Consider the following 144,179-nt stretch of genomic DNA (forward strand, 5'->3'; position numbering starts at 1 on the left):
TGAGGCTGTGGGCTATGCCATGCAGGGCCACCCAAGATGGATAGGCCACAGCTGAGAACCCAGACAAAATGCAATCCACTGGAGAAGGAAATGGCAACTCACTCCAGTATCCTTGCCAAGAAAACCCCATGGACTAAAAGGCTAAAAGATATGGCTCTGGAAGATGAGCCCCTCAGGTTAGAAGGTGCCCAATATGCTATTGGGGAAGAGCAGAGGGCAAATCCAAGTAGCCACAGAAAGAGTGGAGCGGCTGGGCCAAAGCTGAAAGGATGCTCAGCTATGGAACATGGAATGTAAGATCTATGAATCAAGGTAAGCTGGATGTAGTCAAACAAGAGATGGCAAGACTGAACATTGACATATTGGGAATCAGTGAACTAAAATGGACAAGAATGGGTGAATTTAACTCAGAGGATCACTACATCTATTATTGTGGGCAAGAGTCCCGTAGAAGAAATGGTGTGGCTTTTACAGTTAACAAGAGAGTGAGGAAGGCAGTAATGGGATACAATCTCAAAAATGACAAAATGATCTTGGTCCGTATCCAAGGCAAACCATTCAATATCACAATAATCCAAGTCTATGCCCCACGCACTGATGCAGAAGAGGCTGATGTTGACCAGTTTGAAGATCTCCAACACCTTCTAGAATTAACACCAAAAAAAGATGTGCTCCTCATCATAGGGGACTGGAATGCCAAAGTGGGAAGCCAAAAGGTAACCAGAACAACTGACAAGTTTGGCCTTGGGGAACAAAATGAAGCTGGGCAAAGGCTAATAGAGTTTTGTCAAGAAAACAAACTAGCAAACACCCTCTTCCAACACCCTAAAAGGCAACTCTACACATGGACATCACCTGATGGGCAACATAGAAATCAGATTGATTATATACTCTGCAGTCAAAGATGGAGAAGCTCCTTACAGTCAGCAAAAACCTGGAGCTGATAGCAGCTCAGATCATGAGCTACTCATCGCAAAATTAAGGCTTAAACTGAAGAAAATTGGGGAAGCCATTAGGCCATTCAGGTTTGATCTTGAGCACATTCCTTATGACTATACAGTGGAGGTGAAGAATAGGTTTAAGAAACTAGAGTTGATAGACAGAGTGCCTAAAGAACTATGGACAGAGGTTTGTGACATTGTACAGAAGGCAGCAATCAGCACCATCCCAAAGAAAAAGAAATGCAAGAAAGCAAAGTGGCTGTCTGATGAGACTTTACAAATAGCTGAAGAAAGAAGGAAAGAGAAAAGCAAAGTTGAAAAGGAAAGATTCACCCAACTGAATGCAGATTTCCAGAGAACAGCAAAGAGAGATAAGGAAGCCTTCCTGAAGGAACAATGCAAAGCAATAGAGGAAAATAATAGAATGGGAAGGACAAGAGATCTCTTCAAGAAAACTGGAGAAATCAAGGGAACGTTTCATGCAAAGATGGCCATGATAAAGGACAAAAATGGTAGGGACCTAACAGAAGCAGAAGAGATCAGGAAGAGGTGGCAAGAATACACAGAAGAATTATACAAGAAGGATCTCAGTGCCCCGGACAACCATGACAGTGAAATCGCTAACCTTGAGCTAGACATCCTGAAGAGTGAAGTCAAATGGGCTTTAGAAAGCATCACTAACAACAAAGTGAGTGAAGATGATGGTATCCCAGTTGAGCTATTCAAGGTCCTAAAAGATGATGCTGTTAAAGTGATACACACATTATGTCAACAAATTTGGAAAAAACGACAGTGGCCACAGGATTGGAAAAGGTCAGTTTATATTCCAAGCCCAAAGAAGGGTAATGCCAAGGAATGTTCAAACTATCGCACCACTGCACTCCTTTCACATGCCAGCAAGGTCATGTTAAAGATCCTACAGGCTAGGCTTCAGCAGTATGTAGATCAGGAACTACCAGAAGTTCAAGCTGGGTTTCGGAGAGGTAGAGAAACTAGAGATCAAATTGCCAACATTCGCTGAATTATGGAGAAAGCACCGGAGTATCAGAAAAACGTCATTTTCTACTTCATTGACTATGCTAAAGCCTTTGATTGTGTTCAAGTCCTTGAAGAGATGGGAGTACCAGACCACCTCATATGCCTCCTCAGAAACCTGTATAAGGGTCAAGAAGCAACTATCAGAACGGGATATGGAACTACTGATTGGTTTAGAATAGGTAAAGGAGTTCGACAAGGATGTACATTGTCACCCTGCTTATTTAATTTATATGCGGAGTACATCATGAGGAATGCTGACCTGGATGAAGCACAAACCAGAATTAAGATTGCCGGGAAAAACATCAACAACCTCAGATATGCAGATGACACTACTCTAACGGAAGAAAGTGAGGAGGACCTAAAGAACTTCTTGTTGAGGGTCAAAGAGGGGAGCACAAAAGTAGGCTTGAAACTCAACATCAAAAAAACTAAGATCATGGCATCTGGCCGCATCCCTCCTTGGCAAATAGAAGGGGAAGACATGGAAGTAGTGACAGACTTCACATTTCTGGGATCCAAGATCACTGCAGATGGTGACTATAGCCATGAAATCAAGACGTTTGCTCCTTGGGAGGACAGCTATGGGAAACCTGGGCAGTATAATAAAAAGTAGAGACATCATCCTGCCAACAAAAGTCCATATATTCAAAGCAATGGTATTCCCAGTAGTGATGTATGGCTGTAAGAGCTGGACTATAAGGAAGGCAGAGCACAGAAGAATAGATGCTTTTGAGCTGTGGTGCTGGAGAAGAATCTTGAGAGTCCCTTGGACTGCAAGATCAAATCAGTCAGTCCTAAGGGAAATCAACCCATCTGTTGAAGCTGAAGCTGAAATACTTTGGCCACCAAATGAGAAGGGAGCACTCCCTGGAGAAGGTCCTGATGTTCACTGGAAGGTCAGATGTTGAAGCTGAAGCTCAAATACTTTGGCCACCAAATGAGAAGGGAGCACTCCCTGGAGAAGATCCTGATGTTCACTGGAAGGTCAGATGTTGAAGCTGAAGCTCAAATATTTTGGCCACCAAATGAGAAGGGAGCACTCCCTGGAGAAGATCCTGATGCTGGGAAAGACAGAAGGCAAAAGAAGAAGTGGACGGCAAAAGATGAGATGGCTGGACAGTGTTACTGATGTAACATACACAAATTTGAGCAGACTTTGGAGGATGGTGGAAGACAGGAGGGCCTGGCGTGACTTTGTCCATGGGGTCGCAAAGAGTCGGAATCGACTGTGCAACTGAACAACAAATGCCCATTAGAATAACAACTCAAACAGGTTAGTTCCAGCACAGAGTGAAAATTCAGCATACATTCCAATCAACAGCACATATTCCAATCAACTGCAACTTGTAGATGGCTTATAGGCAGCAAAAACCATCACAACTTGGCAACCAACAGAGAGTCTTCTATACACTGGAAGAACATTAATTCTCTCCCCCTCAATTTTAAGTCAACACTTCAGTACCAAAGTAAGTACATGTGGATAAACAAGCAGAGGAAAATATTTCTGAGAGTTACACACTTTTTGTGAACTTCCTGCAACCAGTACTTTACCCAGTCCGAACCCAAACACCAATGACCTGAAAAGTTGCTTGGGCGGAAAATGGGCTGAGTCCTCTTTAAAGAGATCTCTAAGATCTGGCATTTGGGGCATTGCATCCTTTGCAATGCAGCAAGGGATTCAGGATGCATCTCTAGGATTGTGCAGTACAATTTCTTGGATCCACCCTGACCTTACTTATCCAACAGATCCGTTTGGAGGATGGTGGAAGACAGGAAGGCCTGGCGTGACTTTGTCCATGGGGTTGCAAAAAGTCGGACTTGACTGTGCGACTGAACAACAACAACAACACAGAGGCTACAAATATAAGCCATCAGTTTCTCTGCTTCTCAGATCATCTTAGGAAATGTAATCAACATTATTCAAACAATGTTGCTCATGTTTCTTGCTTTCTGCAACTTTTTTTTTTTAAAAAAACATGCTATTAAGCTAAACTAGCTTTCCTACTGTGAATGATTGCTGAATTAAAGAAAAATTTCGACTTAACATTTTGTAACGATGTGTTAAGTAACCTTCAATTAAAGTTTTCTAGATATGTAGAAAATGTGTAACGAATAAATCAGTAAAGACCACATATTGAAAGCCTAATAGTGGGGTGAATATATTCTTGTAACGCAAATTTCTATACCACTGGACTATTATCTTCCATCAGAAGAGTGTACAATTACCAATTTTATCTTATCTTGAATTTACTATTAAAGAGTAGTAAAGGAAACTTCATTCCAGAAGCTATAATGTGATTTTTGATTAATAGTGGGATTTTTATGTGACATGAATATTTCTCAGGCAAAATATGCACATGTATCTTTGCCTGAACTGACTTGTTTCTGGCAAAGCTCTTCACTTACAGCAAGTTGCATTACTGTGTAAGTTGATTTGCTAATGTGTGTGTGTAGCATATTGTGCTATATAACACATATATTTGGACTATATTGCATTTAGCTTTACAGAAGACAGTAGATATTCAATGTACATCGATAAACAATGTCAAAAAAAATAACTAGCCAACTGGCAGGCCTTCTACTATAACTAGTTTTAAAAGAAGGGGGAAAGTCCCATACCTGCCTTATCGGTTAATACTGAACATGTTCCAAATCAGTTTACTCCAAATCAGTTTAGCAGTGGCTAAAAAGGCAAATGCAATTTTGGTCTGTATGAACAGAAGTGTAGAGTTCAGATCACGTGAAGTGATGGTATCGCTTTACTCTGCTCTGGTAAGACCTCACCTGGAGTATTGTGTTCAGTTTTGGGATATAGACAAGCTAGAACGGGTCCAGAGGAGGGCAATGAAGATGGTGAGGGGTTTGGAGACCAAGTCCTATGAGGAAAGGTTGCAGGAGCTGGGGATGTTAAGCCTGGTGAGTAGGCGGCTAAGAGGTGATATGATCACCATCTTTAAGTACTTGAAGGGCTGTTATATAGCAGATGGCATGGAATTGTTTTCTGTGGCCCCAGAAGGTAGGACCAGAACCAATGGGTTGAAATTAAATCAAAAGAGTTTCCGGCTCAACATTAGGAAGAACTTCCTGACAGAGTGATTCCTCAGTGGAACAGGCTTCCTCGGGAGATGGTGGGCTCTCCTTCCTTGGAAGTTTTTAAACAGAGGCTAGATGGCCATCTGACAGCGATGAAGATTTTGTGAATTTAGGGGGAGGTATTTGTATGTTTCCTGCATTGCGCAGGGGGTTGGACTAGATGACCCTGGAGGTCCCTTCCAACTCTATGATTCTACTCTCTCAGAGACATGTGACTATTAATAATCTATTGCTATTACCAGATCCAAGTGGGCAGCCATGTTGGTCTGAAGCAGTTGAAGAAAGCAGGAGTCAAGTCGCACCTTTATGACCAACCATGTTTTATTCAGAACATAAGCTTTCATATGCTCTCTAAGTACATTTCATCAGATGAGGGGAATCAGAGATCCCCTCATCTGATGAAGTGTGCTTAGAGAGCACACGAAAGCTTACGTTCTGAATAAAACTTGGTTGGTCTTAAAGGTGCCACTTGGCTCCTTCTTTTTTCTATTGCTTTCACTGGGAATGATGTGCATTTGGAAGGCATGTGCCATTGCATATTTAGCCCTTTAAAAATATGCCTTTAGTATTTGCAGATAAGTTGTTACCAACTATACATCTAGTCAAATTGTGCTACTCTTTGACATTTTCAAATGAAGGCTGCAATCCTATGTGCAGTTCCTTGGGAATAAACAGCACATAGCTCACTGAGGCCAGGACCTAGATAGACCAGGTTAGCCTGATCTTGTCAGATCTCAGAAGCGAAGCACTGATAAGTATTTGGATGGGAGACCTCAAATGAAGACCAGGGTCATAGCATGTCGACGGGCAACGGCAAACCACCTCTGAACATCGCTTGCACTGAAAACCCTACAGGATCACCAGAACTCAAATGTGACTTGACAGTTTTTTGTTTTTTTTAAAAAAAGCTCAATTACATTCACTTTGATACAAAGGGTTGGGTGGCAAAATTGGCAAGAAATCCACGTAGTTAGGCTACTGCTCAATGTAGACATCAATGGCACATTTGAAGTAGTTTTAGTGGAATTATAGCCAACCTCTTATCCGTGCATCATCGTCATCATCAAGTGCTGGTGTCCGCAGTGGACTGGGGGGGGACACAAGCCACCACTGTTGTGAAATATTGCGCACGATTTTATCACACTGCCCACTTCACACCTCAGTAGGGTGGGGAATGGCACCTTTATTGCTTGACAACAAAGTTAGAGTCCAGCGGCATCTTTAAGACCAACCAAATTTTATTCAAGGTATGAGCTTTCATGGGCACAGGCACATCTTCAGATATGTGTGTGTCCACGTGAAAACTTATACCTTGAATATAACATTATTGGTCTTACAAGTGCCAGGGGACTCAAAGTTTGTTCTACTGCTTCAGATCAATATGAATCTGAATTACCCACCTGAATCTTATTACTATATAGTGATGGATGCTAAATTCTCACCAAAGCCAAGGAACAATTTACTTACTGTATTCACGCACACACACACACACACACACACACCCTTTGTTAGTAGTGGCATAAAGGAGAATTTTGTTTTGAGTTTTTGAGTTTCACAGAAAGGTCTTGCAAGCATTGTATTGGATAGGGTAACACAAAAGTATCTAATAGTGTCTAATATTTGCAGCCAGTGCTATTATTTTGTAGGAAATTAGAAAAACTAAGTTAAAGAGCCTGTCCTATTTCCCTATCCGTTAGGGCACGTATAACCGAGGGACAGAGAATTTGCATTTTTCTTCCAATTTTGTTTGTTTTCCCATGCTCAGATCTAGTGATGTGCTAAAAGTATGCTTGTAAACATATTCTTTTTAATAAATACTTCATAAGTTTTAAATCTGGCAGTGGTTCTCTGTACCACACAGACTGCTACCATTTTGGACACACTATTTTCAAAAGGGAGCGCTAAGAGAGTAGAAAAGCAAGCAGTTGGCAACTGGCTGTTTCCCCAGAGGTGTACAAAGCAGAAAACTGTCCACATGATAGCCAGGCACTGGGCTAGAGGAGACATAGAGGGGAGGACTCTGAACTGGGAAGGGAAGCTGAGGGTCCTGATCCCTTCAGTGGGAAATCCCTGTATTGATCAGGTGGTGGCAAGCAGCTACTGAAATGTAAAAGGAAAAGCCCCTCCAGGGAGTTGGGAACCACCTAGGAAGGCAGAATGGGGCTTGCAGGTCAGCGTGACCACATCCTGCCACAGGGTCCCAAGGCACCTGCCCAAGTGTTTCTGGGTACTGCTTTCTTCTTCCACAATGTAAATCATCCCTAAAATAAAGACCCTGACCTATTTTCTTACCCCATTAGAGCAGGAGGTTTCAGAAGAGCTCAAGAGGCATCACCTTTCTTTCTGTAGGGAATACCTGTTCAGAAACAGCTGTGTCCATCCTGGGAGGACGCTTGGCTTGGAAGCTTCAAATATTTGTGATGTTATTATGTTACTTTCATGTTATGATGAATGTTATACTGAACTACATATGAAACGAGCAATGCCACAACTATATTTGATACTAGCATAGTGTCATATATATTATATATTACCATTATTGCAACAATTCCATTTTACAGCCAAAGTCCATTTCAGAGGCTGGATCCAGATCTCCTGGATTCAAACACAACACTTTAGCTATTGGATCACAAAGACTGTAAGAGCAATCTCTACTGCAGGTTTGCTGTGCTGAGAAATGACAAGAGGTGCATTCTATAGAACGTTATTGAAAAAGCTGTATCAATTGATAATAATAATACCTTACTGCCACCATGTTACAAAACTCTGTAAACGGAAGGATTATGTAATTTTACAAAGCTGTCACTGTTTTTAATGACAGTGTTTGCAGATATCCCAGTTTTCTTCTTCAAGGAAGTTTCTAATGGGTCATTGCAGTTTCACCATTAATCATTTCCATTCTTTTTCAGTCATGTATTTATCTGTAAATTTCATTCAATCAGAAAACCCCCTGAGATCCTCCATCTCACTTTCAAGAAGGTCTCCTGGGAGGCCCTGATGACAGCAGCCAAATTCCAGCCTCCATTCCAAAAGCTAAAACCTGAAACAGAAAATGGCTTCTTCCATTATTGTTTGCATGGCTGCAAGCAGATATAGGGAGATGAACTCATTTTCTTTTCAAAGCATCATGAAAGATGTGCAGTCAGAAGACCTCACTGTTTATTGGTTTGTCCTGGTTGTTCTCTCCTGTTTCCACCACCTCTTTTTTGTGTATTCTCCCTATTGTCTTTCAGTCCTTCCACACTGCAGACAAGGGTCTCTTTGCAGAGCTGATAATCCAAGCCAATGAATCGCAGTCCCTGCAATTTACATGAAAGAGGTGCATGCAGTATAGACTCTGATGTGCAAACTGTACAAAAGACTGGCACAGATTGGCTCTCTTTGTCTTAGTATTTCATGGGGAAAACCATCTAATGATTGTGATCTTTTAATTAATTTTAATGCAACACAAAACACAACTGTTAATGTTAAGGTCAACAAAATAGACTTTTAAAGACAGGGACCCATATTAATTACAGTTCACAGATTTTTAACTGGGATACAAAGGACATGCACTGAGGTCTTGTGGCCCAAACACACTCTTCAGAAAGCAGAAAGAAGAGATGGTTAATTTCTCTGTGTCATGAGAGGAATATAATGAGCCTTTTAATAACTTGGTGGCTATACCAATCCCCCCTCAATGAGATGACAAAGATTTTTTTAAAAAAATTGTCTTCATGATGTTAGGATATATTTGTGGGTCATTTTATTTTAACAGAAATATTGGCTTGGATCTGGTGATGCAGGAGTGAAAAGGAAAATGGTTTTAGTATCATTCCTTTTGCACAAGCAGTGATGCAGTGGCTTCAGGAAAACATAGTACTTTTATATAATTTTTAACAAAATACAAGTATGTAAATGGACCAGTCGAATACACAACAGATGGTTCACTTAATTTGCTTCTGGAATAACATGAGGAGGGGGAGTATGCTGTGTCTCCTGCATGTGAGAAAGGGAGTAGGGACATAATCACTTTCACTCAACACAGACTGAGTAATAATTTTAGCACTTCTGCTTGTCCAATAACTCTTCCATGGTGTCGAACCCAATAATTCTATCACTTTTATCAAATCTACAGTAAGTGGCAATGACATATTCCTTGGAAATATGATCAAATACAGGGCTGGCCCTTGGGTGCATGGTGCCCCAGGCAGACTTACAGCCTGCCACCCCCCACTGTGGTGCTGCCCTGCAATGACGCACCCCACTGCCCCACATGGCAGACAAGTGACAGGGAGGGGGGGGGAGTATGAGCTATGGAGGAGGGGAAGTGGTGGGTGGACAGAGGAAGAGGATGGTGGGTGAGCTACTGAGGGGGGAAGGGGCAGGTGGAGGTAGAGGATGGCGGGGCAGGCAAGCTACGGAGGAGGGAAAGGAGTGGGCGGGTGAAGGAAGAGGCAAAGTAGGGATTTGTCTAGGGCATGGGGAGGGCCAATTTGGCACCCCCCACCCTGCCTGCACCCTAGGCAAATGCCTAGTTTGCCTTGTGGGCAAGCTGGCCCTGATCTGATATAATCTGATTCATTTGAATTTTTGAAGAGGGATCTATGTCCTGCTATTATCCTGCAGCTCTGTGTGCCAGGTTCTATGTAGCTCTCACCAATTCAGCCTCTTTGATTTGAATCAAATAAGGGCTTTATTGAAAAGATACATGTTCACAGCAAGATGTTCTTGTTTGAACAGACCTCATAAGGGAGGACCAGAAGTTTATACTCCTCATATGACAGTTAATGACCTCAGCAACCGAAGGCACACAAAATTGGTGGTAAGCATTTTAATTATTATGTGCTCAATCCCCCTCTGCCCAGTGACTAAGTGTTTTGTTTGCAAATGAGACTCCAAGCAGTTCGTCCCAGCCATACAGATAACTACCTGCTCTAAAGATCAAATAGAGAAAAGGGATGCAGTGGCACATTCCAGTCCACTCATAAGATTACTTGGGCAGAAAATGAGCAAAACAAAAGAAAGCTAATCAGTGATTACATTATAAAAGGTAACATGTGAGAGACTTATATAGAATGCCTGCATTTGATGAAATGCAGATTACATAATCACAATATTAATAATCAACATTGGCAATTGGCTGACACAATCAATAGCCTAAAATCACTGGCAAGTTGCCTCTTCTTGACATTCTGAGAGATAAAGAAGATTCCTTCTGACCTGGTTATCACCAATACTTGCTTCTTGAAGAAGTGACAGCTACTGGTAATACAGGCTGATACTTACCTCTGCAGGTGAATGGGGTCTAATCTGCAGTCACTGATGGTTCTCTTGGCATCAAAGGAAGGCAGCAGCATAATGGTGTTGGAAGAAGTGGTTCCATGTATCCTCTCATTAAGAGCATAGGATGTAAATTAGCCCTTTCATTTTGTCACCTAAAAGCGGTAAAATTAGCCGGATGGCACTTAATATAGTGATCTTCACAAGACTCTACAAAAGAATGAAGGAGCTTTCAGTGAGGTGTTTGCAATTTGAAAAGTGATGTTTAGGTTCTCAGAAGGAAAGTATATAGAGGTCATGGTCCTTTTGTTGTTCTTCAGATAATACCTTCCAGTAATGGAAATAACATGGCAGATCATGAAATAGTAACGTTTATGATCTAGGGCATTACAAGGATTTTCAGCTGGTGTATGATGGAAATCAGGGCCAACATTATAATTTATTTATTTCTTAAAGAGGAAAGGAGAAAATGTATACACAAATCTGCGTTATCATGATTCAGACCAAGGCCGACTCGCCCACTAGGCAAACTAGGCGATTGCCTAGGGTGCCAGGAGGGTGTATGTGCCAAATTGGGCTCCCCACCCCCTCCTGGTGTCCCAGGAAAGCATCTAGTTTGCCTGCCTCCTCCGCTCACTGGCCACTACTGCCACCCACCACTGCTGCTGCCACCACCTGCCCCCTTCCCTTCACCTCCCCCCCGCCACCACCGCCACTGCCGCCCACCCCTTCTTTCCCTTCCCTGCTGCCGTGATCACAGCATGTGGTAAGGCGGCGGCTGTACCCCCTTCCCTTCCCCTTTCTCTTCCCTGCCCCACCACCGCAATCACAGTGTGCAGCGAGGAGGCAGAGGCAGCGGCTGCGGCGGCGGCACCCTCTTCCCTTCCCTTTGCCCCCCGCCCCCCTGCACGTTCACAGCCCAACATGGGTGAGCCTTAGCTTTAGAATGACCGGGCTGAAATGAAGGCTTGGCTCCCCCTCCCTTCCAGTTCCAGAAAGGAGGGGGGAGCCAAGCTTTCATTTCAGCCCAGTCATTCTAAGATAAGGTTCACCTGCGTCGAGCTGTGAACACGTCGGGGGGAGCAAAAGGAAGGGATGGGAAGGGGGTGCCACTGCTGCCTCACAGCATGGAGAGGGTGCAATGGAGTGTGGTATTGCATTGCAGTGCCGTGGGGGGGCACAGGGCAACAGCAGTGGGGGGACACCTGCCTGAAGAGCCACACACCTTTGGGCCAGCACTGGCTGCAGGGAGGGGGCTGCCTAGGGTGCCACAACCCATGGGTTGGCCCTGATTCAGACTATTCATCTATCAGTATTTTCCACTCTGACTTGGCAGAAGAGCAAGGACTTTCAAGGTCATGGATTGAACCTAGAACCTTCTGAATGCAAAGCAGTTTCTCTACTGCTGAAGCAGAGAAAGAAAGAGAGAAGGATAAAGGGAGCAAACTTAAGAACAGAACAAAAAAGAAGAATTGACAGAGAAAGAACAACAAAAAAAAGCTGACCTATTTGGCTTACGTGTTTCAGGTGGGGGTTAAAGGTGTGTCTGAAGTCTGAAAATGCTACTGAGAAAGAATTCATGAAGCTTCTTTTTTCTGGATCTTCCACTTTCATTAAACATTTTTAATGGGAATACATGGAGTGTTTTACAACCTAATTCACAAACAATTTAAACCCAAGAATTTGAACTTAAACTGATGCAAGCCCACTGAGGTTAATGGGATGTATACAAGATTAAAACTATCTATCTATCTATCTATCTATCTATCTATCTATCTATCTATCTATCTATCTATCTATCTATCTATCTATCTATCTATCTATCTATCTATCTATCTATCTATCTTAGTACTGCTTATATGGCTATTGCCTTAATCGAAAGTTAGAATCAAAAATTATTTTAAAAGACCTTACTCGGATATTTCTCTTTTACTTGATTATTGTCCCTATGAGTTTTGCCATTTAGAGGGTGTGTCAAGAACAGGTGCCTGACAAGTATAGCTGGGGATGGCACTATTGCTTATTTGCTGGTTGTCAAGCATGGCTCATTCTGATCAATAACTGATGGGTTTATGGTCTGACAAAAGCAGGCCTGGGTAAGATCCTAGAGAACCAAATGCTGCTAGTTTATTATTCTTTCCTGGCTCCTCTTTGCTTTATGACTGTTAATTAGAAGGAACAAAGCAATCAACACCTTCCCATGAATCCTCCTGTGGGAGGATGAGCCATCTGGGCAATGCAAGGCCGAATGCCTGATAACGCCCTGGGAATGTATGTAGTTTTGATATTCTATGTGTGAATGCTCCCCTGCTTCCTCTCCCCGTAGGAATCCCATTGAAGTGTAGCTTAAAACTTGTGTATCAATGTATTGGTTTCATTCTTCTCAAGCCACAGCTTGAGCCAAAGTATCGGTCTGTCAATAAACGTAGTCTTTGTAGCAACTTCGACTCGTCATTGAACCTGCATGCTTGACATTTTGAGAAGAATCTTTTTTGAAGCTTAACCGCACTGGCTACTTTGTAACCGAATGGCTGAAAAGATTCCAGGAGGCGGTGAGCTTCCCGATCCTGAAGACGGGGCGCCCATACCTGTCAAGTCGGCTGATTCAATAACGAGACCTTTGTTGATACAAAGTTTCTAGTTTATTGTTATCATGATTCTCGACTACTGTAAGATTGAAAGACTGGCGAGTATACAATAGGAGCAAGCATATAAGGTATACATCAAAGGGATTCTTTAGGGAGGGGCAATCTATGCAGGGCACATTCACACATTGATGTTACTACTTCGTTCTCAGGCCCGGCTCAGCCTTGAGTGTCTTTCAAGCTCCCATCCTCCCACGACACTCTGTCTGAGAAGGCACCGTAATCTCTTTCCCAAATTCCCATTTCAAAGCAACACTACATAACAAAGGAAAGGAGGGGGGGGAGGTGAGGAGCATTCAGGCTAGCAGCATTGGCATACAGTATGGCTTTACCCAGGATACATTTCTCCTGAACCAAAGTTTAATCACAGGCTTGACCAGAGTTGAAGCAGACTTGACATACTGCCCCCCTTAAGCCCCCTCCACAGCCAGAGGCCGCAGTGAAGGTTGGAGGGTTCTACGGTCCCGGGCCTCTTGAACTGCGCAGCTTTGGTTGCCCTTCTGGGACAGGAGGGCTCCTGGTGGATGAGGATGCCAACTCGAAGACCCGGGGTCCCGACGCAGTAGGCTGCAATAAAATACAGGATGGATTTTACCAAGGGCAGGGGGCAAGTCTAGCTCCACCATCACGGGATTAATTACTCTTTTGATTCTGAAGGGCCCTAGGAATTTACAAGCTAGTTTCCTAGATGGCTGTGTGAGAGGTAGGTTCTTGGTTGATAGATATACAGAGTCACCGACTTTGAAATCCCAAGCCGGAACATGAGATTTGTCGTACTGCTTCTTATAAGTTTCTTTCGCAGCCTCCAAGTTTTCTTGGATGGCCGGCCAGCTGCGGCTCAGCCCTTCCCACCATTGCTTAAAGGCTGAAGGGGTCCCCTGGTTCTCTCCCCCCCCCCGGGTAGTAGGGTAAGCGGCTTCCCTTCGTATCCAAACACCGTGAAAAAGGGGGAGGCTTTAGTAGAGCTGTGCACCCCATTGTTGTAACCATACTCTGCGAAGGGGAGCAGGTCCTCCCAGTCGGACTGGCGCTGGTTAATGAAGCATCTTAAATACTGTTCCAGCACCCCGTTCACCCTCTCTGTCTGTCCATCCGTATGGGGGTGATAGGCTGAGGTCTGCGGTTGATACTGCCGAGGGGTAATCACCAGCTGGAAACGAGGGGGGGACCCCGCAGCCCTCCTGGAGTCTAGGACGTGCCACGGTGCCTCGGCCCCTTCCAGGTCGAGTGGGAGTTCTCCGTTGTCCGGAATCTGTTCAGCCATGAGGCTTTAAAGTTGCCGAAAAGTTTGAACTCCTAAGGGAGTCTTTCAAAATGTCAAGTCGGCTGATTCAATAATGAGACCTTTGTTGATACAAAGTTTCTAGTTTATTGTTATCATGATTCTCGACTACTGTAAGATTGAAAGACTGGCGAGTATACAATAGGAGCAAGCATATAAGGTATACATCAAAGGGATTCTTTAGGGAGGGGCAATCTATGCAGGGCACATTCACACATTGATGTTACTACTTCGCTCGGCCTTGAGTGTCTTTCAAGCTCCCATCCTCCCATGACACTCTGTCTGAGAAGGCACCGTAATCTCTTTCCCAAATTCCCATTTCAAAGCAACACTACATAACAAAGGAAAGGAGGGGGGGAGGTGAGGAGCATTCAGGCTAGCAGCATTGGCATACAGTATGGCTTTACCCAGGATACATTTCTCCTGAACCAAAGTTTACTCACAGGCTTGACCAGAGTTGAAGCAGACTTGACAGTACCGTGGCATGTACTGGATGCCCGGAGAGGAACAGGCTAGGCTCTCCAGATCCAACAGGTCCTGGTCACCCCCCGACAGTGGCAGCCATGAACCTCCACTACCACAATGGACAAGGCACTGGTGCGGAGAGAGGCCATTCTAACCCAACACATGCGCCGGGTAAAGATGGCCAACAAAGGGGGCAATAACCCGGGACCGGCAGAGCCGGAGGAGATCAATAACATCGTGGTCGTTCCCCTACCAGACGGAGATCCTGATCCAGGGGAGAGGGATCCGGAGGCCCCAGCCCTGAAGGAGGAGGAAGACAAGGTGGCCCATAAGTTCTGTGTGGTGGTCTGCAGAGAGGTGGAGGCTGTGGTCAAGGGACTGCGGGACAAGTCTGACATACTGCCCCCCCTAAGCTCTTGCTCGAGGTTTGTCTGGGTGCAGTAGGTAAAATCTTTTGAGGAGGAGGGGGGCGCATAGGTCTGACGACTTGACCCATTCATCACAGCTTGGAGGGAAATACTTTCAACGGACCAAATAGTACAACACCCCCCTTTTTACTTTTGAGTCTAGCACCTCCTGCACCTCCTGGTGACTCTGACCCTTCACTTGAATAGGTGTGGGCTCTTGAGGGTGGGGGTGCCATGACGTAATTCCAGGATCTTTGCAAATAAGGCTGCAATGGAAAACAGGGTGAATTTTACTAAACATTTTAGGCAGTTCCGGCTCTACAGTCACTTTATTTATCACCCTTTTGATTTTGAATGGGCCCAAGAATTTATACGCCAGCTTTCTGCAGGTCTGTGGTAAAGGCAGGTTTTTGGTGGACAAGAACACACTCTCTCCTACTTTAAAGTCCCATTCTGGGGAGTGCTTTTTGTCAAAGTACGTTTTATAGTCTTTCTTAGCCCCCTCGAAGTTCTCTTGTATGGCCGCCGAGCCTTTCTTGATATCCTCCCACCATTGTTGGCAGGAGGTAGGTGGCGCTGTTCCCTCATGACTAGGCAGTAAGGGGAAGCCTCAGCAGCCAGAAGAGGGTCAGCAAGAGCAGCCCTCCTTGGAAATGAGCTTTGGGGACAGTTTTCTGTCCAAAACTATCACCGCAAGGAGGGTGCAGAGTGTCATGCAGGAGCTGGAGGAGAAGTTGGTTGAGGAGGACCAGCCCCCTTCTTTGGTTCCATCAAGCACAAGCAGTCCTTCAGGTGATGGCCAGGAGAGGAGGTAACATGAGGTGGAGGGGGAAGAAATGGAGACACACGAGGTGCCTCCAACTCCGCCCACTTCCCCCGGCGGCCAGCCCCTCCTGCCACCCTGAGACGCAACGTGTCTGCCCCAAGCACCTCACAGGAGGTGGCTCTAGACACCCAAGCTGCCAGTCAGCTTGGGCATCTATACACCTCCAAAGTCTGGAAGCATTTCTGACTTATGGAGAATCCACACTATTCACAGTGCCAGCTGTACAGGGCTCGGATCAGTCGTGGGCAGGTCCCTGCCCACCTGTCTCCAGGGGGGATGAGAAACGACCTGCGGAAGCACCACCAGGCAGTTATTCTTAATGGAGAGAAGCAGGCTGGTGCTGGGGTGCCCAAACAGCCAAACCATCCAGCCAGGAAGTCCGTTCCACCGCGACTACCTCCAGAGCTCTCCAGGAGAGTTTTGCAACAGGGCCGGGATGCCAGTCATCTCTGCCTGAGATGTTTGGTGGGGGTGGCACCTGTGTGCCAAGAGTGTCAGGTGGGGGTTCATTGAAGCTCACAAATAAGCAGACTTGGTATTTTAAAACAAAGTTGCATTTATTGGATACTTCAGAGTTACTCCAACTTGGCAGGCATTGGAACTGATGGAGATCAGTTCGAATCATTGGCATTTAATATTCTACATCAAAGCGATTGCGTCTACCCCTCATTTCACCTCAGGTATCTGGAGCTCCCAACATGAGTTCAAGGGGTTTCTGTCCCTGACTGCGCATTGGTGCCAACCCAGCGAGCTGCAGGGTGGGGGTGGCAGTAACGGCAGGCAGGATCAGGACTGCCAGGCCGGCTATTGCTGGGCCTTGCTGCATGCCAAAGCAGTCAACGCACCATACATGGTGGACACTCTTGGAGCCATCCTCTCATGGCAGTTAGAGAGCTGGGTAGGCAGCGGGAACATCACCACGAGCTTCGTGGTGACTGACGGTGGCTCCAACATCAAGATGGTTGTCCAGCGTCAGGACCTAAAACACCTTCCTTGCGTGGCCTACCTTTTCTACCTCATGGTAAAGGATGCATTGGGCCAGACGAAAAGCCAGGGTCGTCAGTATCTAGCCGCGACCCATGAATACCGACTTCTGCTCCAGAAGTGAACATATAAAGCTGCCTTATACTGAATCAGACCCTCGGTCCATCAAAGTCAGTATTGTCTTCTCAGACGGGCAGCGGCTCTCCAGGGTCTCAAGCTGAGGTTTTTCACACCTATTTGCCTGGACCCTTTTTTTTGGAGATGCCAGGGATTGAACCTGGGACCTTCTGCTTCCCAAGCAGATGCTCTACCACTGAGCCACCATCCTCAAGTGTCGGCACATCACAGGTCACTTCTCACACAGCAATACAGATTCGAATCTGCTGCGTGAGAAACAGAAACTGACAGGCATGCCAGGGCACAGTCTAATCAGTGACGTCAGCACACACTGGAACTCCACCTGAGCCATGCTGGAGAGCATGGTGGAGCAGAGAGCAGCCCTGGATGCCTTTGTCTCTGAGACGAGGGTCTTTTGGGATGAGAATTGTCTCACCCAAGAGGATTGGGTGGTTATTTCTCAGACTGTGGAGGTTCTTGGGCCCTTCAAGACCCACACAGAAATGCTCTTGTCTGACACGGCGAGCATCGCACTGGTCGTCCCCATGGTCCACATGGCCCGTGAGGACCTGGCCTCATTTCTAGTGGCAACTCAACGCCATGCAGAAGTTCTTCCAGCAGTGTGGCCCTGGTTGTTAGGATGCAGGAAGGGCTTGAGGCCCACTTTCAGACTTTCACCCAGGATAAGGTCTACATGATGGTGACCATGTTAGACCCATGCCTTAAGGGCACAATCACAGAGCTGGCCAAGGAGCTTGATCGCTGGTGAGACGAGCTCTCCCAGAAGGTCAAGCGCTACAGAGTAAGGGCGGGCCCAGTACTGGTAGCTGAGGAGAAGGGGGTTGGAAGCAGCTCATCTGCCCCTTCCACTATTGTTCATCCCCATCCTCCCCGGCTAGGTTGGTTTTTCCCACCAGACTCACAGCAAGAAGACTCCCAAGATGACACTCATCGGGTGGCTCGTTAACCCCTCTGAGAGTGGTAGGCCCCTGAGAGTGGAGAAGGGTGCTGCAATGGTGAGGAACTATCTTTTGGAGCCCAACAAGTCACACGAAACATCTCCTTTGGACTACTGGGTCACAAAGGAGGGGGTCTGGCCGGCCCTCTCCTCTGTGGCCAAGGCGTTCCTCTCATGCCCACTGACGAGCATGCGGAGCGAGCGTGTCTTTACGCATATGGGCGAATTGTCTGCCCACATCACAATCGCCTGCAACCCTGGACAGCTGAGCAGTTGGTCTTCCTGAAGGTCAACTTGCCTCTGTTCGGCTCTCTGAACGTAGACTTTGAGAGTGAATGAAGTGAGCACCTACTTGTGCCTGCATCCTCCCTGGGTCCATGCTTGGAAGGTGGTTGTAAAATGCTCTACCACTAAACATAGACTAGAATCCAAAGACGCACAAAAACTCACTCACAAATTGATTGGCAGTGCACCCCTCCCCCCCATCCATCATCCATCCCCAAACCAAAAGTGAATGCTGGTTTAAAATCTGCAAAGCAATCCAAATTTCCTCAGTCCCCATCCACACATGCCTAATAATACTGAAAGGGCCACTGCAGCCCCCAACTGTAACTGACAGCACCCACAGGCCCAGCCAGGATAACCCAGTTTTTTTTTTCAGGGGCAGGAGGAAGAAAGAGGGAGGTGCCAGTGATGATGACAGGCAGCCAGCAGCCATACCAATGCTGAGGTCCCTCTAATGGAACACTGATAGCTGGTGTGTTGCTGCTGAGCTGAGAGAGAAGGAATGGTTCCCTTCCTCTCACACAATCTGAGGCCCTCCCAGTGATCTTCCTCATTTGGGGTGCAACTCTGGCTCGCCTCCTCATGGTGCACCCTGGGTAACGCAAAAGAGTCTGGACCAGCCAACCATCCATCACTCAAGGTAAGTCTAAATGCTTCTTGCTTTGTGTCAGATACAGAATGATGTGGAGCTAGCTGTGGTCCACTGCTTCTCTTGTTTGATAGTTGTGTTGTTTGGGGCAGGGCTGGAGAGCTGGCATCTGTAGATTGCGTGTTCTGTGGCAGGGAAGCTGGCATCTGGGTGAGAGACCCAGAACCAGCATGCTGTTGTGCTTGGCTAGCTCTCCCCGCGTTGTTTGGGGCAGGGCTGGAGAGCTGGTTTCTGGGTTTGCTGCAGCCAGGTCTGCAGAGCAGACCTTAAGCAGATTGTGTTTTTATGTGGCAGAGACATTGGCGTTGGCAACTGGGTTTATATTGGTTCCAGGCCAGCAGGGTTCATAGGGTAGATAGATGATGTAGTGCATTTGTGTCCTATAGAGATTCTCTGGTGTGAAGTTAGGTTTGGCTTTGGGTGCCCCAGGAATTGGACCCCCTGGTCCAATTTTTTTTTGGCCTTGCGAGCTTGTGTGGGACAGTGCCCTGAAGCTGCACAGCAGTTTGGGGGGCTCTCCTCAAAACCCCCTGCTCCCCAGAGCCACTTTCCCCATGACAATTACAGTGTGGGAAGTGGCTCGTATTGTTTTTTTCTCACCACTGGGAGCAGTGTTCCTTTTGGGGTGCCCACAGATGGGTGCAGCCTTTTTGGGTCAGGGGGGTTGCATGTGGGGAAGTCCCTTGAAGCTGCCCTGCAGTTTTGGGGCCTCTCCCTCAAACCCCCCTCTGGCCAGAGCCACTTTTCCCACAGCAATTATAGTGGAGGAAGTGGCTAATTGTGCTTTCCTCAGCATTGGTGGCAATGGGCCTTTTCAGAAACACAAAGACAGGGACCCTCTGGCCTAATCTTTTTTGGACTTGGGGGTTTTGTAGGAAAGAGTCCCCTGCGGGTTCCCTGCAGTTTGGGGGGCTCTCCCTCAAACCCCCTGCCCCCCAGTAGCCTCTGATTATGTGCTATGTTGCCATTGATTTCAATGGTCCATAGGGTATAATGGGGCCGTATATTCAGAAATAGCCGTATATCTACCGTATATACGGCTTTTCCAATTACCGGTATTTGGAAATATATGGTATTCCGAATATTTTGACCCCGTATATTTCCAAATCCGATTAGTTCCGAATTTTATTATTTTATTTTTTTTGCACACCACTGGAGCATACATCACTAAGAAATCTGGTCAAAGTATAAGATACAAGCCTTACAAATGGCCCAATTTGACCTTCAGATCAAATCCCGTGAGTTCCCTCTTGGGTTGCCAACTCCTGGAGGGATCTATTCTTCTTCCTGCCACTAGGGCATGCTGCCACCACCTGCTCAATTTGGGGATTCCTGACTGAAAGGAACAGGACTCCCAATCCACCTTTCTGGTTCTGAAGACTGACCTCAAGGTTCTCTGTAACCCAGCACCTGGATATCACAGACACCAAAGTCCTTCTTTGGGAGACCCCTGGAGAATTGGCACCCTTGCCAACTGCATGCCTTCCCCATTCCCGGGACTCCCCTCTCACAGTAGCATGGTCTATGGCAGTTGGGGAACTGCTGCCAGCCTTCAAAATAGTAAAAGGTTTATTTTTAAAAAGTGAAAAGTTACAAGCATAATCTTAGCATAGCACACTATCAGCAACCAGAAGATCAAATAAAAGATGGTTTGAAATGCACCCTTCTGTCCCTGGTTTAAAAACTTGCCCTACCAGATGTTTAAGCAGAACAGACACATCTAAGCTTAGTAAATTACAAAAAGGTTCTAATGATACCTCATTGCTTCAGGCTTCCAGCATCCAGCCAGGCCCAGCAACATGGTCAAATATGGCTGCTGGCTACTGGCTGGAGAGTAGCAGTCTGATGTTTTCCAGTCCCAGCTCCAAGAGAGAAGTGGCCCCCATCAGAGCAAGCACTTTTATTAATCCACCTACTTTACATCACTCTTCATCTCTTCTTACCTGGTCTGCCCACGTTCTGGCTTCTTTTCCTGTTGTCCCCAGGAAGCCCCCTTCTGGTAGGCATTCCGAGAAACTCCATGCATACTGGGAAATTTCCAGCTCATTTCTGGAGATAGTCTCTGGGGCTGATCTAGCACAATGCCCTCCGCACTCTGTTTCCTGCCTGGAGGAGAAGGGTGTCCATTTTCTCTTCAAGTAGTTCCATTAGCATCTCTGAAGAGGCAGCCCATATGCTGCTGTAATGCCAGGGGCTAAATTCCTCCCCCCCTTCCTGCTTGTCTCTGAGCTCAGAGACAAACTTTTAAAGCTAGCTTGCCACCTCTCCAGGAGGCAAGGCATTTCTCCACACAAACCTTCATCACCTGGGTGTCCCCACCCCACCCCGCCAGCCCAGGCATGTCTTCCTTGGCTGGAGGTGAAGCCTGTTTCTCCTCAGGTGGTAGCAGGTCTGGCAGACAGTGGCCATCCAGAGGAGGGCTGGGCTACACAAAAAGGCTGCTGTTGCCACCTGTGTGGCTGGTCTGGGGAAGCTGCCTTCATAGGGTTGCCAAGTCCAATTCAAGAAATATCTGGGGACTTTGGGGGTGGAGCCAGGAGACTTTGGGGGTGGACCAGGAGACATTGGGGCGGAGCCAGGAACAAGAGTGTGACAAGCATAACTGAACTCCAAGAGAGTTCTGGCCATCACATTTAAAGGGACAGCACACCTTTTTAAATGTCTTCCTTCCATAGGAAATAATGAAGGATAAGGGCACCTTCTTTTGGGGCTCATAGAATTGGACCCCCTGGTCCAATCGTTTTGAAATTTGGGGGATACTTTGGGGAGAGGCACTAGATACTATATTGAAAATTTGGTGCCTCTACCTCAAAAAACAGCTCCCCCAGAGCCCCCGAAACCTCCAGATCAATTCCCCATTATACCCTATGAGAAGACGTTTCCCTCTCCACCCCCTCCCCCTCCCCCCCCCCGTTTCTGGGAAATCTGATGCAGGGGACAGAACTCACTCACCTCCGGAGGTGCAAAGGCACATGGTCCTTTGGGGGCGTGGCTGGGCTCCCCTCCCTTCACCGGCCAGCTGACTGGGGGCGGGAAGCAGCCTGAGAAAACGGAAGAGCTCTGGCTGCCGTTCTCCTCCCTCCCCCCCCCGCTTTCCCTTTTATGGCCAGCGGGGGGAGGAGGCTCCAAATCTGGAGTCTCCAGGCCTAGCGGGGGATTTGGGAACCCTATGCCTTCACATCCTATTGGCCCATCCCTCCAGGTCTTCCGTTTTCCCTCAGTAGCAGTTGCTAGGCAACCATAGTATTCCAAGCTTGGTTCTGTCAGTAAAAGGTGTGAAGGAAGGCCTTTCCAGACCTGTTTTGGCCTTTGAGAGAGCAGCAGTCCTCCTATAACAGCCAGTGTGACATAGCATTTAGTGCTTCAGAACAAGGCTCAGACCAGGCCCATAGCCAGAAAATGTTGGTTGGAGGGGCACGGGAGCTAAAAAATTTGGTGGTGGGGGGGGGAAGGCTGTGGAACTTGGCTGCTTCTTCCCTCTAGCAGCCAGCCTGCCTGGTCCCAGCTCTCTCACTGTCCCCCTCTCTCTTGCGCTGCAGTTCTCTCTCTCTCTTGCAGTCACTCTTTCACTGTCCCCCTTTCTTGCGCTGCCTCCTCTCTCTATCTGCTGCTCTTTCACTGTCCCCTTCTCTCTCCCACTGCCCCCCTCTTGTCTGCTGCTCTACCACTCTCCCCCTCACTACCCCCCTGCCACTCTCCTATTCTCCCTCTTGTCTGCTGCTCTCCCGCACATTCTCTCTCATGCTGGTCCTGGAGGTTCTTGCTGTGGAAGCTGACTGAGAGATTTTGGGCCAGTCACAGGCTTTCAGCCTAACCTACCTCACAGGGTTCCTGTGCAGATCAAAAGGGGGAGAGGAGAATTATGTAAGCAGCTTTGGTCCCCACAGCGTCTGTGTGACTGTCATCATGCCCCCACAAATCCCATAAAAATTCTTTGTTATCTCCATTCTGGGGCTGTTTCGGGGCTTTGAGCCACCACAGACATGGGGACACACACATGTGGGGAGGGGGCAGCCTGCATCAGTTTCAGCTGCGGCAGGGGTGGGAAGACAGCAAGGGTGGGGGTGAATGAATGTCACAGGTGGGGGAGTAGTGGAGTGTCAAGAGTGTGGGGTAGTTTGGAGGAAGAGGTGGTTGGGGGGGTTAGGGGTGGGTGAGTGGGGGGGTGGGAAGACAGCAAGGGTGGGGGTGAATGAATGTCACAGGTGGGGGAGTAGTGGAGTGTCAAGAGCGTGGGGTAGTTTGGAGGAAGAGGTGGTTGGGGGGGGGTTTAGGGGTGGGTGAGTGGGGGGGTGGGAAGACACCAAGGATGGGAGGGGTGAACGCCTTCACTTGGGTGGGTGGGAAGACAGCAGGGATGGGGGCACTCATCCAGATCCTCTTTCTAGAACCCATTGTATTTTCCCCACATTATTCCTAGTATCAATATAAATAAAGGATAGCCCTTTCATCTCTTATTTGCTATTGCTTTCTCATTTTTCCTTTCCTTATTTCTGCCCAATTTGTCTGTAAGTCTCACAGCCTGGCTGTTTGGTTAATGAAGAACTGTTAAAGATACTCCATGTAGATAGATCCCAGTAGGCAGCCGTGTTGGTCTGAAGCAACAGAACAAAGCAGTAGACAAGTCCACCTTTAAGACCAACTAAGTTTTATTCAGAATGTAACCTTTCGTATGTTCTTCATCAGACAAATGGGAATGGAAGCAGCAATTCTTAATATAAGTGGACAGTGTAGAATCATGGGAATGCTTTTAGAAGATTAAAAGAATCACAAATAGGGATCTGTGTTTGTTATTGTTAGGACAAAACAGGGCTGAAAAAACACTGGAGGGTGATAAAAAGCAGACTGCTGTTGTAGGTGCAAAGTGCCATAAATCTAGGTAACATTCTGGCTTTGTTAGTTTAAATAGAGGGCATGGTTTCTCAAGAGATTATAATATTCATTATGTCAAGCATGCGGTTTCAATGATGAGTCCGGTTTGATACAAAACTACGTTTATTGAACTACGTTTTTTTATAAGCTCCTTGGCCATTTCTAGGTTCTCTTGGATTCCCTTCCAACTATTCTCCAATTTGCCCCACCATTGCTCGAAAGAGGTGGGGTCCCAGGCTCACTCTCCCCCTGGCAACAAGGGGACAGGCTTGCCTTCATACCCATTTACAATCTGAAACAGGGAAGCTTTGGTTGAGCTATGCACACTGTTGTTGTAACCATATTCGGCAAACGGTAAAGAGGTCCACCTAATTAGACTGTTGGTGGTTCACATAACACCGTAAATACTGTTCTAAAAGCGCGTTCATCCGTTCCGTGTGTCTGTCCGTCTGTGGATGGTAAACTGAGCTCAACCCCTGTTCTATACCCATTAGTTTGCAAAAACTCCCGCCAGAAGTTGGCAACGAACTGTGGGCCTCTGTTACTAATGATCTTATCGGGAAAGGAGTGGAGTTTCACAATATGGTGGGAAAACAAATAAACTAGGAATGAAGTGCGCTTGTTTGGAAAAGGTGTCCACTACTACCAGAATTACGGTCTTTCCTTGCAAGGCTGGTAGTTCAACTATGAAATCCATTGACACTACAGACCAAGGACTTGTGGCTGTTTCTAGAGGCTTCAATAACCCAGGGGGCTTCCCCCCTCTTCTCTTAGCCATTAAGCAAATGGGGCAAGAAGCCACGAACTCTGAAACGTCCTTTTTCATAGATGGCCACCAGAACTGCCTGTTAATTACATGCAGTGTCTTTACATAACCAAAATGCCCGGCTAGGTTGTTGGAATGGCAAAATTGCAGGACCTCTGAGTGGAGGCTCTTAGGGACGTAAAGTTTGCCATCTTTATACCAGAACCCATCCGCTCCCTTTTGTATTTCACCCGGGCAGTCTTTCCCTTCCTTTTCGGTCTCTGTGACCAGCTGTTCCCCCCCACACACACACACACTTCTCTGTTTGCAGATTCTGCCTTGCTTTTGACTGTGTGGTTACCATGGCAGCTACTTGAGAGGGGGAGATCAAGGAGTCCACTACCTCTTCTTTTTGGCTATTGTTCTGAGGGAGGCACAAAAGGAATTTTTTGTCCCTGGGATGTGCTTCAGTACGAAATCGATTTAGAGAAAAACCCCGCCCACCTAATTTGCTTTTCAGTGAGTTTGCGACGGTCGGTGTGCACCTCCAAATTTTTGTGATCGGTCAAAATTTCAAATGGCAGTTTGGTGCCCTCCAACCATGACCTCCATGTCTTTAAAGCATAGGTCACAGCAAAAGCCTTTTTATCCCACACCGACCAATTTCTCTGCTCCTGGGGAAATTTCTTTGAAATATAGGCACAGGGCTTTAGCCTTCCCTCCTCATCTCTTTGCATGAGGATGGCTCCGATCGTGAAGTCGGAAGCGCCACATTGCACGATGAAAGGCTTCAATTCATTGGGGTGGCTTAAGACTGACTCGCTTGTGAACAGGCTTTTGAGCTTATAAACGCTTTCTGACATTTCGGCGTCCAATTTAGCTTCGCTCCCGTTTTTTTGGAGTCTGGACCCTTCCCCTTTGTTTTCAAAAACTCAGTGAGGGGCAACATTATTTGAGCGAACCCTGGTATGAAGGTATGGTAAAAATTTGCGAACCCAAGGAATGATTGGAGCTGTCTATGTGTCTTCGGGGGAGCCCAATCTAGTACTGCTTGAACCTTACTGGGATCCATAGCCAACCCCTGCCCAGAAACTCTGAAACCCAAATAGTCGAGTTCAGTTTTGTGGAACTCACATTTTGACAACTTAGCATATAACTTAAGAACATAAGAGAAGCCATGTTAGATCAGGCCAATGGCCCATCCAGTCCAACACTCTGTGACACATAGTGGCAAAAAAATTATATATATATATATATATACACACACACACACACACACACACACACACTGTGGCTAATAGCCACTGATGGACCTCTGCTCCATATTTTTATCTAAACCCCTCTTGAAGGTGGCTATGCTTGTGGCCGCCACCACCTCCTGTGGCAGTGAATTCCACATGTTAATCACCCTTTGGGTGAAGAAGTACTTCCTTTTATCCGTTTTAACCTGTCTGCTCAGCAATTTCATCGAATGCCCACGAGTTCTTGTATTGTGAGAAAGGGAGAAAAGTACTTCTTTCTCTACTTTCTCCATCCCATGCATTATCTTGTAAACCTCTATCATGTCACCCCGCAGTCGACGTTTCTCCAAGCTAAAGAGTCCCAAGCGTTTCAACCTTTCTGCATAGAGAAAGTGTTCCAGCCCTCTAATTATTCTAGTTGTCCTTTTCTGGACTTTCCCCAATGCTTTAATATCCTTTTTGAGGTGCGGCGACCAGAACTGCACACAGTACTCCAAATGAGACCGCACCATCGATTTATACAGGGGCATTATGATACTGCCTGATTTGTTTTCAATTCCCTTCCTAATAATTCCCAGCATGGCGTTGGCCTTTTTTATTGCAAACGCACACTGTCTTGACATTGTCAGTGAGTTATCTACCACGACCCCAAGATCTCTCTCTTGGTCAGTCTCTGTCAGTTCACACCCCATCAACTTGTATTTGTAGCTGGGATTCTTGGCCCCAATGTGCATTACTTTGCACTTGGCCACATTGAACTGCATCTGCCACGTTGATGCCCACTCACCCAGCCTCAACAGATCCCTTTGGAGTTCCTCACAATCCTCTCTGGTTCTCACCACCCTGAACAATTTAGTGTCATCCACAAACTTGGCCACTTCACTGCTCACTCCCAACTCTAAATCATTTATGAACAAGTTAAAGAGCATGGGACCCAGTACCGAGCCCTGCGGCACCCCACTGCTTACCGTCCTCCACTGCGAAGACTGCCCATTTATACTCACTCTCTGCTTCCTATTACTCAGCCAGTTTTTGATTCACAAGAGGACCTGTCCTTTTACTCCATGACTCTCAAGCTTTCTAAGGAGCCTTTGATGAGGAACTTTATCAAAAGCTTTCTGGAAGTCAAGGTAAATAACATCTATCGGGTCTCCTTTGTCCACATGTTTGTTCAACCCCTCAAAGAAATGTAACAGGTTAGTGAGGCAAGATCTTCCCTTACAGAACCCATGCTGGCTCTTCCTCAATAACCCGTGTTCATCAATGTGCCTACTCATTCTGTCCTTGATAATGCTTTCTACCAACTTTCTCGGTATTGAAGTCAGACTGACTGGCCTGTAATTTCCCGGATCTCCTCTGGAACCCTTTTTAAAGATGGGGGTGACATTTGCTACCTTCCAGTCCTCAGGAACGGAGGCAGATTTCAATGAAAGATTACAGATTTTTGTTAGAAGATCCACAAGTTCAACTTTGAGTTCTTTCAGAACTCTCGGATGTATGCCATCCGGACCCGGTGACTTATTAGTTTTTAATTTGTCTATCAGTTGTAGGACCTCCTCTTTTGTCACCTCAATCTGACTCAGGTCTTTCAACACCCCTTCCAAAATTAGTGGTTCTGGGGCGGGCAAAAAGTTCTCATCTTCCACAGTGAAGACGGAGGCAAAAAATTCATTCAGCTTCTCAGCCATTTCCCTATCCTCCTTCAGTAATCCTTTTACCCCATGGTCATCCAAGGGCCCCACTGCCTCCCTGGCTGGTTTCCTACTTCTAATATATTTGAAGAAGTTTTTATTGTTGGTCTTTATGTTTTTTGCAATATGCTCCTCATAGTCCCTTTTTGCCTGCCTGATCACAGTCTTGCATTTGATTTGCCACAGCCTGTGTTCCTTTTTACTAATCTCACTTGGACTGGTTTTCCACCGCTTAAAGGAGTCCTTCTTACTTTTTACAGCTTCCATTACTTTGTTTGTTAACCATGCAGGCCTTTTCTTATGCCTGTTTGTGCCTTTCCTAACTTGTGGTATGTATTTTATCTGAGCTTCTAGGATTATAGTTTTAAATAGTCTCCAAGCTTCCCCAAGGTTTTTGACCGTATTTACCTTTCCTTTCAGTTTCCTCCTCACATGCTGTCTCATCTCAGTGTATTTACCCCTTTTAAAGTTAAACGTGGTTGTGGTGGTCTTTTTGGGCAACTCCCTATTTATACAAACGGTGAAATCAGTAACATTATGGTCACTGCTCCCAAGCGGCGCAATCACTTTTACATCTCTCACCAAGTCTTGGGCATTACTTAGGACCAAATCCAGGATCGCCCCACCCCTGGTAGATTCTGAGACCATCTGCTCCATAGCACAGTCATTGAGAGCATCAAGAAACTCAATCTCTTTCTCTCAACCAGAACACATATTGACCCAATTAATCTGCTTTAGCAGTGTACTGAGGACCTCCCTCACTAGTTTCACATGCGATTGGAGGTCTTGTGAATAGATAATTATGTCATCCAGGTACACCACCACCCCTTTAAATAAATATTCTCTCAGCACTTCATTGATAAAGTTCATGAACACTCCCGGCGCTCCTTGTAACCCAAATGGCATCACTAGGTACTCAAATTGTCCCATTGGTGTATTGAATGCCATTTTCCACTCGTCCCCCTCCTTGATGCGCACTCTGAAGTACGCATCTCTCAAGTCCAGCTTAGTAAAGATCTTCCCCTCTGACACAGTACTGAGTAAGTCCTTGATGAGGGGTATTGGAAGGCATTGGAAGTGGAAATCCCATTGATCCCCCGAAAATCAGTACAAAGTCTAAGCGAGCCGTTCTTTTTTTCCCTAAAGAGGACGGCGGCTGCATGGGCGGCCGTGGCGGGTCATATAAAGCCTTTCTTCAGGTTCTTATCTAGGAACTTCCTCCGTTCCACCTTTTCAGCCCACCCCATGGAGTACAGCTTGGCCTTAGGCAGGGTCTGCCTCGGGATCAATTCAATGGCACAGTCCGTGTCCCTATGCGGTGGGAGTTCATTCGCTCCCTGTTCACTGAACACCCCCTTAAGTCTCAATAAGCCTTAGGGATCGTCTGGACTTCCTCCATTGCCAAGCAAACCTTCTCATTTTGGGGCGGCGGATTGGGGCCCCACTCCTTATTCCAATGATGGGCCAGACACCTCGTATCATTGAACTCTATCGTCTGGTCTCCCCATCGAATGTCTGGCTCATGCTTGGCTAGCCATCCTACTCCCAAAACTACATTGTAAGAGGATGAGGGGGCTATTATAAAAGCCTCTTGGTCCCAGTGGTCTTTAATGCCCACCGGTACTAATTGAGTCTCTAACATGTATGGCTCCCCCCTCATCACTGACCCATCCATTTGCTCAAACTGGATGAGATGCGGCAAAGCTGTCATGGGAAGCCCCAATGCATCCACCAGCTTAGGGGTAATTATGTCTCTCGTGCACCCCAAGTCAATCAAAGCCTTCACCTGCACGAACCTCTGGAGTCTGCTGTTTAGCAAAATTACTGGCACAAAATATAGCAACCCCGTTACTCTCACCCTGCGTGGTGCCGGTTTGTTGGCGACCTGCTGACTAGCACCGTTTAGAGCAGGTCGTCCTCATTTCCTGCTGGCTCATCCTCCCAGGACATCTCACTCAGCTCATCGATGATGATGGTCTCCTCGTCAGGCATTGAGCTCATGGCCGCACTGCTCTTCACCTCATCCTTAGGGCGGCCGGTCTGCTTCTTTGGAGTCGGAGTGCTTGTCTTGGTGGTGGTGGATGGTGGCCTGGGGGGTTTGGGCAGCCACTGGCCAAGTGGTTCGGATCCCCACATCGAAAACACTTGTGAGTTGCCAGAGACTTTTCAGCTTCTCCCCCCACCTGGGTCTTCTTCGCCTCCACCTTCACCCCTGGTTTCTGGTCACGGTCCGACTTGCCACTCTGCTGCTGGCACTGCATGGCCACTCTCTTCATGTTGGTCTCCACCTCTCCCGCCAGCTGTATCCACCCCATCAGGGTGGTTGGCTTCTCTTGCTGCAGGGCTCGATCCAGGACACTAGCATTCAGTCCCCGAGTGAAATCCTCCATTTTCATCAGCTCACTCCACCCTTTCACTTTAGTTGCATTGGTGCGGAACTCGGCCGCATACTCATGGATCGACTTAGAGGCTTGTTGTATGTCCCTCAGGGTGGCCAGCGCATGGGTCTCCTGCAGGGGGTCCTCATTCTGGGCCAGCAAGGCTTGGAGGAAAGTAGCCATGTCATCCAGTTCCGGGCTCATGGCCTCGTACAGGCTCACGTACCATCTTTTTGTGGCCCCCTTCAACTTTGATCCCAGATAGTCCACATGACTAAATTCATCAGGGAAGGTGTTCCCCCAATAGTGCATGTAACTATTGGCCTGGATCTTCAGGGTCCCCATCAAAGGTAGCTTCCAACTCCCTTCCTCGACCGCCTTCTTGAGGGGCCGGGGGTGCCGATGGTTGCGCCCGTGGCGGTATTGTCGAGGGTCTAGCTGCAGGTGGTTGCGGGGCTCTTCTCGGGTCAGTCGTCCTCAGAATATGGTCAACTTGCCTGTTGAATTCTCTGGCCATCATGGTGGTCATTACTTGCATCTCATCCTGCAACCCTTTGGCGACCTCTTCTACTTCCTTTCTTACCATTGAGCGGAATTCTCAAGCAATCTCGTCTTCCTCCTCTCTCAGGCCCATTATCTCATGGGTCCCAACCGCTGCCACCTCTGCCAGAGGTGGATCTACTTCCGCACTGGTCACTGCTGCATTCCCCTCCTCTCCAGGCTCAGCCGCCTCTCCCTCTCTGTTGGCCATCTTCACCCGGCGCATGTCAAAATGTCAAGCTTGCGATTTCAATGACAAGTCCGGTTTGATACAAAACTACGTTTATTGATAGACTGATACTTTCAGTGTAACAGATTCTTGAGAGTGATGCTAGAGATACATTGATACTTTTAAGGCTAACTTCAAAAGGATTCCAAAAGGTGGGGGCGAGGGATGCGCTCTCACACATAAACTATCATAAATGTCTACATTCTCATGGTGTTATCAGGACTCCATCCTTGCTTTCCCCAGATGTGTTGCACTACCTAACAGGAATGTATGGGAAGGTGCTGATTACTTGTTCTCAAGTTAGTTTTGTTTCTCTCTACTTCTACTTTGCAAGCAATAAAGCAAGAAGGGGGAGGGGAAAGAATAACAGAGCTAACAGACCTTGGTCCTCCATGATATTTCACAGACCAGTTTTATGGAGGACCCTAAAACAATCAATTACCAATGGAATTTTACCATGCTTGACATATTATAGTTTGCCATTAGAAAAAAAGGAAGGCATTAAAACAGTGGAGGATGGGTTGGTATATGCAATAAGATAAACAGCCAATATCCCCCATTTGAGTATGTCAATACAAAAAAACAAAAAACAAAAACAAAAAACCCAAATATTCTGATACACTGTTCTAAAAGAGAAATAATGTAAGTTAGCCCTTAGAAAAACAGGGTGCATTAAAGTATAGTGAAAGGTGGGTTAGTATATATGAGACAAACAGCCCACATCCCTCATCTGAGCATGTCAACAGAAAAAAACCCCATTATTCTGATACACTGTTCTAAAAGAGAAATACATTGGAACACTGTGGATGCACAGCTATAAGTGAGAGCTGGTTTAGCATATTTAATGAGATAAAAAACCAATATCCCTGTTTAGTCCTGGGGAGGTGTTTGTTCCAAGTTCCATAATTTGTAATTCTGTAGTTCCTCTCTCCATTCTGTTCTTGAAGTTTCTTTCAGTAAAACAGCTACTTTGAGGTACCCATTGAATGCTCAGGAAGATTAAAGTGTTCAACAGGTTTCTCAGTTCTGTAATTCCTGATGTCAGATTTGTGTCAGATTTATCCTTTGGCGTAGGGTTTTTCCTGTTTGCCCTATGCATTGTTGTCATTTAATGGAAGATGAACAAGTGAATGAGCCTGAGATGGTAATTCTGACATCATGAATTACAGAACTGAAGGCTGAGTCAACCTTGAGCTGGCTACGTGAACCCAGCTTCCGCCAGGATCAAACTCAGGTTGTGAGCAGAGCTTTGACTGTAGTACTGCAGCTGTATGACTCTGAGCCCTGCAAAAAAAGACTCAATGGCCTAATGAGAGAGCCCCAGTGTCTAGGCTCAGAGGCAGCATTGTCTCCAGATATGGGGAGGTTATACCTTTTGAATCTCACTACTGACTTTTCTTCTTCTGTCTACATATCTTGTCCTTCTCTCCTGGCCTGAACTTCAGAACAAACTTAGAAAGGCAATAAATGCTGAGTGGGGCATGATTATGAGACAGTGCCTGTTTTTCAGGTTCAATCTTTGGCATATTTATTTAAAAGGATCAGGTAGCGGGTGCTGTGAAAGACTAATTTTTAAAACTCTAAAGAATCACTGCTGGTCGAGAGAGAGAGAGAGGAAGAAAGAAAGAAAGAAAGGAAGGAAGGAAGGAAGGAAGGAAGGAAGGAAGGAAGAAAGAAAGAAAGAAAGAAAGAAAGAAAGAAAGAAAGAAAGAAAGAAAGAAAGAAAGAAAGAAAGAAAGAAAGAAAGAAAGAAAGAAAGAAAGAAAGAAAGAAAGAAAGAAAGAAAGAAAGAAAGAAAGAAAACTGTTGTCACTGAATTACAAATTCCTTCCTACACCTCAGAATATTCAGAAATTCTGAACTTTCCACAAGTGCTGCTAGAAAAGTGGCCTCTGGCCAATTGCAAGTGCTTATGTTTAATTCACTGTACAAATGATGTGGCCTGTTAAGAGCAAAATCTTACGACACTGCTCCATTTTTTTCTGATTAAATCAGCAGAGAATGTTATCCAACTGTCAGAATAGAATGTTTTTTAAAAATACAAGTACCAAAAAAATCTAAGAACAATGTTTTTCTGAAAATTGTTCTATGTATCTGTATTCTAATTTTTTCAAAGGCAAAGTCAGCCAAGTCAGTTAACCTGTAATTAAAAGCAAAGAATATATAATCATCTCTTTCCACAATAAAATTAAGATATCTAATGTCTGTGCAAATCAGAGGAGAACTCATAATTTTATCTTTGGCTTTATCTTGTCATAAATGATTTATTGCTTTTGCTTTTTCTTCTTAGAGAAGCACACCTGCACATACCCTGAATTTTCCTTGATGGGAAAGAGATAGCATCGGGACACTCCACTCTTAAATTAAGGCATTAAGAGCTTCAGCCCTGACATACAGGAGGAGTTTCTTGACTGGCATGAGTAAGGTTTGTTGGATCAAGCTGTGGTATGCACCTGAAAATTAATCCTGTACATACAAAATAATGGATTCCTTTTAGCAGTCAATAAGATCTTGTTTGCTCAGAAATAAGGGCTGATGCATACAACCAATGTTTCCTCTAAGCTGCAGAGTCTTGTGAGCAAAAATTCTACTTAATAATAATAATAATAATAATAATAATAATAATAATAAATTTATTTTTATATCCCGCCCTCCCCTGCCAAAGGCAGGCTCAGGGCGGCTCACAGGACATGGTATAACCATGATTTCAATAAAATACAATCATTACTATAAAACAGATTAAAATACAATTGAATTACATTTATAAATTAAGTTAAAAATTAGATAAAACAGTTAGCCTTTATGAATTATTAATTAAGGTGCTACAATTCAGAAACATGTATAAGATGGCTAGATGTCAATTAGCCAGGTTCCATCTTAAAAGCAAGCTGAAAGAGGGTGGTTTTGCAAGTCCTGAGAAACTGATTCAGGTCCCGCAGGGCTCGCACCTCCTCTGGGAGTTGATTCCACCATTGGGGGGCCATTGTTGAGAAGGCTTGCTCCCTCGTTGTTTTCAATCTAGCCTCCCTTGGTCCAGGGATTTTTAAAAGATTTTGGGAACTGGATCTCAGTGCTCTCTGGGGAACATATGGAGAGAGGTGGTCCCTAAGGTAGGCAGGTCCTCGGCCATATAGGGCTTTAAAGGTAATAACCAGCACCTTATAACAAACTCGATACACAACTAGCAGCCAGTGCAGTTCCTGCAGCCCAGGCTGCACATGTTCCCACCAAGGTAGTCCCACTAACAGCCTCGCCGCCGCGTTCTGCACTAACTGCAGTATTCGGGTTCGGTATAAAGGCAGTCCCATGTAGAGGGCATTACAGTAGTCTAGCCTCAAAGTGACCGTTGCATGGATCACAGTTGCCAGGTCGCTACGCTCCAAGAAGGGAGCCAACTGCCTCGCCCTCCTAAGGTGGAAAAAGGCAGATTTAGCAGTGGCAGCTATCTGGGCTTCCATTGACAAGGAAGGCTCCAGTAGCACTCCCAAGCTCTTGACCCTGCGCACTGGTATCAGTGACGCACCGTCAAAGGCTGGTAGGGAGATCTCCCCTCCTGGCCCACCGCGACCTACGCAAAGGACCTCAGTCTTTGCTGGATTCAGCTTCAGTCCACTCAGGCTGAGCCAGCCAGCCATGGCCTGCAACGCCCGGTCCAGATTTATAGGGAGCTACTGACATTAAAATTGAGAGCTACTGCATAAATTATTGTGCTCTGGGGTCATTCTTCCTGAGCTAAGACAAAAATATGTGAGCTGGATAAAACAGTTAGCCTTTATGAATTATTAATTAAGGCTAAAAATCTGTGCGCTAGCTCATGCTAACTCAGCTTAGAGAGAACACTACCTACAACCATTATTTTAAAACAGATATCAGTCAGAGTTGACTTTTTTGGGGGGAGGGGGGAATTTTGGCTTGTTCAACAACAATTGTGACTGCTCTGACACATGATAACTTACAATCTGACAAACCAAGGTTTGGCTACCTTTTAGAAGGTAAACTGAGATTCTGACCATTCAGCACAAGAATCCAGTATGTCACTCCTCAACAAGGCAAGAATCACTGCTTTGAAGGAAGAACCTCTGTGTTGAAGCAGAAACAAAATTGGATCACCAAATGACAGAGATTACTGTGAGTAGAAAAGGCTGCCACCATGTCTGTTTTCAAAAATCTCTGTAAGTGCTTTTGTGTTTTTGTTGTACAAAACTACACATAATTTTTAAAAAAGAAAAATACGTATCATAGAATCACAGAGATGGAAGGGGCCATACAGGCCATCTAGTCCAACCTCCTGGTCAATGCAGGATCACACTAGAGCAGCAGTGTCGAACTCATTTGGTACGAGGGCCGGATCTAACAGAAATGGGACTTTGTGGTGCCAGGCCATGCATATCATAAAATGTAATGCCAGACAGTAGAGATATAAACTTTATAAGGGATAAAGAGAAATACAATTAAAGATGTTATTTTTTACTTAAAATACAAACATATTTAAAACTCTTGTGATGTTTTGTTTAAAATGGAAAGGTGGGGGAATAGTGGGATATGGCAATGCAATTTTAAAAATAAAACATTAAAAAAAAAGCAGAAGGATCACAGCAGAAACTAAAAATATAAACAAAAAATATAAAATGCCCTGGGCTTAGGAAAACATGAAATGTTTGAAATTCTAATTTTTGTTCCAATTTTGCTTTGTCCATAAATTTACCTTTTTCCAAAAGATCATAATCTGGTTTATTCCTACTTGTTTCCAGTCTTCAAAGCCTAACAAATTCTGTCCTGAGAGAAACCAAGGTTGATTATCAAAAGTTGCTTGAGGAGAAATCTTTGGAACTAGAACATTTCACCTTCTTAGACATATCTTATAAGAGGGATTTAAAAAATTGTTTTGTCTCAATGTTTTCTTCTGAATTAATTTAGAATTCGAAATGACTTCAGTAAAGGAATAAGGAAAAGGCATGGATTGTTCTATCATATCCCAATTTGGTTGGGGATATGCAAACTATGCCCCAAATAAAGATTCTAAATGAGCTGCTTCGTAGTTTAGAACATGGTCAGATAGCTCAGGGCCTCCATGACAGTCTACGTAACACCTTATGCCAAATTCTCACCTCTTTATAAGTCCATAGAAATTTATTGATGTCTTTTTGCCAATTTGCAAGCACTTTCAATGGTATCTCAGTAGGCAAAGTTCTGAATAAAAATAAATATCTTGGAAAGATATAGCTTTTAATCAAATGAAATCTGTCTGGCCATGTCAACATCAGGTCTTGCCATTTTTAAAATTGTGTTTTAATGTTTTGATACAGTTTGTCAAAATTTACTTGAGATAGTTTATTCAAATCACTGTGTCAGGTCCCCCTTTCTTTCATTCTATTTGGTTTACAACTGTTGTGGGATTACTCATGTTTAATTAGCCCTCTCTGTGTTGTGTCTACAGAAGAATGTAAAGTGTCGAAGTTATAAACCTCCCCTGCCTTTTCTCAGGTTCCTTATCAGCTCTGTAGAATTGCTTTGTAGAACGTTGTAGTGAGCTATAGATATTATTGTAACCTCATGACCTTTAGGTTTGAAATGTTACCTCTAGATTACACTACTGTAATTTGCTCTATGCTGGCCTACCCCTGAGTCTGACCTGGAAGCTTCAACGGATCCAGAATATTCACATATTCTTCATGTACGCTTTCTGAAGCATTTCGAGAACATGGTTTTGAATTTATGGACATTCCAGATACCTAACTTTTACAGTTTTGAGTTACTAGAATTTTTGTGCACAGCTGCAAGATTAGCAATTGCATCCAAATGGAAATCTTCTAAGTCCCTATCTATTTTAAACAGGCATATTAAACTCCAGGAAATGTGTGCGCTCGACAAAATAACAGATTCAGTTAAGCAACAAAACACTGAATTCCATGAATCTTCCTTTTTAAGGGTATGGCTCCAATATTTAGATTACCTGGCCTCCATGAATCAATATTCTTTTCATTTGGAAGTCATCAATTCGATTTATTAGGTATAAAGTCTTATAATCTTATAAGTTTATAATCTTACTGTGTTGATCTTTTTAATCAATATTTGCTTGGACGGGACAGAAAAATGTGATAGTTTGTGTTTCAAATGAAAATGACTTACATGATACTATCCTATTCTAGTGAGATAGTACCAAAATCCTTATTGTCTGTTATATGTACGTACTGTTTTTATCAATAATAAACATTTATTTAAAATGGAAAAAAAATAATAATTGTGAAAAAGATATACAGTCGTGCATTATTGAATAGATATGTATAGAAGCTACATTCATCCTAATTTATGTTATGTTGTTTGGTTTTGATTTTTTTTTTTGTATTTCTTTTGTGTATTTGGTTTTTGGGGAAAATAAAAAGACTATTAATCAAAGATCCTGTGAATTTAGGGGGAGGTATTTGTGAGTTTCCTGCATTGTGCAGAAGGTTGAACTATATGACTCTGGAAGTCCCTTCCAATTCTGTGATTCTATGATCTCTCACCAGATCTTGGGCATAACTTAGAACCAAGTACAGGATTGCCTCTCCCCTGGTAGGTTCCATGACCATCTGCTCCATAGCACAGAAATTGAGTTTCTAGAAACTCAGTCTTTTTCTCCCAACCCGAACACATATTGACCCAACCAATCTGCGGGTCGTTAAAATCACCTATTATGACACAGTTTTTACATCTAGCCGCTATCTTAAATCCTTTCATCATTTTGTAATCATCTTCTATCTTTTGATCCGGTGGCAATAACAGACTCCCGGAGTTAAGCTTCCGTTTGGGCCCACTATTTCGACCCAAAGCATTTCTAGAAGGGAATCTAATTCTCTGACCTTCTCAATCTTACTGGACTGTATACCCTCTCTGACTTACAGAGCCACGCCACCCCCAACTCTTCCCTCTCTATCCTTTTGATATAATTTATATCCAGGAATCACCATGTCTCACTGATTTTCCTCATTCCACCAAGTTTCTGAAATACCCACAGTGTCTACATTTCCCCCCAACACTAAGCATTCCAACTCCCCGATTTTACCTCAGACACTTCTAGGATTTGTATATAAACATATATAATTTCCCAGACAAGTTAGGCCTGCAACCTTGCCCCTGCTGCCTCGAGACTTTGCCAGGCAGTCCATACTGTTTGTCACTGTCTCAGTGGACAACTCTATTCCATTGCCCGATAGAAAAGTAACAGCTAATCCTTCGTCTCTTTGAGATGAGTCATCCCAAACCAGAGACATTTCATCTCCTTTCAGCTTTCCCCCAAGATTCATTTTTAAAACTTCTTTGCCACCTTTTTAATTTTATGCAGCAGCCTGGTTCCCTCTTGGGACAAGTGGAGACGGTCTCTTTTGTACAGCTCCTGCTTGTTCCAAAAAGCATCCCAGTGTCTAACAAACATGAACCCTTCCTCCTTACACTATCATCTCATCCACGCATTGAGACTCCTAATTTGTGCCTGTCTCTCGTGCCTGGTGTGTGGAACAGGCAGCACTTCTGAGATAGCTACCTTGGAGTCTTTGCCTTGAGTCTCCTGCCTAGCAGCCTAAATTTTTCCTTCAGGACCTCACAACTGCATTTCCCCACATTGTTGGTGCCAACATGTACCATGACCACTGGCTCCTCCCCAGCACTGTCTATCAGCTTATCTACAACACACATAATGTCCGCTATCTTCGCAGCAGGCAGGTAAGTCTCCATACAATCATATGTGGTTTAGCCAGCCAGTGCCTAACCTTAGGGAGTGGTGCCAAAGAAGGCGCCTGGTGAATCGCGTTTGATTCACCACCTTTCCTACCCCAAGGGTGCATCAGTTAATGATGGGATTCCCAAGCATTTATGCTCAGTTAGGTATACCAGCTTTGATCAGGCCGTGGGCGTTGTACAATGCTGTGGAAAGGGGGTAGAGATGGCTAAATGCAATATTAAGTCTGCATTTCTCCTTCTACCTGTCCATCCGGATGAGTTTGAGCTTTTGGGATTTTACTTTGAGGGGCAATTTTAAATGGGCAGAGCTTTGCCAATGGGCTGTTCTGTCTGATGTGCGGCTTTTGAGTGTTTCAGCACATTCTTGGAATGGGCTGTTTGTGAGAAAGTTGGATCTCAGAATGTTGTTCATTATTTGGATTACTACTTCTTTGTGGGTCCTGCAGGAACTGGGCGTTGCGCATGGCTGCTGTCTGGCTTCATTGAGCTGGCTGCAGAACTGGGGGTTCTGTTGGTGCAGGAAAAAATGGAAGGTCCAACCCAAAAACATTTTTTTTTAGGGATTGAGCTGGATACCTTGGCACAATTGTCCAGAATTCCTATTCAAAAAGTGGAAGATTAATTCCTTTCTTCTTAAGAAAAAGGTCACATTGCTTGAGCTCCAGCAGCTGACTGGGCATCTTAACTTTGCTTGCAAAGTGGTTGCTCCGGGATGAGCTTTCCTTCGTAGGCTATGTGATGCTATGGCAGGCCTCCGCCTGCCCCAACATAGAACACGGGTTACCAGTAGCATGAGGGAGGATTTAAGGATATGGCAAGAATTTTTGGAGTCCTTTAATGGGATTTCTTTTTGGAGAGATGACATGAGGCTTGAGGCGGAGCTTCAGGTCATGTCTTATGCTGCTGACTCTTTAGGTTTTGGGGTTTATTTCCACGGACATTGGTGGGCGATACATGGTCAGAGTCATGGGCTCAGGCAGGTTTGAACCGAAATTTAACGTTTCTCAAGTTTTTCCCCATTCTTGTTGCAGTTTGGCTGTGGGGGAATTATATGGCCAATCGCACAATTCATTTTTGGTGTGATAACATGGCAGTGATCCATGTCATTAATTCCCTTTCATCCAAATCTCAAAGGTTTATGAAATTGGTGAGGGCCTTCACTCTGCACTGTCTGTGGCTTAACATACTGTTTTTAGCCAAGCATGTTCCTGGGGTAGATAACGGGGTAGCTGATGCTCTTTCTTGTAAACAGATGGAGAGGTTTCATCAGGTGGCCCCAGATGCCGATCAAGAGCCAGCACCAATGCCCCAGGAGCTATGAAGAAGAAGAAGATATTGGATTTATATCCCGCCCTCCACTCCGAAGAGTCTCAGAGCGGCTCACAATCTCCTTTACCTTCCTCCCCCACAACAGACACCCTGTGAGGTGGGTGGGGCTAAGAGAGCTCTTACAGCAGCTGCCCTTTCAAGGACAACCTCTGCCAGAGCTATGGCTGACCCAGGGCCATTCCAGCAGGTGCAAGTGGAGGAGTGGGGAATCAAACCCGGTTCTCCCAGATAAGAGTCCACACACTTAACCACTACACCAAACTGGCTTAACCACTACACCTATGGCTGTTTGGAGAGCCGAGGCCTGCAGAGCAATAGGCCTAGCCATTGCGCCTAGCACCAGAAAGTCTTATGAACGTGCTGTGCGGCAGTTTGAGGACTTTAGGGCTGAGGTAGGGTATCGCATTGTTTGGCCCCTTCCAGTGGAGCAGTTGCTCCACTACTGTGTTTCTCTAGAAGGTAAGGGATTGGCTGTGCAATCCATTAGGGGACGTCTGTCTGTTATGGCTTTTGCTAGCAAGGCGTTGGAATACAAGGAGGAAACAGCAGACTTTTGGCTTCGAAAGATGCTGGAGGGATGGGCCAGAGAGGCTGGGACTAATCTCAATGCTAGGAAGCCTATTTACCCTCTGATTCTTTAGGGTTTGAAGGGGGTTTGGGGCACAGTGTGTGCATCTTATTTTGATTCTGCACTGTTCCTTGCTGCTTCCTTGGTTGCCTTTTTTGGGGCCCTTAGAGTTAGTACGTTAGTTGCGGGCTCCAGAAATGTTTCCGGTAATGCTTTGTTGCTACGGGACCTGAGGTTAGTTGAGGGTAAGGCGGTCATTACTGTTTGATGCTCTAAGACTGACCAGTGTCACAAGGGGACCATGTTGGAGCTAGGCATGTGTTGTGAGCTTGAGTTGTGCCCAGTTTCCACTTTGGCTGCTTATTTGGCAGTTCGGGGGACCAATGATGGGGTTTTGTTTTGTCACCTTAATGGCAGCCCTCTGACAAAGCATCAGTTTTGGGCCATGACTTCCTGGGCTTTAGCTAAACAGGGGTTGTCCGGGGTGCGGCTTGGTATCCACTCCTTTAGAATTGGGGCAGCCTCTACAGCTGCTGCCCTGGGGTATCCTTTTTCCTCCATTTAGTGCCTGAACCATTGGCGGTCATTGGCCTATAAATCTTATGTTCGCCAATCAAAGTTCAATGTCTTTCTCTTCCCATTCATACTAAAAAATTGTCCAATGTCTTTTTACGTTCCACTCTTGCTCTATGTATCCTTTAAATTTCTTCCACTCATTTTTAAACACTTCTAAATAATAATCTCTTAAAGTTCTTGCTAACTTATCCATCTCACTCCACAATAAAACTTTCACAATCCAATCCCATTTCTCTGGTATTTTTTCTTGCATCCACAACTGCGCATACAATGTCCTAGCAGCTGAGAGCAAATACCAAATTAAAGTCCTATCTTCTTTAGGAAATTTTTCTATTTGTAATCCTAGCAGAAACGTCTCTGCAACTTTCTTGAAATCATAACCCAAAATTTTAGAGATTTCTTGTTGTATCATTCGCCAAAACTTTTTCGCTTTTTCACAAGTCCACCACATATGAAAAAAGAACCCTCATGATTTTTACATTTCCAACATCTATTCGACATCTTTTTACTCATCTTTGCCAATTTTTTCGGAGTCATATACCACCTATACATCATCTTAAAACAGTTCTCCTTAATATTCTGACATGTTGGTATCTTCATCAAGTTCTTCCAAAGGTACTCCCAAGTATCCATTTGAATTTCTCTGTTTACATTGATTGCCCATTTGACCATTTGAGATTTTACTACTTCTTCTTCAGTAGACCATTTCAATAATAATTTATATACTTTCGATATTAATTTTTCATTGTCTCCAAGCAAAACCCTTTCCAGTTCTGTTTGCTCACATCTAATTCCATCCGACTTAATATCGTTTTCCATCAAACTTTTTATTTGTTGCATTTGAAACCAGCCATATTTGTTACTTAGCTCTTCTGCAGACTTTAATTCAACTTTATCACCTTGAATCTTTAGCAGTTGATTGTATGATATCGCTCTTTCTTCATCAGATTCAGCTGTTATTTTTATTACTTCTGCTGGCACTATCCAGAGCGGCTTCCTCTCATCACCATATTTCTTATATTTTATCCAAGTATTTAACAAACTATTTCTAATATAGTGGTGAGAAAAAAAAAAAACATCCATCTTATTTTTCCCATAGTACAAATACGCGTTCCAGCCAAATTTTTTCCCATGAGCTTCTAACCATAAAAGGTTTTTTTTTTTTGAATAAACAATTTTATTAGTAACTTATGGTAGCAAAACTATATCTACAACTTATAAAAACTTAAAGTAAAAGAAAAAACTTTCTACCCCATATCTTACTTTTCCCCCACCCCTCCCCCCGTTACTTGACCCCCGCCAGTGTTATTTACTTAAAGGAAACAAATATTAAAGGTACGCTTAACTATTAAAGAAACCCCCCCCAAAGTTATATTCTTATATTAAAAACCTTAATCGTTATCAAAGACTGTCCAATGTCCTTTTATTTTCCACTCTTTTTCTACGTATCTTCTGAATTTCTTCCATTCCAACTTAAAAAGTTCCAAATCATAGTCTCTTAATTTTCTTGTTAATTTGTCCATTTCACTCCATGACATAACTTTTGGAATCCAATCCCATTTCTCTGGTATTTTTTCTTGCTTCCACAGCTGCACATACAATGCCCTAGCAGCTGAGAGCAAGTACCATATTAAAGTTCTGTCTTCTTTTGGAAATTTTTCCATTTGTAATCCCAGCCGAAAAGTCTCTGCCACTTTATTGAATTCATATCCCAAAATCTTAGAAATCTCTTGCTGAATCATTTGCCAAAACTTTTTAGCCCTTTCACAAGTCCACCACAAATGGTAGAAAGAACCTTCATGCTTTTTACATTTCCAACACCTATCTGGCATCTTGTTGTTCATCTTTGCTAATTTTTTTGGAGTCATATACCATCTATACATCATCTTAAAACAATTTTCTTTAATACTATGACATGTTGTGAGTTTCATAGAATTTTTCCACAAATATTCCCAAGATTCCATCTTGATTTCTTTATTTACATTAATTGCCCATTTTATCATTTGAGATTTCACTACTTCATCTTCTGTAGACCATTGTAAGAGTAATTTGTATACTTTTGAAAATATTTTCTCATTATCTCCAAGCAGAACTCTTTCCATTTCTGTTTGCTCCTTCCTTATTCCTTCAGTTTTGATATCATTCTCCACCAAACTTTTTATTTGTTGCATTTGAAACCAATCATACTTGTAACTCAGTTCTTCTGCAGTTTTCAGTTCTATTTTTCCACTTTGTATTTTTAATAGCTGATTGTATGATAGCCGTTTTTCTTTGGCTGTTTTAACCGTTATCTTTATCACTTCAGCTGGCACTATCCACAAAGGTCTCCTCTCATCACCATATTTCTTATACTTCATCCATACATTTAATAGATTACTTCTTATATAATGGTGAGAGAAAAGGCCATCCATCTTCTTTTTCCCATAATATAAGTATGCATGCCAGCCAATTTTTTTTCCATGGCCTTCCAACATTAAAAGTTTTTTATTTAACAAAGTTATCCATTCTTTCATCCATACTAAACAAACTGCTTCATGATACAATTTCAAATCTGGTAATTGGAATCCACCTCTCTCTTTTGCATCTGTCAAGATTTTCATTTTAATCCTTGGTTTCTTCCCAGCCCACACAAATTCTGAAATTTTCCTTCGCCATTTATCGAACTGTTTAGCATCTTTCACAATGGGAATAGTTTGAAAGAGATACATTATGCTTGGTAGAATATTCATTTTTATTGCAGCTATTCTACCCAGCAATGACAAATTGAGCTTGTTCCATTTTAGCACATCTTCCTCTATTCTACGCCATAACCTCTCACAATTATTCTTAAACAAATCAATATTTTTCATTGTTATCTCTACCCCTAGGTACTTTACCTTAGAGGTAACTTCACAGCCCATTAGTCTTTGTAATTCTTGTTGTCTATTTATCTGCATAGTCTTGCACAAGATTTTAGATTTTTCATTATTTATGTAAAGTCCTGCCAACTCCCCAAACTCTTGTATTTTCATTAATAACAAAGGTGTAACTTGTATGGGGTTTTCATTTATAAACATTATGTCATCAGCAAATGCTCTGTACTTGTAGGTATAGCCTTTTATTTGTAATCCTTCTAGATCTTTTACTTCTTGAATCTGCATCAATAAAATTTCAAGAGTCATTATGAACAACAATGGTGAAAGCGGGCAGCCTTGTCTAGTACCTTTGCTGATTTTCATTTCGTCTGTAAGATCTGCATTAACACACAACCTTGCCCTTTGTTCAGAATATATTGCTTTTATCATTCTTATAAAGCTTTCTCCAAGCTCCATCTTGTCCATTACTGCAAACATAAAGTCCCAGTTTAAGTTGTCAAATGCTTTCTCTGCATCCACAAAGAATAATGCTACTTCTTTTTCTGGATGTCTTTCATAATATTCTACAATATTTACAACAGTTCTAATATTGTCTCTTATTTGTCTTTGGGGAAGAAAACCAGCTTGGTCTTCCTTTATAAAATTTATCAAATATTGTTTAAGTCGTTCTGCCAGAATTCTTGTAAATATTTTGTAGTCGTTATTCAAAAGCGAAATTGGTCTGTAGTTTTTCACATTTGTGGCATCTCTATCTTCTTTAGGTATCAAAGAAATAACGACTTCTTTCCATGTATTTGGTACATTCCCTTTTGTTCTTATTACATTCATCAACTTCTGCAATTTTGGTATTAATTCATCCTTAAAAGTTTTAAAATATTTAGCTGTATATCCATCTGGCCCGGGAGCTTTCTCATTTTTCATCACATTGATTGCTGCTTCAATTTCTATTTTTTCAATTGGGTCATTTAAGACTTTTCTCATATTTTCAGTTAGGGGCTCAATTCTTAATTTTTGTAGGTATTCATCTACCTTCTCTCTCTTTACTCCAGCACCTTTAAACAGCTTGGCATAATACTTAAAACATTCTCTTTTTATTCCCTCTTGAGTAACTACTTCTCTTCCATCTGTCACAATCCTACTAATTATTTTGTTTTCTCTCTTTTTCTTCAATTGCCACGCCAAATACTTTTCCGTCTTATTTGCCCCTTCAAACGATTTCTGCTGGAGCCTTTTCAGATTCCATTCCACTTCTTTGTTTAACAAATGTCTCATTTGAGTTTGTAATATTGAGATTTCCCTTAGAATTTTCTTTTTCCCTGGTCTTTTTCTCAGCTCCCCTTCTTTTTTCTTTATTTCATTTTGAATGTCCAATAATTGTTTTTCTTTTTTCCTTTTGTCTTTATTGTTCAGAGTGATCAACAACCCTCTCATTACTGCTTTATAAGCATCCCAGACCATCTGAAAGTCAATATCTTCTTTATCATTCACTTGGAAAAAGTCCTTAGTTTCTTTTTCTAGAAATGTCACTGTTTCTTTGCTCTGTAGTAAATCTTCATTCAGTCTCCATCTCCTCAGTCTTTTAGACAATTTTGTAATCCACATTATTGGGTTATGATCAGCTCCAATTTTAGGTAAAATCTCTGTCTTCCTTGTTATGAGACCTAAGTCTCTAGTTCCCCACAGCATGTCAATTCTGGAAAAAGTCATATGTCTTGCAGAAAAAAAAGTATAGTCCCGCACTTCAGGATTAAACTTCCTCCATATATCTTCTAAGTTTTCTTGTTTAACTAATTCAAAGAAAGACTTTGGCAATTTCTCTTCTTTCCCATCGTTTTTTTCCTCTCCAGATCTTTCCAATGATTTCTTGACTGTTCCATTGAGATCTCTCATTAAGAGTATTTGATCATAAGTCAACTCATCCAACTGTTGTATAATGTCTTTGAAAAAAGCATCCTTTGCACCGTTAGGTGCATATAGTCCCAATAACAACATTTTTTCCCCACTTAATATTATCTCAACTGCTACAAATCTTCCATCTTTATCTTTAAATACTAACTTTGGCTCCAATTCTTGTTTAATATAGAAAACTACTCCCCTTTTTTTCTGTTCAGCTAATGAAAAAAATTCCGTTCCCAATTGTTTGTTCCATAAAAATTTATGATTATTTTGTTTAATGTGTACTTCTTGCAAGCAAATTATATTACAATTTTGCTTCTTGATCCAATGAAATGTTGCCCTTCTTTTTTGTGGTGAATTTAGTCCATTAATGTTCCAAGACAGTAATTTGTAATCCATCATGGTGCAAATTCTTTATTTTCTTCAAAAAATCTACTCAACTCCTGAGCATTTGTAATTGTAACTCTCTTCCCCTGAAGTTCAAAACTCAAACCTTCGGGTATTATCCATCTGAACCTCGTGCCATTGTCTTTCAGTTTTTCTGTCAACTTTTTGTATGTTCTCCTGTCGTTTATCAATTGTCTTGGCAACTCCTTCATGATTCTCACTTTACTGCCTCCTATTATCAGTGACTGTTCAAAGTTTTTGTTCATGATCCTTCCCACCATTTCCTTTGTCATATATCTTATAACAACATCTCTTGGTAAATTGTTTTTCTTGGCAAAAAGTGAATTTACTCTATACATGTGATCATGCATGTTTTTGGTCTCATCAGGGTCTTCTTCTAAGAATTCTGCAATTATTTTTGTTATATATCCTTTCAAATCACCATTCTCTGCTTCAGGTACTCCTCTCAAACGTATCTGAGTTTCCATTAATTTACAGTCATGGATTGTCACTTTTTCTTGAATTTTCAACAAGGTGGTGTCATGTACTTTTACTTTCTCTTCCACCCCCTGCACTTTCTTAGCTGTTTCCTCAGTTGTTGTTTTTTTTTGAGATCATCCACTTCTTTTTTAATCTCTGTAATAATTTCTTCCTTTAATTCATCTATCATTCTCTTAACTCCTTTCATTATTCTGGCTTCCATGGCATCCATTTGGTCCTGCATTTTCTCTAATGAAAGAGCCCTTTGTCGAGTCTGCTTGGGTTCAGACATTTAGGCAAAAAAAAAAGGGTTAGAAAAAATGAAATAATAATAAAAAAATAAAAAAAATAAAAATTTCAGTCTCACAAATTACAAGTTTAACTACCAAATTCAAAATATCTGAATTTATTCTTTTAGTTAAACTTTATTCTATCTTCTTCTGAGCCTCCTAGGCCAAGATATAACTTTTTAAAAAAATTCTTCCCCTTTAAAAAATGACAAAATTTTTGACCTCACCAATTTGCAATCTGACAGTCAGGTTCAATAGAGTAGGACTTGCCCTTTCCAGCAAGCCCAATTTCATTGGTTTCTGAGCCCCCAAAGTCAAGATATTTATCAAAGAAGTCTCTAAAATTTCCAAAATGGCGGCCGCGATTTTTTACTCCTTCTTCTTCAAAAAAATTTCCTTTTAAAATCACCCTAGGAGCCCACAAATAATGTAGCCAATAGTTTTTGTCTTCTTACCCTTTTTCCAGTTGATTCTGACAATTTTTAAAGTCCCAGATTCTTTTAAAAACGATGTTTTGAATTTAGCCTCCCAACAATGGCTGCCGATGTTTCTCTATGGTATAGAGTAAGCTTTTTTCTTTACTACTTCCTGCCTCTGTCACCGTCAACTCTCATGGAGATCTCACGATACTTGACGTATTTCCTGTCTTGCTCAGAAGTGCTGCAGGTCTGTTCCAGTGTGGCGCAGCTGCTTTTTCTTCAAAACCGCAGATAGACTAAACAATGATTTCCTTTTCACTTTTTAACAGTTTTTAGCACTGTCCTTTATGTTAAAACAATCCAAACTTCACCCCTTCCTTCTTCTTCTGGCAAGCTTTCCATTTTTCTTTTTCCCACCTTATAATTTTGTCCCTTTAAGCTATAAATAGCTCCGGAATTAAAAGAAAACTTCTGTACCTTTTGTTCCAGTTATCCAAGTTTCCACTGGTCTTTCAAAGCTTTAAATGTTTAGAAATGTCCAAGAAGGTTAGGATCCTGACGAGCTTATGTCAAATCAATGACTCTGAGAACTTTTGCAGACATTGACTATGCAGACTCCACGAGACCCCTTAAAGCCTCAAAGAAGACCCCTCCAGGACTTCCTTTCAGCCAAGGTAAATCTCTTTTTAAAGTTTCCGTGCAAGTCTTGGACCTTTCTCTCACTGAGAAAAGTAGGCAGTAGGCATTAATTTGCCCCTTACTACCCCGAACAAAAGTTTCAGCCTGCTCCCGTTATGAGAAGCAGCTCAGCTCGGCATTTTCCTTTCCCCGAAAGTCTCTAACCATAAAATGTTTTTTTATAACCATAAAAGTTTTTTTTATCTAACAGCATTATCCAATCTTTAATCCATGTCAAGCAAACTGCATCATGATACAATCTTAAGTCCGGAAGCTGAAAACCACCTCTTTCTTTAGGTGGTTAAAATCTTCATCTTAATCCTTGGTTTCTTTCCGGCCCATACAAAGTCAGAAATCTTCCTTTGCCATTTGTTGAATTGTTTGCTATCTTTCACAATCGTGATAGTTTGGAACAAATACATTATTCTTGGCAAGATATTCATCTTAATTGCAGCAATCCTGCCCAGCAAAGACAAGTTAAGTCTATTCCATTTCATCAAGTCTTTGTCCATCTTGCGCCATAACTTTTCATAATTATTTTTAAACAAATCAATATTCTTCATAGTTATTTCTAAGCCAAGATATTTAACTTTAGAAGTAACTTCACATCCCGGTGTCACTTGGATCGGATTCTCTATTATGAACACAATATCATCTGCAAATGCTTTATATTTATAAGAGAATCCTCTGATTTTTAATCCTTCTATTTCTTTGTCACTTTGTACTTGTAATCAAATTTCAAGAGTCATTATAAACAACAATGGTGATAGCGGACATCCTTGTCTTGTACCTTTGCTTACCTTCAATTCTTTTGTGAGAACTGCATTTACACACAATTTTGCTTGTTGTTCCGTGTATATTGCTTTCGTCATTCTTACAAAATGTTCCCCTAAGTTAATTTTTTCCATTATTGCAAACATAAAGTCCCAATTCAAATTCACAAAGGCTTTTTCTGCATCTACAAAAAATAAGGCCGCTTCTTTTTCTGGATGCTTCTCATAATATTCCACAACATTCATAACAGCTCTTACATTCTCTCTTATTTGCCTTTTAGGAAGAAATCTGGCTTGATCTTTTTTTATAAAATTTATCAGATATTGCTTCAGTCGTTCTGCCAAAATTCTTGTATAGATCTTATAGTCATTATTTAGTAGTGAAATTGGTCTATAGTACTTTACGTTTGTGACGTCTTTATCTTCTTTAGGAATCAATGAAATTACAGCTTCTTTCCAAGTATTTGGAATTTTCCCTTTTTCTCTTATCGTATTCAACAATTTCTGCAGTTTGGGTATTATCTCATCTTTAAGGATTTTTTAAAATTTAGATGTAAACCCATCTGGCCCAGGAGCCTTACCTTCTTTCATTGCTTTCATTGCTGCTTCGATTTCAATTTTTCTATTGGATCATTTAAAATCTTTTTCATATATTCAGTCAGGGGTGCTATTTGAATATTTCATAGATACTCTTCCATTTTTTCTTTTCTAATTTTCATGCCTTTTAATAAATTTGCATAATATTTAAAAAATTCTCTTTTGATTCCATCCTGATCTACTATTTCTTTTCCATTCACCTTAATTTTATTGATGGTTTTATTTTCTTTCTTTTTCTTCAATTGCCAGGCTAAATACTTCCCAGGCTTATTCGCACCCTCAAACGATTTCTGTTGCAAATGTTTTACTTGGGATTGTAATATTGTAATTTCTTTTATTAACTTCTTTCCTGGCCTTTTTTCCAATTCCCCTTCTTTTTTATTTATTTCATTTTGTAAAACTAGCAACCGTTCTTCTTTGGCCTTCTTATCTTTATTATTCAATGTAATTAATAATCCTCTCATTACTGCTTTATAAGTGTCCCAAACTATTTGAAATTCCACATCATGAGTTTCATTTATTTGGAAGAACGCTGCAGTTTCCTTTCTAAAAATGCCACAATGTCTTTATCTTGTAGCAAGTCCTCATTAATTCTCCATCTTCTTGTTTTCCTTTGCAATTTTGTAGTCCAACATATTGGATTATGATCTGCACAAACCTTTGGTAGAATCTCTACTTTTTTAGTCATGAGGCCCAAGCTTTTGGAGCCCCATAACATATCTATTCTGGAAAAAGAATTGTGTCTTGCTGAAAAGAAGGTATAGTCTCTTACTTCAGGATTAAATTTTCTCCAAATATCTTCCAAATTTTCTTGTTTAACCAACTCAAAAAAGGAATTTGGTAATTTTCCTTCCTTGTCTTTCTTCTTTTGGCTTGATCTATCAATATTATTTTGTATTGTCCCATTGAAATCGCCCATCATCAAGATCTGGTCATACAACATTTCGTCCAACTGCTGATTAATGTCTTTAAAAAACTTGTCTTTTGCTCCGTTAGGCGCATATAATCCTAGTAACAAAGTTTTTTTTGTCTCCATCGTCACTTCTACTGCAATATATCTTCCTTCTTTATCCTTGAATATCAATTTTGGTTCTAATTGTTCTTTAATATAAAAGACTACATCTCTTTTCTTTTGTTCTGCCAATGAAAAAAATTCCAGTCCCAAATTTCTGTTCCACAAAAATTTACAGTCTTTATGTTGTATATGAACTTCCTGTAAACAAATTATATTACATTTTTGGTTTTTAATCCAATGAAATGTTGTTTTTCTTTTTTGTGGTGAATTTAGTCCATTTATATTCCAAGATAATAACTTGTACTCCATTATGGTGCAGAATCTTTATTCTTCTCAAAAAAACTATACATCTCTTGTTCATTCTTTATTGTAATCCTTCTTCCATGTTGTTCAAAGCCAAGACCTTCAGGTAGTATCCATCTGTACCTTGTGCTCTCTGCCTGCAGCTTCTCTGTTAGCCTCTTATATTTCTTCCTGACATTGATCACTTGTCTTGGTAGCTCTTTCATTATTTTGACTTTGCTCCCTTCTATTATCCAAGCTTTTTGAAAGCCTTTGTTTAAGATTTTTCCTGCTATGTCCTTAGACCTTAATTTTATAACAATGTCTCTTGGTAGGCCTTTGTCTTTTACATATGCTGAGTTAACTCTGTAGACACTATCCAGCATACTTCTGAATTTTTCAGGATCTTCTAAGTATTCAGCGATGATTTTCACCATGTAATCCATTAGATCCGTTTCCTCTTTTTCGGGTAGTCCTCTCAGACGCACTTTGTCACAAGCTGGGGCCAGGCCAGGTGAAGTCCAGGGGCAGTCCAAGGTCTGTAGCTGGTGAGCAAAGAGGGTTCAAAGCGCCAAAACCAAATCACAGTCCAGGTATTGCAGATCAGAGGTTCAGAAGCCAAAGTCAGGGGGTCCAGAAGTCAAAGCCAACGTCAAGGGATCCAGAAGCCAAAGTCAGAAGCCGAAGTGGATGCTAGAATGTCAGGTAAGTGACTAGTTGCTTCCACAAAGCCTTCTCCCAAAGCCCACAGCTATATAGTCCTCTGCCGTCTGTTGCCCATTTGGACTTATTGCTGACTCAGAGGGCGGCCAGGATCCTGCTGAGACTCAAGCATCCTCACTCCTAGAGGGGCCAGGATCCTTTTAGAACTCAGGGCTCAGGGAGCATCTTGCTTGTGAGCGTGCCGCCCTCCTCCGATCCCTGAGGTCCTGACGAAGGCGGTCACGCACACGAGCCACCTGAGGGGGCGAGGCAGGGGGGCTTGGATCTTCTCCAGTAGGAGGCAGGGGTACTGGTGCCGGTGGCAGGGGTACTGGTGCCGGTGGCAGGGGCACTGGTGCAGGTGGCAGGGGCACAGTTTCTTCTGCAGGCTCAGCTTCTTCTGCAGGGTCCCCAGTACCCATGACACACGTGTTTCCATCAATCTGCAATCATGGATTGTGACCCTCTCTTGGAGTTTTAGCAGAGTAGAAGCATGTGTATCCACTTTCTCTTCAACTTCTTTAACTCTGTTTTTGACCATTCCCAGTTCATCTTTAAAGTCCTCAAGATCCTTTCTAAGATCTCCAATATTTTTTTTCATTTATTTTCTAAAGGCCATTAACATTTTGTCCACCCTTTTCATAATCCTGGCTTCCAAGGCCTCAAATTGGCTTTGCATTTTGTCAAAAGAATGAGCCCTTGCACGGGTTACTCTCTCTTCTGACATAGAAAACTCACCAAAACTTAAAAAGTCTCCAAATCAAAGTTCAACACCAAGTCCAATAACTTAGAACATGCTGTTTGAAACAAGATTAATTTCATTTTTCTCCTAGCTTCCTGGGCTGAGATATTGATTTTTAACAAATTTGGCAGTTTTTCCTCCTTTTAAAATGGCGATCATTATTTCTCTATGGTTAGACAAAGTTCCTAGAGAGGTCTTTCTTGGTCTTGGTCTTAATTCCTTCCTGGTTCAGATGTCACAACCTTTATAATCCTTATAGGCTTTGCTTCATTGGCCAGTAGCTTTTACTTCCTGGTTTAAGTTGCTCAGTTCTCATCCATCAAGTGTCGCAGCCTTTGAAACTTGCATGTGGGAATGTGGAGCGATAAACAAAGAAGTCTGCATCATCAGCCACAGGTATTCAAAACAACTTCCTTCTTTTTCAAATTCTATTAAAGCATTTAGTTCAACAAAGTTCAAATTTGGCAGGCTCTTATCTTCCTTCTATTTCTCTTCAGTTCAGTCTATTTTCATTTCCCAGTGCTATTTAGATTTGCTTAGAAACGTTCCGGAGCAAAAATATAAATCAAGGTACCTTATCGGTTACATTCTTGCACTTCGGCTTTGCTGTTTTCTTGCAATTATAAATAGTCCTTAAAGTGCCTGAGTTCCGACAGGCTTAAGCCAATTTAATGGCTTTTAATCCTTTGTAGATGATAGCAGATGTTCCCTCTCAAGCGTCGGATCTCAAGGCTTCCAGAAGGCAGCTTCAGCTACCTAATTTCAGCCGAAATCTACGACTAACGGTATTTCGACGTCATCATGGTCTAATCTCTGACTAAGATTAGTGGGCAGGGACCCCCAAAAGGGTCCTTTCTACCCTGAACAAAGGGGGGAAAATCCCCCTTATTTAGAGGGCTGCAGCTCTGTCTTCAGCTCAAACTGGAAGCCGTTTGTAATTGAGATGTTATGGTTCTTGTTTCTAGTTTGACTGTTTTTTCTTTTTAGATGTTGTTGTTCCTGGCCAGAGGAGCTGAGTTCTCATCTGTGGACACAGCTTTGTGTTTTGGGCCACACATCAGGCCCAGAGAACTTTGGTCAGCTCTCAGCTGGGACTCAGCCAATATGTTACTGTCGAATGGCGTGGCCGCCGGGGTCTTCAGTGGCCTGACCTGCTGCTATTGTTATTTCATGGGAATGCAGGCTCTCCTCCTGAGGTTTTAATCATCCACCTGGGAGGGAATGATCTAGGGCTAGTAAAAGGCAAGGCTTTGGTCTTGCAGGCCCATGAGGATTTTTGGTACATTAGGGAGAGATGGCCCAGGACCACTATAATTTGGTCAGCCATGATGCCCCGCCTTGTTTGGCATAGTGCTTGGGACCCTGCAGTTATAGAGAGGGCTCGTTATAAAGCTAACTGTAATGTACTCAGTGACGAGACGTGCAGAAGGCAACATACTTTATTAGAAGGTACATCACAGAACAGGCAACGCGGGCTGGGACGCGCTTTATATACATTCGACCCGGAACAGCCCTCCAGCTGGCCAGTCCAATCCTGGCCAGTCAAACTTCCCGCCACTGATCCTGATAGGCGGAGTCTTTCCCGCGCTGCGCAGGGTGACCAAGGGACTTCCCCTGGTCGCCCTTTGCTGCATGGTCGCGCGGTGCTTTATCATGCACAAGACACTACACTCCTCCCCCCCAAGTTTAAGTTACATAATCGTGCAAGTAAGCAAGCACCCTGCATTCCCGGGTGGATCGCCTCGGGGTGGCTATTGGCATGGGAATGGCCCCCGGGGAGGGGAGGTCTCTTCTTGGGGATTCGTCCCCGGTGGCTGGCGGGCCGGCTCTGGCGGTGGATCAGGATCGGCCGGCCTCGGGGGGTCATAAGCCGGCAGACTTGGTGCTGGCGGGGCTGCTTCTTGGGTTTCCGCCGTGGGTTCCCCCCCTGCTCATCACTTCCCCCGCCTCTGGTGGTTCCTCCGGCAAGGTGCGGCGGCACAGTTGATCAATGTGCCTTCTCAGTACCTGCCCCCCCTCAGTTGCTACCTCGTAGGATCGGGACCCCGTTACCCTAAGGACCCGGCCGGCTACCCAGTTCGGGCCGCTTGCGAAATTCTTCGCATACACGGGATCGCCCGGGAAGAACCCCCTCTTCCCTGACTTCTGGGGAACTGTGGACGTCTGTGGCTTGGTCTGGGTGTAGCCTGTCCAGCATGGTTGTTAATTTCCCCCCATGAGTAGCTCTGCGGGGCTGTACCCTGTTGTTGGGCTGGGGGTAATCCTGTTATGGAACAGGAAGGCTGCGAGGCGGTGGTCCCAGTCCCCTTGAACAATACGTCCCAGGGCTCCCATTGGTGGACTGGTGCTGAGGGCGGGTCAGGCCTGGACTCTTGGCATGGTTGGCACCTTCTCACCCACCCCTCTATCTCCTCATCCATGCCTGGCCACCACACATAGCTTCAGGCCAGGGCCTTCATCCTCACTATCTCAGGGGGGGGGTTTCGTGGAGAGCTTCTAGAACCTGCTTGCGCATGTGGGGGGGGGGACCACCACCCTACTGCCCCAGAGTATGCACCCCTTATGGGTGGACAGTTCGTCTCTACGTGATGCAAATGGCCTGAACTCACTGTCCACCTTGCCCGTAGGCCACCCCCTTCCCACCCAGTCCAAAACCCAAGCGAGGATACAGTACTTGCCCGTCGCCTGAGCTACCTCAGCGGCATGGAGGGGGCGCTCGGGCAGGGACTCTATGAGCATCACCATGTGGGCCGGGGCGGAATCTGGGTCCATTGAGGGAAACGGCAGGTGGCTGAGGGCGTCCGCGTGCCCCATGGCTTTGCCCGGGCGGTGCACCAGGGTGTAGGTGTAAGAGTTCGGGAATTGGTTCCACCTTAGGACTCTTTGTGACAATATTTGGGGGGTCTGACAATCAGGGGTGAGGAGGCCCAGGAGCAGCTTGTGATCAGTGGCAATGGTGAATCGCCTACCATACAGGTAGTCATTGAATTTGTGGACCCCTGCCACGATTGCCAAAGCCTCCTTATCGATTTGTGCGTAGTTTCGCTCCGCAGGGGTCAGGGTCCTTGAATAGTATGCCACTGGAACTTCCCTCCCGTCCGGGAGTTGGTGTCCCAGAACAGCACCCACTCCGTACGGGGAAGCATCGCAAGCCAGGATCAGCGGCAAGCCCTCGTCTAAATGGTGTAGCACTGCATTCGAGACCAGGAGGTCTTTCACCTCTTGGAATGCTGTGGCTTGGCGCTTACCCCAAACCCACGGGGCTTGTTTGTCCAGCAAGCGGTGCAGCGGTTCCGCCACAGCAGCTTTGTGGGGCAAGAACAAATGATAAAAGTTCAACAAGCCCAAAAAACTCTGTATCTCCGCCTTACACGTGGGGCTGGGGCTTGGACAATAGCCCTGGTCTTGTCCTCCGTCGGGTGAATTCCCGCCGCGTCCACGGCGAAACCCAGGAACTCCACCTGCGGAACTCCTAACAAGCATTTTTCTTTCTTTACTTTCAGTCCCGCCGCTTGGAAACGGCGGAGTACCTCTCGCAGGCGGCTGCTGAACTCTCCTGCGTCTGGGGCGGTGATTAAAACGTCGTCAAAAAAATGGCTGTACTCCGGGGATCCCTTAAGGAGAGAGTCCATTATGCTCTGAAAGATCCCCGGAGCAACGCTAACCCCAAACTGCAATCTTCTAACCTTAAAGGCCCCCCTGTGGGTTGCAATGGTCTGTGCCTCTGCTGCCTTGGCATCGACAGGTAGTTGCTGGTACGCTTGTGCCAAATCCAGCTTCCCAAAAACCCGGGACCCTGCTAGAGCCGCTAGAACGTGGCTGACCACCGGGATGGGGTAGGGGTTGTCCTGGTGTGCTTTGTTTATCGTGCACTTGTAGTCAGCACAGATTCTCACGTCCCCATTAGGTTTCACCGGTGTTACTATGGGGGTTTCCCAGGCTGCATACGCCACTGGTTCTAAGATGCCCTGGGCTGTGAGGCGGTCCAGTTCTGCCTCTATCTTAGGTTTTAAGGCAAACGGAACGCGCCTCGCCTTGAGCTGGATCGGTCTGACCAGGGGATCGATCGGTAGGGTAATGGGCAGCCCCTTGTAACTCCCCAGGGACCCGTCGAAAACTGCTGGGAACTCCCGGCAGATGTCCTCAAAACTGCTTGCCTGCACGTGCTCCACCCCCACTAACTGGATCCCTAGTGGTTGGAACAAGGCCAGCCCCAGTAGGGTGGTAAGTTTGTGCTTGACCACCAGAATGTCCAGGGGTCCCCTGAAGTTCCCTCTCTCTACTCGCACCCGGGCCCAGCCCATGATGTGCACCGGGTTCTTTTGGAAATCCCTCAGAACAAAGTCAGTCAGCCTCAGTTGGAGGCGTCGGCGGGGACATAGTTTCCTTAGGGTTTCCTCCGAAATAATGGAGATGGAGGACCCTGAGTCCACCTCCATAAGACAGGGGGCACCCTTGATGAGGACCGACATTTTGACCTTGTCGGGGTCGGAGAGGGGCAAGTTTAATACCTGCTGGCTGGTAGATGCTGTTGTGTGGGCCTCGGTGAACTTGTGATGCGCTGTCGGTCGCCGGCGGTTGTTCTTGGCCCGGCAAGCCCGAGCGATGTGGCCCATCTTTCCACAGCTCCGGCAGTCCACGTTGCGGTATGGACAGTCCCTCCTCTCGTGGGGGGTCACCGCAGCTGGCGCATTTGATGGTGGGAGGTCTCTCCATCGCTCGCTGTCTCGTGGGGGCTCTTGGGTCCACTCCTTGTGGCCGCCGGAGCTGGAAAGCCTCTTCGTCATCCCGATCGCCCGGTGCCATCTCTTCATGGTGGACTGCCTCTCCACGTGGGTGGCTATACGCTTTGGTGGCCCTCTCGAAGGCTGTCGCCTTGTTGAAGGCTTGTTGGAGGGTGAGCTCTTCCTTGGCAAAGAGCTTCTGCTGCAGCCTTTCGTCCCGGAGGCCCCAGACGAATCGGTCCCTCAGAGCCTCCTCCCGCTTGTCGAAACTGCAGTTTCGTGCGATCTGGCGGAGAGCGGCCAGGTAGACTGCAGCCGTTTCCCCGGGCTTCTGATCCCTCTTGTGAAAGAGGAATCTGCGGGCGACAAGGGACGGTTGGGGCGAGAAGTGCCCTGTGAGGAGTCTGACAACCTCCCCATATGTCCTCTCGGTGAGCTTCGCTGGGGCAGAGAGGCCTCGTGTGATTTCGAAGGTTGCCTCTCCGCATGTGACCTACAGTTCACATACACAACATGAATCCACACACACACACAAAAACCCCCATGAGCTGACAAACCAACTCCAGCAAAGAACAAACTTTGAAAAACAAAAGAAACACTTGAAGCTCACAGAATCTTAACTAAAGCCATTGGAACAAGGCCTACTTCCCCAGCCTCCATGAAGCTTGAACAGTTTCTCAGGGTCCTGTGGATAAGAAGCCTGGAGCTTCTGCTCCCCAATATAGGAAGAGGAAGGTGGTGCTGATTGGAGACTCCTTGCTCAGAGGGGTGGAGCCCAAAATTTTCCGACCAGACTTGTCATCCCGAGAGTTCTGCTGTCTGCCGCATCCTGCATGTAACAGAAAGGATTGGAAGACTTATCAAGGCCACGGATTACTTGCTGATCCACGTGGGAATGAATGATACTGCCCATCATAGCCCTGAACGTATTAGAAAAGACTAAGTGGCTCTGGGTCAGAAGGTGAAGGAGCTGGGTGCACAGGTTGTGTTCTCGTCAGTTCTTCCTATTGAAGGCCATGGCTTAGGATGAGAAAGAAAAATACTTCAAATAAACAACTGGCTACATCGATGGTGTCATCAGGAAAGATTCAGATTTCTGGACCAGAGTTTACAGTTTCGAGATGGTGGTATTCTATTGGGAGATGGTTTGCACCTTATGGTGGTAGGAAAAAGGGCGTTTGGTAACAGCCTTGCTAACCTAGTAAGGAGAGCTTTAAACTAAATTGTATGGGGGAACGAGACAATAATTCAAAGCCTCATATGATGCCAGAAACTGGGGATAAGAACATTAAAGATTTGAAGAGAGTGGTGCATATGCTAGGTAATGTGAACTTGCAGGTTTGTACGGAAACTAAACCCTCGGGATACATAATACGTGGATTCCGATGTCTCTACACTAATGCACAGAGTTTGGGAAACAAACAGGAGGAATTGGAAGTCCTAATAAAGGAAGGAGACTATGACATAATAGGCCTCACTGAAACCTGGTGGGATGACACTAACAACTGGAATATTAGGATACAGGGGTACAACTTACTTAAAAGGGACAGGCAGATGAGAAAGGGCGGAGGCATAGCAGTATATGTGAATGAGGTATATACTTGTGAGTAAATATGCGAATCTGAGCATCGCAGCTGTCAAGCATTGTTGAATATTATTGTCAATTGATTTTTTTAGGGTCCTACCTAAATCTGATCTGTGAATTGTCATGGAGGACATTGTTTGTTATTCTTTCCCCTTTCCTTGTCCCACTTTATGGCTGTTAATTAAGAGTAGTGTGAAGGGAACAAAGTAATCAGCACCTTCCCATATATCCTCCGGAGAGAGGATGAGACATCTGGTGAAAGCAAGGACAAAGTCCTGATAAACGTCCTGGGAAAGTAGACAGTCTGCTAGTTTAGGTGTGAACACTTCCCTACAGCCCCCTCCCTTGGAATCCTTTTGAAATATGCCTTAAAAGTATTGTATCAATGTATCAGTTTCATTACTCTTAAGAAATGGCTTCAACTAAAGTATCGGTCCATCAAGAAACGTAGTCTTTGTATCAACTTCGACTCATTATTGAACCCGCATGCTTGACAGCAGCTCAGTTGAGAGTCTTTGAGTCAAAATAAAAGGAGTAAGAAATAACAGTGATATTATTGTGGGGCTCTGCTATAGACCACCAAGTCAGGCAGGGGACTTGGATGAGATACTTCTACATCAGATTGCAATGTTCTCATGGGAGATTTCAATTACCCGGACATCTGTTGCAAGTCCAACTCTGCTAAAAAATGAAAGGTCAAATAGTCCAGGAAGTGTAGAAAGAAACAAGGGGATCTGCTATCTGTCAGTGTTTACTTTAAGGTGAATTGGAACTGCCAAAAATTGTGTCATCCTTGAGTACAGGTGCTATAGTGACCAATTTGGAATGGGATTGGCTAAGGTGACTTGAAAAGCAGTAGCCAGCTACCTGTTCAGTGTGGAATAGGAAAGGACGGATATAGCGTGGCATACTGTTGGATGGATATTGGAATTGATGACTGTGGACTGTGTATTGACTAATCTCTTGGACTGTGTATCTGTACTTCTGCCTGGCTCTATTGGATGTAAGTGTATGACTATTGGACTGCTTCTTGACTCTGATATCTGCCTGAACCCAATACAGTTTGTTGAACCGGCTGTCTGTGTGAGTGTCTTCCTTAGAACTGCAACTGAGACTGGTCTGACCAGAGTTACCCAGTGGGCGCTTCTACTACAACTCTGTCACTATCTTGGATGTGATTCTCACCAACAAGGAAGAATTGATTGAAGAAGTGGAAATAGTGGGCATCCTGGGCAGTAGTGACCATGTGATTTTGGAATTTACAATCTTAGGGAAGGGAAAAGCTATATGTAGTCAGACTTATAGGTTAGACTTCAGAAAGGAAACTTCGATAAACTTATGCTGGGTAAAATCCCATAGTCAGAAATCCTTAGGAGAAAGGGGGTTCAGGAGAGGTGGGAGTTTCTTAAAAGCGAAATACTGAAAGCACAATCACAGATGATTCCTATGAGAAGAAAAAAATGGAAAAAGCCTAAAGAAGTCGAGTTGGCTCCATAAACAGCTCTCTGAAGACTTGAGAAATAAAAAAGACTCCTTTAGGAATTGGAAGGAGGGCCTTATAACCATGGATGAATATAAACAAATTACCAGTGCTTGTAGAGAAAAAGTTAGGAAACCTAAAGCTCAGTATGAGCTTAGGCTGGTCAAAGATGCTAAAAACAACAAAAAGGGTTCTTTTCTTATGTTCAGAATAAGAAAAAGTGCAAGGACATGTTAGTCCCATTGCAAGGGCAAGAAAGTGAAATTGTAACAGGCAATGAAGAGAGGGCAGAACTGCTCAATTCCTACTTTTCCTCAGTCTTCTCTTCTAAGGAAAACGGTGCTCAACATGGCAAAAATAGAACATATAAAGGAGGGTATGAAGTTCCAACCTAGGATCAGCATAGGGGTAGTACATAAACACCTAGTTTCTTTAAATGAAACTAAGTCCTCAGGGCCAGATGAATTGCATCCGAGGGTTCTAAAAGTTCTTGCGGATGTAATTTCTGAGCCTCTGGCTTTTATTTTTGAGAATTCTTGGAGAACAGGAGAGGTGCCGAAAGATTGGAGGCAGGCGAATGTTGTCGCCATCTTCAAGAAGGGGAAAAAAGATGATCCAGGTAACTATCGACCCATCATCTTAACATCTATACCTGGAAAAGTTTTAGAACAAATCATCAGTCAGTCCTGAAACACTGGAGAGGAGTGACAAGTGGAGTGCCTCAAGGATCTGTCCTGGGACCTGTTTTATTCAACATCTTTATCAATGATTTGAATGAAGGAATAGAGGGAATGCGTATTAAATTTGCCCATGATACGAAATTGGGAGGGGTTGCAAACACAGAAGAAGACAGAAACAGGATACAGAATGACCCTAACAAGCTGGAAAACTGGGCTAAAACCAATAAAATGAATTTTAACAGGGATAAATGTAAATTTCTGCATTTAGGTAGGAAAAAATGCAATGCATGGTTATAGGATGGGGGAGACTTGTCTTAGCAGCAGTATGTGCGAAAAGGATCTAGGGATCTTAGTGGATCATATGCTGAACATGAGTCAACAGTGTGATGCAGTGGCTAAAAAGTAAATGCAATTTTGGGCTGTATCAACAGAAGTATAGTGTCCAGATTACGTGATGTGATGGTATCGCTTTACTCTGCTCTGGTAAGACCTCACCTGGAGTATTGTGTTCAGTTTTGGCTACCACATTTTAAGAAGGATATAGACAAGCTGTAACAGGTCCAGAGGAGGGCGACGAAGATGGTGAGGGGTCTGGAGACCAAATCCTATGAGGAAAGGTTGAAGGAGCTGGGCATGTTTAGCATGGCGAGGAGGCAGCTGAGAGGTGATATGATCACCATCTTCAAGTACGTGGAATTGTTTTCTGTGGCCCCAGAAGTTAAGACCAGAACCAATGGGTTGAAATGAAATCAAAAGAGTTTCGGGCTCAGCATTAGGAAGAACTTCCTGACCGTTAGAGCGATTCCTCAGTGGAACAGGCTTCCTTGGGAGGTGGTGGGCTCTCTTTCTTTGGAGGTCTTTAAACAGAGGCTAGGGGACTTTGGTTTCAGCGATGCAGCTTTAGGAGCGGCTCGGACCGGTGTGTTCAGAGCCACTTCTAAATTAGACTGTATGGGGTCCCCCACGAGGGGCGACTTGATTCTGGGACCCAGGAAGGGTCCTGGAAGGCAGGTAGCTCAAGTGGTTGAACAGGGGTGCCAGCAGAGGCGGCTGCCCTCTGATACCAGCTTGCTTTAAGCCTCGCTGTCCCGATCACCATTTTTAAATGGCTTGAGGGTCGACTGCCGGACTTTTCTTCCTTCTTTTCTTCTGATTCAAGTGACTCCGCAGTGGCGAGACAAGCTGCATGTTCATTATTAAGACTGTCAGTTTTCTTTCTTCTTATTGCTGATCTGTGAAGCACTGGGCGTTTTCGCACTGACCTTAATCGGCAGCGACATCCCTCTTCACCGCGCAGGATCTGCGCGGATTTAGCACCAATTGCTGCGGAGCACCCGGAAGAGCCGCAAAGTCCCGCGGCTTTTGCGGTGCAAATGGAAACTGGGTTTTGGCGGTTACCATTTGCGCTGCAAAAGCCGCGGGACTTTGCGGCTCTTCCGGGTGCTCCGCAGCAATTGGTGCGAAATCCGCGCAGATCCTGCGCGGTGAAGAGGGACATTGCTGCCGATTAAGGTCAGTGCGAAAACGCCCACTGTCTTTGACAAGCAATTGCCAATAAGCTTTTGGAAGCTAGCAGAGGAACTGGATTTGGTTGACGCATGGAGAACAAGATACCCAAATTTGAAAGACTTCACCTATTATTCTCTTAGTCATGAAATATGGTAAATAATTGATATGTGTTGGCTCTCTACAAACTTGGTCAAAGATTTAGTTGAGACAGAAATTCAAACAAGAGTTATATCAGATCATAATCCTGTAATGATAAAGTTTAAAGATACTCGACTGAGAAGATCATGGAGGTTAAATACCTCAATTTTGAAAGATAAAGACTTTCTCAAGAAATCTAAGGTTGAAATGGAATCCTTCTTCAAACAGAACATAACACAAGATGTAAAGATGCAAGTAGCTTGGGATGCTGCCAAAGCATACTTCAGAGGCCTCACAATTAGATATAATGCCAAGCAAAAGAAAGAGCTGAAAATTTTCAAAAAATAATGTTATAAGCTGGAAAAGCTGAAAAGAATTTAAAAACGCAACCAACAAGACAGGAGTTCCAAAATAAGGTTAAAGAAACACAACACCTATTGAACTTGTTACTCATAGAGGAGGCAGAAATAAAATTGAGATATGCCAGACAAAAAATTTTTGAGCATGCCAATAAGTCTGAAAGGTGGCTGGCCTATAGGATGAGAAAAGAGAATGCCAAAAGAATAATATCGGCTTTGAAAGATGAGAACAATAAAGAGAAAGTGCAAAAAACAGGAGATTTGTCAAATCATGGAACAATTCTATAAAAAGTTCACAAGACAGATTTAGAAGATTATTAACCAAAACAACCTTAACCAATTTACAGAAGAACAACAAAAAAATTTAAATGAACCAATAACAATAAGGGAACTTGGAGATGCAATGGCATCTCAAAAGAATGGTAAAGTCCCGGGTCCAGATGGATTGCCTGCCGAATTTTACAAAGCTTATGAGGAGTCTCTACTGTTACCATTTAAACATCTACTTGAAAAGATTCGAGATAAAGGCCAAATACCAGCTTCTTGGCAAGAAGCTACAATATCTTTAATTCCAAAAGAAGGTGCAGATTTGAAAGATATAAAAAAATTATCGTCCAATTTCTCTTTTAAATGTGGACTATAAAATCTTTGCTGTAATATTGGCACAACGTTTGAAGAAAGTTCTACATTCTACAATACATTGAGACCAAGCTGGATTCCTTCCTAGAAGATACTTGAAAGATAATGTTAGAACAGTTTGTAATATCTTGGGATATTATGAGACTCATCAAGATAAACTGGCACTAATTTGCCTGGATGCTGAGAAGGCCTTCGATAATGTTCGTTGGCAATTTATGTGACAGCAACTGAAAGGTATGGAATGTGGGGAAAATTTTTGAGAGCAGTAGAATCAATATACTCTCTCCAAAGAGCAAGGGTGTTGGTGAATATCCAAAAGGGCAATTAATATCCAAAAGGGCACACAAGGCTGTCCACTGTCACCACTCCTTTTCATTCTATCTCTAGAGATACTGAATAACCAGATAAGAGAAGACACAAGTATCAAGGGAGCGATGGTAATTGCCCCCCCATTCGGAATAAAGAGACATACAACAGTATGGGATAAAGGGCCACTTTATTTAAATTAACGGCAATGGGCAAAACCTGGGGCCAGGATGAGCCAGGGGTCACAACCTAGACCACCTCCTCAACCTGAGAACAGGGCGAGCCCCGGGCCCCAGGAGTGAGCCGACCTAACGGCTCAAACCCGGCCGGCCAGGCACAAGATCCAGCTCACTGAGCTCCACCATCACCCGCGCCATGCAGCCTGGGCTGTGGACCACTCCCTAGTGACTGGATCACCAGTCTCCCTGGAGCCAACCTTGAGCCGTGCAGCTTAGGTCCCCCAGGGAGGCCGTACACCCCAAAGGTGCGTTGCCATGTGAGCTCACCGAATACCCCAACAGAACATGTTCCCAACGGCAAAACCGCCAGTGACCGAATATAAGCAGCACCGCCATAGCCAATTGCCAACGCACCATTCCGCAGTGTAAGGTAGGCAAAAACACTCCCAAGCCCGCCAATTTGCTTGAAAGCGAAAAATTCCTACCTGGCCCCAAAATAGGCGACCAGCCTGTGCCTACACTGCATGACGGGCGGGCGGGCTGGCCGACAAGCCCTGGTGCTTCAAGCTGCGCCACAAGGGGATGGGCCAGCCTATATAAGGCTGCCCGCCCCCAGGCAGCTCAGGGCTAACCCACTGTCTCCCATCCAACAGGGGAGGCAATGGGCGGCCCCCAGCCTAAGGCGGCCGGTGGGACGCTCGGCTGGGTGGTGCCGAATTGCCCCCCCATTCGGAATAAAGAGACATACAACAGTATGGGATAAAGGGCCACTTTATTTAAATTAACGGCAATGGGCAAAACCTGGGGCCAGGATGAGCCAGGGGTCACAACCTAGACCACCTCCTCAACCTGAGAACAGGGCGAGCCCCGGGCCCCAGGAGTGAGCCGACCTAACGGCTCAAACCCGGCCGGCCAGGCACAAGATCCAGCTCACTGAGCTCCACCATCACCCGCGCCGTGCAGCCTGGGCTGTGGACCACTCCCTAGTGACTGGATCACCAGTCTCCCTGGAGCCAACCTTGAGCCGTGCAGCTTAGGTCCCCCAGGGAGGCCGTACACCCCAAAGGTGCGTTGCCATGTGAGCTCACCGAATACCCCAACAGAACATGTTCCCAACGGCAAAACCGCCACAGACAGCGCCAAGCCTCTGCTTAGGCGACTGTCCCCCCACCGACCAGAACATGTTCAGCCCATGCCTAAAAACGGCCAAAAAGGCCACGTTTGCCCTTTATCGACAAGTGAACGCCATCAGGCCTGTACAAATCCGTACGCTTGGCCCTGGTGGCAGGGTGGGGCGCATAATCTCCGAGCCCCGCCTCCATGACAATACATAAGGCCCTATTGGCCTTCCTTCTGGCCGCTCCGAGCCCGCCGGGTCCCAAGCTGCCCGCCACACCCGGCGCAGCAGACATGGCCGACCGCCAGACAAGGACGCCTGGCCACTTTGCTTAATCAGCGTGATGTCATCCCGGGCCTGAATTGATAGGGCCTTACCCTTCTTTAGGCCCATATCATTCTCCCCCAGGTGAATCACCAAAATGTGCGGCGGAGGGCCCCTCCTCTCCTTAAACAACAGCGAGAGGAGTCTGCCCATACATGCCCCGCCGACCCTGTGACTCGATTGCGGCCTTTTCGCTCAGGCCCGACTGAAATCATCCCGGCCACCGGCGTGCCTGACGTGCCGCCCAAAAACGATGCTGTGGCCACCAATAAAGATCCTCTTCCTTTCGGGCCAGCCACAGCACCTAAGAAAGAATAACAAATTCATAACCATTAATAACATGACCATAACACAAAAAAGAAACCAAACTATAACATCTTACGCAGCCAGTGGCCGAATATATATCCCAAAACGCCGGTGACTTCCAACGGACCAGCTCTGCCGATGACATCACCTTCGCAGCCCATAGCAGCAGCCGTCGACGCTGCGCCTATGCGAAAAGAGTGGGCGCCAAAATTCGCGCCACTGAGGTGACTACCCAAACTGAAACTTGTTAAGAGAGGAGGAGTCTTCGAGGCAGAATAGCAGGTCTTAAGCCGTTCCCTGTATTCCAAGTATAGCTCCAAGGCCCGCACCGGGCACAACACCTCCTCTAAGCAAAGGCCCAGCATAGTCACGTAACCCATCTGCTTGTAGTCGGTTTTGGGCCGACGGGCTCGAATGACCGCTAGCCCCTTCTCAACCATAACATCACCGGCCCGCAGGGCCCTGTCCACAACCTCGTTTGAGAACCTGGAGCCCGCTCCGATATCCGTAACCCTAAACAATGCCATCAATGCTGCGGCGTGAAAACGAGAGCCTCCTCGTATTTCGATACACAAACTGAAGCCAAAGTAGAGTGGAGACCCCGCAAGCAGAGGGCGAAATCAGGGGCCTGCTATCGACCTGGCGGCCCGCCTCCCAGGACCAGCCTTCTAACATTTTGGAAATCCGGAAGTCCTTGGTGCCCTCAGCCTACCCACGCGACCTGCTGGCAAAGCCACCCGGCGAGATGCCTCTTGATGGACTACACAGAAAGTCCCGGACCTTCTGCCAATGCAAAAATGGTGCCATTGCTCGACCGGGACAGGCCCGATCTCATCCCGCCCGGCGCCTGCTCTAAAAACGAAAATTGCCATGCCGCCGGGTCCTACGACCTCATCGTACTGGGTGCAACTGAAAGTTGGATGGCCCGGCCCAATACATACTTGCCATTCGCCCCGGCTCTGCCAGCCTGGGCACTGGACAGCTGTCGGGCTCTGGGGCGAGCTGCCTGACCCGTTACATCTGTTGGTGAGACCGAACGTCCGCCGCCCCGTTCCCAGAGCCAAGTACCAGCCTGGCCGCAAACAGCACATTAAGTTCTAATCAGTGTAAAGTAAAACACCTAACTAGACTCATAACTAGCGGAGATCTGGAAGTGCGGTTATTGACAACATGGGCAACCGCCGTGTTGTCACACCCAAAGTGCGCCATATGATTGGCCAAAAAGCTCCCCAAATGAACTGCAACCACAATAGGGAAGAGCTCGAAAGATGCCCAATTACAAATCAAATCCGAACTCCACAACTCGGCTGACCAAAGCATCCGCACACCACTACCCCTGACAGTACACATCAATCGCGCACGCTACACAACTTAACCAGTATCAACCGTGAATGCTGCTGTACAATCGCAAATGCCCAACCACAAACTGTACCTAAGGAGGGCCCGTTCCCTATGACAATTGCCGTAGAAACGAAAACCCAACAACTCAGAGTCGTCCGGATACACGGGCAGCAACCTAAAGGCCGACTTAATGTCGTATTTAAAGAGCTCCGAGTCTGCCCCGCTGTGGCAACAAATTCACCGCCCGGTCAAAAGAGGTGTACCCACGGAACACTACTCATCTGGAATAGCATCATTAACTGACTGGCCTGTTGGGTCTGATAAACTATGTATCAGCCGATACTCGCCCTTGGCCTTATAAAAGTCCAGGGCGCTTTATTGAAACATAACTTGTACGAAAGGGATGTCAAGAGGTGTAGCCACAAGAACAAGCCCTGGGGTCAAAACACAGGACCCCGCCTTGTCCAGAAGGGCAAGCCACCCTGCCCCCAGCACACGGCCACTACCATCTGACCGGTGCTGAGCGGCCAGGCCCAAACTCCATCTCCACGTCTGTCGGCATCAATCACTCGGGAAAGATCTGCCCAGGTGAGGCTTTGTCGTGATCTGCTCTCACAGCATTGAGCCGTGAAGCCCATCTGCCGTTCATACAGACCACCTGCACCCACTGGTGCAGAGCCATAGGTGCTCCCCTGAAAAGGCTGTAGCCAACACCTCATCCTGCCACCACCAATGCCAAACCTCTGCTTAGGCATTAGCGCACCAACGGACGGCCCAGCGCCGACCGCAACTCCAGCCAAAGTTCATTCAATAAAGGCCCCAGTACCAGTTCAGATGACTGGAAAGAAACCCATCCGACCAAATAATTAATAACCTATAACTGGCAGGGATGGGACCTGCGCGGGACAAGCCCTGGGGTCACCCCCTTGACCCCGCCTTGTCGAAAGGGTGAGCCACCCTGCCCCCAGCACAAGCCCGCCGTATTCGGGTTGTAGCTGAGCGGCCAGGCCCCCAGCCATTCACCACCTGGGCTAGCATCCCTCCCCCATGGACAGATCCGTCCAGGTGAGGCTCTCCGTGATCTGCATTCCCCGCACCGGTTCGTGCAGACCACCTGCACCAATGGTGCTAGGCCATGGGTGCTCCCCTAAACGTGAGGAGAGTCTGTCCAACCGCCCTTTCCATGGCCTATAGCGAGGCCTGGTCCTTAAGTCTGGCCCATTGAATCCCCCTGCGACATAGGGCAGACCGCCAGACCCTACTAACACAAAATGCCGCCCGCGCCAGGGCTCCCGACTATCCCCGCATGATGGCCCGCAGAGCCACCTGCGCCTGAAAAGAAAAAAAGGGGGGGTGGGCCTTCCCCGCCGTACAACCCGGTCATTACCCCCCACATGGGGACCTGGGTGTATTGAGGAGGCACCCTCCTCCCATGAAACAACGGTGGCCTGATCCCCGGCCAGTATAAGCCATGGCGCTCCAGCCACTCAACTGTCGCCTACCCGCTGTGACCCAGCAAGATACCCGCTGGCGATCTCCTGGCCCATGGGCCGCCCCAGAACCATGCGGTGCCCGCAGCCGCGGCTTCACCCTCACTCACACGGGCCCCAACACCGTCCCGCTCCAGCGGAACCACCGGCCCCTCCACCGTCTACCATCCCAGATACTCCTCCGTAACGACCTGATCCGGCGCGTCGATCCGTTGCCACCCTGTAAGGCAGAAAATGAACGAGAACCTCGTACTGAAAAGCGATGGTTGCCGCCTTACCACTCCCAGTGAGACCAGCCATGCACCGAAAAAGGACTGTTAACACCTCATTTTTCTTCCAAGGCCTCCAGGCTTTCAATCGCATGACGAATGCTAGCAACGTCCCACTCATCCGCCGGAGCCTACACTGGGTAGGGTCTCTTTTAGGGTTGACCAGTCCAATGTAAGAAACATTAGGGGACTTCGGGGGTGGAGCCGGGAGTCCCCGGGGTGGAACCAGGAGGCACCGGAGGCGGAGCCGAGAGCCAGGGTGCAACAAGCACTATTGAACTCCGAGAGAGCCCCGGCCACCACACTCAAAGGGCCTGCCCAAAATTTCTAAATGTCTGCCTTCCACCGTAAACAATGAAGGAAGGGGCACCCCCCCCCCGCCAGGGCCCACAGAACTGGACCCCCCGGTCCAATCCCCCGAAACCTGGGATGTTTTATTGGGGAGAGGCGCCAGACGTTATACAAACTGGAGATGCCTGGAACTAAACCAGAGACCTTCTGCACATCAAGCAGTTGCTCTACCACTGAGCCACAGCCCCTCACCGAAAACTTGGCGCCTCTATTCCAAAATAACACTGCCCCCTCGAGACCACAACCCAGACTGCGTGGGCTAAGGGGGAAGTCAGCATGACACCACACGCCCAAGATGCCTAATAAAGCTGTCCCTGCCCTCAGCTCTAGTATTCCATGGAGGTCGCCCATCCAAGCACCTGCCAGAGTTGACCCTACCCAGCTCCCGAGATCCGACAATATCAGGCTTACCTAAGCTATAGAGGTCAGGACCCAACAGCACTAATGGGCAACACTCTAGACTGCTAACGAGATGCCTTGTCTTGCGCCTATCACATCTCCCCTAGTGGGCAACACTCAGAAGTTAAGAGCAGCAAGACTAACATAAGCGAAACTGGGGAGGGGGGGGTTGGCAAAACTGCCTGCCGCCTCACACTGGGCTGCCTGCCCAGTAACCTGACTAGCCACGGACAAACGGCCCAAGCCCGCCGGTAGCCTAAATATAAAACAGAGTGTGAGAGGGCAACTACACTCAACCCAAAATAGCCCTCAGCTCACCCCAAAAACTCGCACCCCCCAAACAAAGCCACCAGACTGAGGGGGGGGCCGAAAAAGGCGGGAAGAATCCGCCGCCGCAAAGGCCGCCTCACAAAGGTGCAGGCTCGATGCTGGGGCAAGGGACAAAGGAACCAAAGCCACCAAAGGCCGCCCCGCAGAAACCCGCCCAGGGGACAGCAAAGTAGGGGCAGGAATCCGCCTCTGCCGGGCCGCACCGAAAATGCCTGTACAAGGCCACGGCATAGGGCTCACCGCAGCCCGGCCAGACAAACCGCAGCCGCGGCAGTCGTCGCCCGGCTCCACGGCCCCTTCACCCCCTGCTGCGTCCCAGCAGGTACAAGGCCTTAAGGAAGTTCCCCGAGGCAATACTCCCTGAACCACCGTGAGCCTCGAAATGGAGCCGTTCAGCCAGCCGTCCGCAGCTGCCCGACGCTCTTTCAGCCTCCGCCCCGAAGGGTAAGACTTTCTTCCAGCCGGCCCGACCGACGAAGGCGCCGTTCGTGGCCGATTCGAAGCACCCTCAGCCGACAAGCCCTGGTGCTTCAAGCTGCGCCACAAGGGGATGGGCCAGCCTATATAAGGCTGCCCGCCCCCAGGCAGCTCAGGGCTAACCCACTGTCTCCCATCCAACAGGGGAGGCAATGGGCGGCCCCCAGTCTAAGGCGGCCGGTGGGACGCTCGGCTGGGTGGTGCCGAAAAGGTGAACAATACAAATTGAGAGCTTTTGCAGATGATCTAGTTTTTATATTAGAGCAACCAATAGATTCAATAGACAGTCTTATAAACAAGATCACTCAATTTGGTTACTGGGCAGGCCTGAAGATCAATTACCACAAAACAAAATTTTTGACAAAGAATATGATGATGGAACAAATTCAATCTCTTCAACAAAAATCAAGATTTTTGTATGAGAAAATAATCAAATATTTAGGCGTACTTATTTCAAATAAGTGCAGCAGTTTAAAAATGGACAATTATGATAAACTACTTAATTTAAAAAGATCTGGAAAAATGGCATGATTTAAATCTATCCCTAATGGGAAGAATAGCCTCAATAAAGATGAATATCCTCCCAAGGTTATTATTTTTATTTTAAACTATTCCAGTATTTTCAAATAGTAGGTTCTTTCAAGAATTGAATAAGATGGTTTCTAAGAATATTTGGCAAGGAAAAAAACCCAAAAATCAAACTAAAGATATTACAAGACTCTAAATTGAGAGCAGGTATGGGCCTTCCAGACTGGCAACTATATTACAAAGCTTCCGTGCTCTTGTGGGTAAGAGTCTGGATATTACTGAATGATAAGAGGCAATTGCTGTTAGAGGGACATGATCTCACTCTGGACTGGCATGCATATCTATGGTATCAAAGACTTGAAGGACATTCTTATTTTAAGAACCCTTGGTTTCGGAAATCTTTGTATCATACATGGTCATGGCTAAAACAAGAATTTATCAAAAAATTCCAAGATGGGTATCCCCAGTGGAAACATTTACTCATCCAAATCTTTTAAAACCTAACCAGAGTTATAGATATGATGACCTGTTGGGAAAAGACAATCAACTGAAAACCAGAGAGGAGTTGGAAAATATGGACATTAAAATGAGCTGGTGGTTGAGAATGCAAGTCGAATCTAGTACGTCAAAGATAAGATGATAGGCTTTAATACAGAACAATACCCATTTGATAAAATTTTCCTAGGCCCTCAAGAAAAAACTAATCTCTAAACTATATGCATACCTATTACAGATGAAGATGCAAGATGAAGTTGTAAAAGATAGTATGGTTCAATGGGCGAAAAATTTGGGTCATAATATTACATTAGAAGAATGGGAGAGATTGTGGAAGTTCAATATTAAATTAACCAGGTCAGTAACTTTTAAAGAAAATCTGTATAAGATGTTTAATAGATGGTACATGACTCCACAAAAATTGTGTAAGATGTATACTAATATGTCTAACAAATGCTGGAAATGTGCTAAACAGGTGGGTTCTTTCTACCATATGTGGTGGACATGTGAGATGGTGAAGGACTATTAGAAAATGGCTCATGAATTACTACAGAAGATTATGAAGACACAGATTCAATTCAAACCAGAACTATTTTTATTGAATATATTTCCTGAGGACTATCCCAAAGAAATGAGACATTGTTGGCACATTTCAATACAGCAGCCAAGATCCTCTTGGCACAGAGATGGAAATCTCAGGAAATCCCCATGAGAATGGACTTGGTGGGAAAAATTCGGCAAACAGCAGAGCTGGACTTTTTATCCCAGCTGTTGGCTGGGAAATCTAAGGAAGAAGCAAGAAAATATTGGTTGAAATTCTATGCCTAGCTAGATACTCAAGACTCTTAAGATTCTCTGGTGTGAATTTATATCTCCCTTTTCCTGTACTCTATATTATAAAATTGCTTTTACTGGAAATGTCAAATTCAATAGTCACGTTAACAAAAAGATTTATAATACTAATACTAAATACTAAAATGTTGATGATGCTCAGTTTAGAGACAACAATATGTGATAATCTCTGTATTTTAAGAAACTATTGCAGATGTAACAACAACAACAACAACAACAAATTTTATTTATATCCCGCCCTCCCCGCCGGAGCAGGCTCAGGGCGGCTAACAACATGGTTCAGAGTTGAATTATACAAGTGAATAAAATTACATTAAACATTAGAAGCATTTAATTAAAATCTGGTTAAGTTTTAGAATTAAATTAATTAATTTTTAAAAGTGCTAGTGCTATGTTTACTTTTTCTGATGGCGGTTTCCTTCGCAATTTCCATTTTCATCAGGGAAAGCCAGTCTGAAGAGGAAGGTCTTGCAGGCCCTGCGGAATTGTTCTAGGTCCCGCAGGGCCCGCATTTCCTCTGGAAGTTGGTTCCATAGGCTCGGGGCTATAGAGGAGAAGGCCCGGTTACGGGTGCTTTGCAGCTTCACCTCTCTCGGTCCGGGTATAGTCAGCAGGTTTTTCCCGGCTGACCTCAGTGCTCTCTGGGGTTCATATGAGGAGAGACGGTCCCTAGACTTGTATTATTTGAAAGTACTCTGTATGCAGATTAAGACTGGTTTGTAATCGTTATTCCTTTTTCCTTCTTATTCCCCATCCCCAACGTTTTGAAACTAATCAAACTTTTAAAAACTAAACAGAGGCTAGATGGCCGTCTGACAGCAATGAAGATCCTGTGAATTTAGGGGGAGGTGTTTGTGAGTTTCCTGCATTGTGCAGGGGGTTGGACTAGATGACCCTGGAGCTCCCTTCCAACTCTAGGATTCTATAAAGCTGCCAGGCAAGTTAATACAAAGCTCTGGGAGATACAGGGGGAAGAAAAGTGGGGGGTAGACTTGGGAGCCTGAAAATGCCAGCTCCTGATATTCCTGGTTAATCCCAAATATTTCTGGGATTTTTTTGTGACCCATTTTTCAGTATCCCCCAAAATCCCAGATTCATTTGGGAGACCCAAACATATCTGGAATATACCAATAAAATACTTTTTTTGCTATATTTTTGGCTCAGGAATATCCAAATACACATTCCTACAGGGAGAGAAAACAAAGTAGAAGACAATACCTACAATTTCAAGAGTCCTGTGTATACATTATCAGTCTCATGTCCAGTTTGAATAAGTGAGAATATTTTACTATCTTGTTACATGACAATGGATACAATTTTTGATCACTTATATTTGATCAAATTTCTGATCAGTTATAGGAGATAAAAAAATAGGGCCAAGGCTGATGGTGCTAAATCAGGTATAAATATATTTTGTTACTCAATTAATTCTCAAAACTTCCCTATGCATTTCACCAACAGACTTTGTCAAAGAATCTGTTCGCCTTGTAGAAGCTCTTCAGAAACAGTGAGAGTTCAGTGATCTTTTACTCTTTCTGAAAAACTACTGCAAGACAGATTCCCCTGTCGAAGCCTGTTGGCAAAACGTGTAGGGAAATTTTGCAGATTTGAGTAATAAAATATATTTATACCTGATTATGCACCATCAGCCTGGGCCTTATGTTTTTTTTTTTTATCTCCTGTGATTGGTGAGGCTCTTTGTTTTCTTGATCAGTTATAGGAGCACAAGTTGTCATAAAAAGGTGTGATACTGATAAAAAGTATAAGCTATATTTAGAAAACAATATTCAATTTAAAGCTCAATTTGAGAAGTTAACTAATAAATAGAATAGACAGGGATACATAATAGGAAATAACTGTGTTGTCAGCCTCATGGTTGGCGATCATACACTTCAGGATGGAATGTGGGTCTGATATATAGTTCATGCAAAACTTGCTAAAAATTTCTGCCACTTCTCCATGTTTATCTGGTGTTTTGTATATATCAGGTCTTGCCATTTTCATAAGGAATACCTTGGGGTGATTTTGTTCCTCTTCCCCCCTTTCTCATATGATTATAACCAGATGGCAAAATATTGTTTTTCTTGGGTTAAAGGTTCTTAAAGTCTGCAGTTCATACAGACTTAATCTGAGGCTGAAAGAAGTGGTTTGTATCTTCAGACACATCTAGATTGAATTATCACTGCACAGTACTTTATGTGGTCTCTTGGATCAAATTCCTTGGGTATAACAGTCATCTCAGTATGGGCAAGTTCCAGAGCTGATCTGGAGACTCCTTGAATTAAGACCACTGCCAACAGTACTCTTAATAAAACTGCAGTGTCAATTTTGGAAATAGTTTGCTAACCTGAAACTAATCAGTTTCACTAGACACGGGGCAAGATAAGATGAGCTGTTTGATCTGTCTCATCGCAGTTCCCTCGTGGATTTGAAATGCATGATAAGATGGCCACATCTGTCATCTATTTCCCAGTCACCTCCCTCTTCTGCTCACCCCTCTTCTAGCATGAATTCATTGACAGTGGGAAAAGTCCACCACAAATGGTGCCTTTCCCAATGTTTGATCGTTCCACCGTGCAATCAAGCTGCAAGTGAAGGGAAGCCATTTTATTTTACCTCTTAGCAATATGTGCATAATTGCATAAACACCACTCAGATTTTAATGTGCAACTCTGCACTTCTATTCCAGTTTTTTTCAGTGGGGGAAATCAGGAGCCTGATTGGGGTTGGTGGGGGGACTGCTGGTGTAAAACATGAAGAACATTATCCTTTACATGTTTTGTGTTGGTATGACAGCTATGAAAATAGTTCCTTGTCATGTCCTATAACCGATCAGAACCTGGGTCATGTGATGGTCCTTTTTTGGTGGGAAAACGTTAAAATGGTAGTGGTTCATCATCAATATGCAGATGACACCCAGCTCTATCTGCTAATGGACGGCCGGCCCGGCTCCGCCCCAGGGAATCTAGATCGGGCTCTGCAGGCTGTAGCGACGTGGCTCAGATTGAGCGGGCTGAAATTGAACCCAGCGAAGACAGAGGTCCTTTGTGTGGGTCGCGGCGCTCTAGGAGGGGAAATAGCTCTCTCAACCTTCGACAGCGCACCATTGAAACCAGTGCGCCAGGTAAAGAGTTTGGGTGTTTTACTGGAGCCTTCATTATCAATGGAGGCCCAGATAGCAGCCACTGCCAAGTCAGCATTCTTCCACCTGAAGCGGGCGAGGCAGTTGGCCCCCTTTCTGGAACGTCGCGACCTCACAACAGTGATCCATGCAACGGTCACCTCAAGATTGGACTACTGTAATGCCCTCTACTTGGGGCTACCTCTGTGCCGGACCCGGAAGCTGCAGCTGGTGCAGAACGCGTCGGCCAGGCTACTATTGGGGCTCTCGAAATGGGAGCACATACGGCCGGGGCTGCGCGAACTGCACTGGCTGCCAATTACCTACCGAGTCCAGTACAAAGTGTTGGTTATTACCTTTAAAGCCCTATATGGCCGAGGACCAGCCTACCTAAGGGACCGTCTCTCCCCATATGAACCCCAGAGGGCACTGAGGTCAATGGGTAAAAATAAAGTAACCATCCCTGGGCCGAGAGAGGTCAAACTTCAAAACACCAGAACACGGGCCTTTTCCGCTGCGGCTCCTGCACTGTGGAACCAACTTCTGGAGGAAGTGCGCGCCCTGCGGAACCTTGACCAGTTCCGCAGGGCCTGCAAGACCGCCCTTTTCAGACAAGCCTATGCTGATATTGACTGCTGAGTTGCTAAGAATAAAGAACCACCATCTATAATACGATCATGGAACTATCTAAACTGGCAGAACCAGCGCCAAACAATTTTATTGCTGCCAGATATATTCAATGTAATTTGAATTATGTATTTTAACTTAATCAACTGGGTTTTTTTATGTCTAATTTCTTTTTAATTGTTAAATTTAAAGTTTTATCTATTTATGTTAACTGTGTGAAATGTTGTTAGCCGCCCTGAGCCGCCTAGGCGGGGAGGGCGGGATATAAATAAAATCTATTATTATTATTATTATTATTATTATTATTATTATTATTATTATTATTATTATTATTATTATTATTATTATTATTATTCATGGAGTTTCTTGGGGGTGGGAGGAAACCCTGGACTTGGTGGTATGGGATGAAAGGAAGGTCCAGAAGTCCCTCAGAGAGAATACGTTTTGTAAACAAACAAAAACAAAAACCCTGGTGATTTGCATGTGTGTTTATGCTTATGCACAACTGAAAAGCATCCAGAAGTGTGCTTTGTGTTTGGCACAAAGCAAGCTTCTAGACATCCCTTGATGGGGTGACTATGCAGTGAGGGGTGTGTGGGAAATGTCTGGACATGTATGGGATCCTATAAGGACAGATAAAATTGGAGACATGATCAGAGTGCCATGAGTTGGTCATCTGGCCACAACCACAATTAACAAAACCATGATAAGCTGGTCTAGTGGTTTCATTCATTGCTTTCAGTGAAATTGTTTCAAAGACACGTAACAACCACTATATCCCTCATTCACTCATATCACTTAGAAAGTTTCAAAAGATAATCAAAGAATGAGAAGTCTGAATAAATGGTTAAGCCATGATCTAATATGCAGCTACCTAATACAAACCTAAATAAATCAGAATATTTTGAAAACTGAAATTCAGATATCAGTATTCTCCAACGAAATAGGCACAGAACTCAGCACTGTTGAGCATGTGTATGCATATAATATTCCTTTTCAGAATAGCCAAGCAATGCAATGTGGTCTCATCCCTTAGTTGACAGGAAAGTCTTAATCTCATTGGATACAATGCAGCCAATAATGAAGTAGCAGGGCTTAAAGCTTTGGATATTCAAATTATCCTGTGAATGATGAGGGGACAGAGGGATGCTCAGTGGCCATCATCTTTTGCCTAATAATCTGAAAGATGATATCCTGCCATAAGAGTTTGCCCTGTTATTTGGATCATCCCTGAAGCATAACAACTTTGATGTTTGCTTTTGCACTATTGACAGCTGTATAACAAAACAAAGACTTGCTTGTTTTCATACAATTTCTCAGTTTGTTTTACCCAATTATTGCATTAGTCAGTTTTAAATGCTAGCTTGCTGCTGTTGTTTGTATTCATAGTTTTATTCCTTATAAATTGATTCTGCTAGTTCACGGAAAAGTGAATAACATTAATAGCCCCACAGTTTCCACCTAGCAAGTGAGCTGGGTAGTCAATGACCAGCTATTTTTGGCAGATCAGAGTACGCATACGAGCAGCAAATGGCTCATAGCCAGCATGCCTTGTCCAGGTGGATGTAGAATAATATCAAATGTGGTGTACACAGCAGTAAACAGCCTTAACATTTTATCTTGTGTGTATGCTGTAGGTTGACACAAAATGATTTTTAGTGGCCCTGCAGAAATTACATTACTATCACTAAACTGTCATCAGCATAATAATTGCACACTATAAACACCATCATACCTATGTAGCTTATTAATGAGCTACAAACAACATCTTACCAATGTAGCAGCAGAAATACCCACTCAAAACAGCATTCTCCAAAATCAGAACTTTTTTTTAGCAAAAATACACAAGAACACAGTTCTGGCTGGCTTGGCATCAGGGGATGTGGTCTAATATGCAAAAGAGTTCCTGCTGGGCTTTTTCTATAAAAAAGCTCTGTGTGAAACAATGGTGATGTAGCAGGTGTGGCCTAATATGCAAATGAGTCCCTGCTGGGCTTTTTCTACAAAAAAAAGTCTTGCCAAAAATCATGTGGCACAACTTGGGGTGTGTCTGCTACAACATTTAGATGTTCAACTTTGGGATTGGTGTATAGTACTGTGGAATATCATGTTTCAGTGTGGGTCACAACCCCCCATGTCCACAAATTTGATGTCAGACTGGAAAAAAAAACAATCAGAAACATCAGTGAATGTATTAAGATCACTCCGAACTATTGGCTACCCATGTTGTGTTACATTGCTCTGAAAACAAGATGCTCTTTTTTGTGAATATAGAAAAATCATGGTGAGGGAGCAGAGGAAGTGACATGTAAAGACTGTGGGATGTTTGTATTTCTACCTGAGAGTAGCAGCAATTACACTTGCAGCAAGTGTAAGTTAGTGGCCCTGCTGGAGGAGAAGATATGGGGACTGGAGGCATGACTGTCCACACTGCAGTGTATAAAGGAAGGTGAAGATTTTCTTGACAGAATGCATGAGGCACTCTTGAAAGGACAAGAGAAGGGAGAGGAAGTGATATCTCAGCAATGAGAAGAGAACCCAACACAGGAGGAGGGTTCCTGGAAAAATGTAACCTTAAGGAGAAAGAAAATCAAGAGATGTTCTGAGCCTCTGCTGCTCAGCAACAGGTTCCAGAATCTCCCCATAGTAACTGATTCTGAACCACTGGAACAAGGCCTACTTCCCCAGCCTCCACAAAGTCTGAGCAAAGTTTCTCAGGGTCCTGTGGATAAGAAGCCTGGAGCTTCTGCTCCCCAATATAGGAAGAGGAAGGTGGTGGTGAATGGAGACTCCTTGCTCAGAGGGGTGGAGCCCAAAGTGTGCCGACTGGACTTGTCATCCCAAGAGGTCTGTTGTCTGCCGGGTGCACGCATCCAGCATGTGACAGAAAGGATTGGAAGACTTTTCAAGGCCATGGATTACTATCCTTTCTTGCTGATCCATGTGGGAACGAACAATATGGCCCATCATAGCCCTGAAAGTATTAGAAAAGACTGTGTGGCACTGGGTCAGAAGGTGAAGGAGCTGGGTGCACAGGTTGTGCTCTCATCAATGCTTCCTGTTGAAAGCCATGGCTTAGGATGAGAAAGAAGAATACTTCAAACAAATGACTGGCTACATTGATGGTGTCATCAGAAAAGATTCGGATTTCTGGACCATGGCTTACTGTTTCAAGATGGTGGTCTTCTATCAGGAGATGGTTTGCACCTTATGGCGGTAGCAAAAAAGGTGTTTGGTAACAGCATTGCTAACCTAATAAGAAGGGCTTTAAACCAAATTGTATGGGGGAGCGAGACAATAATTCAAAGCCTCATATGATGCCAGAAACTGGGGATAAGAACATTAAAGATTTGAAGAGAGTGGTGCATACGCTAGGTAATGTGAAGTTGCAGGTTTGTACGGAAACTAAACCCTCGGGATACATAATATGTGGATTCTGATGTCTCTACACTAATACACAGAGTATGGGAAACAAACAGGAGGAACTGGAAGTCCTAATACGGGAAGGAGACTATGACATAATAGGCCTTACTGAAACTTGGTGGGATGACACTCACAACTGGAATATTAGGATTCAGGGATACAACTTATTTAAAGGGGACAGGCAAATGAGAAAGGGCAGAGGCGTAGCAGTATATGTGAAGGAGGTATATACATGTGAGGAAATATGTGAATCTGAACATGGCAGCTCATTTGAGAGTCTCTAAGTAAAAATAAAAGGAGTAAGAAAAAACAGTGATATTATTGTGGGAGTCTGCTATAGACCACCAAGCCAGGCAGAGGACTTGGATGAGATACTCCTACAACAGATTGCAAAGTTTTCCAAGAGAAGGGATACAGTGATCATGGAAGATTTCAATTACCCGGACATCTGTTGGAAGTCCAACTCTGCTAAAAATAAAAAGTCAAATAGATTTCTGATTTGTCTTGCTGACAACTTCCTTTTTTAGAAAGTGAGGAAGGAAAGAAGGGGATCTGCTATCTTGGATGTGATTCTCACCAACAAGGAAGAATTGATTGAAGAAGTTGGCACCCTGGGCAATAGGGACCATGTGATTTTGGAATTTACAATCTTAGGGAAGGGAAAAGCTATATGTAGTCAGACTTATAGGTTGGACTTCAGAAAGACAAACTTCAATAAACTTAGAACTATGCTGGGTAAAATCACATGGTCAGAAATACTTAGGAAGAAGGGGGTTCAGGAGGGGTGGGAGTTTTTTTTAAAAGTGAAATACTGAAAGCGCAATCACAGATGATTCCTATGAGAAGAAAAAATGGAAAAAGCCTAAAGAAGCCGAGTTGGCTCCATAAACAGCTCTCTAAAGACTTGAGAAATAAAAAAGATTCCTTTAGGAATTGGGAGGGCCTTATAACCAAGGATGACTATAAACAAATCACCAGTGCTTGTAGAGAAAAAGTTAGGAAAGCTGAATTTCAGTATGAGCTTAGGCTGGCCAAAGATGCTAAAAACAACAAAAAAGGTTCTTATGTTCAGAGTATGAAAACAGCAAAGACATGGTAGGCCCATTGCGAGGGCAGGAAAGTGAAATTGTAATGGGTAATGAAGAGAGGGTGGAACTTCTCAGCTCCTACTTTTCCTCAGTCTTCTCTTCTGAGGGAAATGGTGCTCAATATGGCAAAAACAGAACATATAAGGAGGGTATGAAGTTCCAACCTAGGATCAGCATAGGGGTAGTACATAAACACCTAGTTTCTTTAAATGGAACTAAGTCCTCAGGGCCAAATGAACTGCATCCAAGGGTTCTAAAAGAGCTTGCGGATGTAATTTCTGAGCCTCTGGCTATTATTTTTGAGAATTCTTGGAGAACAGGAGAGGTGCCGGAAGATTTGAGGCAGGCGAATGTCCCCATCTTCAATAAGGGGAAAAAGGAGGATCCGGGTAACTACAGACCCGTCAGTTTGACATCTATACCTTGAAAAGTTTTAGAACAAATCATCAGTCAGTCCTGGAACATTTAGAAAGAATAGCTGTGAATACTAAGAGCCAGCATGGTTTTCTCAAGAACAACTCATGTCAAACTAACCTGATCTCTTTTTTTGAGAAAGTGACTACCTTGCTGGATCAGGGGAATGCTGTAGATGTCATTTATCTTGATTTCAGTAAGGCTTTTGATAAGGTTCCACGTACTCTCCTTGTTGACAAGTTGGCAAAATGTGGTTTGGATCCTGTTACCATTAGGTGGATCTGTAACTGATTGACAGATGGCACCCAAAGAGTGCTTGTGGATGGTTCCTCATCCTCTTGGAGAGGACTGACAAGTGGAGTGACTCAAGGATCTGTCCTGGGGCCTGTTTTGTTCAACATCTTTATTAATGATTTGGATGAAGGAATAGAGGGAATGTGTAGCATATCGCGTTTGCAGAACGCAACCATTTCGTTATAACGAAACCATTTCGTTATAACGCAACATAGAAACAGCGTTAGTCCGCGCCAGCAGCGGAGGCGACTGGGGACACCCAGATGCCTCCGCGCAGAGCGCTGATCACCCGCCTATCGCCACCAGTGGCAGGAAATAGGCTGGCCAGGATTGGACTGGCCAGCCTGGAGGATGTTCCGGGCGATGTATATAAGCGGGGCCCGGCCCGCGTGCTCTCTCTCTCCATCTTGTAATGTACCCTGAATAAAGCATGTTGCCCTACGCTCGTCTCTCAGCTTGGTACATTATAGAATGCTTACTAAATTTGCCGATGATCCTAAAAAGGGAGGGGTTGCAAATACAGTAGAAGAGAACAACAGGATACAGGATGACCTTGACAGGCTGGAAAACTGGGCTAAAACCAATAAAATGAATTTTAACAGGGATAAATGTAAAGTTCTGCATATAGGTAGGAAAAATCCAATACATGATTACAGGATGGGGAAGATTTGTCTTAGCAGTAGTATGTGCTAGTAGTATGTGCTAGTAGTATGATCCACTAGGGGTCTTAGTGGATCATATGCAGACTATGAGTCAACAGTGTGATGTGGCGGCTAAAAAGGCAAATGCAATATTGTTCTGTATCTAGTGTCCAGATCATGTGATGTGATAGTATCGCTTTACTCTGCTCTGGTAAGACCTCACCTGGAGTATTGTGTTCAGTTTTGGGCACCACATTTTAAGAAGGATATAGAGAAGCTGGAACGGGTCCAGAGGAGGGCGACGAAGATGGTAAAGGGTCTGAAGACCAAATCCTATGAGGAAAGGTTGAAGGAGCTGGTGATTTTTAGTCCGGCAAGTAGGTGGCTGAGAGGTAATATGATCACCATCTTCAAGTACTTGAAGGGCTGTCATCTAGAGGATGGCATGGAATTATTTTCTGTGGTCCCAGAAGGTTGAACCAGAACCAATGGGTTGAAATAAAATCAAAAGAATTTCTGGCTCAACATTAGGAAGAACTTCCTGACTGTTAGAGCGATTCCTCGGAACAGGCTTCCTCGGGAGGTGGTGGGCTCTCCTCCCTTGGAGGTCTTTAAACAGAGGCTAGATGGCCATCTGACAGTGATGAAGATCCTGTGAATTTGGGGTAGGTGTTTGTGAGTTTCCTGAATTGTGCAGCAGGTTGGACTAGATGAGCCGGGATGTACCTTCCAACTCTATGATTCTATGATTAAAAGCAGAGTTACCTATCCACAAAGACATGGCTGATATGGGTCTATCCAGTTTAAGATCCCAACACCCAGCAATAAGATTTGCACAAATTCTACAATCACAAAATTTCAATCTCAGGAATGAATGGTTGTGAATGTAAATGCAATGATTTCCATACTGATGAGAGGCCTGCAGGATTTGACTTGTCATGTAAATTATGGAAGGTACCTAATAGAATATGAACAGGCTTTGGCAATTCTGAAGACCTGTTGTTTTAATGGAACAAAACACCATGTCCTTAGTGTGATTGCGGTGCAGCCTGCCAAACTTTCCATCTGTCACAGGAATGTGAGCGTCATGCTTTCTCTCCCCAGCTACAACTGAATGAGTTGAGAATTTAGAGATGTGTATTTAGGGGATTTCCCAATCCATCTGCATATCTGTTGTATCTACTTGGTTATTTGTTTGTTTGTTTATAATGTATTATTATATGCTTCCTGTGTGTAATTAATTATAAATAATAAATTATATTAATTATAAATAATAATGTACACACTAATCAGAGGCATCTAGGACTGAGAGCTTCTGTAAAATGCCTCCATGTTCACAAGAATGGTTATGTCAAGCATGGTTGAATATTATTGTCAATTGATTGTTTTAGGGTCCTACCTAAATCTGATCTGTGAATGGTCATGGAGGACCCGTCTATTTGTTTGTTATTCTTTCCCCTTTCCTTGTCCTGCTTTATGGCTGTTAATTAAGAGTAGTGTGAAGGGAACAAAGTAATCAGCACCTTCCCATATATCCTCCGGAGGGAGGATGAGACATCTTGTGAAAGCAAGGACAAAGTCCTGATAAATGTCCTGGGAAAGTAGACAGTATGCTAGTTTAGGTGTGAACGCTTCCCCGCAGCCCCCTCCCTTGGAATCCTTTTGAAGTATGCTTTAAAAGTATTGTATCAATGTATCAATTTCATTACTCTCAAGAAATGGCTTCGGCTAAAGTATCGGTCTATCATTAAACGTAGTCTTTGTATCAACTTCGACTCGTCATTGAACCCGCATGCTTGACAGGTTATGTTTGCCAAAATAAAGGCATACAATATTTTAAAATGCCTGTGGTTATCACTGTAACATCTATCTATCTATCTATCTATCTATCTATCTATCTATCTATCTATCTATCTATCTATCTATCTATCTATCTATCTATCTATCTATCTATCTATCTATCTATCTATCTTGATATACAGATTAGATTTCATTTCAGATTAATTTCACATTAGATATACAGATTTGAAATATATATATTCGGGGTGGCCAAACTTGCTTAACATAACAGTCACATAGAATAAATGCCAGATGTTTGAGAGCCACTAGGCATGAATGCCAGATGTTTGAGAGTCAGAAGGAAGGAAGGAAGACAAGAAGGCAAATAGATGGGGAGAGGGAGGGAGAGGTAGAAAGAAAACAACTTTGATTTTAAATGCATTCTTGAAGCTGCCAGCAGGCTTCTGGAAGGCTTTTTGCAAACTGACACAAATAGAACAAGGCCTCAGCTCTGCCTACAATCCACAAGCCAACTGCCTTGGAATGGAGAAGTGATTTAAAGAGAGAAATGCTTTCTCCAAGCCAGCTGGTGGCATGATGGGGGCTTTGAGAACCACATAATATATGTGAAAGAGCCGGTTCCATGAAAAGAGCCCACAGGAAAAAAAGCTCACAGAAAAAACCCACCGTCATAAATGCTCACAGCAAAAAGCCCACATGGAAAAATGCCGACACAGAAAAATGCCCTAAAGGAAAAAACCCACACAGAAAAAAGCCTTCATGGAAAGAAGCCCACATGGAAAAATACCATGTAAAGCACCATAGATATTTATAATTGTGAATTGTGGCACCCCATCGGTGAAGTGGCACCCCAGACCGCCTCTTACCTCACCTACTCCCACATGCTGGCCATGGGCAAGCCAGGACCCTCTGCAGTTCATCAAATATATAAATGACCTAGCAAAATTATTTAATCATACTTGATAAAATCACAATACAAATTTTTGCACGTGAATATGATGTATTTTAATCCTAAAATAACATCAAATATAGGTAATGCCTGTTCATTCTCATAAATAGGGGTAAATGCTTATCCACAATTATAAATATCGATGGTGCTTTACATGGTATTTTTCCATGTGGGCTTCTTTCCACTTGGGCTTTTTTACTGTGTGGGTTTTTTTCTGTATGGGCTTTTTTCCCATGTGGGCTTTTCCCCATCTGGGCATTTTTCTGTGTGGGCAGTTTTCCACGTGGGCTTTTTTCCTGTGAGCATCTATGACAGTGGGTTTTTTCTGTGAGCTTTTTTCCTGTGGGCTTTTTTCCGGTTACTGAAAGAGCCAAATGTGGCTCCCGAGCTGCAGTTTCACCACCCCTGACATATACATGTCCACACCAATGGTCCCTCTAAGCTCCACAGCGTTGTGAGCAGAAATTCTGTCTTGTGAGTGAAAAAAACTAGTAGGATTAAAGTTGTGAGCAAGTCTACATTTGAGTATACCATAAATTAGTTTTTAGACTATTACTTCCATAGCCATGTAAAAAATCTCAGACTAATTTTAACATTATAGTTAAACTATATTTTAAGAATAATTTAAACATTATAAGAGAAAACAGAATCAAGTCAAATTTCACCCACCACTTTCCATTTTATTAGCAGACCTGGCCTCCAGAGAACAGGTCTAACCACCTCTTTCCACTATATTGGTAGACCTGTCCTCCAGAGGTTGAAAGATGTAAAGAGTTGTCTCTGGCTTTGTGGCCCTCATTAAAATAAAAACCACTATCATTTCCCATGCAAAATTCATATGGGCTTAATTTCATATGTTTGATCCAAGTGATACAAAGAAATACTTAACTAACATGGTTGCAAACCCAAAAAGATTTATAAAGATAGTGATAAGAAAGATTCATAATGGCGTTAATAGTCTCTACTCATGTGAATGGACTTAATTCCCCTGTAAAGAGGAGAAAGATATTTAAATATTTAGCACAATTGGAAGCTGATATAATTTGTCTACAAGAAACTCATATTGGCAAAGGATCAACATCTGTTGAAAAACAAAAAGCCTGGCAATTTATTTGTGACAATGGATTTGAACAAAAATAAGAGGGGTGTGGCAACCTATGTAAAAGATAAATTGAACCCACAACTCTGCTTTGATTCAGAAGATTAAAGAATCCCATTGGTGGAAATTACTATGGAAAGTAAAAAAAAATTGTTAGCAAATATCTATGCCCCAAATGATCATCAAGAAATTTGTTTTAATGAATTACATCTCAAGTTAACAAATCTAGACTATTCAGAATATTGTCTTCTTGGAGATTTCAATGCGGTCTTTGACAGGAAGTTACATAGGCAACCAAATCTAAAGGATTACAGTTACCAACAAGTTTTTTAAAACTAGCTGAAGAACTGGAACTAGTAGATGCGTGGAGGACAAGGTATCCAAAATAAAAAAACTTTATGTATGATTCACCCAGTCATCAGTCGTGGTCAAGAATTGATACGTGTTGGCTCACTACCAACTGATGAAGGAATTAGCAGAGGCTGAGATTCAACCTAGAGTGATCATAGCCCAGTAACTATAAAATTTAATGGTTTTTATAGTCTAATCTATACTGTGATTTGCCCTGAGCCAGTTACGGGAAAGGGCGGAATATAAGTTCACTAAATAAATAAATGTGAAGGAAGTCGTGCACCGAGTCCAGTTCAGGGGCTCATAAAAGGTGACATACCAACTGGCCACTGGGCCCTCCAGATTAGAACCCAGGTAGTAAGGGTTCAAGAAGGCCCCCAACAGGGTTCAAGGAGGGTTCCTGTTGTTCCTCATTTGGGAACATGTCTCCCCAACAATACAAGTAACTATTGGCTTGAATAACAAAATATTCCATCTTTTCAGGGTCCTGAGTGAAGGTGGCTGAAAGCTCCCTATTGTCAATCCCCTTGGTTCCCCCAAATAAAAAGTCTTTTATTCTTTATAAAATTCCTTTTATTGTAAGATCCAGGTTAATAGGTACAGACATCCTGTCTGAGTCAGATCTGAGGTGACCCAGGAAATCCCTCAGTAAACAACTAAGCAATTGCCCCCCCCTTTCCTAGCATATATGAGATACTTCAACTTTTTTTCTCAAGCATTCTTTGAGTAGAACTTTCCATCCATGGTTGCAACTTTAGACACATAGTTGTTACTGCTGTGGTACAAGACTAAACAACAGGTGTATTGCCATGAGAATCAGAGAGGGAAGACACAGGAAGGAGGGGAAACGAGATAAGGGTCCGTGAGACAGAAAATACAGCCTTTCAGGACAACCTGGGAAACTTTAACCCTTTATGGCAAAATCATTTGACATTCTGCCCCCCTTAAGATTCCCCCTCAGGTCCCGGGCAATCAGGATAGTGCTGATGGAATTTCTTTATTAGTTTAGGAGGCCGGACATGTTCTGCTCTTACCCATTCGATTTGGGAAACAGGAAAATGTATCCATTTGATTAAGTAATACAAAATCCCACATATGAGTTTAGAGTCCAAAATGGATTCAAACTCATTGTGAGGCTGGTTCTGGATCATCTTCGGAGGTGGAGCTGGTGTCTGGGGGTGCCAAGTATTGTCCTTGGGGGTGCATTTTAACCAGCTGCAGTGAAAGAAAGGGTGCAAATTGCTTTAAAACCAATTTTATTCCAGTAACATATGGTAATAATTCTTCACATTACTAATTACTTCTTTTTATCTATCCCATATATTACTTTTCTAATCCCCCTCCCCCATTACTTGACCCCCGCCGGTGTTGTATACTTAAAATATTAATATTTAAAGGTACCACTAATAAAACAAAAATTTATATTTTTCTTTCTTTTAAGACTTAATCATTATCAAAAATTGTCCAATATCCTTTTATTTTCCACTCTTTTTCTATATAACTTCTAAACTTCTTCCACTCCAACCTAAAAGTTTCTAGATCATAGTCTCTTAAAATTCTTGTCAATTTGTCCATTTCACTCCATGTTATAACTTCTAAAATCCAATCCCAATTCTCCGGTATTTTCTCTTCCTTCCACAACTGCGCATATAATGTCCTAGCAGATGAGAGCAAGTACCAAATTATAGTTCTACCTTCTTTTGGAAATTTTTCCATATATAATCCCAACAGAAAAGTCTCTGCAACTTTCTTGATTTCATATCCCAAGATCCTAGATATTTCTTGTTGAATCATCTGCCAATACTTTTTTGCTCTTTCACAAGTCCACCACATATGGTAAAAAGAACCTTTGTGTTTTTTGCACTTCCAACATCTATATGGCATCTTTGCCAACGTTTGGGGAGTTATATACCATCTATACATCATTTTAAAACAGTTCTCTTTAATACTATGACATGTTGAAAGCTTTATAGAATTCTTCCAAAGATATTACCAAGTTTCCCTCTGTATTTCTTTATTTACATTAATTGCCCACTTAATCATTTGAAATTTCACTACTTCATCTTCTGTAGACCATTGCAAAAGCAGTTTGTATAGTTTTGAAATTAATTTTTCATTACCTTTAAACAGAACTATTTCTATTTCTGTTTGTTCTTTTCTTATTCCTTCAGTTTTGATATCTTTTTCCACCAAGCTCTTTATTTGTTGCATTTGAGACCAGTCATATTTATTATTCAACTCTTTCGCAATTTTCAGCTCTATTTTACTGCCTTGTATTTTTAATAGCTGATTATATGACAACCACTTTTCTTCACCCTCTTCAGCTGTTATTTTTATCACTTCTGTTGGCACTATCCATAACGGTTTTCTCTCATCACCGTATTTCTTATATTTCATCCACGTATTCAACAAATTATTTCTTATATAATGGTGAGAGAAAAAAAACATCCATCTTCCCCCCCCCATAGTACATATAAGCGTGCCAGCCGAATTTATTTCCATGACCTTCCAACGCCAAAAGTTTTCTGTTTAATAGCATCACCCATTCTTTTATCCACACTAAGCAGACTGCTTCATTATATAGTTTTAAATCTGGTAATTGGAATCCTCTTCTCTTTTGCATCTGTTGAAATTTTCATTTTAATTCTTGGTTTCTTCCCAGTGTCAGGCGTGGGTTCATTGAAGCTCACAAGTAAGCAAATTTAGCATTTTAAACAAAGTTGCATTTATTGGATACTTCAGAGTTACTGATGGAGATCAGTTTGAATCATTGGCATTTAATATTCTACATCAAAGCAATCTTTCCTACCCCTCATTTCCCAAAACAACAGGTTGCTTTTTGCATGTGAGATTTTTCCCAATGTCCCCCCCCCCCTTATATCTTCAGTTGGTGGTTACATTTCCCGGAGGCAATGTCCTTGGCGCCTCTGGTGAGGAGGTGAGAATCCGGCACATACTGTCCACTTCAAAGAGACCTTGGCAACCTTTGATATTCCTGGGAAGCTACTCTCTACTTCTTCCCCCTCCCTCCTTGCTAACCCGGCCCCTATGTTAGTGAGCATTTCTAGGCATTGATCAATATGGTTAGTAACATTTTTTATTAATGTTGTAAATGAACAGAGCCTGACGTACTGCCCCCCCTAAGCTCTTGCTTGGGGTTTGTCTGGGTGCAGTAGGTAAAATTGCTTAAGCAGTTGCGGAGCATTTAAATCAACGGCTTTGACCCATTCATCTCAGCTGGGCGGGAAGTACAGCCAGCGCACCAAGTAGTAAAGCACCCACCTTTGGATTTTAGAGTCCAGGATTTCCTTGACTTCGTGGTGCTTCTGCCCCTTCACCAGGATGGGCTTGGGTTCCGGACCACAAGGATGCCACCTCGACCCACCCGGATCTCGACGCAAAAGGCTGCAATGGAAAACAGGGTGCACTTTACTAAACAGTTTGGGCAAGTCCAGTTCTACAGTCACTTGGTTGATCACCCTCTTTATTTTGAAAGGCCCAAGGAACTTATAAGCCAGTTTCTTGGAAGTCTGCGGTAACGGCAAGTTCTTAGTTGAGAGGAACACCGTCTCCCCCACCTTGAAATCCCAGCTCGGGATGTGCTTTTTGTCAAACTGTGCCTTATAATCCCTTTTTGCCACCTCCAGGTTTTCCTGGATCACTTTCCAAGTCTTTTCTAGGCGGGCCCACCATTGCTGACAGTCTGTGGGTTTAGAGTCGTCTGCCCCCCCGGGCAGTGAAGGGAATGGCTTTCCCTCATAACCATTAACCACCTGAAAGGGAGTCATTTTAGTGGAACTATGAAGGCTGTTATTATATCCATACTCTGCAAACGGGAGCAGCTCTACCCAGTTGGATTTCTGAAAGTTTATGTAGCACCTCAGGTACTGCTCCAAAAGCCCGTTCACCCGCTCACTCTGTTCGTCGGTCTGCGGGTGATAGGCTGAGCTTAGTCCTTGCTCCATTCCTGCCAATTTGCAAAACTCCCACCAGAAGTTGGCAATGAACTGTGGCCCGTGGTCGCTAATGACCTTATCAGGAAATGAGTGGACCCGGACCACGTGCAGAAAGAATAGGTAGGCTAGTTCCTTTGCCATGGGTAGTTTACGGCATGGAATGAAGTGCGCCTGCTTAGAGAATGTGTCTACCAGGACAAGGATCACTGTCCACCCTTGGGAGGGAGGCAGCTCCACAATAAAGTCCATGGACACCACCAACCATGGTCTCCCCGCCGTGGGTAGAGGTTGCAGTTGCCCCGGTACTTTGCCTCTCCTCTTTTTGGCCATGAGGCAGGTTGGGCAGGTTTGCACAAAGTCTGAAATGTCCTTTTTCATCTGGGGCCACCAGAACTGCCAGTTCACTAGGTGGAGAGTCTTTACGTAACCGAAGTGACCGGAGAGCTTGTTTGTGTGGCAGTGCTGTAAAACCTCCAACTGCAAGCTCTTGGGGACGTACAGTTTCCCTTTGTAGTACCAGAACCCTCCCTTGCCCTTCAGCAGTCCGTCTGGTCGCTCCTCTCTCTCCTTCTCGCTCTCCACTATCAGTCTTTTTCCCCTCCAGGGATTTAGTTCTTTGGGCTTCGTTTTTGAACGGGTTTGCGCCACCCCGGCCACCGCTTCCAGGGATGTTAGGGAGTCTATTACTTCCTCTCGCTGGCTCTCATGTTGCGGGAGCCTCAAGAGGGCATCAGCCAGAAAATTCTTTGCCCCCGGGATGTGCCGCAGGGTAAAGTTGGACTTGGCGAAAAAGCCCGCCCATCGGATTTGCTTCCCTGTTAGTTTACGGCGCCCCGTGAGTGCCTCCAAGTTTTTATGGTCTGTCCAAATCTCGAATGGCACCCACGCCCCCTCCAACCAAGACCTCCAAGTCTTTAATGCGAAGGTTACAGCAAATGCTTCCTTGTCCCACACCGACCAATTGCGTTGCTCTTGGGAAAATGTTTTTGAAATGTAGGTGCATGGCCGTAGTTGCCCCCCTCATCTTTCTGCATTAATATGGCTCCTACGGCCACATCGGAGGCGTCACATTGAACCACAAAAGGCTTAAGTTCGTCAGCGTGCACTAGCACCGGCTCTCTCGTGAACAGTCTCTTAAGGGTGTCGAATGCCTTCTGGCAGTCCCAGGTCCAGACTAGCTTGGCGCCCGGTTTTTTAGCGTCCAGTCCCTTCCCTTTCGTCTTTAGGAGGTCAGTGAGGGGCAGGGCCACCTTGGCGAACCCCTGAATGAACGACTTATAGAAATTTGCAAACCCGAGAAATGATTGTAGCTGTCTACATGTCCTCGGGGGTTCCCAGTCCAGCACAGCTTGTATTTTAGCCGGGTCCATGGCTAAGCTTTTCCCGGACACTCTGAACCCTAGGTTGTCCAGTTCCTCTTTGTGGAACTCGCATTTAGACAGTTTAGCATAGAGCTTATTCTGGTAGAGGGTGGTTAGGACCTTCCGCACCAGATTCACATGTGAGGGGAGGTCCTTGGAATAAATAATGATGTCATCCAGGTACACCACCACCCCTTTGTACAGGTACTCCCTCAGCACTTCATTTATAAAGTTCATGAACATTCCTGGGGCCCCCTGTACACCAAAAGGCATCACTATGTACTCGAACTGGCCCATGGAAGTATTGAAGGCTGTCTTCCATTCGTCCCCCTCCTTGATCCTTATTTGGAAGTAGGCATCTTGTAGGTCCAGTTTGGTAAAAATGGACCCCTCCGAGACGGTGCTTAATAAGTCCTTAATGAGAGGGATTGGGTATGCATTGGACATAGAGATCCTGTTTATCCCACGAAAGTCAGTGCAAAGCCTAAGACTCCCATCCTTCTTCTTGCGGAAGAGAACAGGGGCGGCGTTAGGCGCTGTGGATGGGCGGATGAAGCCCCGCTTGAGGTCCTTTCCAGGAACTTCCTTAGTTCTGCCTTCTCTGCCCACCCCATGGAGTATAGCTTTGCCTTGGGAAGAGACTGGCCAGGAATTAATAATAATAATAATAATAATAATAATAATAACAACAACAACAACAACAACAACAACAACAACAACAACAACAATAATAATAATAATAATAATAATAATAATAAATTTTATTTGTATCCCGCCCTCCCCACCTAGGCAGGCTCAGGGCGGCTAACAGCATTTCATAAGACATACACTAATAGATAAAACCTTAAATTTAACAATATAAAACTTTACATTTAACATTAAAAACCAGTTAATACAATTAAAATAACTTGGTCTGACAGTGCCGATGGTGTTTGATGCTAATTCTGTCAGTTTATACAATTAGTTCAATGGCACAGTCCATGTCCCAGTGGGGGGGCATCTCATCGGCCTCGACCTCACTAAATGCCCCCCGCAGATCTCGGTACTCACGGGGGATGGTGTGAACCTCCTCAACCGACACGCATAGCCTCTCGTTCTTCGGCGGGGCTTTGGGGCCCCACTGCCCCCGCCAGATGTGAGACTTGCAGTGCCTGTCAATGAAGTCTATGGTCTGCTCCCCCCACTGGATATCCGGTTGGTGCCTGGCTAGCCACCCTACCCCGAGCACCAGGTCGAAAGACGAGGAGGGGGCAATCACAAAGATTTCCAAGTCCCAGTGATCGTCGATCCCCACGGGGATTCTCTGGGTCTCTTCCACACATGGCTCCCCCTTTATTACTGTCCCGTCCATTTGTTCGAATTGGATCGGGCGGGGGAGGGGTTCTCGGGGCAGCTCTAGCATTTCTACCAGTTGGGGGGTGATGATTTCCCTCGTACATCCCGAATCTATAAGGGCTCGGGCATGCACGAACCTCTTCAGCTTCACATTTAATAAAGTCAATGGAACAAACAAAAGGGAGCCAGATATGCTCACCCTCAGCGGTGCTGTGACTTCAATGACCTGCCGTCCGGCACCCATCAGTGCAGGTCGCTCCCGTTTCCCGTGGAAAGGGTCCCTCATCCTCATCTTCCGACTCCGATCCCTGCTGCCGGTCATCTGGGGTGGAGGATCGCACCCCCTGGTACGTGCCCAGTGGCGATCCGCTGCTGCTCCCCGGGTTCCCCTTTGCCTCGTTCCCCGTAGTTTTGCCGGCCTCCTCTCAGTGACATGCCGTACCGGGGACCTCGGGATGTCAATCGGCTCTGAAGGTTCTTGGTCACCGGGTGCCTTTTCAGCCATCCGCTACAAAGTTACCCGCGCCCACCCAAAGTTACCCAGCCCACACAAAGTCTGAGATCTTCCTCTGCCATCTGTTAAACTGTTTGCTGTCCTTCACAATCGGAATAGTTTGAAATAAATACATTATTCTTGGTAAAATATTCATTTTAATTGCAGCTATTCTTCCTAGCAATGACAAACCAAGTTTATTCCATTTTATCATGTCTTCATCCATTTTACACTAAAGCTTCTCATAATTATTTTTAAACAAATCAATATTCTTCATTGTTATCTCCACACCCAAATATTTTACCTTCGAGGCAACTTCACAACCCGTTAGCTTTTGTAACTCCTTTTGTTTACTTATTTGCATATTCTTACATAAAATTTTTGATTTTTCTTTATTTATATAAAATCCTGCCAGTTCTCCATATTCTTGTATTTTAGCTAACAGCAAAGGTGTTACTTGAGTGGGATTTTCATTTATAAATATTATATCATCTGCAAATGCTCTATATTTATAAGTAAATTCTTTTATTTTTAATCCTTCGATTTCTTCATTTTCTTGAATTTGCATCAGCAAGATTTCAAGTGTCATTATAAACAACAATGGAGAGAGCGGACTGTCAGGCTCTGTTCATTGATGTTATTGCTAACTGCTGATTACTAACCATACTGATCAATATGCATATATGCCCACTAACCTGTAGTCATAGAACAGTGTGGGGGGGAGCAATGTAGAAAGTAGCTTCCCAGGAATATCAAAGGTTGCCAGGCCTGCTTTGAAGTAGAGAGTGTCTGCCAGACTCTCACCTCCCTAGAGTCGGCAAGGACATTGCTGCCGGGAATTGTAACCACCAACTGAAAAGATAAGGGGGGAAGCCGTGTGAAAATCTCACAGGCAAAAGCAGCCTTTGTTATGGGAATTGGGGTGTAGATGCTGTTGCCTTGATGTTAGATGTTAAATACCAATGATTTGAACTGCTTGCTATCAGTTCCAATACCTATCATGCTGGAGTAACTTTGGAGTATATAATAAATGCAATTTTGTTTCAAACAACAAGTTTGCTCATTTGGGAACTTCAATGAACCTTCGCTGACATTTTGGAACTGATCCCCGCGAAGGTTTATCAGCACTGGTAACTTTGTAGCGGATGGCTGAATGTCAGCGTAGTGTTCATTGAGATTCCAGAACAAAAGAACTCTTTCTTCAGAAATAAGTTTCTTTATTGGATACACAATGTTTCTACTGGAGAAGACCATTGAAAGTGATAACATACATTGGATGGGTGCTGGCATATATTGGGGTACATCAAAGGCAGGTCCCTTTAAATCACTCTTAAAACAAAAGTTGCTTTCTCCCTCAGAGGTGTTTGATTCACACGCCTGCTATCTGTCTTTCCTCAACCTGCCCACACTTCCCCTCTCGCCTGGCGGCCTTGCCTGGCCTGGGAAATGGCGCGGTGTCTCTCTATGTTCTGCTAGCCGTTTATTGCCCCTGGCGCCCAAGGCCTTCCTCCCTTCCACTGCCTCCCTCTGACATACTTTGCATTCTACTAAAGGGCGAAGAGGTTAGTCCTAAACAAATAAACAGTATAGGCAATATGGATAGTATCGATAGGAAGCAATTGAACACAAGCTGACACTGAAAAGGCACCCAGTGACCGAGAACCTTCAGAACCGATCGACATCCCGACGTCTCCGGCGCGGCACATTACCGAGAGACTGGCCAAACTAGGGGGGACGATGCACATACAGGAACTTTTCATCACCCCGAGAGCGTGGTACCCCCACACCTCGACCACCCTAATGGACGAGGCTGCGATCCGGCACGAGGCCATCCTCAGCAGTCCAGGACATAAAGGGAACCCGGGGAGCGGCAGCGGGTCACCACCGGGCACCTACAAAGGGGAGTGGTCCCCCAACCCCAATAACCAGCAGCAGGGATCGGAGTCGGAAGATGAGGAGGACGAGCCCTCCCTGAAGGACCCGGAGTCCGTTGAGGCCCTATGAGGGGAAGTATCTACCCTAGCCCGAGACCTGGGGGTTATTGGCTGCGGAGGGGGCAGCATGCTTCCTCCGTGCCTGTCTGCCTGGCTCCAGCTCTGATTCTTAAAGCAAGCGCCAGGATCGCTCCCTCCGCCCTTCGATCCTGGCGCTTGCTTTAAGCATCAGAGCTGGAGCCAGGCAGACAGGCACGGAGGAAGCATGCTGCCCCCTCTGCAGCCGGCACTCGCGAAGCGCTGGATTTGCAGTGGGGGCAGCGTGGAGCGATCCCAACGCTTGCTGGAAGCAGAGCTGGAGCCAGGCAGGCAGGCGTGGGGGAAGCGCCGGGATCGGAGGCAGAGGCAGCAGATCGCCCCCCAGGAGGAAGGTGCGTCCTATGGTCCAGAGCACCTTATGGACCGAAAAATATGGTATTTGTGAATTTCTTGCGTTGTGCAGGGGGTTGGACTAGATGACCCTGGAGGTCATTTCCAACTCTATGATTCTATATGAATGTAGGACAATAATGTCATTTGTTATTTTATTGTGCGTGTTTGCCTCTGGACTATAGGCAACATTCTTTTTAATTTTAAAAAGAAAAATAACCTAGAAGAGATACCTCGAGGACACATTATCATGTTTAAAACACATGTAAATTGCTTGAAGTTAAATCCTAATTCATATGCTTTCATCACTGACATTCTGCTTTGGTTCCTGGGTCTCTTTTTAAAACCAATGCTGAGCACAGCCCACTTAGCACTGATGCAAGATGTTTTAAACTGATTTAAGCTTGCCCCAGAGCTATGTTATATGAATTGCACTGGTTATAGTCCTCAAATCACTGAAGATGATAGTCCAAGTTAAGAACTGGTTAAAGCAACTAAAAGTTTTTACTTTAATTGATTCATGGGACTGGCTTCCCATCATGTTTAATCAAATGTTATTCATCCCTCACTGATTTAATCTTACGCTGTAGCTAGAGGACCTACACCATGATTCATTGACTTTATTACATATGGGATTGTTCATAATGAAAATTTTAAGAAGAGATGAGCTCATATTAAAACAACTAATGCTTCCAGTCTTTTTCAATGGATCCAATATAACTTTCTTCAAATGATTTATTCATTTTCATAAAAATCATATTGCAAAGATTACAGTCTCTGGCAGTTAGCTGTTTGCTAATACACGCAAGTTCACTCCAGTAAATTATGTTAATCTCATTGTCTTTTATTTCAGAAATTACACAAATTTTGATACATTTTGGAACCACAAAACCAGTTATCAACTGGTGCCATTTTGTGTAGTGAGGACCCTTCACCACAGAATCTACTTAATACATGAATTAGACGTGACCTGGCCGATTTCAAATATCGTGAGCTAAATATTTTTTATTATTGCTACCCTTCTAATGAAGACAGATGTCAGATGGCAACCAGTTTATCCAGTTAGTATAAGATGATATTTGACTTCCCTGTTTATTAGCCATGGTGATTCATTGTAATGACAATGTAGAAAAACAGATGACTTAAAATTTATGATTAGGTAATTCTGCATCTGTGTCTTGGCAATGGATCATTATTTTCCCATCCTCCTTTGACCTAATTTTCAAAACTGTGCAGTTGTATTAAATAATATGATGAGGATGGCATTCATCTTCTGTATTCCTTCCAGGTTATAGGGAGGCATCAGCTGCTGACTGAAGAAAACAATGGTGTAGCAGAGATGGAACAAAAGACTTGCTGAGGTTCATGTTAATAGATACTTTTGCAAAATTCTGCATTTTTCTTTTATGATGTATTCATTCGAATTAGGTTAGATGGATTTGAGGAAAAGGTAATTAATGTATTTAAAATGTTTTTCTGTTATCATGTTTATCTGTTATCATTTGCATTTACTGAAAAGCAAATTTTGCTCAGTTCAGTAGGATAATCGCAAGGCAGTATGCATTGCAGTCCTAAGGCCAAATCAGACATTCATGGCAATCCCATGTTTGATGCTCCCAGCAGCTTTTTGAGTTTAAATTTCAGATGCATTGGGGCTTAATTTGTATCAGGACCGCAACACAAAGAGAAAGAGGGTATAAGCCTGAATGGGACAGGGAGGCCACAATTTGTTCCATTTAGCTAAATTGAGGAATGCATGTAAACTTATGCCACTGGAGCAAATAGTGATTCCCTGGGGTCATTTCAGATCAGGAACGCCTAAGCCATGTCCTGAGTTGAATGGTAGAATGTTGATATACTCTTGATTTTAAAACTAAATCTGCTTTCCATTGTTAGAGCCTACCAAATATATATATACACATACAAAGCTGCCTTATACTGAATCAGACCCTTGGTCCATCAAAGTCAGTATTGTCTACTCAGACTGGCAGCAGCTCTCCAGGGTCAAGCTGAGGTTTTTCATGCCTATTTGCCTGGACCCTTTTTAGATGGAGATGCTGGGGATTGATCCTGGGACCTTCTGCTTACCAAGCAGATGCTCTACCACTGAGTCACCGTCCCTCCAAACCACCAACCCACTGTCTCTCTAGTGTCTCCAAAGACTTGTCTCTTGTTCTGTATAGCATTTCTGTTATGACTTTCTTGTAGACTAGGGGGCCAAATTAAATGCAACATTCAAAAAGAGTTTATTCCAGGGGTCATTTTGTAGAAAAGGAGGTCCTGGATCTCATTAGCACAGCTCATTTGCATAACATTTGCATATGCCACCCACCCCTAACATCACCAGAAGGTGTACTAAATTATTTCAGCTCAGCTTCTACCTTAAAATGCTTCTTGCATTATAATTGTCACAATAAAACCTTACTTCTATTATAATTTTTAAATTACTTTTTCCTATGTGGCCACAGTGGCATGATGAAGATTTCCATCTGTCTGCTTTATGTTTTGGTTACTTTCCCATTTTTTCTGGGGGAAAATATTAGAAAGTTTGTCAAATCTTAGAGTTCAGCAAAATTCTCATGGGGGTTTGAACGATGGAGCCCAGAAGCAAGTTTATTTTTTTTTGGGGGGGGGGGTTAAAAAAAGAAAGAGCACAATAAAATTTAGAGGTTGTAGAGCTCTGCTCCTGTGAGTTCCTGCCCAAAATGAGGCCTGGTTTACTTCACCGATTTGTATAATGGAAAAATATTTTCTGCACTATGTCCGTTCCCTTCTTCACATAACCTAACCATCTAATTTATAGTCTTGACTGCCTCTCTCTATTGAATTTGAAGAGATGTCTTCATTGAGCCTCCCATCCACAATGGCACCAAGATTGGAGAAACTTGCAACTAATTCAATTCTCGCCAGAGTGCATGAGCAGTTTAATGTGCATGTTCCGAAGTGAATTGCTGTGCAGAAGGACAGAATTCAACCTGCCAAGGTAAACTAGCATTCTAATTTTGCAATATATTTCCTGAGACTCCCGCGCTAGTCTGTATTAATTTTATCCTCTCCAAATTGATTAAAAACACCAGCTATAGCATTTATCCCATAGGGCACACTATTGTTTGCTGATTCATTCAGCAAATTGGTCATTCCTCTTCTTTTTTGGCCTTATTGTTTCATTTTTGTCTGTGACAGAACTTTAAGTCTTAATTTACCACTTACAATTTTCCTTAATAGATACTTTGACCAATATTATCAAAAGCCTTAGGGGAATTGAATAAATTACATTCATCACCACTCAGCAATCTGACAGAAAGCAAAACACAACATAGCTTTTACAAAGCAGCTAAACTGTTTCCTATTCCTTCTTTTTGTTATGAATGTAATCTGAGGTTTAAGGACTTTGAATGTAGTTGCATTAATCCAAATCATATGAAAAATAATTCATTCCATCCATGTCTCTATTCCCCCCACGCCCAACCCAAAAATCACCCGACAACAAACCATCGGGCTAAAGTTGCCTGAGGTGGCAGCAGGGGAGAGGCTAATTACCACAATTACCTACATCAACTGTATAAATGTCTTAGTGTAGGGGTGAGGAAACTTTTTTCTGCCAAGGGCCATATGGATATTTTTAACATCATTCGCGGGCCATACAAAATTATCAACTTAAAAAACAGTGCTCTACCAAGGGAGAATGATTCAGGCCAGCAAAATTAATGCAAATAATTGTTTTTCTATTTAAAGTCATGTGGGGAGAGCCTAATCTGGCACACACACACACCTGGCCTGCCACCCTAGGCAAATGCATAGGTCCAGGGCTTTTTTGTAGAAAAAGTCAAGCCACATCCCGTAATATTAGCATATTAGGTCACAAACTCATTAGCATATTAGGCCACGCCATCTGGGATAATCAATAAAGAAAGGGGAACAAAGGGGAACAAAGAAATGGGGGGAAGAAAGGGAAAGAAAGAAAGGAGGGTAAACTTACCTGAACTGTGACAGTAAATTTTCCAGGTCCTGTAGCAATTCTGACCGGCCAGCCAGACTCTAGGGAGGCTGCTGCACTATGTCAGGCTCTGTAACTCTATCATATTAAAACTATAGAATATTAACCAAATGGACTCTTCACACTAACCCAAAGCCTTTTGTTGTACTGTAGCTAACATGCATATCAAAGGGGAGACGTTTGAAGTGTTAACTTTGTTTAGGTTGTAAAAGAAGCAAAGGAATGCGACCATTAGTAGATACTGCTGTCGACCAGCATCTTCCTAGAGGCAAAAAGATAAGCGGAAGCTCTCGTGTGAAAGTTTGCACCTTCACTCCCTGTTGTTTTGAGAATAGTGGTTTTGTTTAGATATTGCTTTGATGTAGATTCCATAAGACAAAGAGACACCCAGTCCCAGGTATTAGTCTCAACTTTTGTATCCAGCTATGAGTTTCCAATAAAGTATACATTGTTTCAATAAATGCTGCCTTGAGTCTCCATCGCCTGACATTTGAAACTAATCCTTGAAAAGGGGTTTATCTAAACCACCCACTTTGAAGTCGAATGGCTGAAAAAGTTCCAGATAATGGAGAACCTCCAGGGGAACCGAAAACTCCCCCCGTGGCATGTCCTTGGACATAGGCGCGCTACGGGGATCGAATCCCCTTCCTACATCCAGACCCTGTTCATCAGCCCGCAACAGTGGAAGCCAAGAACCTCCACAGCACTGATGGATGAAGCCCCGGCCTGGCATGAGACCCTCCTCACCCGACCGCCTACGGGAGAGTCAGGAGAAGAGGTTGACGCATCACACATGAGCCTACCCGACTCAGAGGATGAGAAGGACGGGGCCGAGGGCCTGGGGAGAGAGAACGAGGCCGCCCGCTTGGAAGAAAAGATCTTGGGAAAAGTGAAGACCCAGATGAAGGGGCTGGTGAAGGACCTCCGGAGCGAGATCCAGAGTAATACCCAGGCAATCACCCGGGAAGTGGGGAGGCGGATCGACCGCCTGCAGTCCCTGTGGGAGATGGAACGCTGGCAACCCCAGGGGTAAATCCCGAAGGAGATGGCAGTGGGGGGGCACCGGCGCCACCGGCACCCCTACCCAGAGGTCCAGCACCTCGAGAACCAGGGAAACCCCGTGAACTCGACCTCAAGTTCAACGGGGACCCAGAGGAAGTGGAATACTTCACCATTCAGGCAACCAGCTATATGCACTACTGGGGAAACACCTTCCTCGATGAGCCGAGCCGGGTGGACTACCTAGGATCAAAACTCACGGGAGCGGCCCGAAGATGGTACGTGAGTCTATACGAGCCGAGGAGTCCGGAGCTGGGGAGTGTGCACGCTTTCTTACAAGCCATGCTGCGCCAATACGAGGATCCCCTTCGAGATGCTGAGGCCCTCAACGTGCTGAAAGACCTGAAGCAAGGGGCCCAATCGGTGAGAGAATACACTGCGGAGTTCCAGACCCACTGTGCCCGGGTGAGAGGGTGGAACGAGGTGATGAAATCAAAGCCTACCAGAGTGGCCTCAGATCCGCCCTCCTGGATCGGGCCCTCCACCAGGCACGGCCGACGACGCTGGTGGGATGGGTCTAATTGGCAGGCGATGTTGAAACCAACATGGATTGAGTGGCCCTGCAGCGACAGCGGGAGGGGAGCAAAGGGGGACGTGAGGCTCGGTCAGGGGCAAAGACTGAGTCCAAAAAATCTACCCCCCCCCCCAAGCAGCTCCGCAAAGGGGTCCGCCACCCACAGGTGCTACCGATGTGGTGATCCGGGGCATCTAGTTGGGGAATGCCCCGAGAAACCTCGAACCCCCCCCCCTGCCCCAAAGACCACGTGCCCCAAGGCGAAGAAAATGCCGGGAAGACCGAAAGAGCCCAGCCGGGGCAACACCACATTGTTGGCGGTGCTTGACGAGGATTTTACCAGGGAGAACGAGTTGGGAGATGAGTCGGAGCCGTCGGGAAATGAGCACGACCTGCCCTAAGCGATGCCAAAAAGCAGGTCGACACCACACTGGCACCACTGCGGGTGTGAATATCCGGAGAACTATTCCTAGTCCATTTGACTTTATTGAACCCCAATTCCAAACGGTTCATGCACGCCCGAGCACTAATCGTCTCAGGGTGCACTAGGGAAATCATCACCCCGAGGCTAGTGGAAGTGCTAGGGTTAGCAAGAAAACCCCTACCTCACCCGCTACAATTCGAACAAATGGACGGGACGGTAATGAAGGGGGAGCCATGTGTAGAAGAAACCCAATTTTTCCCAGTAGGGATTAAAGAGCACTGGGACATGGAGGTGTTTGTAATTGCACCCTCCTCATCCTTCGATGTAGTAGTGGGGGTAGGATGGCAAGCGAGGCACCAGCCAAACATCCAGTGGGCTGAGCAAACCATAGACTTTGACAGCAAAAAATGCACCCACCACCACTGGTCAGTAAAATGGGGCCCCGTGCCTCCCCCCAAGAATGAGAGACTATGCCTAACAATAGAGGAAGTACGATCCATCCCGCAAGAGTATCGGGACTTATGTAGAGTGTTTAGTGAGGAAGAGGCGAACGAACTCCCCCCCCCCCCACACACACACAGAAACACAGACTGTGCCATTGAACTCATACAGGGGCAAGAGTTACCCAAAGCGAAATTGTATTCAATGGAGTGGGCAGAGAAGGCAGAACTGAGAAAGTTCTTGGACAAGAATTTAAAACGGGGGTTCATCCTACCAGCTATGGCCCTGCACGCGGCCCCAGTACTGTTCAGGAAGAAGGACGGGGGGCTTAGACTTTGCACAGATTTTCGTGAGATAAATGCCATATCCATGTCAAATGCCTACCCCATCCCACTGATTAAAAGACTTATTAAGCATGGTATCGGAGTGGTCCATCTTTACAAAGTTAGATCTGAGGGACGCTTACTTCCAAGTTAGAATTAAAGAAGGAGATGAATGGAAGACAGCGTTCAACACCCCCCTGGGACAGTTCGAGTACTTAGTAATGCCAATTGGGTTGTAAGGGGCCCCCGGAGTGTTTATGAACTTCATCAACGAAGTACTGAGGGAGTACCTGTACAAAGGGGTGGTAGTGTACCTGGATGACATCATTATCTCTTTGAAAGATCTACCCTCCCACATAAAGTTGGTGAGGAAAGTGCTCAACACCCTGCTAGAGCACAAACTCTATGCTAAGTTGTCGAAATGCAAATTTCACAAAAAGGAACTAGATTACTTGGGCTTCAGAGTATCGGGGAAAGGCTTAGCCATGGACCCAGTGAAAATCCAAGCAGTATTTGACTGGGAACCCCCAAGGACACGTAGACAGCTCCAATCTTTTATCGGATTCGCAAATTTTTACCGTGGGTTCGTAGAGGGCTTTGCCAAAGTGATACTACCACTAACCGATCTATTAAAAACTAAGGGGCGGGGACCCAAGGCGAAAAAACCAGGCTCGAGATTAGTATGGTCCCCCGAGTGTCAGAAAGCGTTGGAGAAATTAAAACAACTGTTCACTAGTGAACCCATCCTACGCACCCCAATGAACTGAAACCCTTCGTGGTGCAATGTGACGCCTCCAATGTCGCCGTCAGAGCCATACTGATGCAAAAAGACCCTGAGGGCAGACTAAAACCCTGCGCCTAAATATCCAAGACATTTTCCAAAGAACAGCATAATTGGTCAGTCTGGGACAAAGAAGCCTTTGCCATAACCTTCGCCTTAAAGACATGGTGGTCCTGGCTGGAGGGGGCCTGGGTACCATTTGAAATATGGACAGATCACAAAAACCTAGAGGCACTTACCGGGCGCCGAAAATTAACCACCAAACAGATCAGGTGGGCGGGGTTCTTCACCAAATTTGATTTCACGTTACGACACATCCCCGGATCAAAAAACTTTTTAGCAGATGCCCTCTCTTGGCTGCCGCAACACGAAAGCCAACGAGAGGAAACCATAGACTCTCTCATCCTGCCTTCAGCTGTTGCAGGAGGCGTGACTACCCGGTCAGGGAAAAAGACCAGGAAACCAGAACCTGTCGGTCACTTCTGGGTTCCTGTCCTGCATCTCGACCTGTGTTATTAGTGACAGGCTGCTTCGGCGTGCCGCTGCGCCGGCCCCCTGGGTCCCACAATGATGGGACCAATGCCACAGGGACGGGCTCGAAACACTCTATAACCCCTCAAAAGAACAGCAGTCTAGCTCGCTTCCCCCGAGCCCTGCCGCCATAAGCCTCAAGGGGGCTCATTTTGCGGCATCTCCCGGCGGGAGGGTGGCACCCGCACGGGACACATATCAAATGAAAGAGGGGGCGCAGGGCTATCAGAAACAGCCGGCGGAGGGAGTCGGGAGACCACCCCACTGGGGGATCCACACCCCGAAAGTGATGAAGGTGGCGCAGATAGAGCCAACAGAGCAAACAGGACAAAATAAATAGGCTGCATTATGCAGCACAGTCTCACTGGAATCTCACTGGAATCTGACTGGCTTCTCAGCATGGAACCCGTTCTCTCTAGTCTTCTCACTTTGAAAAAAGTAAAAAAAGAGTTTCATTTAACTTTACTTCCTCCTTTCCCTCTCTATAAATAATCTTGGTGTTTCTGGCGGTGATATTTGGGGGATTTTTGGGGTCGTCACAGGAAGTGCTGTGAAGTCACTTCCTGTTTCCGGCAGTGGCATTTGGGGGAAATGATGTCACTTGGGGGAAATGATGTCACAGGAAGTGATGTCACTTCCTGTGGAAATGCTTCCGGCAGGTGGCGCGGGGGAAATGATGTCACAGGAAGTGATGTCACTTCCTGTTTCTGGCGGTGGCATGACATCACCGGAAGTGACGTCACTTCCTGTTTCCGGCGGTGGCATGACGCCACCGGAAGTGACGTCACTTCCTGTTTCCGGCGGCACGCGCGCGAAGCGCGCGCACACCCCTACCTTCCCCCCCCAAAAGGTGTCCCTGGCTGGCCTTCAGACATTATGGCCACCCTAACTAGGAAATAGTGGATCAATGTTATAAATACATGCTAATGTACATGAATAGGTATGTATTCCTCTTAATACTTAAGAATCTACCATTGAAATGTATTGAATCTAAGAATTCCCCTTTTAAAATCCAATTCTTAATACCTGGTATCCTTCCCAATCATTTCTAATCATTTCTGATCGATCCACAGTTCTCTGGGACATTCTACAATCAGTAATGAGTATCCTTGTATGATTAAAACAAGTTTTATATCAATTCTATAAAGTTAAATATACTTCTGTAATGAATCCTGGGTCTCAGTGTATGTTTCGACATGAGTCGTGCTGTGACCTTTGCCACCCAGGCAGCTTGTGAAAAATAATTCCTTCTCTCTCTCTTCCCCCTCTCTTTCGGAAAGAGAAAAGCTTCATAGCTGCTATTACTGATCCTTCCAGGAGGCATTTGGCTCAATGCCTTCCCCCGCCCTTCTTCCCAATAAATTTAGTAAAAGGGTTTCAACTTGGTCTATTCTTTTTTCTACCCTTTCTCTCCCAGCAGCATTATCAGGGTGCCTAATTAAAACTTAAAAGACAGTTTTAATTCTCATTACAAAGACGCCTCCTCCTCTTTCTCTTCAGAAGAAATTAATGGTCTTGGCTCAACACACCACATGACAGACTGATAATTCTGTATATTTACTAAAACCACTGTTTGCTGAAGTCAGTGTTTATTCCGCCGCGCTTACTTTTGCAACAAGAGTTCATCATGACCTGAAACAGTGTGTTTTTCAGCTTATGTTTCTTACTGGAACTAGGTTTGAACTGAGAGACACAAGCTTGAAACACACAGGTCCATCAGACTGCATTCAGGAATCCTTATGGCTTTTCACAGCAATATAATTATGGCTAACAAACTCCTTCCTGCCTTTGGAGGGGACTTCTAAAAAGTGCCTTTCTGAGGAAACGGGGGGGGGGGCTCTTGGAAGCATGTTGGCAGGCTTGTTGGTCTCTTCAGGTCCTTTTGGACTTGAATCCAGCACTCTGGAGAGAAGCTCCTCAGAAACCTGGGTTGTTATTAGAGGTTAAGAGTCTGAGGATGGTGCACCATGGCTGGGGTCCCAGTTACGGGGTTTTCCACAGCCAGAGATAAGCAGATGTGGCTTGTCATTGCCTTCCTGTGTGTCACAACCCTGGTGTTATTCCTCAAAGCTCTCCCCTCAAAACACTCTCCAGAGCTGTAATGGCTTTGGTGCTGTGAGGAGCGATCACAGACTTCCTCCTGATGGCTGCATTCAAATCTTCCAGCTGAGGGGTTTTCCCAGAAGGGAAACCTGATCTGAAGACCTGAGAAGGGTCTTGGGAGGCAAGTTGCTTGACAGTGCTGTGTTACTAAATTTACTGTTGGATTATCAACGTCCATTGACTTTTTACCAAATCCTGGGTGGTGTAATACCAGTATTTTGGGTTAAAATTTGGTGACTTGTCCTATTTTGTCCTAATTTGGGTCCTGGACTACAGAGTGCTGTGCATGGAATACCTTTCTATTTTGGAAGAGAACTTGGCTGTTGCTTTCTTGGATGAAGAACATCTTTAATGCAAGTTGTTACTAATCTACTTTCTGGCTGTTTTGTTGGAACATATTAACTCTTAACTTGACAAGAGTGATCTTGGCAGCAGGGGGTAGAGTATTTCTGTGCAAAGATAGTCATAGTTGGTTTGGTTAAATTACAATTACTGTCAATATTGGTCCTTGTGTATGAGAGTGTTATCATTTGTGTTTGGGTTTAACCTTGCATTTTTGTAAACTTTTATTATCTTACTCAGTCTTTATTTTGGTTTTGCTGGGTCTGTTGATAGAAGTAGGAACACTCTGTTCCTAAACATTGTAGTGAATATTTAAAACATAAAAACAAAGAAATATAAAGTGGGATATTCGTATTGGAAATATTCTATAGAGGTTAATAATAATTTCATAGAAATGAACAAGAGAAGGGATACAAGGGAAACAAGGGCCACTACTCCATCACCTAGTTTACCATCTGGCCCTGCCAAACTTAGCTCCTCAGGTATGCAGGAGGATATAAAAGAAATGCAAAATGCCCTTTTGACTGCTATTTCACACCTGATTGACAAGGTGGACAACTTAGGTGACCAAATGTCTGAAGTTAACAAGAGCTTCAGGAGAACAGAAAGCAAACTGCAGAGATAATAAAAGTTTAAAAGCTTTGGATTCCAAGGAGCCGGCCAATACCCAAAAAGTGGAAGAGATTGAGAAAAATCAAAAATCTTACGATAGCAGATTTCTTCAACTGGAAATGGATAAAGCGGCCTATATGTTAAGATTCCAAAATGTACGACAAGATAAGTCTGAAGATTTGTATAAAAAAGTAAGTGCAGCTCTTGCAGAAGCACTTCAGGTTGAACCATTGATCAAGTTTATCGAGTCGCCTCAGCTTTTGCCCTCAAAAACACATTGCCAAGAGAGATACATGTCAAGTTCACTAAGAAACAAGTGAGGGATTCAATTCTTAAACAAACAAGAGACAAACCAATAACAATAGCAGGAACAAATGTGAGAATTTTGAAAGAGGTGCCGTGGCCAGTTAGACAGAAGAGAAAAGAATATCAAACCTTAATGTCTTTTCTGAGGGAAAAGGAGATTGCTTACACTTGGTTAACACCAGAAGGACTTTTATTTACCTATGAAGGCAAAAGATACAGGATCAATTCAATCTTTAAGGCTGAGAAATTTTTGGAGAAATTTGAAGATAAAGATAATAAGAAAAAGGACAATGGAGATGGTGAAGAATCTTCAGAAGAAGATCACTCTGAGGAAACAAAGACCTACCCAACACGATCTCATGATAAAAAGGATAAAGAGGATAACACTAAGAAAAATCCATGATGGTTTCAATTCTTTCAATTAATGTCAACGAACTTAACTCTCCCGCAAAACAAAGAAAGACTTTTGCTTGCTTATCTAAATTTAAGGCAGATGCAATTTGTTTGCAAGAAACCCATATATTACCAAAAGATCAACACTTATTGAGAAATAAGAAATTTGGCAATCTTTTAGTGGCTTCTGACCTAAATAAGAAGAAAAGAGGCCTGGCAACATATGTGAAAGATAAACTTAATCCACAACTTTTGTTTGCATCAGATGATGGAAGAATTTTATCAGTTGTGATCACCACTGAAGGCAGGAATATTTTATTGGCTAACATCTATGCTCCTAATGGTCACCAAGACAAATCTTTTAAAGATCTACACTACAAATTTAGATTATTCTGAGTTTAGATTATTCTGAATATTATTTAATAGGAGATTTCAACACAATTTTTGTTAACCAACTGGATAGAAAGACATCTAAACAAACCACATCAAAAGGTTTATTACTACCAATAAGCTTTCTTAAATTGGCTGAAGAATTGCATTTAACAGATGTCTGGAGGACAAGATTTCCAAATTCAAGAAACTTTATGTTTTACTCATCCAGACACCAATCATGGTCGAGAATAGATATGTATTGGATGTCTATTGGTCTGATTAAAGATTTATCAGAGACCAAGATACACCCAAGAGTTATTTCAGTCCATAGCCCTCTAACCATAGATTTGATGGGACTTTTTTAAAAAAGGAGATGGTGTTTGAATACTCAAACTCTGAGAGATAAGGACTTTGTTCAAGAATCGAAAAAAGAAATGGAACTGTTTTTTAAGCAAAATATAACTCAAGATGTAAAGATGCAAACAGTATGGGATGTGGCAAAAGCATTCTCCTTTTTTAAAAGTTGATTGGTTTCAGGAAATTGGGAATAGGGGATAAAGCGGGATAGAAAATGAAAATACATGTTATTCTTTTTCTATATAAAAATACTTTCAAAAATACAAGTCTGTGTCAGCAGTATTTTCTTAAAATACACACATCGTCAATTATTATTATCTCTAGACTATTTATCATCAACATTATAATATTCCATGTTATAAGTCTCTATAATATATGTCATCAATATTAAAATATTTTATATTATAAATCCTTTAATTAAAATATCTATTAAATTTAACAAATCCAATAAAGGCAATCTTGTAATACAACATATAGAAAAAAAGGGAGCTATAAGTTCACACCAAAGAATCTTAAGAGTCTTGAGTATCTAGCCAGGCATAAAATTTCATCCAATGTTTTCTTGCTTCTTCCTTAGATTTCCCAGCCATCAGCTGGGACAAAAAATCCAGCTCAGCTGTTTCCAGAATTTTCCCCATCAAGTCCTTTCTTGTGGGCATTTCCTGAGATTTCCATCTCTGCGCCAGGAGCATCCTGGCTGCTGTGTTGAAATGTGCCAACAAATGTCTCATTTCTTTGGAATAATCCCCAGGAAAAAATTTCAATAAAAAACAATTCTGGTTTGAATTGAATCTGTGTCTGCATAATTTTCTGAAGTAGTTCATGGACCATTATCCAATAGTCCTTCACCACCTCACATGTCCACCATATATGGTAAAAAGAACCAACTTGTTTAGTACATTTCCAACACTTGTTAGACATATTAGTATAAATCTTAGACAACCTCTGTGGGGTCAGGTACCATCTATAAAACATCTTATACAAATTTTCTTTGAAAATTACCAACCTAGTTAATTTAACATTAGACTTCCACAATCTCTCCCATTCTTCTAGTGTAATGCTATGACCCAATTTTTTCACCCATTGGACCATGCAGTATTTTACAGATTCATCTTGTGTCTTCATCTGCAAAAGATATGCATATAGTTTAGAGATTAATTTTTCTTGAGGACCCAAAAGAATGTTATGAAATGGATATTGCTCAACATTAAAACCTGTCATCCTGTATTTGGTATATCTAGATTCAACTTGCATTCTCAGCCACCAGTTCATTTTAATGTCCATACTTTCCAACTCTTCTTTAGTTTTCAATTGATTGTCTTTTTCTAACAGGTCATCATATCTATATCTCTGATTAGGTATTAATAGATTTGGATGAATAAATGCTCCCACTGTGGAGACCCATCTTGGAATTTTTTAGTAAATTCTTGTTTTTAACCATGACCATGTATGAGACAAAGATTTTCGAAACTTACTTTTTAAAGTAAGCGTGTCCTTCAAGTCTTTGATACCATAGGTATGCATGCCACCCCATAGTGAGGTCATGTCCCTCTAACAACAATTGTCTCTTATCACTCAATAATATCCAGTCTTTTGCCCACAGGAGCACAGAAGCCTTATAGTACAATTGCCAATCAGGCAGGCCCATGCCTGTTCTTGATTTGGAATCTTGCAATGCCTTTAGTTTAATTCTTGGTTTCTTGCCTTGCCAAACAGATTTGGAAATCATCTTATTCAATTCTTGGGGAAAAAAAAAACACTATTTAGGAATACTGGAATGGTTTGGTATAGAAACAATAACCTTGGAAGGATATTCATTTTTATTGAAGCTATTCTTCCCATTAGAGATAAACTCAAATCATGCAATTTTTCCAGATCTTTTTAAAATTTACTTGTCTATCTTCAGGTTGCTGCTCTTATTTGAGATAAGTACACCTAGATATTTAATTCTTTTCTCATATAAAAACCCTGATTTTTGCTGACGAATTTGAATTTGATCCATCTTCATATTCTTTGTCAAGAACTTAGTTTTATGATAGTTAATCTTCAGTCCTGCCCAGTATCTATGTGATCTTGTTTATAAGACAATCTATTGAATCTATTGGTTGCTCTAATATGAAAACTAAGTTGTCTGCCAAAGCTCTCAATTTGTATTGTTCGCCTTTTATCACTGCTCCCTTTATACTTGTGCCTTCTCTTATCTGATTGTTTAATATCTCTAGAGATAAAATGAAAATTAGTGGTGACAGCGGACAGCCTTGCTTGTACCTTTTTGAATATTAATTGCTTCTGTTAGTTCACCATGTCAGTAACTGTGTAGCTTAGAAGTTACTGCATCTTAGATCATCTACTGTCATCTACTGTCAAAGTGATGAGGTCATGTGACTGTGATCACAGGACTGGCTGAAGCAATGCCCGGTAATTGCCTGTAGTCACAGTGAGTCAGCATATTTGCTGATTGGTGGGCCTAGCTATAAAAGTGTTAACTAGCAAGGTTACTCTCTCTATATATATTGATGATTGTCTGGCGTAGCACTTTGGAGCTCTGGATTGTAATTATACTGCACTTATCTGTAAATATTTGTAAATACATTGATAGTTTTAGTAGAACCAGTGTGAAGTCTCTTCTTATCTGTGTTACCATTTTTATCAGCCTAATAGCACGCCGCTCTGCTAACACGCACTGTCCGTCACACCATTCATTGTCACCCTTGCTCTTTGAAGAGAGTATGTTGCTTCTACTGTTCTCAGAAAGTTTTCACCACATTCCATACCTTTCAATTGCTGTAACATAAACTGCCAACAAACATTATCAAAGGCCTTCTGTACATCCAAACAAATTAAAGCCAGTTGTTTCTCTGGATGAGTTTCATAATATTACAAGATATTACAAACTGTTCTAACATTGTCTTTCAAATATCTTCTTGGGAGGAACCTGTCAGGCTCTGTAATGTCTATGAATACTAACGGCAACATACTAACCATATGGACTTGTGATACTAACCCTTAAACCTTTCCTGTCATGTAGTCTCTACGCATATCAAAGAGACAGCCTTTAATGTGTAAACATTGTTGATGCTCCCAGGACACAAAAGAATGCGACCGTTAAAAGATAGCTTGGCCGCAAGGCAACTTCTCAGGGGAGCGATAAGCTGAAGCCTGTGTGAAAGTTTGCACCTCCAGCCCCTTGATGTTTTGGGAAAGGGAGCTTTTGTTTAAAATTGCTTTGATGTAGAATCTTTTAAGAGTGACCCATGCCTAGGCATCGGTATTAGTCTCAATCTCTGTATCCAGTTATGAGTTTCCAATAAAGTGTCATTTTGTTTCAAATGAACATTGCCTTGAGATTCCATAGCCTGACAGAACCCAGCCTGATCTTGGTGTATTATAGACTGTAAGACTTTCTTCAAACGTTGAGCCAATATTGCAGCAAAAATTTTATAATCCACGTTTAAAAGGGAGATTGGACGATAATGTTTGATATCCTTCAAATTAGCAGTTTCTTTTGGAATTAGAGATATTGTAGCTTCCTGCCAGAAGCTATTTGATCTTCATCTTGAATCTTTTTCAAAAGATGCTTAAATGATAACAATAAGGACTCCTTATAGGCTTTATAAAATTCCGCAGGTAGTCCATCTGGGCCCGGAGCCTTGCCATTCTTTTGAGATACCATTACGTCTCCAAGTTCTCTTATTGTTATTGGTTCATTTAATTTTTTTTGCTGTTCCTCTGTAAATTTATTGAGGTTATTCTGTTAAATATAATCTTCTAAATCTGCTTTATGAACTTGTTTTTCTTCATAAAATTTTTTATAAAGCTGTTCCACAATTTGACATATCTCTTGTTTTTGAATGTTCTCCTTATTATTCTTATCTTTCAAAATTGAGATTATTCTTTTGGCCCTCTCCTTTCTCATCCTATAAACCAACCATCTTCCAGGCTTATTGGCATGTTCAAAAAATTTTGTCTGACATACCTCAGTTTAATCTCCATCTCCTCCATGAGTAACAAATTCAGTTGGTGTTGAGTTTCTTTCACCTTCTTTTGAAACTCATATCTAGTTGGTTGTTTTTTAAGATTCTTTTCAGCTTCTCCAGCTTGTGATATTAATTTTTGAAAGTTTTCAATTCTTTCTTTCTTTTTCTGGGCACTATATCTAATTGCAAGACCCCTAAAATAGGCTTTAGCAGTGTCCCAAACCACTTGCATCTTTACATCTTGAATTATATTTTGTATAAAAAAGGCTTCCATTTCAACATTGGATTCTTTAAGAAAATCTTTTTATTTCAGAATTGAGATATTTAACCTCCATGATTGTCTCATTTATGTACCTTTGAGCTTTATCATTACAGGACTATGGTCTGAAATGACTCTTGTTTGAATTTCTGTCTCAATTAGGTCTTTCATCAGATTTGTAGAAAGCCAACACATATTCTTGACCATGTTTGATGGCTATGGGAATAGTAAGTAAAGTCTTTAGAATTTGGATATCTTGTTCTCCATACGTCAACCATATCCAATTCTTCAGCTAGTTTCCAAAAACTTATTGGCAATTGAGTGCTTTTAGTTTTAGTCTATGTGCTTTTTTATCCATTTGTCTTTCAGAGACTGCATTAAAATCTCCTATTAAACAATACTCTGTATATTCCAAATTTGATAATTTAAAATGTAAGTCTTGAAAAAATTTCTCTTGTTGGTCATTTGGTGCATAAATATTTGCCAATAAGATTTTTTTATTGTCCAGTAAGATTTCCACTAATAAAATTCTGCCATCTTCAGAAGCATATTGCAGTTGTGGGTTGAATTTATCCTTAATATATATTGCCACTCCCCTTTTCTTTTTCTTCTTGTCTGTTGCTGTAAATAGGTTACCAAACTTCTTATTTTTCAAAAAATGCTGATCTTTAGTTAAAATATGGGTTTCTTGCAAACAAATTATGTCCATTTCCAATTTTGTCAAGAATCTGAAAGTCTTTCTCCTTTTGGCAGTACTCTAAATGAGGCTGCACCATCAATTTATACAGGGGTATTATGATATTGGGGGTGTGGGGGTGTGGGCTCCCTCTGGATGTCCTGCCTCCCCAGGGAAAGTGCATGCGCAATACATCGCCTATCCTTTCCCAGTGTAGTGAACACTGTATGGTCACTGTCTGGCTATACCTGGCAGATGGTCACTGCAATGGCCTCTCCTACATTACTGCAAACGTGACAACACCTTCTTGCTGGTCCCCTCCATTTTCACAGAGTTTGCCACGTCATGGTGCGACCGAATGTCCGGCAGTATAACCGGATGGGCAGGTTGGGCTCAGCAACCTTGCCAGCCAAGAGAAGGAAAACTCTAACATCAAGCCCGGGCAGACAGAGCTCGTTAATGTAACATCTACCACCTGGAGGACTCGCTGCCGGCGTCCCGGCTTACTGGGCCATGGCAGAAGACCCCATGGTGAAAGGGTGGAGCCAGTACTGCACCCACTGCGCTTCACCTAAAAATTCCTCTGCGCAGGCCTGAAGGGTATCCACATCCACAACCCACAACATACCAAGTCCTGCAGCAATGGGCAAGGGGCGAAACAGCAGGTGGAAGATGCCACTGGAAGCCGCAGTCCCGATCCTGCATGTAGGCGGTTCAGGGTATTGGTCGCCTGATACTGACCCGGAGACGAAAGCATTTTTCGACAGCACCCTGAACGACCAAGCAGCCCTATTTAGGGATAGCACTGCTTGCTCCGTATGGAGAGGGGCCTAGAAAAGGTGGCTTAAATAAAGCTCGTCTCCTCCCCCCACCCCAGTTGGTTAGCCACGGTCAACGGGCATCCTTACTTGCGGCCAAAAAATAACAACAAAGAAAAGGCATGCACCAGCCTCACAAAGCATGCAAAGACTAAAGCTTGCGTGTTGGAACATCAGAACCATGCTTGACACAGTAGACAGTGGTCGCCCTGAACGACTCTCTGCTTTAGTTGCCCACGAACTTCTCAGGTTGAATATCGACATAGCAGCTCTCAGTGAGGTCCGTTTCCCTGAGGAAGGTAGTCTTCAACAACACGGTTCTGGCTATACCCTCTACTGGTTGGGTAAGTCAAAGGCTGAGAGCCGCCTTTCTGGCGTTGGCTTCATGATCAGAAACTCCATTGCCTCTAAACTCGAAAATCTGCCAACAGGTCACTCAGATCGCATCATGTCCATGCGCCTCCCACTTCAAAACAAGCAGCATGCAACCTTCTTTAGTGTGTATGCCCCAACCCTTCAAGCAGATCCTGCAGAAAAGAACAAGTTCTATGCTGATCTACATAACCTCGTATGGAAGACCCCTACAGAGGACTAGGTGATCATCCTTGGCGACTTCAATGCCAGAGTAGGTAAAGACTCGGAAGCCTGGAAAGGAGTACTTGGCAAACACGGCATTGGCAACTGCAATGATAACGGGCGCCTCTTGCTAGAATTCTGCACGGAGCATCAGCTCACCATCACCAACACTATCTTCCAGCAGAAGAACAGTCTGAAGACAACCTGGATGCACCCACGGTCCAAGCATTGGCACCTTATTGATTACATTCTGGTGCGCCAGAGAGACCTTCCAGATGTCTTACACACCCGAGTAATGCCCAGTGCGGAATGTCATACGGATCATCGTCTTGTACGCTGCAATCTCCGTCTTCACTTTAAATCTACACCCAGGAGAGGCGGTATCCCCCGGAGGTAGTTTCAGGTTGGCAGCCTTCAGTCAGCCGAAGTTAAGGCTGCCTTCCAGGCAAAACTCCAGTCAAGAATTGAGGACCCCAGTTGCCTCACAGATCCTTCTCCAGAAGCACTCTGGGAACACCTAAAAACTACCATCCTGTTGACCTCTGAAGAAGTCCTCGGGTTCTCCACAAGGAAGAACAAGGACTGGTTTGACGAGAACAATCAAGAGATCCAAGAATTACTGGCGAAAAAGAGATCTGGCTACCAAGCACATCTTGCTCAGCCCTCCTGTCCCGGGAAAAAAGCAACCTTTCGCGCTATATGTAACAACCTCCAGCGCAAGCTTCGAGACATTCAGAATGAGTGGTGGACCAAGCTTGCAGAGAGAACCCAGCTGTGTGCAGACACTGGTGATTTAAGAGGGTTCTACGAAGCCCTAAAGGCAGTATATGGCCCATCATATCAGGCTCAGAGTTCCTTGCGTAGTGAAGACGGCCAAGTGCTCCTCACAGACAAGGAATCTATACTGAACCGGTTCTCAGGTTCTCTTCAGTGCCAATCGCGTAGTTCAAGATTCAGCAATCCACCTTACCCCACTTCAACCAGTGAAAACAGAGTTGGATGAGATCCCCACCCTAGAAGAGACTGTTAAAGCCATCAAGCAACTGAAAAGTGGCAAGGCAGCGGGAGTTGATGGAATCCCACCAGAGATCTGGAAGCATGGGGGCATAGTACTACATAGCACACTTCACAAAGTACTTGTCACCTGCTGGGAACAAGGCAAACTACCACAGGATTTTCATGATGCAATCATCATTACTCTACATAAAAACAAAGGGGAAAAGTCAGACTGCTCCAACTACCAGGGGATAACCTTGCTCTCCATCGCAGGCAAAATCCTTGTTAAAATACTCCTGAACAGACTGGTGCCCACCATTGCAGAAGAACTCCTCCCAGAGAGCCAGTGTGGCTTCAGAGCTAACAGGAGCACCACAGACATGGTATTTGTTCTCAGGCAGCTCCAAGAGAAATGCTGGGAACAGAACAAGGGTCTATATGTGACTTTTGTCGACCTTACCAAAGCTTTCGATACCGTTAGCAGGAACGGCCTGTGGCAAATCTTGGAACGTTTAGGATGTCCCCCAAGGTTCCTCAGCATGGTCATCCAGCTACATGAAGGCCAGCGAGGCCAAGTCAGACACTTTAACGATCTCTCGGAGCCCTTCCCAATAGGCACAGGTGTAAAGCAAGGCTGTGTTCTCGCGCCAACTCTCTTTATGATCTTCTTTAGCATGATGCTTCAAAGAGCCGCAGTAGATTTAGATGATGACGATGGTATCTACATCCGGTATCGCACCGATGGCAGCCTGTTCAACCTGAGGCGACTAAAGGCCCACTCCAAGACAATGGAAAAACTTATCCATGAGCTACTGTTTGCTGATGATGCTGCACTCGTCTCCCACTCGGTATCAGCTCTGCAGCGTATGACGTCCTGCTTTGCAGAGGCTGCCAAGCTATTCGGCCTAGAAGTTAGTCTGAAGAAGACAGAAGTTCTCCACCAGCCTGCACCCCAGGAAGATTATCACCCTCCTTGCATCACTGTGGGTGAATCAGTTTTGAAGACAGTCCAGCAGTTCAGCTACCTGGGGTGCATCATCTCCTCAGACGCCAAGATCAACAAGGAGATTGACAATAGACTTGCAAAGGCAAACCGTGCATTTGGCCAGCTGCATAAAAGAGTGTGGAGCAACAAGCATCTGAAAAAAGGCACAAAGATCAATGTTTACAAAGCGGTTGTGATGACAACCCTCATCTACGGCTCCGAATTGTGGGTATTATACCGTCATCACCTGCGACTCCTTGAGCGCTTTCATCAGCGCTGCCTTCCCACCATCCTCAACATCCACTGGAGTGACTTTGTGACCAACACTGAAGTCCTCAAGCAGGCGGAGGTTACAAGCATCGAGGCATTGTTGTTAAAGATGCAGCTGCGCTGGGCAGGGCATATCTCCAGGATGGAAAACCAACGCCTTCCCAAGATTGCCCTGTATGGCGAACTTTCCACCGGCCATTGAAATAGAGGGGCACCAAAGAAGAGGTACAAGGACTCCTTGAAGAAATCTCTTGGTTCCTGTTGCATTAACCATCACCAGTGGTCTGACCTAGCCTCAGATCGCAAAGCATGGAGGCACACCATCCACCAGGCTGTCTCTTCCTTTGAGAACGCACGCATATCTGGTCTTGAGGGCAAAAGGAGATTGAGGAAGAATCGTACTGCTACAGCACCAACCCCAAATCAGACTTTTCCCTGCAGCCACTGTGGCCGGATCTGCCTGTCCCGCATTGGTCTTGTCAGCCACCAGCGAGCCTGCACCTTTCTTAAATCTTCGTTCGCAAAGTCAAGCCGAGAGAGAGATTATGATACTGGCTGATTTGTTTTCAATTCCCTTCCTAATAATTCCCTGCATGGCATTGGCTTTTTTATCGCAGTTGCACACTGACTTGACATTTTCAGTGAGTTATCTACCACAACCCCACGATCTTGGTCAGTTTCTGCCAGTTCACACCCCATCAACTTGTATTTAAAGTTAGGAGTTTTGGCCCCAATGTGCATTACTTTGCACTTGGCCATGTTGAACCTCATTTGCCATGTTGATGCCCACTTGCCCAGCCTCAACAGATCCCTTTGGAGTGCCTCACAATCCTCTCTGGTCCTTACCACCCTGAACAAACTTAGCCACTTCACTGCTTACTCCCAACTCCAAATATTAATGAACAAGTTAAAAAGAATCTGGTCCAGTACTGATCCTGCTGTACCCCACTGCTTACCATCCTCCACTGCGAAAATTGCCCATTTATACTCACTCTCTGTTTCCTATTCATTAGCCAGTTTTTGATCCAGAAGAGGACTTGTCCTTTTACCCCATGACTCTCAAGCTTACTAAGGAGCCTTTGATGAGGAACTTTATAAAAACCTTTCTGGAAGTCAAGGTAAACGACAACTATTGGGTCCCCTTTGTCCACATGTTTATCTACCCCCTCAAAGAACTTTAACAGGTTAGTGAGACAAGATCTTCCCTTACAGAAACCATGTTGAGTCTTCTTCAATAACTTTTGTTCATTAATGTGCCTACTCATTCACTCATTCTCTCTCTGTTAAGGGTTTCTACCAACTTTCCTGGTATCGAAGTCAGGCTGATTTCCTGGATATCCTCTGGGACCCTTTTTAAAGATGGAGGTGACATTTGCTACCTTCCGGTCCTCAGGAATGGAGGCATATTTCAATGAAAGATAACATATTTTTGTCAGGAGATCCACAATTTCACCATTGAGTTCTTTCAGAACTCTTGGATGTATGCCATCCATGTCAAGATTGACTAATAACAACTTAAGACTTGGGATCATGGCCTAAGCAATAGGCCCTGTTAAAATCATAATGGATCCACTGCTGCTAATGTTCTACCTTAGTTGCTTCCCTTCCTCCCTTTTCATATTTTGATTTGTAACTGGTGCGAAGGAAACTAATTGGCGCATTCTCAGGGCCTGAGGTGGGAGGAAGCCTTGCATAACAATTCAAGGGCATTTGCTAGCCATCGCCGAGAAAGTATCTAGTAGTTGTATGTGAATGTTTCCTCCTGTAACCCCCCCCCCCACGTAGGAATGTTTTTGAAGTGTATCTTAAAACCCATGTATTAGTGTATTGGTTTCATTCTTAGCAAGCTAGAGGCTTGCGCCAGAGTACCGGTTATCAATAAATGAAGACTTAGTATCAACTTTGACTCATTCTTGAATCCGTCGATTTGACAATCCAGGCCTGGTGACTTATCAGTTTTTAAATTATCTATCAGTCGTAGGACCTCCTCTCTCGTCACCTCAATCTGACTCAGGTCTTTCAACACCCCTAGGAAGCCTGCCTATGATGCTATGTGCCCTCGGGCCAGCACTGCTTGTCCTCTTTTAGAGTATGCTGTGTGTTTGTGTGGACTTGTTGTCCAGAATCAGTTGCTATAAAATGAATAAACTAGACCTGATCTATATGATACCACAATGATGTCATTATGTACTGAGAGATGGCCTGAGTTCAAAGTTGATTCACCACTAATACTGTAATACAAAAAGATGAATAAAGTCTGATGCATGTATTACCCAGCAATATTTGATCACCCTTCTCTTCAGATTGTAATCAACACACTCAAACACTTTTTAAAAACCATTCAAAATCATACAGCATTTGATCATAAATACTTTGTGCATGTCCTTACAAACCTTTTCTCATTACTTCTTCCCAGGGGTCATTTCATAAAAAAGGTGCCAGAGCTCATTAGCACAACTCATTTGCATAAGCCACTCACATCACCAGAGACACCCCTGACATCACCAGAGTATATCATCATAAAACCTTACTCCCATCATATTTTTAAAATTACTTTCTCCTATGCTGCCACAGTGGCATGATGAAGCTTTATATCTGTCTGCTTAATGTGTTTTGGTTATTTTCCCATTTTTTGTGGGGGAAAATATTAGAAAGTTTGTGAAATCTTAGAGTTCAGCAAAATTTCCACAGGGGGTTTGAACAATGGAGCCCAGAAGCAAATGGGGGGGGGGGGTTAAAGAAAGAAACAGCACTATAAAATTTAGAGGTTCTAGAGCTCTGCTCTTGTGAGCTCCTGACCCAAATGAGGCCTGCTTCTTCCCCTGTGTTTTCCCACACTGTGGTGGGGAGGTAGAAGCTTGACTCGCTAGACTCTGTTGGCTGTTCATGGAAGTCAGATTGAAAATATTCTGCTGCTTAGCGAGTAGATGTGGGATGGGGGCAGGCTGCACAGTTTACATCTTTAATATTGCAGCAATGCACATTTTGCCTGCCTGAGCAGGTGGGATCATAAGATATTTACATACCGTTACACTGCCATTTGGGAACAGTAGTTCAGTCCTTTCAGTCAATCCTGTGTTGAGTGAACATGATGAATAGTGTCAATTACACAGGTACAAGAGCAGCACATGCACTTCAACATAGTTGATTTAAAAGCACACATGACTTGTCCTTGGTGATCCCAGAGTATCCATAATCTGAGCAAATTGGGAGCATATGTTAACAGTAGCCACATGACCAGCTGTGTGCCACCACAGTACAGCCACAAAATTTGGAATTGCAAACAAATTGCCAGGTTTAAAATACAGTCAGATCAAATGAAGTGATCATATCCACAGAAAATGTGCACTGACAACAAAATGAGTTGGATTTTCAAATAGATGCTTGCAAACCTCTATCATCCCTAATATTACAATAGGGGCTCTTTCTCATGAATGGGAAGAAACCATAGTAGGTTTCAGTCCTATCGCTGTTGCAAAGTGTTATGTATAGGATTGGAATATAAGATTCCTGCTGGGCTCTTTGGAGCCAGGAGAGCAGAGCTTGGGGTATTTGGGAACAATGAACAGTAGTATCCAAATACCTGCTGCCCTACATCAATCGCAGGCCCCCTGCCTGTTTGAATGAACCAATGGCATGCTTGCATGGGAACTGGGAGTTGTATATAGGTTTGGCCAGTAGGCCTTTTCCCTAGTCTTGTTGGGAGCTGCCCTCACCATGCTGCTTCTAATAAAGAGCTGTTATCACTGTTGCCTCGTCTCCTCGATGCTTTGAACCCACTATATTACACAAAATATGCTTCCTCCCTTATTTAACTCATTATATACAGAACAATGAATAGAGTGAGTAGTAGAACAATTGAATATAAACTATGTCTTTTTAGAATGATATGAGGCTGAATAATTAACAGTGCAATCCCACAACAAATTACTCCAATCTGAACCATTGAGTTTTCAATGATCTCAAACTGAAATAATTGCATATGGTTGCACTGTCAGTCAATTTCAGATTTGGTGGTTTGCATCTTTTCAGCATTCCTTTTACATCTTTTACTGCATTCCTTCAAAACTAAACTACAGATAAACAGAACTAGTATGAACTACTTATGTTTGTGTTTATCTCATTGTGTATCAATTTGGACATATTAATACAAATATAAGTATAATCCAGCCTAAGTTAACCACCTTTAAATCCAGATGATTTTTATGTGAAACAGTCCTCAATAAAGCTTTTGACTATATCAAGTTTTGCATATTTGCATATCTGATATTTGTCCCATACAGGAACTGAATTCAGGGCTAATTAGTACTGGTTACTGATTAGCCGTTGAAAAGTTATAGTTTACCCTATAAATGGAGTTAGCTCTGGTTATTGAATGAAAAGGCATTTCTTTTCATCATTAACATAATCATTTTATCTACTGTTTCATTTTCCCTATCAGAAGCCTTTATTCTTCACTTAAAAGGACCCTACATCAGAGTAACACCTTTCTTCCAGACCTGGCCTTACATCCCCAGGCTCTGACAGCAAACCATCTCTGATAGCTGCTCAATATTATCCTGGTTCTTTTGTCCACATCCCCGGGGTGCTGAGAATGCCTGGCACTCCATGTGCTGGAAATCCCCCCACAGCTCACCTCTATCAGAAAAAAGCACATGTGCCATTCATTGTTGTGGCAGTTCCTCCTCCGAAGATCGTATTTATCCCTCTGAAGCACATTTGCCACTTCAAATCTCTCCCTTAAGACACTGCCTTTTCATTCTTCTAATAACCCGTTTGCTGGGAGGCTGGGGTTGAGAGGAGATGGCTTATGGAACATTTTGAGGTTCTTTTGTTTAAATTTATAGTGTTTTCAAATAGTCTTGCTGAGTGCTGAAAAATTACTACATTGAATATTTTCTTATTCAATAATTGTCTCTAAGTAACAACTTTCAACACAGCTGGGGTTCCTTCCTTATAACTTTGCTCAATATTATTTCAATTATTTCAGCTCCTGTTTTTCTTCTTGGTTGCTGTTTCTTGTCAGTGCCATCTTCCTCTTTCTTTGCCCTTGTAGGCTTTTGGTCTCATTTGTACACAGTGGCTTTGACAACACCCAGTGACTTTGTTTACAGGAATCTGTTATATCTTCATTTTAGATGCATAATCATGCTATCATTGACAATAATCAGATTGGTTGCTGTAGTCAATTGATTAAATGGCACTAAGGGACAGAGCACCTGGGCTGAATCCTCAGGTTCCCTTTTCATAAAGCTACCTTCTGCTTACAGAAGAACTGATTTATACCTCATGCAAGATAAATCTAGAACTGTTCTTCTGCTAATCAATTTTTTTTGCAAGAACAGGAGGACATGACCTTACAAAGAATGTCTTTCACGGTATCTCTTAGGCTGAGCTCTTGAGGAACTGTTTTTTGTGGAACTGTATTTTGGATCTAGTTTATATAAGGCAGAGGAGAAGAAGGAAAAATTCACCAAGAAGAACTACATTTAAAGAACACACATATGTTTATAGCATGTCAAAATTCATATACCTATATTCATATGAAAATTCATATCCATATATTCTGTCACTACTTCCATGTCTTCCTCTTCATTTGTCATTGTGTGATGGGGCTGGATGCCATGATCTTAGTTTTCTTGATGTTGAGTTTCAAGCCTACTTTTGTGCTCTCCTCTTTCACCCTCAACAAGAAGTTCTTTAGGTCCTCCTCACTTTCTGCCATTAGAGTAGTGTCATCTGCATATCTGAGGTTGTTGATGTTTTTCCCGGCAATCTTAATTCTGGTTTGTGCATCTAGGCCAGCATTCCACATGATGTACTCTGCATATAAATTAAATAAGCAGGGTGGCAATATACATCCTTGTTGAACTCCTTTTCCTATTCTATTTCCTATTCAGTTGTTCCAAATCCCATTCTGACCATTGCTTCTTGACTCTTATACAGGTTTCTCAGGAGACATATGAGGTGGTCTGGTACTCCCATCTCTTTAAGGACTTGCCACAGTTTGTTGTGATCCACACAATCAAAGGCTTTAGCATAGTCAATGAAACAGAAATAGATGTTTTTCTGATACTCTCATGCTTTTTCCATAATCCAGTGAATGCTGGCAATTTGATCTCTAGTTCCTTGACCTCTCTGAGACTCAGCTTGAACTTCTGGTAGTTCCCAATTGACATACTGCTGAAGCCTAGCTTGTAGGATCTTTAACATGACTTTGCTGGCATGTGAAATGAGTGCAATGGAGTGATAGTTTGAACATTCCTTGGCATTACCCTTCTTTGGGACTAGAATATAAATGGATCTTTTCCAATCCTGTGGCCACTGTTGTGTTTTCCAAATTTGTTAACATAATGTGTGCATCACTTTAACACAGGGGTGGGGAACCTCCATCCTGAGGGCCATATGCGGCCCTCGAAGTCACTTGGTGTGGCCCTCGGGGATTGCTGGGCAGAACCAAGCCATGTGGCAGGCTCCCTGGGGCCTGGCTGGCCAGCGAGAATCATGGGGCCCAGCCACGCTGTGCAGCAGCCTCCCCAGGGCCAGGCAGGGATCACAGGGCCCAGATGTACTGTGTGGCAACCTCCCTGGCTGGCTGGCCGGCCAGAATTGTTGCAGGGCCTGAAAAAGTTACTGCCACAGTTCAGTTTGCACTTGATTATCCCAGTTGGTGTGGCCTAATATGCTAATATTAGGGGACATGGTCTAATATGCTACTGAGTTCCTGCTGGGCCCTGGACCTATGCATTTGCCTAGGGTGGCGGGCCATGTGTGTGTGTATGTGCCAGATTAGGCTCTCCCCACATGACTTCAAATAGAAAAACAATTATTTGCATTAATTTTGCTGCCCTGAATCATTCTCCCTTGGCGAAGCACTGGTTTTTACGTTGATAATTTTTTATGGCCCACGAATGATGTTATAAATATCCATATGGCCCTTGCCAGAAAAAAGGTTCCACACTCCTGCTTTAACAGCATCGTCTTTTAGGACTTTGAATAGCTCAACTGGGATACTGTCATCTCCGGTCGCTTTGTTGTTAGTAATGTTTTCTAAGGCTCATTTGACTTCACACTCCAGAATGTCTGGCTCAAGGTCAGCGATTTCACTGTCATGGTTGTCAAGGACATTGAGATCCTTCTTGTATAATTCTTCTGTGTATTCTTGCCACCTCTTCCTGATCTCTTCTGCTTCTGTTAGGTCCCTACCGTTTTTGTCCTTTATCATGACCATCTTTGCATGAAATATTCCCTTGATTTCTCCAATTTTCTTGAAAAGATCTCTTATCCTTCCCATTCTATTATTTTCCTCTATTGCTTTGCATTGTTCCTTCAGGAATACCTCATCTCTCCTTGCTGTTCTCTGAAAATCTGCATTCAGTTGGGTGAATTTTTCCTTTTCTCCTTTACCTTTCACTTTCCTTCTTTCCTCAGCTATTTGTAAAGCCTCATCAGACAGCCACTTTGCTATCTTGCATTTCTTTTTCTTTGGGATGTTGCTGATTGTTGCCTTCTGTACAATGTCATGATAGAGTTCAGGCACTCTATCAACTCTAGTTCCTTAAACCTATTCTTCACCTCCACTGTATATTTATAAGGAATGTGATCAGGGTCAAATCTGAATGGCCTAATGGCTTCCCCAGTTTTCTTCAGTTTAAGCCTGAATTTTGCAATGAGTAGCTCATGATCTGAGCTACAGTCAGCTCCAGATCTTGTTTTTGCTGACTGTAAGGAGCTTCTCCATCTTTTCTGCAGAGTATATAATCAATCTGATTTCTGTGTTGCCCATCAGGGGCGTTTTCGCACTGACCTTAATCAGCAGCGACGCCCCTCTTCACCGCCCAGGATTGGCGCGGATTTCGCACTAATTGCCGCAGAGCACCCGGAAGAGCCAGAAAGTCCCGCGGCTTTTGCGGCACAAATGGAAACTGGTTTTTGGCGGTTTCCGTTTGCGCCGCAAAAGCCGCGGGACTTTCCGGCTCTTCCGGGTGCTCCGCGGCAATTAGTGTGAAATCCGCGCCGATCCTGCGCGGTGAAGAGGGACATCGCTGCTGATTAAGGTCAGTGCGAAAACGCCCCAGGTGATGTCTATGTGTAGAGTCACTTTTTAGGTTGTTGGAAGAGGGTGTTTGCTAGTTTGTTTTCTTGACAAAACTCTATTAGCCTTTGCCCAGCTTCATTTTGTTCTCCAAGGCCAAACTTGTCAGTTGTTCTGGTTACCTTTTGACTTCCCACTTTGGCATTCCAGTCCCCTATGATGAGGAGCACATCTTTTTTTTGGTGTTATTTCTAGAAGGTGTTGTAGATTTTCATAGAACTGGTCCACTTCAGCCTTTTCTGCATCAGTGCTTGGGGCATAGACTTGGATTACTGTGATATTGAATGGTTTGCCTTAAATATGGACCAAGATCATTCTATCATTTTTGAGATTGTATCCCATTACTGCCTTCCTCACTCTCTTGTTAACTATAAAGGCCACACCATTTCTTCTACAGGACTCTTGCCCACAATAATAAATGTAGTGATCCTCTGAGTTAAATTCACCCATTCCTGTCCATTTTAGTTCATTGATTCCCAGGATGTCGATGTTCAGTCTTGCCATCTCTTGTTTGACTACATCCAGCTTACCTTGATTCATAGATCTTACATTCCACGTTTCAATGCAGTATTGTTCTTTGCAGCATTGGAGTGTTCTTTCATCATCAGACACATCCTTAGCTGAGCGTCCTTTCGGCTTTGGCCCAGCCGCTTCACTCTTTCTGTGGTTACTTGGACTTGCCCTCCGCTCTTTCCCAGTAGCATATTGGGCACCTTCTGACCTGAGGGGCTCATCTTCCAGTGCCATATCTTTTAGCCTTTTGTTACTGTCCATGGGGTTTTCTTAGCAAGGATACTGGAGTGATTTGCCATTTCCTTCTCTAGTGGATCACATTTTGTTTGGGTTCTCAGCTGTGGTCTGTCCATCTTGGGTGGCCCTACATGGCATAGCCCAGAGCCTCACTGAACCGCACAAGCTCTCTCACCATGTCAAGGCAGCAATTCATGAGATGGCACACCTTTATAGATTATAACAAACCATTAATCACTGAGTGCTTTTGTCAAGCATTGATATTTCTCAATAAACAGTCTTTTGTTGTTGAATCAAAAGTTGCTTTATTGTAGGAACTCAGAAGCTTTACCAAAGACATAATCCTTGGAAGTAATGATGTATACAGGGTTACATAGTTACTATATAGGATAACTTCAAAGGGTATCATGCAGATGCAGCTTGAGTCACGGGTTCAAAGATTACTACATAGTATCTCTTTTATTACTAAGGAATTTAAGCTATTAAAAACATCTCCATTTCTCACACTTTTTTGGGACCCGATAAGAACTGTCTGTGTGAATCTGGGGGAGAGGCACATCACAGCTTTATCAGCCAGGCTGCAACGTAAACATCCTTGGGCTAGAAGGATTTATTACTTGCCCAAATGTTGTAAAGGGGAGGGGGGAGGTAGAGACTGGTGACCTGCTCTTTGTCTAAGGAACCATCATGGCACACAGAAATATGCATGCTTGACAGCTTTAGGCATGCAAATTCTGGTGGGCTTAATATTAAAGATAGACACCTTAGCCATCTCTGCTCCCCCACAGTTCACAGTCTTTTTCCAGGGCAAATATTGGAAGCTCCAGCCAGTGAGATAAGAAGTAACCTTCACATCTCTCAAAAGAATGCATGTTGTCAGCTGGGTAGAATAGTTATTTATACACAATTACAAAAGTACAGAAAAAGATAATACAAATCAAGTAAAGGCATTATAATGGAAAAGATGAAAGCAGGCCTTTACAACCTACACATATATGGCAAGACACAGTTCTTGACACCATGAGGAGTATGGGCCCACCACATCCTAATCTATGTGTAGGTGTACCCCTGCACTGCCATCTGAATATTTTCTTTATTTTGTGAGCCATGTGGTGATGGTGTCACATACAGCATGCCCATCTGTGTCATTTCTGTTAGCCCTCCCGTGTGTGGTAGACATTCCCTGGAAGTTCAGCAAGTCAGGTGATGGAATCTCAAGGCAATGTTCATTTGAAACAAAATGATACTTTATTGGAAACTCATAGCTGGTTACAAAGATTGAGACTAATACCAATGCCTAGGCATGGGTCACTCTTAAAAGATTCTACATCAAAGCAATTCTAAACAAAGCTGCCTTTCCCAAGACATCAAGGAGTTGGAGGTGCAAACTTTCACACAGGCTTCAGCTTATCTCTTTTCCCTGAGAAGTTGCCTTGCGGCCAAGCTATCTTTTAACGATCGCATTCTTTTGTGCCTTGGGAGCATCAACAATGTTTACACATTAATGGCTGTCTCTTTGATATGCATATAGACTACATAGCAGGAAAGATATATGGGTTAGTATCAGAGATCCATATGGTTAGTATATTGCAGCTAATATTCATAAACCTTACAGAACCTGACATACTGCCCCCCCTAAGCTCCTGCTCGGGGTTTGTCTGGGTGCAGTAGGTAAAACTTTTTTAAAAGTGAGGGTGCACGGAGGTCTGATGACTTGACCCACTCATCACAGCTAGGGGGAAAGTATTTCCAACGGACTAGGTAGTGTAGTATTCCCCTTTTAACTTTAGCATCCAGTATTTCTTGCACCTCATGATGACTCTGACCCTTCACTGGAATAGGAGTGGGCATCTGTGGGCGTGGATGCCAACACGTAGGTTCAGGGTCCTTTTTCAACAAGCTGCAATGGAAAACAGGGTGAATTTTACTAAACATTTTTGGTAAGTCCAGTTCCACTGTGACTGGATTTATGACTCTCTTAATTTTAAACGGTCCCAAGTATTTGTATGCCAATTTCCTGGAGCGTTGTGGTAATGGTAGGTTCTTAGTGGACAGAAATACTGTATCTCCTACTTTAAAGTCCCATTCAAGTGAGTGCTTTTTATCAAACTGTTTTTTATAGTCCTGTTTAGCCATCTCCAGGTTTTCCTGGATCACTTTCCAACTTTCGGCTAGAGTTTCCCACCATTGGTGGCTAGGGGTAGGTGGTGCTGTTCCTTTGGGAGCCGGTAGTAGGGGGAATGGCTTTCCCTTGTAGCCATTCACAGTTTGAAATGGTGATGTTTTAGTAGAGCTGTGTACGCTGTTATTGTATCCATACTCTGCAAAGGGGAGTAATTCCACCCAATTTGTTTGTTGATAGTTCACATAGCATCGTAAATATTGTTCTAAAAGTCCGTTCACACGCTCTGTCTGTCCGTCCGTCTGTGGGTGATAGGTGGAACTTAGCCCTTGTTCTATGCCTGTTATTTTACAAAACTCCCTCCAGAAGTTGGCAAAGAACTGTGAGCCATGGTCACTAATGACCTTATCGAGGAATGAGTGTAATCTGACCACGTGTTGGAAGAACAATCGGGCTAGCTTCTTAGCCGTGGGTATTTGTTTGCATGGAATAAAATGTGCTTTTTTGGAGAAGGTGTCCACCACTACAAAAATCACTGTGCGCCCCTGAGAGACCGGTAATTCGACTATGAAGTCCATTGATACTACCGACCAGGGTTTCTCGGCAGTGGCTGTGGGGCAAAGCAAGCCCGGAGTTTTTCCTCCTCTCTTTTTGGCCATAATGCATACGAGGCAAAGAGCTACAAATTTGGAAACGTCTTTTTTCATTTTGGGCCACCAAAATTGTCTGTTTACTAAGTGCAGCGTTTTTACGTAGCCGAAATGCCCTTCTATTTTACTGTTGTGGCAGTGCTGCAACACTTCTGGGCGGAGGGTTTTTGGAACATACAACTTCCCCTCAAAGTACCAAAAACCCCCTTCTCCTTTAGTGATTCCTTCAGGGCGGCCCTCCCCCTCCTGTTTGGTCTCGGTGATCAGTTTACTCCCCCCCCCCCATGGTTCTGAGGCCCCGGTCTTTTTTCCCGACGGCGTGGTTACTTCTCCCGCTATTGCTGAGGGGGGAATGAGAGACTCTATGGTTTCTTCTCTCTGGCTCTCATGCTGCGGTAGCCGGGAGAGGGCGTCCACTAGAAAATTCTTAGAACCCGGTATATGTCTGAAGGTGAAATCGAATTTAGCAAAGAATCCCACCCACCGAATTTGTTTGGCGGTTAATTTTCGGCGCCCAGTTAGTGCCTCTAGGTTCTTGTGGTCTGTCCAAATTTCAAACAGCACTCACGCCCCCTCTAGCCATGAACCCCAGGTTTTCAGCGCGAACGTTACTGCGAACGCCTCCTTGTCCCAGACTGACCAGTTGTGCTGTTCGTTAGAGAATTTTTTGGAGATGTAGGCGCATGGCTTTAATCTACCCTCATTATCTTTCTGCATCAATATTGCTCCGATGGCTACATCGGAAGCGTCACATTGCACCATGAAGGGTTTGAGCTCGTTTGGGCGTGCCAGGATAGGCTCACTTGTGAACAGTTGCTTTAGCTTATCGAAGGCTTTCTGGCACTTGTGAGACCAGTCTAGCTTGGTCCCTGGTTTACTCACCTCTGGACCCTTCTCCTTGGTTTTCAGCAGGTCCGTCAACGGCAGCATAACTTTAACAAACCCTTCTATGAACCCCCTGTAAAAATTTGCAAACCCAAGGAAAGATTGGAGTTGTTTACATGTTTTAGGGGGTTCCCAGTCTAGCACTGCCTGTATTTTGACTGGGTCCATGGCTAATCCTTCCCCTGAGACTCTAAATCCCAAGTACTCGAGTTCCGCCTGGTGGAATTCACACTTTGACAATTTGGCATACAGTTTGTACAGAGTTTGAGTACTTTCCTCACCAACTTTATGTGGGAGGGTAGATCCTTTGAATAGATAATGATGTCATCCAGGTACACCACCACCCCTTTGTACAAATATTCTCTCAGCACTTTGTTGATGAAATTCATAAATACTCCGGGCACACCTTGCAGCCCGAATGGCATCACTAGATACTCGAATTGCCCCATGGGTGTATTGAATGCTGTTTTCCACTCATCCCCCTCTTTAATTCTAATTCAAAAGTACGCATCTCTCAGATCTAGTTTGGTAAAGGTGGATCCCTCTGACACCGTACTTAATAAGTCTTTGATCAGGGGGATCGGGTACGCGTTCGACATGGATATAGCATTTATCCCACAAAAATCTGTGCAAAGTCTAAGCCCCCCATCCTTCTTCTTTCTGAATAGCACTGAGGCGACATGTGGCGCAGTTGCCGGTCTAATGAACCCTCGCTTCAAGTTTTTATCCAGGAACTTCCTCAGTTCCTCCTTTTCTGCCCATCCCATGGAGTAGAGCTTTGCTTTAGACAACTCTTGACCTGGTATCAGCTCTATGGAACAGTCGGTGCTCCTATGGGGGGGAAGTTTGTTCGCCTCTTCCTCACTAAATGCTCTGCGTAAATCTTGGTATTCTTTGGGGATAGATTTTACTTCTTCTATCGTTAAGCACAGTCTTTTGTTCTTGGGGGGTGGTGAGGGCCCCCACTCTAGCGACCAGTGGTGGTGAACGCATTTTTTGCTATTAAAGTCTATAGTCTGCTCTCCCCATTGGATATTCGGTTGCTGTTTTGCTAACCAGCCTACCCCCACCACCATATCGAAGGAGGAGGAGGGGGTGATTACAAAAACTTCCATGTCCCAGTGTTCCTTAATCCCTACCGGAAAAAACTGGGTTTCTTCCATGCATGGCTCCCCTTTCATTACTGTCCCGTCCATTTGCTCAAATTGGAGAGGGTGGGGTAGAGGGTTTCGTGCTAATCCTAATGCCTCTACTAGCCTCGGGGTGATAATTTCCCAGGTGCACACGGAGTCAATTAGGGCTCGGGTGTGCATAAACCTCTTGGAGTTGGGATTCAATAAAGTCAAAGGGACCAGAAACAGTTCTCCGGTTATTCTCACCTACAGTGGTGCCGGTGTGGCGTCGACCTGCCTTCCGGCACCGCTTAGGGCAGGTCGATCTCATTTCCTGCCGGCTCCGCCTCTCCCTCCGATTCGTTCTCCCTGGTAAAATCCTCATCAAGCACCGCCGACAGTGCAGTGTTGCCCCGACTGGGCTCCTTTGGTCTTCCCGATGGTTTTTTTGGTTTGGGTGCCACCAATTTCAGGGTAAAGGAAGGGACTCCAGGTTTTCTCAGGGCAATCCCCCACTAAGTGCCCGGGGTCCCCACATTGGTAACATTTGCGGGATGTGGGACCTTTGGTGGCACTGCTGGACTGGGGTGATTTCTTAGACTCGGTCTTTGCCCCAGACCGAGCCTCACGCCCCCCTTTACCTCCCTCTCATTGCCGCTGTAGGGCCACTCTCCCCATGTTGGTCTCGACCTCTCCCGTGAGCTGCATCCACCCCACCAAGGTGGTTGGGCGAGCCTAGTGGAGCGCTCTGTCAAGTAGGTTGGCTCGGAGGCCACTCTGGTAGGCTTTGATCTTCATCGCCTCATTCCAACCCCGCACTCTCGCGCTGTGTGTTCAGAATTCGGCAGTAAGGGCCCGGGTCTCTCTGAGGGGGTCTTCGTACTGACGTAGCATGGCTTGTAAGAACCCATGTACACTCCCCAACTCTGGACCCCTAGCTTCGTACAGGCTCATGTACCATCTTCGAGTGGCCCGTTAGCTTTGACCCCAGGTAGTCCACTCTGCTCGCCTCGTCTGGGAACGTGTTCCTCCAGTAGTGCATGTAGCTGGTGGCTTGGATGGTGAAGTACTCCACCTCCTCGGGATCCCCGTCATACTTGAGGTCCAGCTCTCGGTTTCTCCCCGGTTCTTGAGGTGCGAGGCCTCTCGGTGGAGGAGGGGGAGCCAGTGGCGCAGGCACTGGCAGTGCCGGTCCTGCTGGAGGTGGGTGACCAGATGGATCCGGACCCCGGGGTTGCTGTCGCTCTAGTTCCCACAGGGCCTGTAGACGGTCGATGTGTCGTCCTACTTCCCTGGCTATCGCATCGGTGTTGCTTTTGATCTCCCCACGGAGGTCTCTCACCAACCCCTTCATTTGAACCTTCACTTTCCCCAGGATTTTCTCTTCCAGGGGGGCATTCTCTCCCTCTTCCCCAGGTGCCTCTTCACCCTCCTCCTCTGACTCTGGCAGGCTTACTTGGGAGGCATCGACATCTTCCCCGGTAGCTCCCGTATTCGACCGGGTGAGGAGGTTCTCATGGCAGGCCGGGGCGGCATCCATCAGGGCCATGGAGGTTCTCGGCTTCCACTGCTTCGGGCTGATGGATAGCGTTTTGATGTAAGATGGAGACTTGAGTCCCATTGCTCGCCTCGGCCCAAGGACGTGCCACAGGGGAGTTTTTGGCTCCTCAAGAGGTTCTCCGTTCCCCAGAACTTTTTCAGCCATTTGACTTCAAAGTGGCCAGTTCAGATAAACCCCGTTTTTCCAGGATTAGTCTCAAAACGTCAGGCGATGGAATCTCAAGGCAATGTTCATTTGAAACAAAATGACACTTTATTGGGAACTCATAGCTGGTTACAAAGATTGAGACTAATACTGATGCCTAGGCATGGGTCACTCTTAAAAGATTCTACATCAAAGCAATTCTAAACAAAGCTCCCTTTCCCAAGACATCAAGGAGTTGGAGGCGCAAACTTTCACACAGGCTTCAGCTTATCTCTTTCCCCTGAGAAGTTGCCTTGCAGCCAAGCTATCTTTTAACGGTCGCATTCTTTTGTGCCTTGGGAGCATCAACAATGTTTACACATTAATGGCTGTCTCTTTGATATGCATATAGACTACATAGCAGGAAAGATATATGGGTTAGTATCAGAGATCCATATGGTTAGTATATTGCAGTTAATATTCATAAACCTTACAGAGCCTGACAGCAAGTGGCACTTCCCCATCCTGCAGTATGAGAGTGTGACCATGCTCCTCACATACATTGTTCAGTACAGGACCACCAGTACAGCTTTCCTTCTGGACATAGAGTCTGGCTTGCAAACAACAACACCATGCCTTCAGCTGGCCAAAAGTATGTACCACAACACACCATGCTCACCCGTACACCATGTTGATGGTGGCTTGGTGCCTATCCAAAACACTTGTATACAGGGTGATTCACTGTCTCTGGGTTGGGAAGACTGCATCTGCCAACACAAGTTGTGGCACACAAATACCCTCTATCACCACTGTGAGGTAGCCAAGCACAACCTCCCCTGCATCCATTCCTCTATAAATGTGGGAATTTTGGGAGACCTGTGCATCATGGAACTTGCCACTGTGGTCCATGCAGATGTTAATGAATCTCCCATGGTAATCCATGATTTTTTGGAGGAGCACGGAATAAGTGTCCTTCCTGTTCCTAAGAGCCAGTTTGGTGTAGTGGTTAAGTGCGTGGACTCTTATCTGGGAGAACTGGGTTTGATTCCCCACGCCTTCACTTGCAGCTGCTGGAATGGCCTTGGGTCAACCATAGCTTCTGTAGAAGTTGTCCTTGAAAGGGCAGCTGCTATAAGAACTCTCTTAGTCCCACCTACCTCACAGGGTGTCTCTTGTGTGTTTGTGTGTGTGGGGGGGAAGGTAAAGGAGATTGTGACAACTCTGAGACACTGAGATTCAGAGTTTAGGGTGGGATATAAATCCAATATAATCATCATCTTCTTCTTCATGTACTCTTTTGCCTGGTATGGAGCAGCTGATGCGATGTGGGAATCCCAAGGCCATGAACCCATCCATGATCTGTGGAAGGCATGACAATCAGGCTGCTGTTTCATGAATCCCTCATATCTCACCTGTGTACCACAGCCTCCACCACTCTTAACCTACGGGTTTGGCACTCCCTGCCATGACTCCCATCCCAGTGAGTGGCATCCTGTGGTGATACAAGGCAACATGGGAAAGGGATGCGTAGGGCCACACATGTACAAAGTTGTGATGAAAGCTCACTCTTTCTGTTGGTCCCAGACAGATGATTCTACACAGGAGCTCCTTCTCCATGGCCAGACACACCGCCACCAAGATCCCAACAATGGTAGATGCTACCACACCAAACAGCTCACTGACCTTCCTGTAGCAGTTTTTGTTGGCAAGCCACCACAGGATGAGCACCACATGATCCTCTGCAGAGACAGCCTCCCTCATGTTGGTTCCTTTACTCTTGTTTATGGCCTGCAGTGTGTGGACCAGTCAGCTGAATATGCCCTTGGTCATCCTGAAGTGACAAAACCACTGCTCATCCTCCCAAACTCTCAGGATAGAACAGTGGCATGGGGCCACAGCAACCCTGGGAAAGGAGCATGCCACTGAATAGACCCTCATTCTGCCTCTCCAGTGAATCCAGTAGGTGCACCAAATGGCTGCTCTATTGGCTCAGATCCTTCTGATCCTCTTCTGATGATCTTCCAGGAGAATCAAGTAAAATGAACAGCTGCAAAAAGTTCCATGGTCAGTGGCCCACTTGATGTGTGTGTGGGGAAGGGGACTGAGAGAACTTTATGACAGGTGCATGTCTGCGATTGTTTGCTTCTATGCAGGGGACAGACAACCCAGTACAAATTCTGATATCAAGCAAGGGAATCACAGAAATAATCACCAAACATTCTTTGATCACAGGCTGCAATAATGAATGTAGGAAATTAGCAAATGTATATCTCTGCATTTATGCGATCACTAGGGGAGTCCCACAAATGTTTCAGGTGAGACTTTCTGATGGAAGCATGTGTGCACTTCTCCCTCTTCCGTGCATATGCAGTGAAACTTAGGAAAAAACACTTAGCGGAGGGGGTATGGTTGAGGCCCATGGCCGACCATGGACCCATACCACTTTGATGCTGCTTGAGCAGATGCTGTCTGATTGCAGTGGGATGGTGCAAAACTTAGCAGCTTTTGCACCATCTCAATTCATTCCTGATTACAACTCATTCCTGATAGGTACATCATAGAAAAAATAAAAAATATTGGTTGTGATCCTGCACACAGCTGGCTAACCTACGTCTCATCAGAATATAGTAGGGGTGGCCAAACTTGATTCTCATAAGAGCCATATAGAATAAATCTCAGATGTTTGAGAGCCACAAGACAAGGAAGGAAGGAAGGAAGGAAGGAAGGAAGGAAGGAAGGAAGGAAGGAAGGAAGGAAGGAAGGAAGGAAGGAAGGAAGGAAGGAAGGAAGGAAGGAAAAAAGGAAGGAAGGAAGGAAGGAAGGAAGGAAGGAAGGAAGGAAGGAAGGAAGGAAGGAAGGAAGGAAGGAAGGAAGGAAAGAAAACATGGGGAGGAATGAGAGAGAGGTGGAAAGCAATTTTAAATGCATTCTCCAAGTCACTGGCTAGCTTGGCTTGGGAAAGTGATTTAAAGAGACAAATGCCTTCTCCAAGATGGCCGATAGGGTGGTGGGGGCTTTGAGAGTCATACAATTTGTGTTAAAGAGCCACATGTGGCTCCCAAGTTGCAGTTTGGCCACCCCTGCAATATAGAATGCTTATGCAGAATGATAGGAATGATTGCAATGCCTATACATTAACAAAGAAGGAACAAGGTAGGTTACACTAAGCTATTTGTTATGAGAGGAGATCAATGGAGCATCATAACAGACTCTAAATTTATTATTCTTTACAATTAAGAAACCAAATAGAATAGACATCAGTCTCCAATTCTGACATTATTGCCTTTGCTGTTTTCCCCCAGCTGCTTCCCCATCACCTGGGGGAAAAGCTCAAAAATGACATTCTTCATTTCAGACTTTCGGGATTGGAAAATGGCAAGCTGAGCTGCTTTCCTTAACTTCTGTTCGGGGTAGTAAAAGGCAAATTAATGCCTGCTGCCTACTTTTCTCAGCTAGAGAATTGTCCAAGATATGCACAGATACTTTGAGGAGACTTACCTTGGCTGAAAGGGAGTCCCAGAGGGGGCTCCTTTGACGGATCTCTGGAGAGAATTTGCATATTCATCATCTGCAGAAGTTTCCAGAGTCATTTATTTGACATAAGCTCGACAGTATCCGAATCTTCTTTTACAACTTTAAACATCTAATTTACAAAAGACTGGTGTTGATCTGGATAAACTACAAAAAAAAAGGTACTGATTGCTATCTTTTTACTCTGGGACTATTTAAAGCTAAACAAAACAAAATTAAAAGGTGGGAGTTGGAAATAATGGAAGCTTGAAAGGAGGAGAAGAAAAGGGGCTAAATTTGAACTTTGTAAATTAAAAGAACAGTGTTAAAAGGAGAAAGGAATGTATTATTTAGTCTATCTGCTGTTGAGGAGGTAGCCCCATTGTCATAGATCTGCAGCACTCATAGTCAACACAGGAAGTACGTCAGACATTGTGAGATTTCTCTACCAGTGAAATGAGACTTGGTGGCAGGAAAAGCAGGAAGTACCAGAGGGAGAAGGAAGTTAGAGAAGTAGCCTACTCTAGGATTATAAGATCAGAGAGAAACATTGGCGACCATTGCTAGGAGGACAAAGTTTTAACAATGTTTTTAAAGTGACTGGGACAACAAAAATTGGTGGAGTTAACTGAGTTGGCAATTATAAAATAAGGACTATTGGATAGTGGTGAAGAAGATTTGAATTGGTTAAAAGGAAAAGAAGAAGAAAAATTTAAAGTGAAGGAAAAGTCTCGACTGCCATTTTGGGAAAAATAAAAACTTTAAACATTAATATCTGAGCCTGGGAGGCTCAGAGGATGGCAAAATTGGGTTCATTGGAAAGGGCAAGCTTCACTCTATTAAACCTGATGGTCCAAATTTAATTTGGTGAGATAAAAATTTTAATCTTTTTTATATGTCAGACCCAAAGCAAACTTGTGCTAGGTCTGCTTCAATGGAGAAAATGCAAGCTCAATTAGATGCAATGAAAGCCAGGAAAATGAAGGGGGTGAAACAAATGATAACTGCCTCTAAAAAAGAAATAAAAAAGGATATCGAGGACTCAAAAAAAAGAATTAAAAAAAGAAATAGAGAATCTCAGAAATGAGACTGTAGTAATAACAAAAAAAAGTACAAGAGGTGGAAGAGAGAGTGAAAACACATGATTCCACCTTGTTAAAATTACAAGAAAGTGACAATACATGACTGCAAGTTGATGGAGACACAGATTCATCTGAGAGGTGTACCAGAAGATGAAGAATCTGATCTGAAAGAATATATAATAAAAATAATTGCAGAATTTTTGGAGGAAGATCCTGAAGGGAATAGAAATATGTATGACTATATGTATAGAGTCAATTCACTCTATGCAAAAAAGAACAATCTGCCAAGAGATGTGGTCATAAGATTTATGACAAAAGAAATGGTGGGAAAAATCATGAACAAAAATTTTGAAAAGACATTGATAGTGGGAGGTAGTAGAATAAGAATTATGAAAGAGTTGCCAAGACAAGTGTTAACTGACAGGAATTCATATAAAAAACTGACAGAAAAAATTACGTGACAATGGAATGAGATACAGATGGATAATACCTGAAGGTTTGAGCTTTGAACTTCAAGGGGAAAGGATTACAATTACAAACACACAGGAACTGCGTAGATTCTATGGAGAAAATAAAGAATTTGCACCATGATGGATTACAAATTGATATCTTGGAATGTAAATGGACTAAACTCACCACAAAAAAGAAGGGCAACATTTCACTGGATAAAAAACCAAAATTGTAACATAGTTTAATTGCCCTTTCACCACACCCCCTCCAGCCTAGAAATAGCAGCTCTCCAGCAGCCCTAGCCCCACTCAATGCACAGCAGCCAAGAAGGTCAGAGCGCCTGCTCCGGCTGCAACGCCACTGAGGATGTTCTCTGCAGCTGAGAACGAAACGTCTGGAAGGAAAACTTTGTCCAGTAGAACACGGCACTTGAGCCCGAAAGATTCTACAAACCCTAATGTAACATAGTTTGTTTACAAGAAGTGCACATTAGACAAAAGGATTATAAATTTTTATGGAATAAGCAATTGGGACTAGAATTTTATACATTGGCTGAACAGAAGAAGAGAGGAGTAATTTTTTATATTAAAAAAGAATTAGATCCAAAATTGTTTTTTAAAGATAAAGATGGAAGATATATAGTGGTGGAAATTACATTGAATGCTAAAAAAAAATTATTGTTGAGACTCTACGCTCCAAATGGTGCAAAGGACAATTTCTTTAAAAATATTAAGCAACATCTTGATGAAGTGACCTATGAGCAAATTTTGTTAATGGGGCATTTTAATGGAACAATTCAGGACACAATAGATAGATCTGGGAAGAAAAAAATTGATAAAGAAGGGAAATTGCCAAAGTCATTTTTTGAGCTGGTTAAACAAGAGAATTTGAGGATATATGGAGGAAGTTTAATCCTGAAGTACGGGACTATACTTTTTTTTCAGCCAGACATAATTCTTTTTCTAGAATTGACATGTTGTGGGGTACCAAAGATTTGGGACTTATAACAAAGAAGATAGAGATTTTACCCAAAATAGGAGCTGACCATAACCCAATAATGTGGATTACAAAATTGTCTAAAAAGTCGAGAAGATGGAGATTAAATGAAGATTTACTACAAAATAAAGAAATAGTGACATCTTTAGAAAATGAAACTAAAGCTTACTTCCAAGTCAATGATAGAGAATATATAGAATTTCAGAGGGTATGAGATGCCTACAAGGCAGTAATGAGAGGAATATTAATAACATTGAATAATAAAGATAAGAGAGCAAAAGATAAACAGATCTTAACATTCAAAATGAAATTAAGAAAAAAGAACGCGATTTAAGAAAAAGGCCAGGAAAAAAGAAAATTATATGGGAGATTACAATATTACAAACACAAATGAGACATTTATTACATAAGGAAATGGAATGGAATTTGCAAAAAATTACAACAGAAATCTTTTGAGGGAGCAAACAAACCTGGAAAGTTCTTGGCCTGGCAATTGAAGAAAAAGAGAGAAAGTAAAATTATTAATAAAATTGCGGCTGATGGGAAAGAGATGGTAGATCAAGAAGGGATAAAGAGAATTTTTTAAATATTATGCTAAATTATTTAAGGGTGTTAAAGTAAAGAAAGAAGGGATTGAAATGTATTTGCAAAAGATCAAAATAGCACCCTTAACTGAATATATGGGAAAAAATTTGAATGATCCAATTAAAAAAATAGAAATTGAAGCAGCGATTAATGTAATGAAAATTGGGAAGACACCTGGATATATGGCAAAATTTTTCAAAAAGCTTAAAGAAGTATTAGTACCAAAACTTCAAAAATTGATGAATGCAATAAGATTAAATGGGAAAATACCAAACACATGGAAGGAAGCTGTTATTTTGTTGATACCAAAGGAAGATAGAGATGTCATGAATGAAAAAAATTATAGACCAATTTCACTATTAAATAATGACTATAAAATATATACAAGAATCCTGGCAGAACAGCTTAAACAATACTTAATAAATTTTATAAAAGATCAAGTGGGTTTTCTCCCTAAAAGGCAAATAAGAGACAATATTAGAACTGTTGTAAATATTGTAGAATATTATGAAAGACATCCAGAGAAGGAAGTTGCATTATTCTTTGCAGATGCAGAGAAAGCTTTTGGTAATTTGAACTGGGACTTTATGTTTGCAGTAATGGAAAAAATAAAGTTGGGGGAAAACTTTATAAGAATGATAAAGGCAATATATACTGAACAATGTGCAAGGCTATGTATAAATGCAAAGCTTACAGATGAAATGATGATCAGCAAAGGTACAAGACAAGGTTGTCCGCTTTCACCATTGTTGTTTATAATGACTCTTGAAATCTTATTGATGCAAATACGAGACGATGAAGAAATAGAAGGAATGAGAATTAAAAAATTTACCTATAAATATAGAGCATTTGCAGATGATATAATGTTTATAAATGAAAATCCTACACAAGTTACCTTTGTTGTTAGCTAAAATACAAGATTTTGCAGAATTGGCGGGACTTTATGTTAATAAAGAAAAATCAAAACTTTTATGTAAAAATATGCAAGTAAAAAAACAAAAGGAATTGCAGAGGTTAACGGGATGTGAAGTTACTTCTAAAGTAAAATATTTGGGTGTGGAAATTACAATGAAGAACATTGGTCTGTTTAAAAATAATTATGAAAAGTTATGGCGTAAATTGGATGAAGATATGATAAAGTGGAGCAAGTTTAATTTGTCATTGCTTGGTAGAATAGCTGCAATTAAGATGAACATTTTGCCGAGAATAATGTATTTATTCCAAACTATTTCGATTGTGAAAGACAGTAAACAATTTAATAAATGGCAAAGAAAAATTTCAGAATTTATATGGGCTGGAAAGAAACCAAGGATTAAAATGAAAGTTTTAATAGACGCTAAAGAAAGAGGAGGATTCCAATTACCAGATTTAAGATTATATCATGAAGCAGTTTGTTTAGTGTGGATAAGATTGGGTGACGTTATTGAATAAAAAACTTTTAATGTTGGAAGGTCATGGAAATAAATTCGGCTGGCACGCTTATATGTACTATGGGAAGAAAAAGATGAATGGTTTTTTCTCTCAGCATTACATAAGAAATAATCTGTTAAATATTTGGATGAAGTATAAGAAATATGGCGATGAGAGAAAACCACTATGGATAATGCCAGCAGAAGTAATAAAAATAACAGCTGAGTCAGGAGTGGGAAAATGGATGTCATACAATCAACTATTAAAAATACAAAGTGGTAAAATAGAGTTGAAAACTGCTGAGGAGCTAAATTATAAATATGATTGATTTCAAATGCAAGAAATAAAGAGTTGGGTGGAAAGTGATATTAAAACTGAAGGAATAAGACGAGAACAAACAGAAATGGAAAAGGTTCTGCTTGGAGATAATGAAAAATTAATTTCGAAAATCTACAAGTTACTTTTAAAATGGTCTATGGAAGCTGAAGTAATGAAATCTCAAATGATTAAGTGGGCAATTAATGTAAATAAAGAAATACAGATGGACACTTGGGGATATTTGTGGAAGAACTCTATGAAACTCTCAACAGAGTATTAAAGAAAATTGTTTTAAGATGATGTACAGAGTTGGCAAAGATGAACAATAAGATGGCAGACAGATGTTGGAAATGTAAAAAACATGAAGGTTCTTTCTACCATATGTGGTGGACTTGTGAAAGAGCGAAAAAATATTGTCAGATGATTCAACAAGAGATTTCTAAGATCTTGGGATACGAATTTAACAAAGTTGCAGAGACTTTTCTTTTGGGATTGCAAATGGAAAAATTTCCAAAAGAAGATAGAACTTAAATCTGGTACTTGCTCTCAGCTGCCAGGACATTGTATGCACAGTTGTGGAAGCAAGAAAAAATACCAGAGAAATGGCATTGGATTGTAAAAGTTATGTCATGGAGTGAAATGGACAAGTTAACAAGAACCTTAAGAGACTATGATTTAGAAGTATTTAAAATGGAGTGGAAAAAGTTCCGAAGATACGTAGAAAGAGTGGAAAATAAAAGGACATTGGACAATTTTTGATAATGACTAAGTACAAGAGGGAGGTGGATATTAATTTTGGTTCTTATTAATTAAGGGTACCTTTAATATTAATATTTTAAGTATAGAACACCGGCAGGGGTCAAGTAACGGGGGGAGGGGTGGGTAGAAAGTAATATATGGGATAGATTTAAAAAAAAGAAAGAAGTAGTTATTAATGATGTAAAATTGAAATTTATTACCATATGTTACTAATAAATTGTTTGAAACAAAAAATGGCATTCTTCATTTCAGTTGGATTGCACTAAGGCTGTTTTATGGGAAATCTTTGAAGTACCATCCTAAGAATATATACTTTATATATAACCAATGCTTCTTACTAAGTCCTGGGCTCTTGACTGTTGTGATCTTCTGATTGCCAGTTCACCTCACTTAATTGCTGGGTGTGTCAAAAGTAGTTGAGTGGGTCCATACTAAGACTGCCAAGTGATAAAGCTGTGGGATGCCTACATAACTATTGTACTTGACTGGTCTACATATATTAGCTGTATGCACATGTATACCTTTTATGTTTGTTCCCTATTCCTCATTTCAAAGGACTGCTCCCTATTTCTAAAAAAAAAAAAAAATACTTATGGAATTCTGGGTCCAGACCAGTGTTCCCTCTAAGCTGAGTTAATGTGAGCTAGCTGACATTTTTTTTAGCCTCCAGCTCACACATTTTTGTCTTAGCTCAGGAAAAATGGCCCTAGAGCAAACTAATTTATGCAGTAGCTCACAACTTTTAATGCCAGTAGCTCACAAAGCAGAATTTTTGCTCACAAGACTCCGTAGCTTAGAGGGAGTATTGGTCCAGACTGGTAGTTTGAAGTGACACAGGGATGGCCCCCAGATGGATTAAAAAAATGAAGTTCAGATGTGAATATCTGGAGATTGTCCCACTCCTGTACTCACCCTGTCCTCCAGCGCTGTTGAAGTGACTGAAAAAGCTACCGTTTCCAAAGTGGTAACAAATCTCCTCTGCTGGAATTCTTCCAGGATGGGAGGCTGCTGCCCCAAGTTGCTGGTCTGTACCCAGCCAAAAAGAAGAAAAAAGTAATTTTAAGTCAATATGTTATAAAGATGGTAAATTTGAATGAAGTGAGGGTAATGTTCTGGGATACAGGAGACATTTTCCTGATCTCACATGAGTTTGTTGCCTTGTTTTGAAGCTCTTTAGGACAGCGCTGCTTTCTTACACTTATTCAAGTTTGGTATAGTGGTTAAGTGTGTGGGCTCTGATCTGGGAGAACTGGGTTTGATTCCCCACTCCTCCACTTGCACCTGCTGAGTGACTTTGGCTGGTTTTACACTGGGCAAAAGATTCTCTTTCAGTGCACTTTAAACAGTGTTAGTTTTCATTGCATACAGCCGTCACTTCTGTCTTGCTTTAGATTTTCATAGTAGTTCACATTCACTTTCTTGAATTGGCATCGAGAGTGTTTTCACCACAGAGTTCCTCCTCACTTTACAAGACCCCTTTTGAACTAGGGTTTCCTGCAGGTTCAGATCTAAAGCTGTAAGTCTAGAAGTTTTCCTCCAAGTTTTTGAACTCTTCTCCAAAGCCCTGTCCTTGTGAGAGCTGGGTGAGAACGTGCCCCACCAGCAGCCAGGCAGAGTGACTCGGAGGAGAATGCCTCTGCAGTGCATTCCATGCTTTTGAGAGTATACTGTGCAGGCCTGGCTCAACCAGAGCCCACCCAGCCCTCCTTCCACACCACATAGCCTGTTCTGGGTGGGAGTGCAGCAGTGCAGCAGGTGCAGGTGGGGAGGCGTGGGGCAGGTGCCAGCCTGGGGTTCCTGAAGCCCTAGCACTGGGCCTGCCTTGGTCCTGGGCAAGCAAAAGAGGCAGCGGCAACATGCACACTGCTCAGAGGCTGCCTTTTGTTGCAAAGGAAGGAAGCCTCCAAGTAGCGGAGAGGTGTCCTGCTGCCCCATTCACCTGCCAGGGTCCTGGGCAGGCGAAAGAGGTGATGCACAGCAGGAATGTGCGCACCACCACGAGGGGTGGGGGTCCTTGCCTGGGGTGGCAGTACCCATGGCTGCTGCATGGGAGTAGGCAAGGTAGGTGGTGGCCTGGGGCGCCACCTCACCTACAGGGTGTCAGACAGTGGAACTTCTGACTTCAGTATGCAACACTGTATCAGTTCCAAAATGTCAGACAGTGGAACTTCAAATCAACCAGACCTTGAGTTGATACAAAGTTTAGGCTTTATTCCAGAGTCCATAGCATCTGAACTAAGAAAGATTGGAACTGATACAGTGTTGCATACTAGAACATCTCTTAAGAAATTCTACATCAAAGGTCACTATGCAAAAACCCACATTTCTAAACATTGCTAGGTCGAGGTGCAAGGTTTCACACGGTCATTCCTTCTTATCTCATTGTTGTTGCCGCTTCACAGGGATGGCTGAACTGCCATCCCTGGAGGCATCTTCAAAGGAAGGTGGCTTTTGTTACTTTCAGGAAAAGGAATGTTCACACTAACTGTTAGTAACATTCTGGGCCTCTACTTTGATATGCAAGGATGTTCCCAGGGTTAGTAGCATGGGTTAGAAGACGGAGTCAGTAAGGCTAAGCATTTCATCACAGTTATATCCCACTGTCCGACACAGGGCGCCCCCTCCCCACCACTCTTGCTTGAGAGTGCCGCACGGCTGCTCTTGCCTTGAAAGCAAGAGCAGCTGAGCAGGGCGCATTCTTCTCCTCCAAGCTCAGAGGAGAAGAGTGCGTCCAGCCCCACCTGGATGCTCTCACCTTCAGGCAAGAGCAGCCAAATGGAGCACCTTCTTCTCCTGTGAGCTCAACTTCCCTTACAAGGAGAAAGAAGTGGTGTGCGGCAGCAATATGAGCACTGCTGCACGAGGGCTGGAGTCCTTGCCAGGGTGGCATCTCTCCCATGCTCCAGGTTGTTGGCAGCTCTGCCCACTACTCCTCCCTCCTCCTGGAATAAAAGCCCAATTCCAACCAGAGCCAAAGCAAAGCCCATTTGGGGTGGTTGAGAGTTAACCTAATGCAATATGCTATTAGGAGGGAATATGTTGACATAAAAGAGATTTGGTTGTGAGTCTTATCATCTAAAAATTGTTTTAATAAAGTTTTTTTTTCAAGAAGAAGATGATGATAATGATGATGATGATGGTTGCCCTAGAAATGCTCTTTAGGACAATTTATATTCCATGATTAGATGCCTAATTTTCCTACTCACAACATGAAATGTGTTAATGCAGAGTAATAGGAGAAAAAACAATAGATTTTTGGTATGCAAGATGGATCCATCAGCAGAGGACTAAAGATTGAAAATATCTGATTGGCAATGGAAAGTACCTGTAGTCAGCCCAAAAAACCCAGCAAAATTCAATTCTAACATACCAATTAACTAAAGGCACAATGTGTGTAGGATAAAAACAAGTCACAATGAGTTACATATGGCAATCCATAACAATTCAGCTTTTTTTTTTAAGCTATGAATTGGACAGAACAAAATGAATTTGTACATCCTACACTGTAAA

Source organism: Heteronotia binoei, chromosome 21 (genome assembly GCF_032191835.1).
Source record: "Heteronotia binoei isolate CCM8104 ecotype False Entrance Well chromosome 21, APGP_CSIRO_Hbin_v1, whole genome shotgun sequence".
Classification (NCBI taxonomy): Eukaryota; Metazoa; Chordata; class Lepidosauria; order Squamata; family Gekkonidae; genus Heteronotia; species Heteronotia binoei.